The 142,185-nt window shown below is 38.9% G+C and overlaps 1 protein-coding gene across 1 annotated transcript; it reads left to right on the top strand.

Moving 5' to 3' along the window:
• The first annotated feature begins 21,337 nt into the window (after window positions 1–21,337).
• Window positions 21,338–137,053, top strand: GABRB3 (gamma-aminobutyric acid type A receptor subunit beta3). Its single transcript, XM_036384758.1, has 9 exons — window positions 21,338–21,505; window positions 21,680–21,771; window positions 21,932–21,999; window positions 100,157–100,377; window positions 106,274–106,356; window positions 107,405–107,542; window positions 115,458–115,610; window positions 121,334–121,578; window positions 133,111–137,053. The coding sequence occupies exons 1-9, from the start codon at window positions 21,426–21,428 to the stop codon at window positions 133,459–133,461; spliced, it is 1,431 nt and encodes a 476-aa protein (XP_036240651.1). The 5' UTR covers window positions 21,338–21,425; the 3' UTR covers window positions 133,462–137,053.
• The last annotated feature ends 5,132 nt before the right edge of the window (window positions 137,054–142,185 follow it).

The raw sequence follows: 142,185 nt of genomic DNA, 5'->3' as shown, positions 1-142,185 counted from the left end.
ATGTTTTATTGTAATCTAGCCCTACACATTTCTAGACATTTACTTGTTGTTATTATTTGTGATATTTAAGATCTATTTGAAATAAAAAGAATAAACTGTATAAAACAATGTACTATATGTCCTCAGAGGATATTTATATTTAGATCTTAAAATAAGTTTTTTCTTGCAACTTTACACTGAAAACCTTCACAAGCAAATATTTTGGAGCAAATTATTTCCATAGATGTTTCTTTATAGGCCCTTATGATCTACACACATAATTCACTCTAGGCATGTGAATTTTTGGCAACTGAGCCCACATGCAAAGTCATAGCAGTGATTAACTCAGTAGAAACATATTTGCAACACTTTAGGTTTTTACTTTTCACTTAACAAAGAGTGCTACCAGCTATGAGCAGGATACAAGCAACAGGCACAGAATTATTGTTGGGGATGGCTTTTACCTCTAGTCACTTATGAATTAAACATCTAATCTCTCACATTGAAAACATTTTAAAAATAGTTTGCATATAAAAAGGATGACTGTAAAACAGATTTCAGTGAAGAAATCTTCAGTGTGTTGTGACCATGGCAGCTTTGCTGCTCAGGAAAACTTTGCCAAAAGTACATCGCCCTTTGCACTGTTGTCTAACAGAATCTGATGGCCTAAATTTCATTTAGTATCTTTTGCTAAGTGTTTGCTGTGGGGTATGTCTACACTTTCAGAGGCACCTAGATAACAGAAAACATGGTGAAGTAAATGGAATGGAGATTATTTGAATGTGAATTTTCATGTGGATTCCCTCACAAAAGAGAAGTCAGAAATGTCCTTTTTCTTTAGCCACTAATGAGCTCATTGGAAAAAGTCACCTAGCATGATCTCCCCTGAAAATGGTGGCCACTGAAATAATGCTACTATTGAAAAGTATGAGATGAACACAATTGCAACAAGCAGAACTTCCGCAGAGACTGTGCTAAATACAGAGAATTCAGTGCTAGAAAATGATTGTAACCTAGCTGTACTTGGAGTTAAACATAAAACTCTCATCTTCTTGGAATAGCACCCTGATGCTTGTAATCAAAACCAAATTGAAACACTGATGTCTGTTTCTTGGTGTCAGGGAAAGAGATTAAGGGCAAGGAGAGATCACTGTCATCTTTCATATCACAGAATGTACTTTGAAAAGGTCAGAGTGACACCAGGGAAAAACCTGAATGAAGAAAGAATGTACCATCTACCAGTACCTCAGCACCAGCTGTAACGCAGAGCTGCGAGCAGCACCACAAGCAAGGTTATAATAAGATGCCTTAACTTAAGAGAATCTGCGGTGGCCAGCAGCAACTGTGCAATTGTGGCTTGTTTAACCCAGTTATGACTGCATACAGGTTTACATTTTAAAGACAGGAATTAAGTGTGGAAAGGAGATTGATGCTGTAAGTTTTGCTGTATAACTCTTTCCATTGGGATGCATGGAGAAAATTGAGTGTGTTTAGAAGGCCAGACCCAGGTGACAGCATGAAAACCTGAGCAGTGCTCCATATTATATAAATAGCCTGAATCATTCAGAAGATTTCCTATCTTTAAAAAAACAAACAAACAAGAAAGAAGACATTGCTGCTAGGCCCTCAGATGCCTACATAAATAATGACAGCTTTCTCTGTCATTCTCTCTATTGCATGTAGGCACTCCATGGTATTAGTGACTTTACTAATGTGGGTAATTTAATTTCAATCTGATTTTTAATTGTTATCATCCTCCCAGTTTTTCCTTAAATATATTTCCCCAGTGGCTAAAAGATTAACGATTACCCTCCCATTAGGGTGGAACAAAAAGATGGCTTCAGCATTATTTATTTATTATTCTTTTTCTTAGCTGGAAATTGAATTATCTACTCCCTATTTAAGACCCTTCTAGTGAAAATGTCACTTGCCATGAACTAAATGCTCTTTAATAGCAGCAGCACATATGTTTCTTAATAGTAACAGGACATAGCTACCCAGCAGAGCAGAATAGGAGAAGAGGACAAAAATAAGACTTGGATGTAGAACTGTGCACATCTACACATGGAAATAGATTAAAACCTTTACAAGAACAGATGGGTTAATACTCAGTGCACCCTCAGCAATGTGGTCACATCTTTTTCAGGTTACTCCTAAAGGATGGAATACCATCCATAGGGACCTGGACATTTTGAGGAGTGGGTCCATGGGAACCTAATGAGCATCAACAAGGCCAAGGGTAAGGTGATGCACCTGGGTCAGGGCAACTCCCGGTAACAATGAGGGCTGTGGGATGAGAGGATCAAGAGCAGCCTTGATGCTCCAGCCCTGCCGAAAAGGACATGTGGATGCTGGTGGATGAGAGGCTGGACATGGCAATGTGCACCCACAGTCCAGAAAACCAATCACATCCTGGGCATCAAAAGCAGGGTGAGGGAAGGGATTCTGCCCCTCTGCTCTGCTCTGCTCTGGTGAGACCCCATCTGCAGTGCTGCATCCAGCTCTGGGGTCCCCAGTGCAGGGAAGGCATGGACCTGCTGGAGAAGATGGAGAGGAGGCTACAAAGATGGTCAGAGGACTGGATCCCCTCTGCTGTGAAGACAGGCTGGAAGAGTTGGGGCTCTTCAGCCTGAAGAAGAGAAAGCTCAAGGGAGAACTCATTGTGGCCTTCAGGAGTGTCACTGAGAAAGATGTGACCACATTGCTGAGGGTGCACTGGGCATTAGCCCATGTGTTCCTGCAAGGTTGTCTGTCCTAGATGTTAGATGAATTTTGCTCTCTTTCACAAAATATTCTGACTTTTGCTAATGAATATATGAAATAACCCCCCTAAAATATCCCATGCTACCCATGTTATTAAGCTTTCCTCTTATCTAATTCTTAGGAAAATTACTCAAAATTATCAGAATATTCTAAGGAAAATTACTCCTCTATCTGTTGGTACATCAAGATCTTCAAAGACTATTGGAGTTCCCCAGAGTTTGGGCTAACCAAATTATTTATGGTGGTTGCTAGAGGCTGTTATCCAGTACCACAGTATGGTGGGGGTCTTTCTAAAGAAAAAACCAAAATAAATTTGTCAATCCATTGAGTTTTTTAGCAAAATGACTCCTGAACTCATGCTATGCCATCATGCAGTCTGCTCCAGGTTGTCTTTCCTGAAGTTTGGACTTATGCAAGTATTTTAGCTCTTTCTATCTCTCTGAGCTGCAGGTATAAAACAGAGATTTGCACCAAATTTTCTTTAACCTGGGATATCACCGGCTCCCTTTGTTTGCTCATTCAGGCTTCCTGTGCAGAAATGACCAGAGTGCTCAAGCAATTCCCTTCCTCCTGATGGGAATCTCAAGCATTTTTATTCATTCATAAGTATCCACAAGAGACATTTCCTAAGGGAAAGTTTGGCCTAATGCTAGCCAGCCTGTGGGACAAGGAGGGTGACTATACCATGTGAGGTGCGTGTGGGGGCGGCACAGGCACACCTGTGTGTCTGCTCCCACACTCTTCCAAGGCAGTCATGCATGTTACTGAGGACTGTGTCAGTATTGCTCTCCCATTCCTGGCCCATCAACCATCCTCCAAGATGGGAAAATAAAACCTAGCCACCTTCCACAGTGGCCAAACCCCTAGGAAAGGACGCGGTGCATGCCTGAGAAAGGTGCAGCATCTGGCACGTCTGCCATGTCCAATGGAGTTCCAGAGCTCCCAGTGGGCTGTGCAGCTTGCCATAACCTCCAGGGTATGCATGTCTGTGTGAGGCACAATCTGGCCCATCATTTCATTAAATCCCCTTAGTTTAGCAGAAAAATAGGGAGTTGTTACTTAGAAAAATATTTTTTTCTAACTATTATTGCTTTCTACTTATTTTTCAATGTGGATTGTGTGGATAAGTGTCAAAGAAAACAGATCAGAAAGAAATTACTAAAAGAAGAAAAGATTTGTTTCTGTTACAAGAGCTAGATTCATCTTTCCAGAAGGGGAACTGGAAAATATGATAGAATGTACCACATTGAAACGTAGAAGCTGTCAGCTCTATCATTTCCTTTTTCAGTCTAGTATTAATTACAGTGGACTTGTAGCAATTTCACTTAACACTGAAGGGATCATATTAAGGTGGGAATAAAGGCTGACAAAATACATGTTTTATTCAATTTGCTACTGTCTTGAAGAACGAGGTCTTAAACTTTCTGCAAGTTATTAGATTATATGCATTGAACAAAAAGCACAAAAATTTTTAAAACATAATATGACATTGATTTCTATAGCAAAAAGGAAATTTGGTCTGAAGTTCAGTGAACTATAGTATATTTTCATTATAGATACTTCTGCTGAGAGATTCTGTTAAGATTTAAAACTGCTGCTGAGTGCATGCAGTGAAATAGCAAATCTCTGTACAGTTATAAGCACATAGAATGGGAACACTGGAACACACCAAAACACCCTATTCAGTGATGCCCCCTAAATTTACAGAAAATTAATAAGAGGACAAGTACTTACACAACTACTGAAGGAGGGAGCAGTCCCCTTGTGCTGAACAGCAAAGGCCTGGGAAGGCTGTGAGAGGGTCCAGCCTCTCATCCCCTCCTCCTGTGGTCCCACTCTGCTCCGGTGTCAGTCAGAGACCCCACTCTGCCTGAGGTCCACCTGCCAAAAGTTCAAGAGGTTTAGGAAGCTTAAAAAAAAATTAAAATTCCAGGGTGGTAGTTTAGAAGCAATGAGGAACTTTCTGGTGATCAAGGAATTAATATCCCATTGGCTGAAGGGCCAAAATTGCATTCTGTCGTACCCAGCATTCCAGGGAAAGTCAGTTCTTCTATAACTCCCAGGTTCTAGCAATCTGCAGCTTAAGTTAAATGTTAATTGATATTTAATCATATATAATACATCTTTCTATAGAAGAGTTCTGCATGCCAGCTTAAGGGTATTAGGATGTCTGAGATACTGTAAAATAGAGGTCTAATTGATTTATTTTGTCTAAAGCAGTGTTAAATGTAGAATTGCCTTCTATATGGGAAAATATAATTTATGTTTCCTAGAAGTTACCACAAAGTATTAGGCATTATATTCTCTTCCCTAATATTAGTATGAGGCTAATATTCTCTTCCCTATCTGCCAGGAAAACCTTATAACCGGGACTCACAGCCTGACATTGATAAATGATTTAATTCTGTAGTGTTTGCCCCATATTCCTCAAGTGGGATTTTTAAATGGAGATTAATAACTGCTCTCCTCTCTGAGGTTTCAGATGTCCCAGTTTTACAATGTCTAATATATATGTACACACAGCATTTGAGAACTTTGAAAGAAAAATACCAAATATAGTTGAAAATTATGTTAGGGCCTTTTAGCCAGCTTGCATGCATGGAACAATTTATAAAGCTGATGATAACAAAGCCAGGCAATTTAGAGATTCTAGTGAATGACTAAACACTGAATGGATATGAATAAAGGGGTATGAATATGAATTTTTTTATTGTTGCTTACAGGCAATAGAAAAGTACTTCAGGCATATCCAAAACTGTTTGTAAAACTATTGATATACTGAGGTGTTGAAATGTGTGCTCTGGATTTCATAAGTGTTTTTTCAGACTTAATTACTTCACAGTGTCTTCCAATAAAGATAGAGGGAATTTTGAAACATCATTTTAATAAAAGTAGATTTTAAAATTTCGTCCTTAAAAAGCTTTTTGGCTTTTTTTTTTATATTTATCAAGATCAAGAGGGAGATCTGAGAGCATTCTAATGTCACTGGATGTTTATTTTGCATTTAAAGAAAATAAAAGTTGTAGCACCACTGCAACAGACAGGGGGATGTCCCAATATATTCAGGACAGTTTCAGTGTTCAGATTCACATCTCAAAATCCTGTACAATAAAAACAGTGTTAGTTCTTCTGATGCATTTTTAAAGCAAAGAACATTTCCATGTTTTCCAATTCATAGAACATTTCCAATCTTTCATAGATTGGCATGACTATTTAACTACACTTTACAGTTCTCTCACCCTCACACTTGATGTGCAGTAGGGAAAATGCAAAGATGCATAGGCTCCTTTATCAGCTTGTTTCTCTTTTAATCAAAACTTCTGATGATTAAAGGAGAGCAGATAAAAGAAAGTACAGCTCGAGGCTATGATATAATGCACTTAGAGGTCCCAAAGGCAATATTCTTAACATCTACAACCAACCCTGAAACATAACAGAGGAATGTAAATGTTAGGGCTGGGCTCTTAAATTCAAGTTTCCTGACACACTGTGGGCTGACAGCCTTTGAATTTATAAAGACCTCCTATCTAAACAACCAAAAGAGCTAAAGATCACTTAGAATAATTATTTTGATCTGTACTTGCAAAGCAGTAGCAACCTTTGAGAAAGTATTACCATGTACATATCCAGGCAATTATTTCATCTGATGGTATGTGATTTCATCATCTTAAAATTGCTCTTCCATGCATAGCTGGAGACTAGTTTTATCTGTAAAAGTCTGTGTCAGGGGATTCATAATCCATTCTAAGTATTTGTGTACAACTGCATATACTTAACATGTTTTAGAACAGATCAAGAAATTTTTCTTCCTCATGATATTTTTTCAAATGACTGAAATAGTCGAGTCTTTAATGGAAAAGCCTTCTCTTAGTTCAGGGGTTTTTCCATAGTATTATTAAAAAAAAATCAAACCAACAACAAAAAGAAAAACCAACAAAAGAAAGTATTTTTATTTTTTTGTGCATGCCTAAAAATCCAAGGGATGAGCCACAGAAATTTCTTTGGAGACCAAGGGCACCCTAATTTTTTTTTACCATAAAAGTACCTAGGAGTATCCAATGGGCCCTGTCAAACTGATGTGCTCCTTGGCATGGCTATTGCACAACAGCTCAGTTCAGCACAGAGCATGTTAGCAACACCTGCTTGCAGTCAAAACTGTCATGATGTTGGCCAAGGTGACCTCTTCATTTTGTAATATGGGTCATTGAAAAACATGCACAATGTCCATGAGGATGCCTGATTAAGAATTCAGGGCTCTCTTCTGCCTCCATGTACTTTACATGGAAAACTCAATCCCTCTTGAAGGGAACTGCCCTTCACAGTCATGAGGCTTTCAAGGATGGCATCAGCTATTCTTTAATGAACTAATTTTTATTTTTCCCAGACTATTAACTTTAATTCTGAAAACTAAAAAACAAACAAACAAAACCAAAACCAAATCAAAACACTTATAAGGAATTTAAGAGCTTGAGAGAGTAGGCTTTTTTTAATCATAAATGCTTCTGCCACCAAAATTGACATGAACCCCAATACACCTTAAATTCAATATATATCACATATTTTATAATACAGATATGCCTATTGAACATATATTCTGGTCTGTAAAATGTAAAAAGGTTTATTCTAAATGTTTTTATGAGCACTAGCTGCATCTGAAATTTTTTCCTTCTGAGTAAATGCATGTTTTACAACAGCTCTGTAATACCTCAGGAGAGTTAGAAGGACACTAGCAAAGTTTTTATCACCCTGGGATGTATACAAGTGCTTCAGTGGATCAAAGGATAGAAATCAAAAATATGCAACTGAATGAATTTCTGATGTAAGAGAAGTAAAATCAGTGCTTTATTTGGGCCAGTGGAGAGTGTAGTAATGAAAACAACAGAAATTTTGAGGTGTAAAAGTTATTTAACTGCTGGCTCATGGTAAACCAGAAACATGTATTTCTGATTGCACTGAAGATAATCATTCCCAGAGTGAATCAAGCCAGCGTTGTGTCAGTTTGCTGTCACCTGACAATGGGCAGTAGTAGTACTTTGGGAAAGGCATACAAAACATCACAGATAAAACCCAATTCTTTCCCAGGTATAAACTTTCATTTTCAAGCAGGCTGAGGTTTATGGACTTCCTCAGGCAGAGGGTGCATTCACATCATTGATCTTAATATCTGTTGATGGAGCTTCTTCTCATGCATTTGTCTAATGGATTCTTGAGCCCATTTATATCTTTGACCTCCACAGCTTCCTCTGGCAATGAGCCCTACAATTTAATTATGCATTATGTGATAAAGGACTTCATATTATTTGCTTTGAACTGACCACCTGATCATCTGAGTGCTTCTCTGTTTTTTCTAGTACACATGATCTGTTTTTTCTAGTACACATGACAGCAAATAGCCATTTAGGCAGCCTATGACTTCATATACATCCATCATCTCCCTCCTCCCTCAGCTGCCTTCCAGACTTAAGTGTCTCAGCCAAAATCTTGTTCTTCCTACCAAATCCATTCCATAGTTCTATTCATCCCTGTAGCTCTTTCCTGTACATTTATTGAGCTCTCAAGCTCTTTGAGATGGAAGAGAACAGCACGGATCTTCAAGGCTGTGGATAGAACACAGATTCCTACAATACTGTACTGATCCTATTTTGTTTCATTACTTCCCTCATAGTTCTTAGCACTTGTTTACCTTTTTGACCTCTGCTGAGCACGGAGCTGGAACCTTCACTAAACTATTTGCAGTGACACTGAGATCTTCAGTGTCAAGATAATGGAAAATGTATGCACTGGTCTTCTGTGTGTTTTCATGGCTTTCTCTATGCCTATTATTTTTATATTTGAAAATAGAATGCATTAAAAAGAAAAGAGGAATTAAATTTTGTTGGCTAAAATAATGCTATATAAACTAGAGAACTTGAACTAGAACTAGGCACACTCAAAAATATCAGTGATTAAATGTGAGCAAACAGGAGTCTACAACTTGACATAGCCTCGCTTCATCCTTCTTATCTTGCTCTGAAATGCCAACAAACGGGTTTGTAGACTTGCTAATTCATTGGCATGTTTCTGAGCAGTACTAAACTTCCCATCTCTGGCTGATGTCAAAAGGAGTCAAGACTGGCTTGTCCTCATAGAAGTGGAACTGAAGAATATTGTTCTGGTAACTGTTTATACTATCTGACATTGTCACTTCCATACTATTTGTGGAGCTTGATGCTGGGAAAAATGATTTTCTAGAGAGGTTATGAAAGATCAAGGATGCTATAATGACTTCATAATTACATGTAACTTGGGCATCAGTATTACATAAAAGCATATTGAATGCTTACTTAACATAACATTTGAATAAATCATGTTCAAAATCATGTTCACTGAAACATTTATTTCAGCTAGAGCTACATAGTTTAAGCTGCTCATACATAAACATTTTTGGCATTATTTATGAAAACTTGGCTTGCATCCACTTAATTTATATTTTAAAAAATAAGAGATAGCTATGTGAATCTCATATTTATAGCAAAAACTTCCATCGTCTGCTGCTTACTGAGGTTTCAGCAGATCTACAATGGTAATTCAATAACTGTGTCTACAATATCCTGGGAGTTTTAAACACAGTTTCCCATTTTTGCATTTGACATTTTAGTCTGTACTTTCTTACTTTTCTTGATAGGCTTCTAGGTACTAAAAATAATTAGTTAGTGCCTATCACGCTATGTGACAGTGATGCCCTTGCATACCTAACGTGGTGAGCAAGGGTTGAACCTCCTAGGAAAAGTGAATTTTATTGACTCATTGATGCAAGTGCCTCACTGCTTCTGAAGTTTCTGGAGGGAGAGTTTGCAAAGTGGGTTGAACAGTCCTGAGGTAGAAGCCTAAAATCAGCTGTTCTAGGGAGGAAAATTTACAGTTGGGCTTTGCCTTTGTAACCAATAGTTATTGCACCAAAGCCATGTAAAATGGGCTTCGCTCGGCTCTATTGTGTATGCTGGCTCAACCAGCAGCTCTATTTTCTTCATTTCAAAGTGAATAAGGCTCAAACATGAGGTGTACATTCCCCGAGCCAGTGGAGAGGGAGTTTAGCATCACAGTTTTTTTCTTCCTGTTTGAAAATAACTTGTGTGAGATGTACTCTGAGAATCTTCCCAAAGAAGAAAAAGCAAGTATTTTTCTCTCAGTAGTGGCCTTCCATGTTCAGATGCTTTCAAATCTGAAGCTAAAATATCTCACTTCCTTACGCTTATCATTGTCTAACAAGCTATAAAATTAGCCTTTGTATCTATATTTTCATGCTGAATCATTTTGTTAGATACATAATGTCAGGAGTCCTTGTTAAGCATCCTGTGACTCAACAGCAGTGAGGTATAAAATCATAGAATGATTTGGGTTGGAAGAGACCTTAAAGATCATTTAGTTCCAATCCCCTTACATGGGCAGGGACACCTTCCACTAGACCAGGTTTCTCAGAGCCCCCTCCAGCCTGGCCCTGAACACTTCCAGGGATTGGGCACCCTCAACAACCTATTCTAGTATCTCACCAGTGTCATAGTTTGAATTTTTTTTCCTAATATTCAATCTAGATGAGCTCCCTTTTAGTCAGAATCCATTTCTCTTTGTATGGTAACTACATCTTCTTGCTAGAACTACCTCTCCATCTGTCTTATATGTTCTCTAGGTACTGGAAAGTTGCAATTAGGTCATCCCAAAGCCTTCTCTTCTCCAGACTGAGCAAACCCCACTTTTCTCAGCCTTTCCTCATAGGAGAAGTTCTCCACCCCTCCAATCATCTTGGTGCTCCTCCTCTGGACTTGCTCCAAGAGGTCCATCTCCTTCCTGTTCTGGGGATCCCAGGGGTGGATGCAGCACTCCATGTGGGGTCTCACCTCACCCTGCTGGCCATGCTGCTTTTCATGTAGCCCAGGATACAATTTGCTTTCTGGGCTCCAAATGCACATTGCTGGGTAATGTCCAGCCTCTCATTCACTGCCACTGCTTTGTATTGCACCCCTAATACAGAAAGGATGATCCTTGTTTAAAATTCTACTTCCATTTGGATAAAAGCCTCCAGAAAGTCCAGAAATAAAGTATTAACTTAGCAACTTTTCTGCTTCTTTGCTGCCCACTTGACATTAGCAGAGATATTCTTCATGGAACTCCAACCTAAAGACATCTTGGTCTAATAAACTTTTGTAGGGCAATATGCTCAATGTACTGAAACAGATCTTTCCTTCATTCCCATTAAATCACATAAATGGGATATATCTTAGGCAATACTACCTACCCAAAAGTTAGATGTCTTGATAGCTATGGGCTATGTGTTCATAGTTATTAGGTACTTCTGGAGGGTGATTCATTTACACTATTTTAGTCTATTTCACCCTCTGGAGTTTCTTTCAGTCTTTGGACTTGCATTTGCTGTCCTCACTGATTATTAAAGTAGTCCATGGTAACTGGCTCAGACTTACACATTTAATCTCTATGCTTACATCAGCAAGGAGGAATCCCAACCAGAGGCATTCTGACTCATGGTATCATCCAGAAATTGTGTGGTCTTTAAAAAAACACACAACATTCTAAGTCTGGAGTTCAGGGAAGTCCTAACATTCCAGCATGGGTTGTTCCTAGCATGTTTTTCTGTATTCTATTAGTGGACCTTCAAGAGAGCTGGAAAGGAAAAAAAAGGGGAAAAGATAAACTACTATTTCTGTTACTTTAATAATCCTAAATGCAAAACATTATCTCTTTCTAGCAACAAAAACTCCACCAGCAGCCATACTGAAACCATATGCCCTCCATTTGATTTACCATCAACAACTGCCTGGCTGCACACAGAGCCTCTCTGCTTAATAGTGGCTCTAGGCAAGTGCATGCATAATATTCAAAGCAGTTTTGTTCTTTTATTAAAGTTGTGATAAGGAGGCAAAGCATTTTAATGGGAATAATCAATTATATAATGATATTCATATACAACAAAGTGCTTTTAATATAAGTACTTTTAATGTGATGCTTTTGTGACGGGGGAATTAATTTTGTAATACTTTCAGAAGTATGTCTTCTGTTGGTGCCAGGCAGACAGAGCCACACTAGGAGACTCCTGAACTCCATTTAATCCTCATTCACAAGAAGGCATTTTTCAATGCAGGGACCACATGATTTTACTACTCTGCTGAATAAGAGAATTTCAACATTAAGATGTGTCTGCATTTTTTTGCAAGAGAAGAAAAAAATGGAGTGCATTATCAGTCTGAATAAAAGCTGATTGTGAAACTTCAACACTTAAAAGATCAAATTTGATTCTTTCCTGTTACATTTGCCTGATGTTTATTTTCCTGATCTCCTTTTGCCATTGTCATCTCTCTACCAATAAGGAAGCTAATTCCATTCTGCCACTGGCATTTTTGATGATGGATGTCAAAAGTTATAAACACAGAGTGGCCACACATGATGTTTCGCCCAGTTCTGAAAATTTTCACAAATCTACTAATTAAAGAAAACTCTATTGTATTCAAATTTCTTTTTATCTCATGGGTATGGATCTATTTAGGCAATGACATGGAAACCAGATACTTATTCCATCTATACTGTAGGTTTTCATTTAGAAGTAGTGCCCTCTTCCACCCATAGCTAGTTTGCTGTTAAATCCCATGCCAGTTGTCATGGTTACAAGTTGAGCTGTGTCTGTCTCCCAGGTGTCACTGGCTGTGTTTGGGAGCATAGCCCTAAAGGATGATGAAGGCTAAGTTTGCTCCCTGAGTCTCTGGACCCAGCCTCTGCAAATGCAGTGGATGTTCCAGTACCTTGCAGCACGTTGCAATGTGCACTTCAGAAAAGAGCCCAGCCATCTCCTTGTCTCAGCATTGACCATATGACTCTACCAATATGAGATGCCTAACTATAATCAGGAGATATATTTGGTCAGTGTTCAGGTTTCAGATGCTACTTCTCTGCTATTCCTCCCCTTCTCTCTCCTTTGCTGAGCTCAAGAAATTACCCAGTGGGGGTCACGGAGGAACAGAGAGCCAAGAAGTGTGGAGAATAAATGAAACTGTACTTGAGAATATCCATCAAAGCCCAACAGAGCACGCCCAGGTGTGGTTGCAGGCATCCAGTACTATGATCTTTAAATCCAGAGCAATGTGGTTTGTGAATCTTGATGCTAGAACAATCAAAATAACATAAGATATTTTGATATTTGGAGTAGGATTAATCTGAAGATTAGGCGTAGGTGTCTACACAAGACCTGGGCGTTCCCATTATGTCAACAGAGATCTAGTCAACTCAGTTAATGTAGCCTTTGTACAGAAAGCTGGGGATCCTTCTCTTGGGTGGAATCTGACCTGAGAGTTTCAGACCAGTTCTTCCCACACACAAGCATTCTGAGACATTGGAATTCTCCAAGGTGTCCCCCTGGAACTCCAATTAACTCTCCAGTAGGGTGTGGGTGTCCTGTAGGTCCTGTGGGGTAACTGGCAACTCTCTGCAGTGTCTCAGGTACCTCAGGACACCTTAAATGGACCCGGTGTTGGCAGCCAATTTGAGGCCAGCTCAGCAGCACTCACTCTGTTTTACACAGCTGGCGATTTCATGGAGATCCAAGACACGAGAGAGGCCCCACATCTCCTTAGCCTATGCACAAGAGAGTTGAGCATGCACAAAAGTCAGCTGTTAACATCCTTTAGCCAGTGCATATTTAATGGAAAAGGCATAACCACGCCAGGAACAGGGACCAAACCCAGCATCTAACTTTCCCATGCAAGTGGAGCTTAATGCATCCAAACTCAGGATCATTCACCCCATGCTTTCAGTTGCTTCTCCTTAACTTCTCTAAGTAGACAGGTGAAGTAATGTACAGAGACATAAATCAGATTGTAAGATACAAATCAATACTTATTATGGAGTGCCTCTTAGATTCATCACGCCTTCTCAGAAACTACTTAGCTAAAACTTATATTTTATTGCTGATTCCAGCAAAGCCAACACATTTCAGACAACATTTCTTGCTCTCCCTCAAATCACTAGCACTATTTCAGAAGAGTACTTTTTTCCCCCCACATGCTCAGGAACAGTTCAACAGAAAAGTCCAGGGAAAAAACCCCTCTTTTTTACAGTTAAAGAATGCAAAATGTGTTTTGCAAAGTCATGTGGATTTCAATTATAAAAAGCTCAAAAATATAGACTCTAGCTTTGAATTTTCAATATGCTTTTTTTATATGAACCTCAATGTTTAATCATGCCTAAAAGTATTCAAAATATCAGCATTAAATTATTTACTCACATTAAGTACAGTGCATTAGATTTCAATGTATTTCTTTAGTTTCATTTATTAAAAAAATAATGAATAACTGAATTGGATAATGTTCATCTGGATCAACTGGAAAGCATTGCTGAAAATTATTCCTGTAGCTCTATCAAAAACATATCTTTTCATTGTGTTTTTCACAAAAGCAGTTACTATTTTTTTCTTTTTTCATTTCTTGGCAACAGAGTCATGGATCTATAATTAAAAACCCACTTAGGCAATTTCCAAAGGATTATTACAATCTTGTCATGTGAGGGGTTGAACAAGTCAATTTATAGGTTATTTTTTTCCCACTTCTAGGTTCTACAATGATGGTCTGAAAATATTTAGAGCCATAAACAAGGGGGTTTTTTTGGCAATGGACACAAGGCATGTAACTAATATGCTCTTTTTCTCTCTTTTTAGGAATGCAGTTGAAGAAAACAAAAAATTATATGCAATTTATGACACAAGGTGAGTTACTAAAATTACTTTAAGCATGTGATTATTATGTGTAATAGAATGTAAATCCTTCAAAATGTTAAAAAATTATTATTAACCTTTTTTTTCCAGAGCTGCAAAGTAATCTTTAAGGCAAAATGAAAAATATTTTAACCCATCACACACAATTCTATATATACCTAATAATGATTTCCCCTAAAATATAGTGACTTCCTCCTCTGTGTACACTGCATATGACAAAGAAATACCATTACACAACCAGCTTAATTTACATGTTATTTCCCAGATAGAATATGGCCCACCATCCTGATCTGTGTATTATGAGCTTAACTGTGTCTGCTCCTGATGCCAGTGTTTGGGGAGTGAGAGTGAAGGGCTAGCTGGCACAGCCTGGAGAGAAGAGGATGCATTTAGAGAGACCAGCAGAGAGCTGTGCCCTGGCAGTGGAAGGCTGTGGATGCAGCCTCTGCATAAGCACCCCTCCTCATTCTGAAGCCTTTCCTTCCCCATCATCCTTCATAGAATGGTTCCTGTTAAGGGCACTCCTAAGAGGAAGGAAAAAAGTATTTGTGTCCTTCTGAAAGGATAAGAGCAAGAGATACATCAGATTTTCACTTTATTCTACCCATAGCTTTTTCTTTGTTACCCTGGATTTTCACTTCCTCAGTGGTGTCTAGATAATGAACAAATTTCACTTCACTTCCTTCTCATTGCTTATCCTATTTTATGTGGAAGTGCTTGCACTTCCCTCCTCTTGGTCCTTTTTTTCCTTGTCTTTCCTCTTTTCCTCTGTTAAAATTCAAAGGGACATTTGGATGAAAATGCCAGGAACCAACATCTTGGTGTTTTAGCCAGTCCTAATACAGATGCATCAGTTAGGATCCTGGCTTGATCTTCCTTTAAATATACATAATATTAAATATAAGCAATTCAACCAACTCATGCTTGTCTTCTTCACTCTGTACAATCTCCTGCAAAAGGCGGCTGGGATCTTAACTTGGAATTCTGGCTGCTGTTAGTAAAAAATTGCATAACCAATAATTAACGCAAATAAGGTTCATAAAGGCATTGATAAATATGAAAATACAAATATATGGACTACATCCTTCTGATATAGCTTTATAGAAAAAAGGTATACATATTGCATACTGTTTTGTTAAGAATAATGTGCTCCTGCCAAAGGGATTTAGATGAATCCACTCAAGTTGAAACTTAACACAAAGTCCTATATAAAATAGCACTTCCTCAACTGCAGTAACAGTAAAAAAAATTTTAAATGTCATAACTCAATTACTTATCTGTTTTTCTCAAAAGACTCTGTTTTTATCCAGACAGAGACTTAAAAGAATAGTATTTCTAATGCACGATAGGCTTCTCTAATGTATTTGTGTTATTTCAGTGCATAATCATTAATCTTTATGATGAAAAAATGTGAGCTATAAAGAGCCATGATTATATCTTCCTCTGCCAAAGTGTCAATGGATTTTTATTTTGACGTGTCTGACTCACTATGTGCATAATCCAGAGGTTTTGCCGCATATGGAATGGAATGTTGCAGGAATACTCTTTTAAATTCATTCAGATAATTCAAATTTTTGTTCTATGTTCTTGAATATGAAGAAAAAATACCCATCTGAAATTTAAACAGCTGTTCAAGACAATTTGGGTCAAGCCTCTTATTAAAGGCAAATTTTCCCCATTACTCCTATGAATTAATAACTTATTCTTTATGTGGCCCACTGAAACATTCAGATCTCCACTACATCAGAACTGTTGACATTAGACCATTAATATTTCTGTATAATTAAATGTAAACCAGCAAATTATACAACCAAAGCAAATGCATTCATGCAAGGCTGCTTTCAATCTGTCTGACAGAAATGGGGACAATGAGTATAAACTCACTGTCAGTTAAATAAACTGTTGAGTATTACCCAACAGCAAATATTACACACAATTTTTGATAAATATATATAGTAAATAAACATAATCTTGTTCTCCTCACAGAGTATGTCCAACAACCACTGCTCTTTATCTGAATGGGCAAAACACAGTGTAAAACTGCCAAAGTGCAGAGTATTCCTTAAGCCCTAATGCTTCCCAGCATCTGTCTGTCACTCTAAAGCTCTGTTTCTGCTGAGATACTGCAGGGCAGAAAATAGGAAAATTGAGCTTTGTGAAGGAAATACTAATTTTCTGTTGTATAGTATTTTGACAAAAATGATCCTCAACTTTTTATTTCATAAAGTGAAAAAGAAGTCAGGTTTAGGAAAAAAGAAAAAAAGAGCTGAAATTTTTCTTGTGCTTTTTTTCCCAGCCAGTTTTATTAATTACACCTTCTCAGCAGGTTAAACCAGCAGGCTATTAAAATTGCTGCAAGGCAGTGTAGGTAAGCAGCAGCATGGGTCTCAGCCTAGTAAGATTAATGTCCTTTTTTCCTCAGAAGACAACATTTCAGCCATAAAAGCAATTCTTCCCACTTACTTTTAGTTTCAGTCTCTCTCTCTCTTTTGTATCTCTGAACCCTTTGTGATTGCAGTTTGGTTCAGGATAAGACTGGATCTTTGTCAAAATCAGTTCAATGACAGACAAGCCAGAAAGGAAAATGAAAAAGAAAATATTTGATAAGTGATTCTGACCTCAGTCTCTAAGTGGAGTTAAGTTCATTTTGTCAGGTAAACCCCTAGCACCACTTTCCAGTGCAGGAGTTCAGTGATGTATTGCATGGTATGATCAAATACTTCTTCCCTGATTCCCAAGCCAGGCTTTCTCCTGCATCTGGTGACTGATAGTGGTAGCACTGCAAATGCATCAGTTGTGAGCAGACCTCTCTCCTCTTCTTTACCCTTCCTGTCATTGCCTCCTCTGCTGTGTCTCCATTAGTATTGACAATGATGAAGGAAACTGGAATTTGTTCCAAAATTTTGAGTCGCTTCTCATTCCAATTCCACTGCCTTCAACCATTTCTGTCCTTTGACAAGGGCTGAGTGTGCTCTGTTCCAGCTCCTTCTGAAATGGGATGATGGATGCATCTACATAGCATTTTACTGCAGACCAGGACTGTGCTTGCAAAGTGAATCACTTGATCATTCCCACTTACTGTGCTTTGTTTCACATCTCAGAGCAGTCTCAGAGTACATGAACATGACTCCTTTCAAACTCCTTTTGTAAGTAGAAAAATGCACCCCAGCAGCACATTGCTCGAACTGCTAATGAGCATTTAGTCTAGTGGTCCAGATTTCCCCACTTTTCCTAATGGGGTAAAAAAAAAAATCAAACTGAAAACAACAAATGTGTATGGCATGGATCCCAGCAATGAGTTTTGCTCCAGAGACTAGGCACATCCCCAGCAATGAGTTTTGCTCTAGAGACCAGCCCCTTTACCTGCTAACCCAGGCATAGTTGATGAATCCATTATAATCCAACTTCCCCAAGGACTTCTTTCATGTGTAGACTTGGCAGTTGCATTCTTCCACACTTATTTGCATTGGAGCAAGGACAATCCTTTTGCTCCTTCACACATAATGCTCACCTTTGCAGTTTAGACTTATCCATTGTTGAAGTGGCCTGTACAATATTGGCAATGCTGAGGAATTAAAGAAAACACACTGTGCTTGCCTCATTGAACAAAATTTGATCAGGAGCATAGATCTTAACTTTCCAGTGGCCCAGAGGCTGGAACATTCACCAAAGTTGTAGAAAATGTGATGAATTTTAGTCCCTGAACTACAATGTTCAAAGTCTCATATTTTACAGGGATAGTTTTACTGGGACAGTAAGACTGTACATTGAAAAAAGAGCAAGGAGAGAGAACGAACAATGATGAAGGCACCTAAAGGCAGGAGAGAATTGGGTTCTGTTCCTTATACCACTGAACATTGATTTATTTTACCCAGTAATTATTTCATGAATCGCTGGATTATTTATGAAATAACAGTACTTCCCAGGCAACAGCCAAACCACTAGGCCACAGAGTAATGTTAACTCCTTCCCTCTCTCCTACTTAACTATTTGCTGAGAAGTGGAACATTTCAAAAAAACAAAAGTTTACCCTGAGATTGTGGACATTTCAAAAAACAAAAGTTTACCCTGTGATCCTGGAGTCTGGGCTTAACTCAGGAGATACATCCCTGGATTTTCTTTGATAGACAATCTACAGGTTGTGACTGGATGCTTAGTTTTGCTTTAGTGAATAAAAGTTCCAGCCATGCCTTGAAATGATCTGCTTGCCTTTTAAAAGGAGATGTTTGGGAGCTTAATTCCAGAAGCAAAGTCAGGATGTTGAATTCTGGGGCAGGACAAGGAATCTATTTCTGTGCCTATTTTTTCCTTATTGGCCACATAAATAGCTTCCCAAAAGTCTGGTCTTCCACTATTTCCTTTAATACTGTGCCTGGTGCAGGTCTTTGCTAGGTCTAACCTCCAGTCCATTGCCACAGAAGCTTATTTATGAGCCTTTCCTGCAGACAAAACCCACAGTGCTACTTTAACTGCAAGTGCCATGTCACAGAGAAGTCAAGATGATTTTTACCTTTCATGAAATTCATTGATTGTTTATAGTTTTTAACATCTTTCAGTTACTGCTAAGCCTAACTGAACCCAGAGTCCCAAGGAACAAAAGCTCCATAACCAACTAAATACTTCCATGTTCCATCAGCTCCAGCCTAGATTATCTTTATGCTGTTCCCAAGTAAATGGTTGCTTTGTAAGATCAAGAAGACAAATACTTAAATGAAGTGTGATAAAATATGACAGACTCTACAGCACTGTTGATTCATTCCTACCTCAGATGTGTTTCCAAAGTACCAGGAGAGCACATTAATCAGAAATAGTGCTCTTTAACTTTTTTTATTTCTGTTATAAAACTGAAAATCTATTTAAGAAAAGTTATTAGTGTTTAAACATGCTTTTAAAGCATGTTAAACTCTTCATAGGAAATATTTTCTTTGGTGTTAATAATTTCTTTCAGAATTTAGGGGGACAGAATTGAATTAGTACCCTTTCCTACATTCACTCCCTCTGAGGTCTTTGAAAGAACTGGTCTTCAATACCGCCCATCTAAAGCATTAAAAAAACCATCAGGACCCAGTGTGTTAAAATTACTTGCATAGTTACTTATTATTTGACTTTTCATTTTTGAACCCTTGAGTCATGTATGCTTCATGCCACAACTCTCAAGCTTTCATCATAAGCCTAATAAGGTTTTTAAATAAATGCTGAGATTTTCACTTACTTTATAATCATAGTAATTATGGCACTATTAAAAATCCAAATATTAACATGAAATCACAAGATTTGGGAACACTCAGTTTCTCTTACATTTTCCTTCATTGCCTATCGAGCTTGATATTGTTTTTAAAACTGAGCCTGCTCCTTCTTTTATTTGGATCTCTATTATTAACTGTAACAGCAACAAGGTCAGGACAATGGATTGCACTTGTCTTTCTTTTCAGTAATTTGCTGAGGAGAGAGGAAAAGTCATCCATGTTTTCTCACCTGTAGCTAACAGAACGGCATTACTCAATGTCCATCCTTTCACAGCAGTTTCTATAAGGAAAGAGAATGTGTGGAAGGAAAAAGAGGTGTTAAAAGATAAAGTGCAAAAGAAAGACAAAGCTTTTCTCTCTTGGCTACTGAAATGTTGTGCTTTGTGATGGACCAGTGGCCGTTGATTGCAATGTAACCAGAATCAGAAGCTGGCCAAGGGCATGTCTGTACTTTCATAGAGCACGGTGAAGAGCTGGTGAGGTGGTGAGGAGCTGCCTCTGCAACCAAAGCCAATATCCCTAGGTCAACATTCTTCTGTTTCCATGCCAATAAGTCCTGCTGAAAGTACTAATTAGCATGGAAGAAGATTGAAAATAATAACTACTGTGCTGTCTTTCCCCAACCAATGTTTTATACAAAGTTGAGAGCATCCGGAAGCTCACAGGAGACAACTCTCACCCTACATCTCTGGTACCAGTGCCATTTCCCTTCATTCCTGTCCCGTATGACAAGCCTGGCTACACACGTTTTGAACCCAGCAGAGCGTCTGCCTGGCAAAGCACGTCCATCTCTGCCAGCGCAGCTGGCACCCTCGCAGGCACGGCTGAGGGAGCCTCAGGCCCGGCACCTCTACATGCACACCACATCCCTGGCCGGGCAGAGACAGCTTCAGGCCCTTGCAAGTCGCGGCAGGGTAGCCAGGCCAGCTCCCTCTCCCGCCCCAGCGGCTCACCCCGGGCACCGCTCCCAGGATGCGCCACAGGGCAGGTGGGCACAGTCCCCAAAACAGAGGGGCAGGCCGAGGGGCAGGGGCGGACAGAGGCACGGCGTCGGGCAGCCCCTGCTCACCCGGCTCCAGGGGGGACCCTGCGGGCTGCCCTAGCCCCGCAGTCCCGCTCCTACCCCGGGGAGAAGGAGCCGGCTGCGGGGAGACCCCGCGGGGGCTGCCGGTGACCATGGCCGTCCGTCTCCGGGCAGGACCGCGGGGCCGGTGCCGTGCCGAGGTCGGGCGTGCCCCGAGGCGGTGCCCGGGGAGCCACCGCCCCTCGCTGCCGGTCCCGGCCCCGCCAGCCCCGCTCCCCCGCCGCCCCACCTCGGGCTCTCCGCCCGGAGGGACGGCGGCGCCCTCCCTCCGTCCCCTCCCCTCCCGGCTGGCGGGAAGGCGGCGGGGCGGGCGGCGGCGGGCGGAGGGGAGGCGGCTGGCCGGGCTCCGGCGGAGGGCAGCTTCCTCCGGGGCTCGGCGGCGTCCGGCCGCGGGGCAGCGCAGCCGGGTGCGCGGGCGGCTCCCGCGGGCCGGGTGGTGGTGCTGGGGCAGGGGGTGGGGGATTTTTTTTTTGGGGAGGGAGGGCGAGTGGGGGGAGAACGGGGACTGTCGCCTCCGCCTCTTCCTCAGCAGCAGCCGGGGCAGCCGGATCGCGGCGGCGGCTGCTGCTGCTGCTGCGCGAAGGGAGCGTGGAGCGGAGGGATGTGGGGCTTTGGGAGAGGCAGGATCTTCGGGATCTTCTCTGCTCCCGTCCTGGTGGCCGTGGTCTGCTGCGCCCAGAGGTAGGAGCCAGCGTGCCCCGGCGGCGGCGGCGGGGGATGCGTTTCTCCAGGGGAACAAGCTGATGCGCTCCCCCCGCCCTCCCCCTCCCGCCCCGCTCCCGCCGTCGCCCCTGGCCCCCCGCACCCCGGTTTCTGCCTCTCCCGCCCGACACCCCCGTCTCTTTCTCCCCACAGTGTGAACGATCCCGGCAACATGTCCTTCGTGAAAGAAACTGTGGATAAATTGTTGAAGGGCTACGACATCCGCCTCCGGCCGGATTTCGGAGGTGAGTCGCCCTGCCCGGGCTGGCCGTCCGGCGATCTCCCCCGCCCCCGCAGCTGTCCCCGGTGCTGCCGCCGCTCCCGCACGGCGGCTCCGGCCACCCCGCCCGCCCGCGCTGCCGCGGCTCCTCTCGCCGCCGGCTAAAAGGTCTGCTCTGCCTGCAGGTCCGCCCGTCTGCGTGGGCATGAACATCGACATCGCCAGCATCGACATGGTTTCCGAAGTCAACATGGTGAGTGGCGGGCGAGCCCGGCCGGCGGCGGGGCTGTCGCCAGGGTCACGGCCGCCCGTTTCCCGTCCCTCGTTTCTCACCAAGTCGCCGCTGTCTCGGCGGGCGGCCGCGGGGCTGCGCGGCGCTCCGAGCGCTGCCCTCTTCGCTTGAAAACTTTATTTCCCTGGAGACGCGCTTTCCTCCTTCCCCCCTTCTCCACTCTCACTGCCGGCGGCCGTCTCCGCGAGTGTGCCGGGCCGCCGGTTTGCACCAAGCCGCCTTCTCCTCCTGCTGTAGCCCCGGGCGGCCGGAGCTCGCTGCTCCGCCGGGCCCCCGGCACTTGCCGCGGCCTCGCCGCCCGCGGGATGCGGAGCGGGATGCGGGGCGGGATGCGGGGCGGGATGCGGAGCGGGATGCGGACTTGCCGGGGCCGGTGGTGGAGGGCCGCGGCTATCGACATCTCACTATTTCTTGCGCGCTTCAGGGCAAAAAAACCGATCAGCCCAGGTTGTCTGTGGGTAAACTCTGACATGTGCGAGTGCTTTAAGGTTTGATGAGCACCCAGAGCCGGCGCGGTTGTGAATGGACTTGGGAGGAATAGTAGTCCAGTCTTGTCTCGGAAAGTGATGCTGTGTGGGCTGTCGTGTTCACCGATGGACAGGGAGGTGTTTAGTGCTTTTCTGCGTTTTGATCCTCTCGTCTGTATACCTTGATGATTCAATGTTAGAAGCTACAATTTCTGTTTCTTGTCCTAATCCTAAATCTGAGGTGAATTTTTCATGCTCCTCAGGAAGTTACTCCTTACCTTTGTGTCTCAGGTTTTTTTTCCTTGTATTCTTCCTTTTGCAAACCTAGTGTAGAAAGGCCAGTCACTCTGCAATGCTGTAGTTACCTTTATGGCATTAAAAATAATATGTATACATTTGGAAGCTGAGCTCTCTTGTAGTACATATGATGCTAACACTGCACTACCTCTCCTTCAATGCACTGTTGCAGTGTTACATGCTGGCGTATCTTGGCTTGATACATGTTCCCTGTATTTTCATTAATCGTGCCACTACTTTCAGCCCCCTCTACTTGAAATTCTGAGAGAGAAACTTTTGCTCTACTTCTCATCTTCTAACAAATGTTTTTGACAGAGATACAGTTACCTGTTTGCAGTTAAAAGTATCACCAATGCCAGCTTTTCTACTCATTCAGGAGGGAAAAAAATGAGATAGTTCTTACTTACAAGAGTTTATCTTAGGCTTCATGCAGATTCAGGCAACTGCAGAGACACCTCATGTATTTGACAGGGTTTTCTGTACCTGTAGGATTTCCTATCAAGTGAAAAAAAAGGGAGCTGAATGAAAGATTCTCTCTGAAGCGTAATTGAAAAATCCGACTTCACTATCCCCACTGCCACCTTCCCCACCTCTGGATATGTTCCAGTCTTAGGGAAGCATTACATGACTCATTAAATTAATATATAACACTGTGTTGTGAAGTGCCAGAGAGGCAATAAATATCAGAGAAAGGCATCCTGAGATTGGGAAGAAAATGAGGGGATGTATACTGCTTTTTGTGCTTTTTCTTTCTTTTTTCCTAGCTGCAGGAAAGCCTATTAGGTTTAAATAACAATTTGTCCAACCCACTGTAGCAAGGGTATAAGGAAAAGTAAGTAATTACACTACTTCTTATGCTAGGCTGGGTAATCAGATCCTCAGTGATACAGGAGCTCCTCCAGAAGATGGTCAGTTTGTCCCCAAAGCACCAAGTGCTTAAGTTTCTAGCTGCCCCAGGAGTCAGTGCCCACTCTTGCCCATTAGTTGCCAGAGCAGCTGCAGAGAAGTGGCAGCTTTTTTCTGTGCCCTCTTATGGAGCAATGCAAAATATGAAAAACATCAATACAGATCTTGCAACAGAAAGAAATGATGTGTTTCTGAAGCAAGTTGCTAGAGTACCTTTACTATAAAAACTGTAGTAGTTTACTTCAGGAAAATGAGCAGGAAGGGCTTTGATTGATAAACACCTTACTACAACCAGCATTTCAGCTAAGCTTGTCTCACCTCCAAGGAAAAGAAGTCATCTTTGACTAGGCACAGCTATGTTCAGGTACTACCTGAGTTGGTTACTTCTACTTGTTTTAAGTAACTTTTTACTGGTCTGCAAGAATTCTTATTCTTGTATATATCAATGTACAGCGAATATGTATCAATGTATATATCAATGAACAGCAAATAAGGATGAAGGGACAGAGCTTTTCAAGATTACTCAAGTATTTATTCTATTTTATTATTATTTGGACAGGAAGAAAAAGGCCTAGTTAGTTTGAAGAACTGAGGCAGAGCTGTTGAACTTCATTCTGGTTGCCAACTAAACTTTTAAACTTTGGCATATTCTTTCATTTAATTCCAAACCGATATTGTGAATGTTGACCTTTAGCCTCATCAGCTATTGAAGTGTGTTACAAAAATTTCTCTGTGTGAACTGTGGTAGTGAGGACATTAATTCCTTTGATTTAAATCTAGACACTGATGTAACCTTTTATAAATTAGCTTGTTAAAATTCATCTCTGTATTAAAAATAAAATAACCAGAGATTTACCATTCTTCAATTTTATGGACATAAATAAAATGTTATTACAGCAAGTTTTATTATGCTCCTTTCTAGGCAGCCTGTAATATTGCTTTCAGTGACATGATGACAGTTCTTTGTTACAGGAATTACAGCTTGTATCATGCTCTTTTCTATTCATAATCAAACTGTAGGTTTATATATAATATATTCCTCTATGAATCTTTATTTGCTAGCTGTTTATTAAGCTTTCCAGCCTTTTAAAAATTTATTTGTGCGGTTTTAGTCTTTCTGTTGAAAATCACTAAGAGTCCTTTGCCTATACATCCAGGGTACCTGTAGATATTTTTTAGAATAGACTTACTGGTAGCCATGTACATCTTCCTTGTATTACATGAAATGATTAACATTGTCTTTATTTTTGATGCTGAAATGCTAAGCTGGATCAGGAGGACAGATGCAAGTATCAGAATTGCAGATCATTGACTTGTTTTACTGAAAAGTTGTAAATAAGCAGTTTCTATTTGATTTCACAACATCTTGAAAATATTGAGTAGCATTAGTGAAATTGTAAACCTCTGTGTTATAAAAATCACATGATTAGATATTTAAAATTTAAGTTACATATATATGGTAGCAAGGGGGAATTAATGAAGTTGCATATAAGAAGTGCATTGCTCAGGGAAGGGCTGCAGTCTGTTAATTACCTGCACATATGTCTATATCTATATGTCAGTGTGCTTTACTCCCCTGCTTAACCTGTACATACTCTCCCATAATTATTTGCCTATTTCACAAATGATATGTGTAACTGGATACTTAGGCACCTACCTATTGTTGTGCCTACTCCCAATAACTGCATTTAAAACCACTATAAATTGTACAGAAATATAAATCTCCAAACAAAATACTGATCAATAATAAAAACAGATGCAATACTGAGAATATACTGTAAGCCATCTTACAAATAAAGAGTATGGAAGATTACTGTTGCCAGGTTTCAATAACTTAGCCATAAATTTTGTCATTTTTCATTATTCAGGTTGATTGTATTTTGGTTTTGCTGTGTTTTTAGGTGTTTTGCTCACATTACATGAATTGAAAAAGAAATAGTTCTTGTGCTTTTGCTAGTATGTCAGCCTATTTCCATTCAGACAAGTGACCACAATTTGCAATTTTTTAAACAGTCTGATTCTTCTTGAATGTTTGGTCTGTGAATCAAATGCGTTAGTTCCAGGCATTCAATTTTCAAGCATCTAAATGCTTCTGTATCTTAGGAAGTTAAATAATCAATGCTTTGATTCTCCAAATAACCCCCTCTTTAAAGTCATTATTATAGCTGGAAGAGCAAAGTACTGTACTTTCATTTTACTATAATTTTAGAATGTGTTTCATAGTTTATGGGAAATAATGCTTTAAAGTGGATGGAGAAAACAAGGGGATTAGTGCAAAAATGAACCTTTCTTCTTAGAGATAATGTTTTGCAGAGAATAGGAAACGGGCTACTGCTCTCAGAAGTGCTGTCTGCATTGTCTTTGTTTATAGAGAGGGCTTCAGGGTTGTCCATCTAGGGTTTTTCAAAGGCTCTAATTTTTATAAAATTAAACCAGCAAAACCCAGGAGGTATCATTTGCTATAATGTTGTCCTGCTGCTTTAAGAATACTGTAGTCAGAAAATTAGTTTGACATAAAGTCAGACCTTAAAACAGATGAGTTGTTGTTTCTGAAAAAGATGTCATTTATTCTATGCTGTCACTCTAAAAAAGATGTAATCTCTTCTCTGCTAACACTGTAATTTTTATTTTTATGCATGTGCCTTTATAAAACTGCAAGTATGCATATGGACATCATTGGGTGCCTGCTGATTTTTAAAGCAATTTTGACATCTTTCTGACAAGCTCTTTTAGTTGCTGCCCGAAGGTTGACTGAACTTACTACTCATTGAGACTAAATATTGTCTATTTTCCTTGACAGGGATACACAAATAAATTTTTTTTAGGTGAATTAATCCATACTTCACCTGAAGTTCTGAGGGTGCAGAACATCATGCTTCTGTTAATGAAATCTGTCACATCTTACTTAATATGATAAAAAATTTGGTGGATTCCATTTATGTAAATTGAGATTTATAGCATTAGATGTCTAAGTGAGAGCTGGATTGCTAAACTCTACAAGTGCAGTTAATGGAGGTCTAGAACAGAATGTGGATGCTTGAGCAAAGGTGTCTACTGTCATTTTGGTTTCACAGTCTCATACTTGTCCTCCTGTTTCCAGTCCAGGTTGGTGCAGATCTCCTGCAATGTTGGTGTTTTCCAGTCCAGGTTGGTGCAGATCTCCTCTGCCATGTCTCCGTGCCCAGGTTTTAGACACAACACCAGCTCCTGAAATTTAAACAACTGAGTCTTGTTCTTGTCAATACAGGTGATGCAATCAAGAGAGCTTAAAATAAAAAAGGCAATGTAATAGTGCTTCTTAGATATTTTAGGTGCCTCAAGGTGTTTTGTTTGGACTCCAGCTGCCTCTCTAGAACTTAAGTGAACCTTCATATATCCTTTGCAGTACCTGCCAGTCCTATGCAGGGGTCCTGCATAATCCAGGCATCCAAAATGGCACCAGACACCTTTGCTTAGGTAACTGAATTTTTCCTTAGATGTACAGCCAAAGCCTATCCTCCAGGCTCCCTCTGGAATCAGAAGAAGGTGACAGTCACTATTTTGCCACAGATATCTTAGATGTGTGTATGGTTGTTATTTTTAAAATGGAAGGATTAGTATTTCTGGGAGGTGTCCTTGTTTCCTGAATAGCAATGGAGAGAGCCAAGGCAACTTGGCTAGTTTTTGAGTACACACAGTGAAATGTAACCTGTGTTTCCAACTGGAAATGTAGCTTATATTTCCTGCCATAAACAGATATTTCCTAAATATTTTGCAGGCAGAATCTTGATATTATCTCCTGCAGGAAGTCATAACCAAGTTTTGACAAACTTCTATTTGAATATTTAGATGGAGAAATTAAAGGAGTTGTTCTGATACAATGGTTACATAATCATATTGCAAACACCAGTTGTCTGGCTAGAAAAGGATCCATGTGTGCAGTGCCTATTACTAGTTCACAAATCACGGGAGTATAAAGTAGAATATGTAACTTTATAATATGATTTTGCTTTTATATATTTTATAATTTAATTTTTTTTAAATTTAATGTTATTTAGGGAGAATAGTAAATCATACTGTGGTAGAAAGACCACATAGATAATTTTGCATATATGTGTGTATATACAACACACCTACATATATACATGTATTTGGTAGTTATCTACCAAATACATGTATATATGTATGTGTGTTGTATATAGGGGGGGAAAAGGAAGCAGAAAGAAGTAGTGCCCAAGCAGGGAAGGATCTCCTGAGGCCATCATAGCCCTGCAAAGAGTGCTGTCACTGTGCTGGTGATGAGCCAGCATCCATCCACGACAAGAGGGGCACAGCAGCAGGCACTGATCCTGGAGGATAGTCTACCTTACAGGTCACCTGCTCTCTACTTACCAGCTGGCCACAGGATCACCCATCCTCTGCCTTGTCTCCATCTGTTTTTCTTCCTCAGTACAGTACCCATGAACTCCCCCAGCCTGCCTCACTTTCTCTCTCTCTCCATCTCTGTCATGTTTCATATTCTTATTGACAGAGAGAGAGAAAGAAGTGCTTGTAGCAGACGGTGTGATAGGGAAATGACTCCTGTTTGTCCAGGGGAATTGATGACAGGCTTCTGCTTATCTGCAGTGGAAAGCAGCTACCCTGAAGGGGAAGGAATACCTGCTCATGCAGAGACAGGGAGGTAGTAAATGTTGCTGGGAGGTGCCAATAGACTATTTAAAAACCAGCTCCAGCTGCCAGCGTTGAATCATCCAGACTTGGATGATGAAATAGATATGATCTGTGATGACATCAATCTGGAATAATTGCAAATATTCCATGGACAAAAAGGGATTCACAATTATGCTTACAAACTAGAGGAATAACCCAAATAAAGAGGGAGCAAGCATGAAGTGCTGTGTTATATAAGGAATGATGAATCCATTATTTAAAATGATAAAGATTTGGCTAAGCAGTAGAACACTAAAAAAAGGTCTTATTGGACCAGAATCTAAAGCAAGTGAAAAAGTCACAGGTGCAGTATAATTGAAAAAAGACACATCTTACCTTGGGGTACACAAATAGAAGTTTCATTCACAAGACACAGAGTTTGCTTTGTCATTAGTTAAGCCTGAGCAAGAATGTTGTGTCCAGTGTTTCCTCATTGACTTTCAGGGAGATGGAAAGAAGCAGGAGGTGTGAGGAACAGAAAAAAAGTGTTTCTAACTAAAATAATTATAAAACAGGGCACATGTGGTGACGCTGAAGTAAATGGGTTTGTTTAACACTGAAAGATAGGATGGGGAGAAGAAATAAAAGTGCTCAATAAGTAGGATGCTGGCAGTGAGAGAATGATGATCAGTTGCTCTTTGGAACCAACTGAATTAAGATCTGAAGAAATTAGGGAATTGATTTCCAATTGGTTTTCATCTAACTACATTTTTGTAGCACCTCCTTTTTTCAGGTTTTCAAGAAGGGATTAGATAAATACCTCTTCCAGTGGTGCTGCTCCTGCCTTTGGGGAGGATGATGCTTTGAGCTGTTTTCCAGCACTCTGTTTCTGAGAAACTCTGCTCTGATTTCATTATTATTTCTGTCAGTCCTCACAAGTGTGTCTTGGTGTGGTTTCAGCTGCTCCTGCTGGTATCATGCTGATGCCTCAGAAGATGAACATAAGACATTTGTAAATAAAGATGTCTCAGAAGATGGGAAGTTTCCCATAGGACATTTGTAAATAAATGCCAGTGCCATGAGTATATGCCTTGCCAGCTGAGATGTCATTAGGCACCAACATTGTATATAAATCTTTATTGTGTTCTTAGTAGCTTTGCATCCATTGCACCAGGTGTCACATGTATGTTCTTTCAAATATACGTAGTAGTCATTGAAAAAAGTTATGAAGCTACAAGGTCAGGACTTCTGTGCATGTATACATTATATATTTTTACTTCTGCTGAAAGATTTTATAATGCCCCAGTAATGAAGAAGTGCACTAATTTAAGTCAACAGGAATGGAAAATTGACAGAAACTTCATTAATTTTTACTTACTCTATACCTAGCAATTTTTTTTTTCACTCCCTTGAAGACAGAAAGAAAAAAGAGATAAAGGAAAGAAGGATATTTATATGAAGATCTTTAAAAGTGCACTGAATTTTTATTTAGATAGTTTAATGTCTTTAGTGATACAGAAAGCTTAGCAATTTGATAAAGGCATGGCAGGCAATGTCATGCTTGGCAGAAGACAAGAGACAAACATAGAAACTTTCATGACACAACTGCCACAATGGTCCTCAGTGCCAAATGTCCTGACTCTGCTGCTTGCTGGTGGTGGATACTTGGGGAGGAGACCAATAAACATGTTACTACTTCTCTAGGTTACTTTTACCATGTCCAGTGATTTGTAACTTGAAGAGAGTACCTTTTGTTTAGGTGTCACCAGAGCACTGGGATGATTTAGTAAAAAAATCACTTTTCCGCACAGTTTTCCTTTTAATAAAGATATGATTATATAAAGAATTTAAACTTAGGTAGTATCAAGTGCAATCCATCAATACTGAAGGATAATAAAAAACTTTCAGTGGAAGAGGCTGAATAATATTAAGCTACCATTAGGGGTTTTAGCTTATCCAGGACAAAATTTCTTTTTTTCTCTCCTGTGACATGGAGTCATAAAAAATAGCTGGAAGAAGAATAATTTCAAAGCGATGCTTTATTTAATATTTGTAATTGAATGTCACAGTTCCTCATAACTACCGATATTGCAAGGAAAAAAATCCCCAAGTCTGGGCATGTCTAATTCATTATTCACTATTACAGATTTGAACCGATAACTTTGGCAAAATAATTTGTTCTCTCAGCAGTTAGGAGCTGGTTACAGGTCGCTGTGATAATGTAATCTGCAATATGAATGTAATATTGCACGCAGCAGAGAGGGAAGATAAAACAGCTGTGCTGGGAGGTCTGCAGTTACACTGGATAATTGGCAGTTCAATAGCAGTTAATGACTTTTTTCTTAATACTAATATGAATGTTGAATTTTCATTAGTTCATGGGTATGTCTCCATGGCACAATACAGCATTCTGCAGAGATGTCAAAAGTACCTCTGGTGCAGCTAGTAGAATTTCTGGATGCTGTGAAGTTATGTCAACATGGAGCTCTGTACAGAATGCTTGTACCAGTGGGAGTTGTGTCTCAGAATAAGACTTATCTCATAAGCTTTAAATAGGTTATCTGGTGTATGACCAGCATCCAGCCAGAGCTGATCATCAGAGTGCACTTTAGCAGAGAGGAGCACTTCTGTAAGGGAGTATTTTTTGTTCTAGAACAGGTATTTAAGACAAGGATGACTGGCCCTCCTGAAGTACCTATCTGGAGGTACTAATAGGGTAATGGGACAGAGAAGACAATGAGAGGAGTTGACTGACTTAGGATAGATGCTTTTTTCCAGTTCATGTTGGAATGAATTCCACCTGTTGCTCCTTCTTAACCTGCCTTTTTGAAGATCATTAGAAGATCATCTCAGCCCTGAACTGGTACACAGCTGAGCTTTAGTTGACTAAGTAGTATTAGCCAGCAGGTCAATGCCCTGCATGTGAATTCTGTGCACAGTGTGAACTGCAGAGGGTTTTTCATATAGATTTTGTATGAATTCTGAATCAAAATACATGTAGGACAGAGAAGATAGGCTTTGAAAGTAACCTCAAATCCATGTGATTAAAAATAGGTCATCCCTTGTTCTTTGAATTGAGATGCAAGATAGCCCCACTGTCTTACTCTGCTGGCCTGTTAACCCTAAAGTTACTTGAAAGGAAGAGCTTCATTCCCCTAACTATGTCTTGTTCACATGAGGGATATTTTAAGGTTTCCCATTCTGGTTGTTCCTTACCCATCATGGCTTTAGCATGTGAGCTTCTTGCTTAGCTGCAATGTCAAAGGTTGAGCTGTAATCCAATGCAGGTGCACTTGAGCTCGGCTGGGCAGGGTCCTTCATGCTTTTGGACTGGGCTGAAGCACAATCTAAAAGCTGAGGGTTTTGCCTTCCAGGAGCTGCACTTGACTGTGCAGGGAATCAGAGCCCCCGTCACATTTTTCAGTGGGGAAATAATTCAGGAGGAGTAAGAAATTGAATCTTCCAGATTTAGAAGCCTAAAATATAAATTAATTTTCTTACTTTATCAAATGTTATTTTGTAAACAGATGACCATTTTTCTTGGTGTTTTCTGATGACCATTTTCCCTGGTCAGGTCCTGGTTTCTTATGCTACTGTGCCTTTTTGAATGCTCTGAGAGTTTGAAGTTGAAAATACTAGATGATACAAAATTGCATTTAAATTCTCAATATTACTGGGTGATGCGGTAAGTCTTGTTGTTAAACATACAAAGAATTTATTTAAGCCTTTTTTTCAGAATATAACACACTGACATGTCTTTTTTTTTCTCTGCATCAGAAGTGATTTGCTTTAGCTTCTGACCTCCTAGGCTATTTAGATAGGAATCCTGTGTTAGTCATTTGGACTTTCTAAGCATTTTCCAAACATGTACAATAGGTTTCTATTTGGATAACAAAAATATCTCCCAAACCAACTGGAACTTTACATAGGAAGAGGTCTTCAGGATTTACAGAACATTATATATGACCCTTAGTTTTGGTTTTGAGCCACAGAGTATGGCACTGCTAAATTTCATAGTTGTGGTGCTCCTGATATCTGTAGAATGTCAGTACTTAGATGCTTGAGCACAGCACCTGTGCTCAGTCATGCACTTGTTTGTCAGTCACTAGCATGGATTTGTCTCAGCAGTTTTCCAGGTTTGATACTGTCTGGAGGTCAGCACATGCCAGCTCCACCGCTCATAGGCAGCTTGGATGCAGCTAGTTGTGCTGTGAAATAAATTAATCTAGATAGAAACAAATTGTGCTGTGCAACAACACTTGTCTTCCAGACAAGAAAACTCCTTGGCTCACTTAATTTGTTAGGTTAGATCTATCCAGAAAGTGCAATTCATTGCATCCATGTGAGGTTATGTAGCCATCATTTCTAGTGGGAGAGCTGTGACTTTCCAGAGGGTCCTGCAGCTGATCTGATTGGTAGATCTGTATTAGAAGACAGCTCATTGTAGAGCTCAATGAGCTTGTAGATAATTCATTGTGCCTTGTTTCTTTCCATTCTCTGTACAGTGAATGTGGCTTAAGCCAAATGCTCATCTGTTACCCTTCTGGCAGTCAGTGACGTGAATGCCACCTGCATTGGTGTCAGAGCTGTCAACTTTTTTTTTTCTGCTTTGAGAAAATAGGTGGACAGATATTCCCCGCATGTTGGGAAACTCCTGTTGCAGTCTTGTTTTTGAGGGGTGAACTCTGTCTCTTGGTCTTGCTTGACCTCAAGCCCCTTGACAGCAGCTCCACACAGTTCAAATGCTGCATGGTGCCCTGCCTGACTGAGCAGAAAGATGTGGTAGGTGAGAGACAGCCACTGAAGAAGAGAAGAAGGAGCTTGAGGTGGAACACAGGACAGCTACACTGGGCAGTTTACATGCACTTAAATTCAAACGAGAGCTTGTTCACTTCAGTTTAGATAGATAAGGTTCTACAGGTGAAGGACTTCCAGCATACTTACTTTGTGGAAACAAACTAAAAAAAGTACCAGAGTCCCATAAGCAACCTTTGTTAGGTACCTAGAACGTAGGTGCAAATTAATTGCACCTACAGATGAGATGGACTGGATTTCACTTTAACCTTGTGTGACAGAGAGAGCAGGTTGTCCTTGGGCAGTAAGGGCTTATGGAATGTCTAGAGAAGTAGTTAGCACTAGCTGTGTGTGTTTGTGTGATGAACAAGAGGTGATTAAGAGAAATCAATTTTAAGGAGGAAATATCTCATTTCCTTTTAATCAAAAATAGTGTCTCCTTTGGCATTTAATCCTTTTTTTTTTCCCTCAGAAAAATGGTTGAGCTAGCTGGGGAATAACTTAGCTATTTTAAAAATGCTGATTATCTGCCTGCAATTCTTTTTATAAATCATCCCCCTTAAATGGACAGGAAAAAAAAAAGGAGGAATAAAAAGATGGGCAGTGAATTAGCAAATGCATTTAAGGTAGTTGATCAGCTTATCTTTCCAGTAGACCCACTTTAGTCACATGCTCATATATTATTAACCTGACTGCATCAAGGCTAATACTGTATGTCTTTCCCAGCATACCCATTTATATGGCATTGGGTGTCTTTTGAATTGGATGCTGGTGCTGTAATTTGGAAAGGGAAGCTGGAAGTTTGCATAATGTAATCTTGTTATCCATTAGTATAATATTCTTTATTGGTTTTATAAATATCTGTGTAATACCATCATGAGGGATCTGGAAGATGGGATACCTTCCAAGCTGGTATTCTATGATTTCATGATCTTTACATTAAAAAGAAAAGCTTTAGCCTCCAAAGAAGATCCCTTTTGCATAGCCTTCCTCAAGGAGTCATCTAGCCCTAACACTTGTTGTGTTATGCTTTTCTTTCATTAGTCACATCTATAAGGATCTCATTTACAATCTTGCATTATATTCCTGTAAGTTACTTAGAGACACACATGTATAGACACATCATTTAGTAACCTGCTGGCACAAAGGTTTCTGTATGAGCAAGGTGGCCTAAATGAAAAAAGAATTACTCTACTGAGATGTAAGTATATCCATTAATTTGACTGCTGGTGCTCAGTGAGCAGCTGTCTTTAAGACAGAAGTCACAGTCATTTACTACTACTTTTCCCTGCAAGTCCCTGAATGATTTTTGTTAATAGCTTGAGCAAGTGACCAAATCTCATGAGACTCCTGTATGAATCTTCTGCAATTTTTCTTTCTCATCCCTCTTGACTCTTGATTAATCACATCTTTTGTGCTGGAAAGCAGGAGGCTGGGTTTTTCTCGTCATTATTTTAATTGTCCTTTTCCTAGGATGTGTAGTCTCAAAAAAAACCAAACCAACAAACCCCCCAAGAAAACAAACAAAAAAAACTGTTGTAGGGAAAACTAGATCCATCCCTCTCCCTGAAAACACTGCTGAATGATGCTAAATACAAACATAGCTTGCTACTCTCTGGCACACAATTAGCTAGCTCTCCTGGGCTTGATACTGCAAAATATGGTAATAAATGAGTTCTAAAATTCTTTGCACCTCTATATGCCATTTGTTTTTAACATTTACATGACATTGAATGTCATCTGTACCCTAATGTGTGTGGCATTGTTGAATCCTATGTCTCTTTATATATTCATGCTATTGTGGTGCCCTTCATAATCATAAAACAAGAGCAAACCTGAAATAAAATGTTATGATGAATCTATACTTAATGGCAGATCACTTCGGAGGGATTCGATTAAAACATGGCAATAATGCAGCAACAGTGCTGAAGATACAGAAGATGGATTTAGTTAATTGCTTCTAGAGGACACAAAATTAAACACTACCTTTCAAAGATGAGTGATAAATCTTCAGATACGTGGAAATAATGGGTATGAAAAATTGACTAGATGTAATGTTGATGAAGGCAATCAAAGGATGAAAGTGTCAGGGTTACTTTTCAATCTGTCATTGAACTGTGGTCATCTATCACTGCAACTAGATTTTGTCCTAGCTCTTACTGTGGCTACTAGTACATTTCCATCTTCTTCTCCATGTTGTTCCCTTCATGTCTGTTATTCTCTAGTCATCTTTTGTTGTCAGAAGGGTGATATTTTTTCATCAGTTTGTGCAGCATAACCAACCCCCTGCCAGTTAGGCTGTTTCATATTCTTCAAGATGCCCTTGCCTACAGCCAGCGCCCTGGCCTCAGTGCTGAATGCTCAGCCTCAAGTCCTTTGCCATGTTGCCTTTTCTGCTGGTGTGGCAGAGCTGTCAGTAATTTTATTTATTTATTTATTTATTTATTTATGTTTTATGGTATGCTAATTTCTTTGAAAACAGAAAGTGCTTATTTTTAATGATACCATTACACAATGTCTTACTTGTTTATTTATTTTGACTTTTGACTTGAATAGCAGATATTTGTGCTGTATAATGAAATATAAGAAGGGTTATATTTTTAAAAAGGTTGCTGTACCAGACCTTTGAAAAAAAATCCTCCAGTATACTCCTACCTGTGCTTTTGCTGCAATGAGCCATACCATAACTGTGACTGTTTCTAATGGCATTAGAGAATGCAAGGAAGGAAGGTGGGAGGGAATTGTTCGATGTTTAGATTACTCTGCGATCACAGTGGAGTGAAAGTTCAATTTTATTTGGTTATCATCGCTCAGCAGGGACAGGGTATGTTGATTGTTTTTCACAAAACCCATTGGTAAACAGGCAGGCACTCAGAAGCAGCTGTAGTCTCCATGTCATCAAAATCATGTATTCAATAATCCTCCAAGACAGTTATTTTATTGATTGACTGAAAAAACTCCAGAGGAGACTAGTTTAGCATATTATGTCATATCAGACTTCTGAGGAACACATTGTCTTTTCCTTTCCAGGGCAAATACTGTGTCAAATTTGGCTGTTACGTGCAGTGATGCAATTCCAGTGGTCAAAGAGAAGAGGTTTTGGCCCATCTTATGTTATCTGTCATACAGAATGGCAGAGGCAAATCCATCCAGTGCTACTGCTGATATCCCAACCATCAGTTATCCCATTGTGTCATCGTAGGATGACACCCAAGTTAAAGACTTGCAGATCTTCACACCAAGAGCAGAATTTTTAAGTAGTTAGGTATCATCACCTGAATTTTTAGGTGCTTTGAAGGGCAAGGAATAGCCATGTTTCCATTCTGTGTATAATCCCTGAAAAACTAGGACCCCAGCATTGTGAGTATTTGAGTGTGTGCTAAAAGCAGCAGCAGAATTGTATGTAATTACAAAACTGAATGCCAAAAACACTTCAAATATTCATTTATTTGAATTTTTTTTCAGACATTACCTGTCCCTTGCTAAGTACAAATTTTATGTCTCATCCTGCCCATTTATTTATTTTTTTTTTAAACAAAAGTAGCAAAATATGTAACAGAACTGGGGCGGTGTTCAGTTCAACATCTTCATACAGATATGAGCAGTATCACTCCTCAGGCTTGCAAGAATATTGCTGGAGCCCTCAAATGATGATGTGTTTCTAAAACCTGCCCTTTTGCATTAATTACTCTCCAGCTTATCTTTGTTGTTGTTAATAGAGGGTTCTCTTTAGTGGCCATTAACAATAATGCCAGTCGGGATTCCTGCTGATACCTTTCTAGTGTTGTTATGTAAGCTTTATGTATGAAAAGGGGATTTTTTTAATCTAGAGGTCTAGGAAATAGCCAGATCCTTTTCTGGGCTCTAGGTGTTGGATGTTGTTTCAGTACAAGAGACTAAATAAGAAACTGAGGATTCTCTTTGGGCATGCTGTTGAAAATGCCTCCCTGGAGCTAATACTCTCTTTCTGTCTGGGTGTGATACAGAAAGGAGCTTGTCAGGGTGAGCAGAAAATAGAATTTGTGTGCACCAGGCTCTGTTTGACACTTAGAGGACTTGTCTCTCTTATTTCTGTAGTCCTTACTGTGCTGCAGTTCATGCTGAGGGCTGGCTCAGCCTGGCTAGCTTGGGAACTGAGGAAAAAGAAGGTGTTTTGAAACAACTTCTCCCATTTTTACCTTGAGCTGTTCTATTCTATCTGATGGAGATCAAAATATTTTCTTAATTCTTTTCAAGCTAAACTCCCAGTGAAAAATACGAAATCTAAATAAAAAATTTTGTTATATCAACCAATAGGTCCAACACCGTTTTTTCCCTTTGTTTTCCCTTCACAGGAATAAACAAACCAGAGTATTAAACATGATAAAAGGGGAGGCAACATGTGTTTTTTTAATTATTCAGTAATCTTCAGAGCCTTGGTGTCATTTAGAGTTAGTATACATCCTAAAGAAATTTTTAAAGACTGTACAGTTCAACAGTTACTGCTGGACCATGAAGAAATATCCCCAAGAACTGAATTTCCCTGAGCTTTATTTTATGCTTTTGTGTGTCTGTGTTTCTTCTGCTGCCCCACCATGACTCCTGACTTCCAGAAAAAAATGTAGTGGGGGGACGTGTACAGACATTGCTGCCATTAGGGTACTTCACAACAGATGTTGGAAAAAATTCCTGCGTACTCTAACTCCAACCAGCCCAACCAGTAAATTCTTGGAGCACTCACATGTGGTTTTGGCCCCTGCCAGCTCTTTCCAGGCTTCCCAGGCACTGCCCAGGAGCCTGCAAGTGCCAGACACCCAGCTAACATATGGACACCCCATTTTGGAGGGTGAGATAGTCTAATAGTAAGGACTTCAGATGCTCGTGCCAGAGTATATGTTTAATATTCTAGTCATGTTTAATCCACTAGTGGAGAGATAGCTATAGAGTCTCTTTGAGAAATTTATCTACTGATCTGCAGGCCTAATAAATTCAGCTTTTTTTTGGTACCAGAAGTACTGTCTGTACTGCATTTAACCTTATTAAGTATCCTCACTAAGCCATACATGTTGAACTTTTAAATGGAGGTGAATTCTCAGCAGGAATTCAGAGTTGGTAAAAATTCCCCGCAGTTTTCTGTGACAAAAGTCTCCAGTGATGTTTGCAGTTTAGCTTTTCCCAAATAAATTTTTTTCTGGACAAAGTGCATGACTCCCTACTCAAGCCTGTGACCTACAGCTGATGCTGCAATGGCAAGTTGTCTCTGTTGGGTGCCATGGCCAGTTGTGTGATGCCATCATCTTGTTCTTTTCATCCTTGGCACCATTAGAGTGCTTTTATGATGCAAATTTAGCTTCCACTTTCCTTTGTAGCACTCCAAAGAAATATTTCATATTCAGTATGTATAAGAGGTGAGGTAAAAAATGTCAATAAAGTTAACATGGATAAAAATTTGTTTGATGTATACTGATCAAATTAGGTGATTTTTTTTTAATACCATGTAGAATTACTGTGGAGGCTTTATGTTAATAAAAGTGGGAAATTGTCTATTTTGGAATCATGTCAGTGGAAAAGGAAGCCAAGAGACATTGCCATTCCTAGTAGCAATCTGTAAGATTTCCATTAAAAAATGCCTTCCTGGCACTGAGCTACCTGTGTGCTCTGCAGGAGGACCTCACAGGGTCCAGAGAGTTTGCTTCTGCCCAAACGTGTCTTGGCTCCAGTGAAGAGTCTGACAAGTGAGATGTGGGTGAAGAATAGGTAGTTTACAAATCCAAGGTACAACACAATCAGTAAGGGGATGAATTACCAGAATGTCATGTTTAGTATGTGTTTGAAATAACTGGAAATCGCTTTTCATTAATAGTCTCCAAGTTCCATCTAAAGGGGCTTAAAAGTCTTGCACTGGGCGACAACAGACAAGAGAGGAAGCATGTCCTAGATCCTTCAGCTGACCAGTGAAACCTGTATTCCTGGGGTCTGGTCCAATTTTTGTGACAAAAGCTGGTACTGTTCAGCCCAGTAGGTGAAGATCTGTGGAATGCAGCTGGGTGGCCAATGTCCATATTAAATGCTGAGAGTTTGCTTTGTACAAGTAGTTCTGGTTTGGTTCAGTGGGCATAATTCATAGTTGGTGCTCTAGGTATGCTTATGGAGAGCACCTCTGGCTTGGGCCCATCCAAGGTGTACAGAAAAGTTGTAGATCCCCCATCTCTGAAAGCATCGAAGGTCACATTGGATGGGGTTTTGAGCAACCTGGGATAGTGGAAGGTATCCCTGCCCATGGCAGTGGGGTTGGAACTAGGTGGTGTTTAAAGTCCTGTCCCACCCAGAGCACCCTGTTACTCTACAATTCTGAGACATGCTCCAGAGCAGGTTTGCAGCATGCACCAAGGTGTAGAAAGGGAGACCATTTGGCAGATGCGCTTCAAAAGCATATTCCCAATTAGAACAACAGTGCTAATATAGACAACTCAAAGCCATACTGACTCCTGTTTCTAGAATTAATTGTCATTTCATTTTGGGACACTGAAGCACATCTCCATCTGATGTGTTTCTTATTCATGACTTAATTAGCAACTACTTTGAAGTGATACCTTCCTCTTTACTCTCATTTTTCGACTGTTTGTGAGTGGCAGTGGTAAACAGGTGTAGGAATTGCTGTGTCAGTTCATACCAAATGTGTCTTAGCCCAGTATCATATCTCTCACTGGGGCTAGTGTCAGGTACTTAATAAATAACAAAAAAAGCCATGTTTCCCTGGAAAATCTCCCAGCATCCATGACTTTGCTTCAGGAATATATGTGGTTGCAATTGGTTTCATAATGCTTAATCCAAAGGATATTAAAATAAATTATTCTGCTTATTTAGCCTATGTGCACCTACATGAAGGGAATAGCTATATATAAGTTTTAGCCACGTTTTTTTTTGTACGTCATACTTTTCTACAACATATTGTTGTAATTCTCATCATCATCATTGTTAGCTATGCTCATTAAATCCCCAGAGCTGCCCAGTGTTAACTACTGACACTGCCATGAAATCTGCCTCTGTGCACACGTGCAGATTTTGGAAGTTGCTTACTTTCCCCAGCTGTTTCCTCTGAATGTCAGAAAACTTCCAGGTGCAAGCAGTATAAAGCAGTGTGTGTCTGTCTGTGGCTGTAACAGGGAAAAACTGTAAACTCTGCCTTAAATTTCTAGACTTTCTAGTCCAGAATTTTGCAAGCAGCAGATCTTTTGCATTAATTTGCACTAGTCCTCAAAAATCTTTTGGAAGTAATGTTTGAATTATGCTACTGGGAATTCAGGAAGAGAAAATCCAAATGTCTTTGAATATTCAGTTGTGGATTAATAGAGACTATTCCTCAAGCTCCTTTTGCTTACAATATCGAGTTCCATGGTATAAGGTAGTGTGTAATCCCTGAGATGAGAGTCTTTGATGACTTCAATGAACTTTAAAAAAAGAAACTGTAATACATTTTGAAAGAATTTAAAATCTGTATTTTTTAATGCAGAATAGGAATTGAGAGCAGATGAGGTATTCTTTCTGGAACTCGTGACTCCTCCTTTCCAAAAAGATAAAGCTTCAGAGCTAAGTCATTGTGAAATCTGGGGCAGGAAATCCAATAGAACTCAGGTTTAAGTACTGCATCTCAGGGAGTGGACAATAATTTGTATTTGCTTCATAAAAAAGTGGAAAACAGGATTATTTTCCTGTAGAGAGGTCATACTTGAGGTATGGCACCTGAAGACAAACACCCTTAATCAGGAGTTAATGGTGAGTCCCCCAGTGTCTAAGATTAGACATAATTTGTGCTTCCTACTACACACACAGACCTTTCACTGACACAGTCTTAGTTTTTCAGAATGTACTTTCTCAGGTTCTTCACCTCAGCATCTTCTTTGCTGTTATCTATCCTGGAACCAGTGTAGAGTTTTCCAGATAAGTCAATTGCTGTAGTTTCAGGTGTGCTGAAGAGCAGGAGGTGGGCAGAAAGTGGGCAGACAAAGGGAGAAGCTAATCCTTGCTTCAGAATGCTCAAAAATCCCCCCCAGTGGTTTATTTCAAGTGGTTTTTTTCAGTTCAAAGACTTTTTTCACCAAATGACCAGACGGTGCCAGAGAATTCACAAGTACCTAGACATTCTTCACCTCTCCTTAAGGACAGCTATGAGTTTTTAGACTCCAGTGTGGATTCCTGCTTTGATCAGATAGGAGACAGACTCAAGGTGCCTTTTGAGGAATTAAAACTCTTAGTTTGGCAGGGTATAAAGAAAAGGCTCTTTAGAAGCCTTCTGAAAGAATTCTGGAGTTTAGGGCAGGAGCACACCAAGTAGTAGACTTAATAATATTATCTTCATGCTGACTTTTTTCCTTTGTACTTCTAATTATGAAACTGAATACTGAATAATATAATAGTGAAACACTTACAGAGATGTTGCAACAAAACATTGATTTTCTTCAATGACTTTTTTTTCTAAATTACATTTTCTCAAAATCAATATATTTTGGCAGACAAATTTTGATGATACTTTTTATCATTGTGGGATCAACTACAATGCTATTGGAATCTACTCATTATGGTGCTAAGCATTCCTAGCAAAGTAAAAGAGTGTGTGTGTAACAAAGCCACTGTCTCTGTGCCTGCTGAATCTTTTTGGCATAAGTGGGAAAACAAAGATTTAAAATGGCTTTTGTTTACTTAGTACTATGTAGAAGCAATGGCACAGCTAACCCAGGAATGCAGAAGTGGATTAAAGCCCGAGCTTTAAAGTTCTTTTGTCACTGTTATTTTAGACAGCACAGGTAAAACGAGTATTTCAGCATATGATGACCATTCCTGTGTTTTGTAGTTTATTCCATGTCATGTTCTAGGAGGTCTCTGTTTGAAATCAGTTTATTGCATAGATATGATTTGCCATTTATTTGATTATTTCTTTTTAGGGGTTTTTTTTTCCAAAAAAGTATGCCTAAAAAAATTTAGTCCTTCCCATGAGATCCAGATGCATCAGAAACTTTCAGAGAAGTAAGCATCACATACCTATTAAATATTTCTCTGAGGGTTTATAGTTGCAATCAATTCTGACTGACTAGTCTCAAAAGATAGCATGTGAATACAGCCTATTAGCCAGATCTTTATCAGCCACTGTAAAGTTACATCCACTCAACAAAGGTCTGCTGCTCTTAGGGTATTGTTTCCTCTATGAAGTTGGCTGAATGACTGCATGAAGTGTATGGCTGTCACTGTGGACAGGGCAGGTGTGAAGGGTTACTAAGCTATTTTATCTGATGAAGCCCAAGATGAAAGGTGCAGCACTAGGACTGGGTGTGCCAGCCTGCAGTGTGTGCACAGATACAGCAGCATATCCTTAAACACTCTGTCAGCAGGCTGAACTGAAGCAGAGCCAGACTAAGAGTTGTTCTATACCAGGATTGTAGAAGTCATTAACTGATGCATGCATTGATTAGATTTTTAATTCCTAGGTAAGACCACGGGTATCACAAAAACCACAGAAAGCCCTCAGCTCTCAGCACAGACTTAGAGCTGGGGCCATGCTGGGATAATTATGTGCTCCTTAAGATCCTGCTGTTCTGCTTACAGTCCAAACTCAGGAAGGTAGGTCCAGGTATATGCAGGGATGTGGCATTTTAAAAGCCATGTCATTGAATAAGAGTGATTGCCACTGGAGGAGCAAGACTGCTTTACAAATTGCTTTAAAATAGAGGCTGAATCTCCGTGAATCTTATGCTTGATGCATAATTTGCCCATTTATTTTCACAATAGAATTATTTAATATGTTTTTTACACTTTAACCACCACAGAAAGTACATCTTTTATATCCTCAATAACTTGTGCAGCTACATATATATTATTGAATTATAGTGAAGAGGAAAGGAAATATTGCAGATGAAACTGAAAAGGTTTTTTGAAGTTGCAGTATTTTCAGTGGTGTCCTCCAGTGAGGCTGCTAGTAGCAAGCAACAAGCTGCCTTCTTGCCAGAACCTTCTGAATTGCTGCAGAAAGTTTTTTTCTTGTTCTTGGTGCTGACACACGACATGCATCTCAGATGGTGGCCTGTGAGCACTGTCATGCACCCGATACAGGTGACAAACTTGTTTCTTTGATGAGATCATGCCATCACTCAAGACATGTGCCAGTACCTGCAATATCTCACTTCTGAAGTTAGTGCAGAAAACTGTGACTATTTAGTATCAATTGAGAATTTTATTTAAAGGTGCTTTATATCATCTCCTGTATGTATAGGAGATAGGATGGTATTCTAATATGCTACATTTCAATAATTTAGTTTAGATTCGGTGCACTAGAATAAAGGTATGGATGTAATGGATTGCCCTCCATAAACTGCCCAGGTTTTGCTCAGGTTATTTTTTGGGGAAAAATGTCACATTTTCTTCCTTTGCCTGCAGAATAATTTAGTGTGAGGGTGGTATTGTTAAACTTTAAACTTTATTAGTTATATCTATGCATAAAACAATCTATTTAAATTGAATGGAATGATGATTGCAAAAAATGTCTTAGGACCAATATTTCAGAAACGTGCTGATTTGGAAACATTTCACAGAGGAATACAATAAAATAGGCAGGCAAAAATCCCGGCTTCAAAAATATCTCTGTACTGGGTCCTAAGAATATATTAACATAAAAAATTATTTTTTATAATTTTGGGTATATCTTACTGATGCATTAGACTCCTAGTACTATGTGCATGTGAGGGTACTAATAAATGTAAAAAATATTCGTTTAATAGCGCATAGACAAGTGTGTCATTATTTATAACTTCTTGATTGCTTAATAGAACATTACTCATCTGGATTGTCATTTTATTTTCCTTTAAAATATCTCATCATATTAGAAATTAACACAGACAAACTTTGGACATTTTACATAAATATGTCCTGGCCTGTTGTCATTTAATTTTTCAAAGTAACTTTTTTTTTGTACAGATCATGTTTCTGCTTGAGCAATTCATATGTATTTTTGTAGTGTCTGAACTGCTTCTCCTCGTAAGGTAGGCATTTGCCTCCAAGGTAGAGTCCTGTGTTGCACTCAGTCTTCTGCAAGTCTTCCAGTTAATGTTTTAGAAAGGTAAAATCATGGATAATTCTGTATTCTCAAAGAGAAGGAAGTAGAATGAACCAACACTAAATGTTGTATTGTTTGACTAAACTCTGCTTTTTGTTCCTGTGCATGAAAAAACAAGGCTTTTAAGAGTATCCTTCTTTCAGACCTATTATGCTAACAAAAATAACTTCTGTTTTCATTACCATCTTGAGTATTTCTTTTCCTAGTACTTGGATAAAATTAGAGGATTAAAAAATTGTTTATTTTGAAAGTTATTTTCTTTTGCTGGAGTTGCTGAGTATTTCTTAAAGATGAGTTGGATGACTGCAAGCAAAATGTAGAGAAACAGTACCAAAAAAAGGCTTCTTTTCTTTCTGCAATTGCATTATTATATTTAAAGTTTTCAAAACCAAGTGTTGACCCATACTTATTAACATGTTACTGTTAAAACTCTAAAGTACACTTTTTCATTGATTTTCCTGCAGGGACTGATAAAAGCAGTAGCAATTCCAACATTCTCCCTTCTGGCAGTTATTTTAAATGGTCTTTTATACTTGGAGAGTTCATCATAAATTTCTAATGCTAGTGCCAATGGAGTTTGTTACAAGTTCTTGTACTGCAGTGACACAGAGTGTGTTTCATAATGCAGCAGAGTGGCCACGGGAGGAAAAACCCTCTGAATAAGCTGGAAGTGACTTCCAAACTCCCAGAGCATCCCAGAGAGTCTCTGGAGACTCTGGGCAGGTTTTCTGCTATGTTAATTAAAACCAATTTCTTTAATGTAGAGAACCTGCCTTGATTATAATCATAAATTTCTAATCCATTTTTTGTCATGTCTTAGAAGCATGGATGATTTCTGACAAGAATTATTCATTTTGGCTTAAATGTTTTTATCGTGTTCTTGAGTGGAAATATGAGCAAATGCAGCTTCACCTTTTGGGAATAGAAGTGGTTTTAAAAGATAAATATGTCTTGCCATTTTTATTATTTTCTATATCACAAAGAAACAGAGAAATGAAGAGTCGGGGATCAAAAATAAATTATTCTTCTCAAATTTAAATTTCATCCTGACTACCTAAATTTATTGCCCTGCCAGAAATCAGATAGAACTTGAAATACTTACTGTCCCCTCAGAGCAACTAGATTTAGTCAAATTGAGAATATTTAACTCCCATGCATTTGAGAGGTCTCAGAAGGAGCAGATTGCTCCAGCAGAGTGAGTGACACAGGTGAGGGGAGGCAGGGAGTGGCTGCTCCCTTCCCTTCCCAATCCCTTGGGAGCCTTCCCCAAGGAATTGCCATTTCCAGACCCTTGCTGCTCAGCCCAGGTGATGGAATGTTGCAGCAGCTGTGGTGTTTTAATTCTTCTTCCCTCGTGCTGACAGCACAAACCTCTGTACCTGCTTCAAAGAGAGATTGCCAGCTGCAAAGGGAAGGAAAAAATAAACATGGTGTGTGCTCTGGGTCAGCTTTGTCAGTGTTCTGTGCTCTGCAGGAGCACAGCCCCGAGGCCCACAGTTTGTAATCTGGCTGCAGGATTTCCTTTCAGCTCATCCATTCAAAACCCCCTTGGGACTGCCAAAGTTCTGGCATTCCAGTCAGGCTTTTCCAGAGTCCTTTTGACTTGGTTCACAGTGGCATTGTGGCCCAGTGATGGATGGAGAAAGGATGGAGGACAAGGGGAAAGCCTTGCCAGGGCTGTTCAAACTGGCAATGATGTTTTAAGTCCTGGCTTCAGCATTACTGTGAGGCATGCTCTGCTCAGAGTGTGAGTTACAAGCAGTCCTGATGTGAAAGGTTTTGCTGAATAAAAGTGAATAAAGGTGCTTTCCTGACTTGGTGTTGTAACTGGAGGAAAAATGCTTTTAAAATGTTTTTTGTGGAAAATTTTAGAAAAGACAATTTCAAGGTTTATGGTCCATTTAAAAACACAATTTGATAAATGACCTGATACTTCAAGAGTAAAATATTTTATGAGTAAAGCCTTATTTTCCCCTTACATTGTTCACATGCTTGGGTAGTTCGAGTACAACATCATGTACAGTATTAACTAGCACTTTGTTCTATCCCACATAATCTTCTTTACATTTTAAATTTTAAAACCAGAATGCACATTCTGTAGGAAGATCAGGGAAAAAAGTCCAAATAATTGTTAACAATTAGCTGGAAATTGTTTACATCTCAATGAAGGAATTGCAAATTGGCTTAAGGTTTAAGTGGCATCACATCAAACACAAGAATAGTTTCTCTAACCACATGATCCACTCTATATTAACACCCTAATCCTGAGATAATCTCTGCTTATAGTGCACAGATATTGAAAGATTAGGAGCAATCCAGAGTCATTAGAGGAAACATAACATATGCATACCCATGAATTATCTGTGTGGTGGTTGTTTAGAACAACTGTGAGGAAGAGGTGGTCATTGGCATTTGTTGAGCTGTGGAGGAGATTTACAGTTAACTAGTGGAAATCTCCATTTATAAACTGCATACCTACATGCTTAGGAAGAAGCAATTTCAAATCATTAAGTGACAAGATGACTCACTCATAAAATTTGAATAATATAGTTTTGGGTGTACATACCTCATTTGTAAAACATATTTCTTCAATACCATTGTGATCCTTAGCAAAGACAAATGATTGAGAATGCAGAAGTATTGAACCTCTAATATTTGCCTTTGAAGAACTCATTGAACACTTTTTGTCTTCATTTTTGAATTGGGGTCTGAGTCATATTCATGACATGATCTTAAACTCCAGGAAAGAGTGTAGAACTGGAGCAGTGTGAACTCTATATTCCCTGATAGGTGAGAGAGCCAGCACTGGAGCAGAGGGATGGGCTGGGATCATCTGGCAGGAGAAAGTCACAGTGCTGAGCAGGAAGGTGTCAGTGCTCTGTTTCATGGCCAGGTGTCAGATGTGAAGTCAATTATGTCTGTCACTTCTTGAAACTGATTATAAAGTTCTATTAGTGCTTCTCAGATACGAAATCAATTTGTAAGGCATTTTGTTGTGTTCTTGGTTTTGATCCATGAGAACTCACTTTTTAAAGTTTTTTTCTTATGCAACTATAAGGGCTAGAAACCTCTAGAAACCATGGAGTTATCTGTCTCCAAAACCAGAGTTGGTTTCCTGTACCTTTATATTTTTATGCAGAGCTCCTTGGTAATGGGATGTACCTCTGAACAAAACCTCCAGAAGAAGGAAAATCAGAGGGAGGTAGTCATGATGAAAGAGAAAAGTGCAGGAATTTGGCAGGGTTTGTTCTTCCTTGAAGTTTTAGTGAAGCAGACATAATTTTTGATTCTTCTCTCATGAGGCTGGTCCTTCAAAAAAGTCTTTATGCAAGGCCCGACACAATATTTCTTGATGTGAAGTTGGAGTACTGTGAGTAAATAATAAGTGATTGAAAGAAACATTTTCCATTAAAGACTAATGTAAAATAAATAGTAGCTGTTTCTTCAATCTTCCATTAGGTTCTCTATGTAATGGAAAGTTCTTTTTCACTTCTGATAGGGGTGGAAAGATTTGAAAATAGAAGTGGATAGTCTTCAGCTGTTTTACTTGCCAGCTATGTGCCCAGATGTGTTTCTAGCTGTGTATCTACAATAAGTGTACCTGAAAACGTTGGAGAAGGAAAGAGTCCAAATTATCTCAAAGGCACCATGATTCATTATTCCTCTCCAAGTGAGATTTTTCTGGCTTGACAGCTCTGAACCTCAGCTATTTTATTTGAATTTTCAGGCACTTCACAGAGAACATCAAAAAGACAGGTTTCATTGAAATCTCTTGACCCATAAATTATTGAGAAAACACAATAAATAATTCTTCCACTGTTTTGGTATTTTTATAGGGAGTTGTAATGTTTACATGTATTAAGAGCACAGACAGCCTAATTTATTATTATTATTATTATTACCTGAAATCTGTCTACAATATGGCATACTTTGGGTTTGTTAATAATTGAGAATTTTATTAGGATATGTGCAATAGGCTCCCTTTTTTTTCCAGACAATGAAACCAGATTAAGAATTGATAACTGCCCATATGCATATTTAAGAGTCAGTGTTTAGCTTGTTTGTCCACTGAGCGAATTGCTAGTCATTTAATTAACTAAATATGTATTTATTGAACAGATTTGAAAAGATATAGCATGCAGTGTAAGTGGGTTGTAGTTCTACTATATTTGTTTATACCAAAATCACTCCATTTATGTTATTTGGATGAAAGCTAAAGCATAATTAAATTGAATCAGGTTTTCAAGGCATGTAAAGGAAAAATTTTACTCTCTAATGAAAATGTTAAGAGAAGGAAGAACTAATTTGGCCTGTGTTGTTTACAGCTTTGGGCTTGCATATAATTTTAACAGGACTATTTCAAACCATTTATTTGATGTCCATCCCCATTTCTTTGAAAAATAAGTGAGGGAATGAAAAAAGCTGCTGGAGATTTGGAAAAGATTGTTCTTTGTGTTTGCAGAGGTTTCAGTCTATATGGAAAGTTACTGACAAATCACTTCACAGCCTGATACATCCTAGTGTACTTAATTAAATTAGTGGGTTGTATTTGGGACAAATTGTTTGATTTGGAGGATATTGAAAAACCTATCTTAAGCTTTGTGAGGTTTTACACATTAAGCTGATCAAACTGCCAAAAATTTCTCTTGATGAGACTAAGGCTGCTTTTGCATTTTAGGGAAGGGAATTTGAACATAGACCTCAACTACAGGTGTTCCACATCTATAGTCAAATATGCTACTGCATGCTTGCAAGGGCTGAGTCACAAATCCCACTTCAGATTTTCACATGCCAAGATGAAAAAAACCACTTTAGCAAACATCAGCCTGGATTATTCATGCTGACCACCAATGTGGAACATTGATGTTTTGTATCTTGAGGAGAAGCTGCTGGTAAACAAACACATGTAAGTCAAGATTTAATCCAGAAATATAACAGAAACATAAATTAAATTGTTTACTTTGGTGATAGTGAATATTTTAGGTAAAGAAGGAATAATATCCATGGGTACAGAGTTCAAGAACTGATAATACAGATAAAAATACTCTTTTTTTTTTGCTACAAATCCTCTAATGATAATACCTGTCACAAATTATTGCTTAAAAAAAACTTGTATTTGAACTAAATGTGGCAGATATTACACCTGGAGCTTAAGTACAGGACTGCTTCTTCTGCCCTCCACTATCCTACTGAGATGTATACTGGGCTCTTATTGAATGGCTGCACGGCAATCACACTTTTATCTCACACTGCTTATCCCAGGCTGGAATTTTGATTAGTTAAGATGAAAATAACTTCTTTGCCTACTTTGTAATAGATTATGTAAAATAAAAATTGGTTGCTTTTATCTGTATAAATGATTTGATAATATTTATACTCCTTTTAGTAATGTTGAGATATGGGGCCACCATTTGTGTCCTTGTAAAATGTAATTAGGTATTGAATGTTTGCCTTCAAAAGTGTTCAGCCTGAGCTGCTTTTTTTTTGAGCAGTGTGGCAGTAGACCATGAGTGGAGCATACTCAGGTCTCCTGATGCATCACATCACAATATTTTCTTCATGAAATGTTTAGTAATGTTTTAATGTTTATTTAACGGGCCTTATTTACTTTGCTGAAATTGCAGCTGGGAGGCATCAAACCACCTATCTATGTGCTTAAAAATACATTTAAATGCCTAGCTCTGTTTGGTTTAGGAAGATGTTAGCTGAAGTGATACACTTGCTGAAATGGAGTAAATACTGTGATAAAACTTGGAAGTTCTTTGCTGTCCATACTTCGTGCAAACCACTATCCTCCAGTATTAGAAATCTCAATTTTAAACTTTATTTATAAAAAGGTCCAGTAATTTCCTCCTTAGATGAAATATGGCTACCTAGTTCTTTAGAGTGCTGTTTCTTGTTTTGCACTTGCAATAGCTTTTGCCTTAGAGGACACCCCAAATGAACAGTGCACTAGTAGTATAGATAAAGAAGATAAGTTTCAAAAGAAATCACCTCTATTTCTGCTGCAATGAACAAAATCTGCATTTAAAAAATGATCCTAGGGCCTCTTGCCCATTTTCTTCATCTTTGTCTTCATCTGCTTTTCCACCTCTGCCTTACATCATCCACATTCTTTCACTGGAATATTTCTCCGACATTACTGGAGTGCAGATTTTCTGCCTTTTTTTTCCTGTTTGTTTCTTCAGTTCCCTCCCTATTGGTAAAATACCAGAATGTTTTTCTACTAGAAGCTTTCTGACTTCACTGCTCTCAACCAAGACCATAACAGGGCAGCATTAATATCCCTTTTCTGGAAATGCCACACATCCAGAAACAAAAGGCAAGTAGCTTGTGCTACATTTGCAGTCATCCCCTTCAATATGGGGAAGTCTGTTGAGTCATCCAAACCAGAAGTGGCTGGAGCAGGCTACATCCCTCCTCAAGGCTGTGTCTCCGTGGGACTGGTTCTTCCAAGGGCATATCAAAACACACAGAGGCTGTGCCTGTTGGAGGAATGGTGTCGTGGTCCTCATACAGATCATGTGTTTGGAGGACCTGGCTAGAGCTGCTGAGCTTGGAGCCATCCTACTGCTGTGCCATGGGAATGAGAGCATGAGCAAGACATTTTATCTCTCCCTTTCCATTGGTACAGTGTACTGTGGTTTTACTCAGTCCTCCTCTGTGTCACTTACCACACGGAAAAACCTGTCATGTCTAAACAATTTCTATCTTGCAGTGCATCAGATTACTTTGGGAAGCAGACCTGCTCCAGCATTGCTGGTAATTTCAGTATATAGGAAGGCAGTACTTTGTGTATAAACACTGAAATACCTAGTCAAGCAGATATTGATTTGCCAGATTTTACCTGTCAACTTTCACTGTTTGACCACCTGGATGCTGAAGAAACAGCCCTGGCAGACAATGAGGAGATGAACCTGGCATCATTTTAGTACTGAAGCTGATCAGGAGTTGCCTACCCAAAATATGCCAAAAGAGTTTGCATTGTGTCTAAGAACTTTGATTCTGAAATGACAGTGGAGTTCTGTCCATTGGCACTCTCAAAGGCTGGTCATTCCACCCCATGGTAATACAAATCAGAAGTGAAGTTCCTGAGATTTTGGAGAAGACACTCTTTACTGTGCTGCACTGTTTACCTGAGCAGGCATTGCTTCTATTTAAACTGCTGTGTGTGACTTCTGCAGGCACTGAAGCAATTTTGCCCAGAGAAAGCCTCTGGAAATGGGAGCATTAAGCTTGCAAACTGGAAGTCTCACCTTTTACATAATGATTAGTAATAGGAAAAACAATGTCCACCAGTCTTCATCTCATCAACCTTAATTTAAGAGTCTGCCTCTGCCCTTCTAAGGCTACTGTTTAGTGACTTACTTCTGGTTCTAACAGAGGGTGGAATTCTGACTCCATTGAATCCTGCCATTGCAAGGGATGGCATTCAGTAATTTTTATGGCACTTCCTGTTCTCTCAGAAATCTGTAGTGGATTTATTTAAATGCAGCCAGTATTTCCAGAGTCAAGGACTCTTCCATGCCCTGTGTGCAACATGATTAAAGTTAGGAAGAGGTGGTCAGTAAGGAGTTAAATAATAATTTTAGCATTCAGGGCTAGACCAGTGTGCAGGCTGAAATTATTTGAATATTTGCAAATCTTGCTTGATTGAAAAGTGTTCTTTTCACCCTTTAGACTCAGAACTTCAAAATGCTGAAAATATCTTCATAAAAATGTCAGCAGGCTTAATCAGCCCAGGCAGACAGTCCAGTAACTGCAGATGAAGCCTTGAAGTAATCTTACAATAACCAGTGCAGGCTTTCTTTAGAGATTAACTGTATATTGTTTATCCTCAGACATTAGGTTGTGCCATATAGGGAAACCCCAGGTTTTTAAAGGCACCTCTTTTCTACAAATCATCATTTTCCTTTCCAGAAACACTTCTAAGCTTGTTTGGTTTATCAGGATGATCTGTACAGCTTGGAAAACAAATCTCATGAGTTGTTCTTGGCCAGTCCACAGATGGGGAACACTGGGTGAACTGTAAGCAGTGGTGTTTGTAATGATTACTGGCTGTTAAGTGGGCCCATGTGGCAGTAAATGAGTCAAGTTGATGAGATGCACAGACAACTGTACAGGTTTCTGTGTCATAAACAGTTTTTGCAGAACATTTTGTAGCACATGAACTGCAGCATTCTTCACTTTGCACACCTTTCTGCTCAAAAACATGCTTTTAGCTGGGAAATTTTTCTGGGTTCTCAGGAAATAGGTAAAATCTGTAAATCATACTCTTCAGTGATTCAGGCATCCCAGCCATTCCAGCTGGACTGGTGAGGTTAATGCCAGCTCAGCAGCTGTACAAATGAAGATGGATTTTCAATTTAGAAACAGAACTTTTGACAAGATTGCCTTTCTTTGAGGATGTCGGGATTTGTGTCAGGTAATTTGCTGATTAGTATTTGTGATGTTAAGGGATTGCTCTAACTCATCTTTTTGTTGTTTGTGTTACCTCAGCATTATCAGTTTGTAGTTCTGGTATTTATGGTGGCTCAAGTTCTAGAGGGCCTTCTGATGTATTCATCAGGCAGCAAAACTGTTGTCTCAGAGTTTTTGCTTCTTTCAAGCTTTATCATGCTGTGGAAATCTCAGTTCTCTTATGTCATCTGGTGTATGTTTAAAGCAATGTGTGATTAGATATGTCTTGCCATCACCTTTGCTCTGCACCAGCTGGAGTATCTATTACAACTTCTCTGTCTTTTCCTTTCTCCCTTTCCCTGATTCTGCTTATCATTGTTAAAATGGTCTAATCTGTGTTCTGATTTCCACTATCCACTATCTGATTTCCACTATCTATCCCTATCTCTCTTTGCACCTGCACTTGTTAGTGATCAAGGAATCAGACTAATAGTGAGTAAATTATAATACAGGGCTTCCTTCTGGGCTCCTCTCTCTGTTACTTAATAGGATGTTTTGCCAAGCCCCCCCCCCCGCCTCTTCTCCCAGAAAAGCCCATACAAACAAACAAATCCACCCAAAAAACCCAAAGCAAAGCAAAACACATCAAAAAAACCTCAAAAAACCAAAATCAACCAAACCAAAAAGACCCAAAAACCAGCAACAACAAAAAAAACCAAAACACAACAACAAAACACACACACACACAAATCCAAAAAAACCCCAACAAAAACCCAAATTAAACAAAAAAGCCAAAAATCCTGAAGAGAATTGATAGGTAACACCAAAGTAATTGCAAAGAGGTTGGGGATGTGTTTTTCAAAACACCAAATTTTCTGTGACTTCCTTACATTTTGATTTTTTTTAATCAAATCTGTGTTTTAATAAAACCATCAGATTTCACTTTGAAAACAGAGAGAGAGTAGGATCTGATTCTGATTGTCCTAACCTTAATGATCTGTTCTTTTACATTTGGGGTTCCTGTGGCTTCTGAAAGGCTTACTGCAGCACAATGAAGACTAGAGTCCAGCCTTCCCTGCAGTTTTCTTATGTAATATTATCAAGTCTGTGCAAAATAGTATGGTACTTATGTGATACAATTTGCATTGAAAGATTCCCCCCACCCATTCCCACTTACACACATTCCTTTCCTTGCTTTTCCTGTTCAGGATATAAAGGGTGCCCCAAGTGTCATTCTCTATGAAGAGTTTTTCCCGATTCCCTTAGGAAACTTCATTTTATATATAAAACAAGATAATTTTTTTTCTACGATACTTTCATTCCTGCTGAAGAAAACTTCCTTTTGTTTCAGGTATTTACCTAAAACTGCAGTTTGATAATTATCACTGAAGTGCTGCTTTCTTTGTATTCAGCTCTTAATGATCCAGAAGGTACCAATCACTGAAGCAGTTATTAAAATTCTTAGTAAGTAGATGTAATTTAAGAGATCTAGACTGTCCAGAGGGCAGTAGACATAGATCTCTATTAAAAATTCAAGACATGTAAACTAATTTTTCCCAGCAGTTAATAAATAGCATGAAAAGTAGAAAACTTCTGGCACAGTAATAAGTTTAATTATTTTTACTCTGGTAGACAAAAGTTTTTCTAACTCTGGGCTGAAAGCATCAGAGTTTCCTATGATGCTGGGAATTTTTTTGGACCTGTCAGAACGTAGGTGATCAGATTTTTTGGTTTTTGGTTCTTCCTGCTTTCAGAACTGAAATGTCATAATTGTATATAATGCTCTTTAATTCTCATAAATGCACAGTGTCTAATTTTCCTTTTCCTTTTAAATATCCTTTCAGTTGCTTAATACATGAAATAGTATATATTATATACCTTAAGAAGCATTCTGCAATACTCATGAATTTTTCTTCTACTTGTTGTAACATTCATAGAGTCATAGAACCATGTATGCTGTAAAGGACCTCTAAGATCATTGAGTCCAACAGTTAACTGTATCCCCAAGTGCCACTTCTAAATGTCTTTTAAGTACCTCTAGGGACTGTGACTCAACTACTTCCCTGAGCCACCCATTCCAATGCTTGACAGCCCTTTCAGTGAAGAATTTTTTCCTCCCCTGGAGCAATGTGAGGCCATTTCCTCTTGTTTTACCACCAAAATGAAGCATGTGTGTGTATTTGACTAATCATTTTCTTATTTTGGGTTGGTTTGGTTTTCGGGTTTTTTTTACAGGGTATATTGGGGATTGGCTACCTGTGTGAACAACGGAATTAAGTGGGTTGTAAGAACAGATTATCCTCAACCTTAAAAAAGGGAGACAAGGAGGCAACACTGACCCTAGAAGATTTGACAGCAAAAATGACAGCTGTCATGATTACTGTGATGTGGGAATGGGTATGTGCTCTGATTTTTTCAGCATTGAGCAGAAATGTGTAGTCCAGTCAGGTAGTTACATGAAATAGGGAATCCAAACCAGAGGAAACAGCAACTGGAAAAGTTTTTACATCACAAGGGAGAAAAACAAACCCAAAGGCCCACAGGCTGCCTTTATAGAATTATAGAATATCCTAAGTTGGAAGGGACCCACAAGAGTGTAGTTTATGAAGAAAAAAATATTAGGAAATCTTGTATTATGATCTCTCAATGGCAGCTAAAGATTGACTTGGAGCTTCAAGAAACATTTCAGGTAATTGAAATTTCTGCTGCATACAGATTCATTGCTTATTTTGTGCTGCTTCAGCATTTTTCAGAATAAAATCATGGTACCTTAAGTGAACATATGTAATACAAGAGATTTAGTTGATGAATTGCTCCAAAGTCTTCCTCGTGTATATTCACTGGAATTGTGCCACAGGTGAAATTGGTTTGTGGATTGTTTTTTTTCCTCCTTTACCACTGAATTATATTCTGAGTTATTATTTTGCATGAAAAGGCAAATGCTGATAATAGCAATCAGCTTGCTTAGTCCAACATCCTAAATGTGTAAGTGGCATAATGATTTCAGCTATGGTGCTTTATCAGCAATATCCTTGGGTCTGTGCCAACTAAAGAATATATAGTATAAAAGAACACCACTGATATACTAGCATTAAGAATTTTTATTATTCCTTAAAATTACAATGTTTTAAAAACTATTAAACATAAGATTGTTCTCATTCAGTCTCGGACTCGTTTTATTAGTACCAACTGTAAGATTTGCTTGGAAAATTGGCAGTAGATAGATTTGCTTTCTCACTGCTGCACTAATCTAAGATTCTACACATGACTTAAATTATATGTGATGGAAAAGAGAAGAGTAGAGAACTTAATTAAATTAAATAACCAAGTTGTCTCAGTCCAAACACATTTGGTCAAAAATTGTGCCAGCAATTGCTGTAACGATCTTCAGGCTGACCCCAACTGAAATGCATCTATAATACTGTTTGAATTTAAAAAAAAAATAAATAGAAGAAACGGAAACCCCTTAAATAAAGACTTGGTGCATAATATTAACAATAAAGAAAGGATTTACAGCTACTAACTGAACTTTTGTTTGTACATGCCACAAGGACACACACTTCTTGATGGAGTGTCTTGCTCTGAATTCTGCAAAAGACTTGCTGGAAAAGATCCACAAAAATGCATCTTATTTTTCCCAGGTTCCCTGGTGACCAGCACATTATCCAGCTACAAGTTCCCCTTCTACACATTCAGGCACTAAAAGGGTTTGTGTGAGAGCCCCCTCGCTCATAAAAACTGATTTTCCCATACGTGCACAAAATGGTTATTCAGAGTTTTCTGGCTCTTGCTGCCTCAGGTGACAGTCAAACTCTTCTGTGTTCCGGAGCTACATAGCCCTTGTCAAGCTCATCCTTCATCCCAGACCAAAGCCTAAAAATAAGGATCTGGCAGCAATAAGTTTCAAATGTAATGATGTATGTGTTTTATATATTTAGTCTATATCTTGTATATTCTTCTAAACAGTACTTTGTAAAGTCGAAAAAAAAATCCACCAAAAACAACTCCCAAGACCTTAGGATTTATTCTTGTTTACTTATTCAAAAATAGATTTACATTTTTGTCCATTCATTGATTCTTACTTTCTCTTCAAAGTCTTAAAATATCTTAGATATTTTGTTAAATTGCATGGCGATTCTTTGGTGCATCAATGTTTTCTTTGGTAGGAGTTCTTATTATGTAACACACGTGAGACAACGATGAAATGATAAAATGATGTAATGATAAAAAACCCCTTCCATTGTGTGTTTGATGTCAACAACTTTGAAAATAATATTATCTTAGTAATACATTCAATAGAAGCCAAACCCTGATGGCTTAACATAGATTGCCCTTCTGAATTTAATGTTAGTAAAGCAATACCAGAATTCATAAAAGATTTAGAAGTTAAGAAGGGAGTAATGACATCTTGTTTCAGGGAAAAGGGGACTCGCTGCTGAGGGAACTGAGGATGCCATATTTTCTCCACTGGCAAAGGTGGCTTTGCTGCTTTCCCCTTCCTGTGGCCCCAAGTGCTTCTTTGGCCTTTGCCACTGCTGTGCTGGGTTGATGGTCATGGCGCTGCAGTGCTCGGTCCACCTGTGTCAATCATTGTTTCAGCTCATGTACTTCACAAAAAGGCTCTATAACTGTGGCATTGGCACAATTGCAAAACAGCACGCAATGATACAGAAATTTTAAATAGCTTTTGTAGATTAATAACTTCAGTTATAATTTTTGACATGTTTTCAGCTCTCCTTCTAGAAACAGTAACTACTTTGGTTTATGTTTTCCCCCAGATTTTCCCTTAAAGGTATTGCCATCTTTAAATCCCATTCTAATTACAGTGTTATGAGGCCAATAGATATAATTTGTTTGTTCATTACTGTGTTGTCCTTGTTTGAGGGAGTTTTCCTTTGTTAGATAAACATGCTTTGGGCATATGTCAGCTGGCTAGCCAGCATTGTTTTTGAGTTTGGGCTGTAAACAAAGTGTTTATGCTAAATAACTGTTCCTTTTCCCAGGAGATGAAGTTGGTAGTGCTGAATTGCATTATTACCTCCAAATATATATGAACTAAATCCAGAATTTTCTTAACATACACATGCAGAACTGATCATCATGGAAAAACATAAATGTGAACAATCATGCTGGCCATCACTATGTCTTGGTAAACAAAAGTGTGCATGAAGCCTGTGGTGATTGTGCCCTCAGCTCAGACAAGAGCTGCTCTTGCTGAGGACACACAGCTGCTCTCACTAAATGAGAAGTTGGATGATGCCTCAGCATCAAGTGACTGTACTCACAATCCTGCATTCCCATTCATCAAGTACACTTCACTGGTTAAAGTCACTTGCCTGGGGTTCCAGGTGGTTTTACTTCACCAAGGGGTTGGGCTGAGGGTAGTCACTCTCGAGTTGCAGAGTTACAGCTGGAATCACAGGCCTTTAGTCACCTGTGATTATTTGTGTGCTCATCTGTCCATCCACTAATCTCCACAGAGATTAACTCTCTCCCTAAACTTTTATTACACAATTTTTTTTCCTACCATTCCCTCTTCTGTTGAGCTCCCTCTCTGCTGACATTTTTGCCTTCCCAATTCTTCTGTGGTGCAGCCTATATTTATACATGGAAATCATGGTGCTCTCTGTGACACTAACATGACTTCATTTGCTGTCATGCTCTCCTTTATGTTTTTTTATTCTTTAACTTTCCTTGGTGTAGTGAGTACTTGGTTTTAGGTACTAGCTCAGAGACTTCTGGTATGGGATCCTGTTCTAAATTAATCCTGTAGTGTAGTTTCAATACAAAACAGTGACACAATTACCAGCATCTTCTGAATTCTGCTTATGATGAGCATTATGTATAAGTACCATGCATCCAGGAGAAAGAATTTTTAAATGGGCAAAGAGTAAGCTGGGGGAAAAAAAACTTTATTATCCTATTGTACCTACTGTTATTAGAAATTGGTTTACAAGGAAATTACATCAGTGTCTTTAATAATTACAACTACAGAAACATAATTGACTTCTATTTACAGAACATAGTGCAGTTGGCTTCAAGAAAAATCTTGTATTTATTCATTTCAATAAACAGAATTTACTGGAATAAAATATTCTACTAAATTATATGTATTTTGATAGAACTTTACGTGTAGGAAATGTATCAGGTAAAGTATCAAATCTGTGCAAAATATGTAAATAGATGGTACACATTATACTTATGACTAACAAGAAGTAATTTTTCAGTGTAGTGAAAGTGATGCTTTCATCTGAAGATGTCATTTTTCTCAGAAACTAAAAATAGCTTCTTATTCAGATAGATTATCAGGCTATGTTGCATGGAAACCATTTTTCTCTATTACTGTTCTTATGTAACACTGGCTTCAGGCTGAAAAGCGCAATTGTATTTTTGTTAAATTAACAGTTTAAGGTCAGGTTCTTTCTCCCTCTGCTGCTATATATATATATATATATATATACATATATAATGTAAGGGTTCACAGGAAAACCTTGTGGAAGGTGGACCTGAGTCTTTTGCCCTTAGTCAAGCTGATGGGAGTTACAGCACTAAGTTACAGTTTCTGTCTTGAGCTCTCTGTTCATCCCAGAGGATGGTATTAGTATAAAAATTTAAAAGTTGAATTTAAATAATTGTTTTTCTGTATTGCTGATGAAAATTAAGCCCTTTTTTTTCTGGTGAAAAAAGGATATCTCTGAATTACTGAACTGGTTTTTTCTTGTTGTTGTTGGTTTTTGCATTGAATAGCTTTTGGACAGACCCAAGGGTACTTGGATAACACATTTTTCAGTGCTTTTGAATCTTTCAGTTTTAGTTGTATTTAACACTCAATTTCTTTCCTCCTCTTTTAATGTTTATTTCACTACAGGTGAAATACTTTTGTATTACTGTTAGTTACTAAAGTATGTTCTGAACTATAATGTTAGCTTAATACAGACTTTTTCCTCTAGAAATATATTTTCTGTGTATTTTCTCTGCAAGAAATAGGGACAAAATGTTCACAGAGGAGTTTTCATGGGTCTGTGGGTTCTTCATTCTACTTTATGGTTCTCCATTTCCCTTGCCTCTCCTCCAGCCTTTGGAGCTGTGTCTGTCCTTGGCAGTTGCTCAGTATTCCTGCTGTCTGCACATATTGATTCCTTACAGACATTCAGAGATACAAAGCTGTAACAAATAGGGCTGTGGTCCTGGGTGTTCACTGACACAGAGTCTGTATCTGTAACTGCTGTGATATGCCTTTGTTATAGATGAGGAGATACTTCAGACTCAGGGTTTGAGTTGGTAGGAGCATATGCCCTCTTAAGAAAGGAAAAATGAAATCTTTGTGATAGCCATTTGGAATCAAACCATTTGACTAAGACAGAGTTACATGTAATGGTGCTTCTAGCTATGAAGATCTGGGCTGAAGGGTAAGAAAAATGCAGTTGTATAAAGAAATGACTGCATAGAGACTGTCAAAGAGCCTAGGTTTGTTCAGAGATCATAAATGGGTTCTAACCCTTTATTTTAAGACGGATGTGCAAATTTTGAGATTGTATATTTTCGTTGGCTATGGTTTGAAATCCTTTTTTCCACTCTGTAAATGTCTGATTCCGGCATCCCTATAAACATACATTAGAAAGCTGTCTGCTCCTGATTATGTTTTCCCAAGAAGGAAAAAACCCTCACAGGTGCTGGAAGCTCAGTTAGATGTGCCAGTTATCAGGCATTTTTTTCCACCTGCAGCTGACCCTTATCACAGCCTGTGAGCAGAAGCACGGCTAGACTTCTTCCTCAGAGAGAAGACTCCAAGACCACAATGCTTAAATGCTTTAATGCTGGACCTCAGCGCCCTGTTCTGGGGTCTGGCTGATAAACACTGTGAATATTTTCTGCTCTTCATAGCATCATGTGGAAGAGCTTTTGGGTCCTTTTCTTTGGGTGTAAGATGCAAAGGTCCAGATGTGTGATACCGAGAGCCATAACATGTAAGCCTCGGCATGGTAAATCTTCCAGTTTAGTGCTATTATGTTTTTCCAATGCAAATCTAAAGGCAGCTTCTTTAATTCAGGTACTAATGTCATGGTACAAACTTCATCTTAAAGTGCTGCTGGATGTAAAACTTCTTGCTTGTTGCTGTGAAAAGTGGATGTCACTCAACAACGTGGTAGACAGCTCAGTTCCACCATTTTAGCAATCTTGTTACTCCTTTGTTTCCTCCAAAACTGTGCTTTCCCAAAGTTGAGCATAATGATGAGAACTCCAAATAGTATTTAGTAATTTTGCATTCTTTAAAAATCTTCAAAGCTCCCAGGATTCTTCTTATTTTTGTGATTGCCAACAAATAATGTCCCAGAATGCCTTCATGCCACTTCTAATGTCTCTTTTCAGCTACATCTCACTTCAGATGTGCTTTATTTGAAATTTTCAGAACAGACAATTTTTGGAGATGCAACATGTCAAAAAGTGCTAAGAGACTCTTCAAAACATAATTAGCACCTATTTATCCTGAATATTGTATCTTACAAGGGCTGTACCCAAGCACTGTCAGATTTGGGCCAATGGCTAATGAGAAATATCTGCAATATATGAAAAACAAATGGGCATTTTTTGTGTTAGGAGTTTCTTTTGGTTTTCTGTTTCAGGGTTGTGGGGAGTTTTATGGGTTTTTTTGTTTGTTTGTTTTTATTGTTTTGTTTGTTTCATTGGTTGTGGGTTTTTTGTTTGTTTGATTTTTTTAATGTTTGCTTGGTGGTTGGTGTGTGGTTTTTTCCCAAGGATCTAAAGACTAGAGGTGGAGTTGAGAATCCTGGAAGGAAAGCAGAGAGCCAAATGGTGCATGACTAGATCTTCCTCTCAGTTTTTTTCATTTTTTTAATCCATAAAAGAGCAGGAGCTAAGAAATTGAAAATAACTTTATTTCTAATTCTTAGAAGGAATATGGTATAGGATCAAGGGACCAAATCTCACTGAAATGTTTTCTGTGTAATTAGAAGAAAATCTTAAATGCATGGCTTCTCTCCCCTAAAAAAAACCAGATTACAAATACCAAATCAGAAAAGCATCTTAATTGTGCAATTTCCTTTAGCTACAGAGCTTTTAGTCCCACTGCATTTTCCATTCACCTATGGAGAGGCAGCCTGACAGGACTGCTGTGCACAGCTATTAGGTTTAATTGCCACGACTTTACTTTGCTTTTCTTTACTCAGAACATGTTTGTGGCTAAAAATAGAGCCATTCTTTTCTGATGTAGAAATAACATCTCTCAGGGCTTAACGGGTTGCATACTATTCACCAACAGAATAGTGATTTATAAAATACTTACAAGGAAGCAACTCTGTTTGTAGAAAGCTAACATTTCTCAGCTGAGGAATTGTTTTAAATGGTCAAGCCATATTTGTGTTCTTTAATATTTAATCTGAAGTCCTCCTTTTCAGCCCTCGTTTCCTGTTTCCATTTTCCATTTAAGAATTGCATTTTTTTTTCTCAAATGACACATTTTGATGTACAGGATAGATCAATATGAGCCTCATTGAACATCAATGGTCAGATAAAATAAGAGGATTACTGTTCAGTACTTTATATGCCTTTGTAAATATAAAGAAGAGCCCATAGAGTAGAGGCAAAGAAAACTATGAACAGCCAGCATGATTTTAGGAAGGGCTGGCCCTTCCTGATCAATCTGATCCCCTTTCATGACCAGGTGACCTGCCTGATGGATGTGGGGAAGGCCATGGATATTGTCTACCTGGACTTCAGTGAAGTCTTTGACACCATCTCTCATAGCACTTTCCTGGAAAAGCTTGGAAAGGTGCACCCTTTGCTGGATAAGAACTGTCTGCATGGCCAGGCCCAGAGAGTCCTGCTGAATGGTTTTGCATCCAGCTGATGTCCTGGTGCCAGGGGTGTCCCCCAGGGATCTGTGTTTGGCCTAGTTCTGTTTAATATCTCCACTGATGATCTGGATCAGGGGATTGTGTCCACCATTAGCAGATTTGCAGATGACTCCAAGTTGGGTGCTAGGATCTAGGAGGGCTCTGCAGAGGGATCTCAACAGACTGGGTAGATGAGCTGAGACAACAGCATGAAGTTCAACAAGACTAACAAAGTACACCTTGGCCACAATGCAGCACTACAGGCTGGAGCAGAGAGGCTGGGAAGCTGCCCAGTGGGAAGGGACCTGGGGGTGCTGGTCCACAGCAGCTGAACATGAGCCAGCAGTGCCCAGCTGGCCAAGAAGGCCAATGGCATCCTGGCCTGTATCAGCAATGGTGTGGCCAGCAGGACCAGGGCAGGGATTGTCCCCCTGTACTGGGCACTGGTGAGGCTGCACCTCAAATCCCGTGTCCAGGTCTGGGCCCCTCAGTTCAGGAAAAGCACTGGAGGGCTGGAACATGCCTTCTAGAGAAGGGAAATGGACCTGGTGAAGGGTCTGGAGCAAGTCCTATGAAGAGCAGCCGATGGAGCTGGAGGTGTTCAGCCTGGAGAAACGGAGGCTCAGGGGTGACCTGACTCTCTACAACCACCTGAAAAGAGGCTGTGGCCAGGTGGGGGTTGGTCTCCAAGGGAACCAGTGACAGGACTAGAGGATGCAGTCTTAAGCTGCACCAGGAGAGGTTTAGGTTGGACATTAGGAAAAATTCTTCACAGAAGGGGAAATTAAATATTGGAATGGGCTGCCCCAGGAGGTGATGGAATGACTGTCCCTGGAAGTGTTTAAGGAAGACTGGACCTGGCACTCAGTGCCATGGTCTAATTGACAGGGTGGTGTTGGGTTATAGGTTGGGCTCAGTGATCCCAGGCGTCTTTTCCAACCTAATTGATTTTGTGATTCTGTGAACAGTGTGCCCCCAAATGGAAGACAGGCCTCGTCTACTCACTACTTTGAGTACCCTAGACCAGCTCCTTTGAGCCAGCTACATCTATTGCAGTTGACAGGCTCTTTCTCCACAGATTTTGTCAAAGTGAACTCTGGGTTACTATGCAGTGAACATGCTGTTACAGAAAGTAAACTGAAATTTGCTAGCAGCAATGCTAAGTCAATCACCACCTGCCAAATGTTTTTCTTTCTATTTGTTATGGTAAATTAGTTATCATTTCAAACAGCTAGACTTTTTTTTTTTTCCTCTGACATCTTGTTCTCATAATGTGCTTGATCTCCTCTTGCAAACTGGAGTATGCTGGGAAACGAATGACTTCTGTTTTCTACCAGAATGTAAATCCAGGAGTATAGTGAGCAGAAAATAATGTGAAAACTCCTTGGGGGGGAGCTCTGTAGCCTGGTTCTCTAAGATAATAGAAATATTAATATTTTCATCTTAGATATCAAAGATGCAGGCTAACTTATGGTCTACTCATCAGTAGCATAAAAAGTCTTTTTTTCTTTGGACATATTGATATGTATTTGAATACAAATCATTTGAGTAAGAACACCATAACAAACAGCTAGATTGGAAACGGTATTCAGTAGAGTGACACTCCTGTCTCAAGACACAATTCAGTCACTGCTGCTTGAGAATTATATCCTTAGCTCTTAAGTACTCAGCTCAATAGTGTGTGCTTTCCAAAGGTCTTATTAACAGAGGTTATCCTGCTCTTCCGAGAGCAGGATATTTTATCTTCCTACGTTACTCGAATGCCAGTGAACAACTCTTCAAATCTGGAATAAAATTCACATTCTGGATTTCGTCTGTGGATTTTCAGGTTTTAATTTGAGACCATGATGTTTTCATCCTGAAAAGCAGCATGATTATTACACAAGAAGTAGAGAGCCAGGCTGAAATCTGCTCAAGAGCTCACTTCAGAAGCCCAGATCCCCTGGAGTGCTAGCAGGGGTATTGGAGGGGGTTGTTGTATTATGGCTCTCCCTAGTCTGGATAGAAAATCATAGCTATCTGTCTATCCTCAAGGCAAAAAACTCCCCAGCCCCCTGGGGAGAATGGAATTCTGTTTGTGTCTGAAGGAAGAAATATCTGAGGGCAAAGTGGTAATTTCTCCTCTATGGCTTTGGCCTCCCAGCTGAGCTTCCTCACAAAGGTGTAATTTAGGTCTTACTAAACAGCTCACTTTGGTGTGTCTTTAACCTGGAGCATGTATGTTGTGCTCTCTCCTTCAGTGTGACCTCTGCCCAGGCATAAAGTTAGGAATGTTGTGGCCAATGTGAATTTATTTAGTCAAACTTAAAAAAACCCCAAAACCAGCAACTTTTTAATCATCTCTCAGCATTTGTGCCTTAACTGTGTTTTTTATGTGCTTTTGAAGACGTCATTAAGGGGAATGAAGTATTTATATAAGCTGTAAACCACACTTGGTATGGAACTGAATGTCTAGCTTTTTAACCTGTGCTGGATTTAGCCTTTCTAGAGATGCTCAAGAACTGTCTGGACACAGTCCTGTGCCATGTGCTCTAGGATGACCCTGGTTGAGCAGGAATGTTGGACTAGATGACCCCACCATCGTTCCCTTTCAATCTTATCCATTCTGTGATCCTGTGATATTGGGATTTCTCATGCTCCTTCTAAACTAAACACATTTAAAAGACTCTACAAGGGAGCTCTTCAGCCAGTTAGCATATTATATCAATCGGAATGGTAATTATTACTGGTTACTTCATGTTTTCTAGGATGTGCCTAGAGATCTTCATTTTGCAGCTATTACAATTACACTAATTATACAGATAAAAACACCCTACACTAGTAGGGTTCCTTTTGTTTGAAGAATGCACATACACAGATTTCCTTTTGTTTGAAGAATGCACATACTAATGGGATGTTTTCAATACAAATTAAGCCATTTTGAACTATTCAAGTTAATTTGCATAATAGACCTTGCCTATGAAGCTTAGCATTTCGGTCTTGATTAAACAAGTATAAACAAGAATATCTGGGAGTGCACTCATTACTCCCGTGAAGCATCCCTGCTGTGAAGAGGAAGTGAAGTTTTGTTTGTTTGGATTTTTTTTAAAGCTTGCAATCAGATTTAAGCCAAAACATATTTGGATATCAATGCTCTTCACATCCCCTTTTTTCTTCGCTCAGCTATAAATGACAGTGAACACCAAATATTTCTAAAGTTTGTTGCACTGATATCCATTTCTACAAACAAGTAAGGAGATTGGGCACAAGTTACCAGGCCAAGTGGCCCCCTCCCTCTCTTCTGCCTTTCAGAAACAGGGGAGCATACCCCAGGTTGCAAGTAGAGAAGTCTGCAGAGCATGGGGAGAAAGAAGGACTTCAAAGTGGTCTCCTCTTGCCTTCCTCTCACGCTTGGTATTCAAAATTTCCATCTCTCTGTCAAGAATGGGGCGAGGGGAACAGCAAAAGGAGTGTGCAAAGATCACAGAGAGGCACTAGACTGAGGCTGTAAAGAAGAAGGTTGAGCAAACAATTAAGTTGGCTGTAATTCCAGCAGCTGGTCATCTGAAACAGACTGGCATTTCTCTCCACAGAACCATGCATTGAATAATTAATAATTATGTTACAGACACAGCAGTTAAAAAAACAAAACTACAAACAAAAACAAGCACCCCCCCGTCCAAGTTCTAAATGTGCAGATTGTGATTAGAAAGGTTTCTTCAGCATTGACTGTATTTAGACAAGATACCATGCTTGAATTTCTTTCTTTTTTCAAATTGCTACCAAAGTATTCCCTTTGTACATATATGATAATTAAACCCTTTTGTTAATTCTGTAGCCTACATCTGAATGAGAACTAACTATTGCCAATATATTTTTTATTTGATCATCGTTGCCATTTGGATACAAAGGTTTCCTTGATCGAGATTCAACAATTCACAGATAAATAAGGAGCCCAGGCTTGCTTTTCCATTCATATTCTATTTTTGTTTAAGGTTACAACTAATTTTATTTTTTCTCTTTCTGCTTGTAATTGCCAATGCATATCTACAGTAATTTTCTAAAATATTTCCTGGCGTGATTCAAGCTTACTTCCATGCCCTTTAGTGACACTGCCTTTCCTTTTCTGTTTTATCTCACATATTTCTCCTTTTTCCTTCTTCTTTTAAGCACAGACACTTAAAGCAATTGTAGGTTTGTTTTTGGTTTTTTTTCTGGTAATCTTGGATTCAGAACTCTCACACTGGGAATCCCTGAACTGCCTCATCTTCTTCCATCACATTCACTTTGTGTTTTTCATCTTCTGGAAGCCACTATATCTTTCCTGTATGGTTCATTTTCGTATTTTATCAAATTGCTCTATACTCCTCTGCAAAGGGAGCTATCCTCATCTTCCCCACACTTTTTTTATGCAGTTCTTCATCACAGATAAGGTTTCAGGCTGCTCATGTCCCATTTCTGCTGAAATGCCAGTGACGAAGCTCTAAATTTTAGTGCTTTCCAGTACATTGAGAGGATGATGGAATATGAAAAACAGAAACAGATTATTATTTTAGTATGCAAAGTGGTCAGTATACCAGTAGAATTGGTTGTATCTCTGTCCAAACATCCTTTTCTATCTCAGTGTCTTTGGGAGCATAAACAGAGTGAAGACTGTTCATGTCCGTTCCCTGCAGTAGCTACCAAATATAGCCCAATCTAAACCAATACATTCAAGTGCTCGGTTAACGGTGCTGTTTAATAATAAAAGGAATTTTTTGTAGCACTAAATAAAATTTTAGTTCATAATTACTCGTTGCAGTTGTTCTGCCTCCCTGTTTTTGGTTGGTTTTTTTTTTTTCCTGTTGCCATTTAATAAAAGGAACACACAGATTGTAGGGACTGATGATAACACGTGAATTCAAAGGGAAAGTCCCTTGCCCTGTTTAACATTATGAAGTGATGCTTTAAAAATTATCTGCTTCAGTGCTAATTTTACCTTGTGATGAAAGTTAGGCTTTAAATATGTAAAATGCAATGAGAGGGCAGCAGATACTATCAGGAGCCTGGAAAAGTTATCTTGTTTTCCTCAGAATAATTGCATGACCTTCCTCTCAAAGACAGGTCTGTTTAATTACCAAATAACTTAGAAACACAGGGAAGTTCTTCAGAAGCTGTTCACTGGTTTAGCTGAGGAGGAGCTGCAGGAAATCCTGAAGCTTGGAGGGAGCTTGAAGGAAAGGTATTGACCTTTTAGTTCACAAATGCTTTTAGAGGTGTGGACATCTAGGAGCAGAGAGCTATTGATCCAAGGTTCTGCTGAAATAAGACAGCCGAGTCCAAAAGACTTAGAAGACAAAATTGCTATCTGGTGAATAATGTGTGACATAACAGGGAACAGTCTGTGGAGGGCTTTACAAGGTATGTGGTAACAGCAGTAACATTTTTCATGCACCCCAACATGTATTAATCAATACATGTTCTATTTTGACTAATAAAAGAAAGACAGCTTCTGAATTCTGCAGAGCTAGGGCAGCAGAATATTGACTTGTAGAAAGCCAAACAGGTCCTTCATCCTTCTGACCCTCCAGAAGTATTTATGCATAATGTTTCTCTTCAAACAGTCTGAATTTTCTTGATTTGGAGAGTAAAGCCTCTATGGACTGTGACACTACTGTAAGATAGAGAGTTCAGTATCTGTCCATATAGAGCTGTGGATTTTAGCAAAAAGGCCCTTATTTAGGTCCAAAATAGCAATTTTAGCCCATTCTAATTACATTGTGCACGCTCCAACAACTGATAGCCATTGACCTGTATGGAACATTTCCAGTTACAAACTGATTAAAACTGCTTCAGGCAATCGTTCTGCTTTACGGGGAAGCACTGATGCCTGATGTAATGACCTGACCAATGCTAAGCAAATGCAAAGCCCTCTAAGCAGAGTGGTACAAATATAGACAGCCAAAAGGCCATGCACTGTATGCTTATCAGCTGTAAATGCTGAGAGCAGGTTTCACAGCCATGAGTAATCCTCAGCCAGCTAGCCATCCTCAGCATATACCCACAGAGCTGAATGTGCAGGGGCTAATTCATTTCTGCGCTGAACTGGATGTGTTTTTGAAAAGATCTTTGTTCCCTGCATAGTGCAAGGAGTCACATTTATGTCTTATGTGAATTTGGTAAGTGGGTGAAAGGCATCAGTGAAAAGTCATTCTCTGCTCATGCCTGTTCAAGAACTTCACCTTCTCCTCCAGCTCTGTGCCAGTCCTAGGTTAAAAAGAGCTGAAACATTGGGGATGCCACTTCCTGGTGTGTGTTTGTTTATACAAAAGGTATGTCCCCTTGCCTGCCAGTAGTCCTGGAGGAGTTTTATGTAAAATGTAGGTATTTACATAATTAGGATACACATTTAAGGGCCACTAAACATAAGAATGTAACAATGTTTGACATACTGTAGAGCCCCAAAGGCTTTAGAAACTTAGATTTGCTGTATCCAAATAATGTAGTTGTCATAACTTGATGTTACCCCTTCCTGTATCTACATTTGACAATTTAAACCAAAAACTACAATATGCTACATGCCATGCACCCAGATGTGAACATTTGTCCAGGTTGCTTTGGTTCTTTATAGTCAGTCTTCATTACTATAGCAAGGTGATGTGTGACTTTCCCCACACCAATGCTGACATGAATGTTTAGAATTAATACATTTCTGAAATACCCTTTTAATTCTGTCTATTGTTTTCAAGATGATGAAGATACTAAAATTCAGATTTTTCAGTGCTTTTTTCTTGTGATGCATTGTTAAATAAAATTTTTTCACAATTTTCCTGCCAAAAAAATTAGTAAGAATAACATGTCTGGATAGTTTTAATATTTAAAATTGCCCTACAATGATGAATTATCCCTTATTGGTATTTTTTATTAATAAAATGAAAAATGTTTTCTTGAAGTTTCCAGACACTAACTATTATTCTTGAGAAGATTGTTAGGAATGGTCAGGTTTTGGTGAGTCTTTCAAAATCCAGCAAAGGTAAATGAGAAGGAGGCAGAAAAGCATAACAGTAAACAGTGAGGAGCCTGAAATTGTTTACAGTTCAGGAGTTTCCATGCTTCCAAGTTCAGTCTAAGTCAAGTCAACTCCCTTACCATACTAATCCTTTCAAAACACTTACATTAGAATTTGCTGCTGTGGTTGATCACAAAAGCGGGGGGTGAGGTGAAGGCATGAGTGGCAGGAGAGGAAAAGTTAAGGATTGTCAGAGCTTTTATGAAGCAGTCAGTAGAGTGGCTGGGTGCCATGTGCCTACTAAGCAGCTCTATCACTCCTCTTCCCAGTGGGACAGGGGGAAGAGAGAAAAAGATAGAAAACAACTTGTATGTTGAGATAAGGCAGTTTACTAAAGGAAGAAAAAAAAAAAAGCAAAAGTTGGCACACACTTAAGCAGAGGGGAAAAAATAATTAATCTCTACTTCCCATCAGCGAGCGATGTTCGGGCACTTCCCGGGAAGCAGGACTTCAGCAGGGGCTGCTCTGGAAGGCAAACACTGTGAAATAACAAATGCCCCCCATTCCTCCTCTCTCCTTTAGCTTTTATAGCTGAGCTTACATCACATGGTATAGGATGCCCCTCTGGTTCCTTTGGGTGAGCTGGCCTGCTTGTGTCCCCTCCCAGGATCTTGCCCAAGCCCATCCTGCTGGTGGGGTGCAAAATGTTGAGGAGACAGCGCTGATGCTGTGCCAGCATTTCTCAGCAGTAGCCAAAAAGCTGGGGTGTTATCAGCACCTTTGCAGATACCAATGCAAAGCACAGCACTGTGAGGGCTGCCAAAGGAAAATGAATTCCAGCTCAGCCAGACCCAATACAGTCAGAAAAAAGTTCTCTGGTTTTTGGAATATCCTCATATGTTTTCCTCTACTTGACCAGACTCGCCAAGATTTTATTTTGATTAAAGGAGGGATGTGCACATTTGATTGTAGAGTCTAATGGATTGTAAAGTCCCAAGTGAAACAAGTGGAGAAATTCAAGCTTTTATGGAAGTTATAATGAGACAGGGTCCATTCCCCATATCTGGTCGATAAAAACATGCACAGTGACCTGCAAGTCACATAAACTGTTTCAGTTTGTTGGGGTTTTTTTCCCCTTCTTTTTTTCTCCCCAAGATGGTTCTGGCCTGTTGCTATAACAACTCTGTAGCATCATCAAAGTACCAAACACAAACAACTAACTCAGACCACAAAGCCTCAGTCCATCCCTTTTCCCTATGCCCTGTTTATTATTTCAACACTCATTTTATATGCACTCATAGGGACCTCCACACAAATAAAAGTTTCCACCAGAGAGTATTCAGCATAACTGTACACTCTTCACATCTTTTCTGTGTTGCTAGTTGATGGTTATTAGAGGAAGGTGTTTGGCATATGTTTTTAAACAAATTAAATAAACAGCATACATTTGCACTGGTAAATATAATTACTTTCTTGTGTAACTTGTTGTAAATATTTTTCTCCTATATTTAAAATTATCTGGGCCATACCTTATCCATCTCTAATTAAATCCACAAGAGAGAATGAGCTGCAGAATTATGCAAGATTCATCCTTAAGATTTACTATGACTGTCATTGGAAAACAACAAATAAAGTAGCATTTCTGTGGCTGACATGAAAGTGGCACATCTTTTTTCCTTGGAAAATCTATTTCAGATTCCATAAGTACTATATTTTACTGCAGTAGCTTGGAGCTGAAGGGGACTTAGCTTTTCAGAATTACAGAAAACGATGCAGTAGTCCCTTTTTGCTTTCCTTCTTTCTTGTACTGAGTAGTTCAAAGTCTGTCTTTCTGCTTTTGTTACTGTGATTGTATTTAAAGTGATTGACACTGATTGTGATATTAAGTATTGTCTCATTAGCGTCCTTTTTAATGATCAGTTTTATCAAATCAGCTGATTTGATTAATCCAAGCTGGAAATTGAAAAGATGTAGCTTGTTGGTATAGATGCTATCATAGGCTGTCTCTCATATATTTGGGTATGGGAACGGAGAAGGAGACAGCAAGACCTGTGTGGCTCTTGCTCTCCCACACAAGTATGAGTGGGGAAGAGGTTGTGGATGGAAGTTCAGTTCCAGCCTTCCCAGGCATCGTACTCACAGAGCACAGCAAGAAGCAGCTGTCTACAGGCAAGAATCTTGCAGGTCCCCTGATGCTGAGATTCACCATTCTCAACACTTGGAGGTGACATGCAGGGATGTTTCCTGAGATTGAAACAATTGCTTTATACGTAGACCATGGAAAAAGGCAAAGTGTGGCTCTGAAGTACCATCTTGGCATTTCCAAAATGTTGGTATTTCTTGGTTTTGTTGCTAAATTATTAGTAAAAATGGTTAATTTTGCTGTTGTTTTTTTTTTTTTTTCCCACAAGTGACCTACATCTTCTCACTTTAATCTGAACTAAGAGGCACTGTGTTAAGCACTGAGTTGTGAAGAAAAAGGGCAAAACTATTGCCCATTTAGCATGGCTAATCCAAGCAGAAAAATGTTCATTTAGAATTTTGCAATATTTTAGTCGTGTCTGTAACACATTTCTGTGTAAACAAAATTTTTGCTTTAAAAGCATATTGTTTCTGATTGTATACTTTGCACATTTCTGTCAAAATTGTTCTAAGTCCTGCTTAGCTGGAGTAATTTTGCCTCACGTCTCTGCTGGAGTAGCTGACCACAAAGAAATTACAGCATTACACTTCTCAGTTAATGCCTAAAACATAGAAAGTTCTGCCTCCAGGTTTGTTTTCATTTGCTTATTTGGTTGGTTTAGTTTTTCTGATACTGTTTATGAGTGGGTCATGAACACTGACATGTATTTGTCTCTGATTTGCCTGAAGACTTCAGTTTCATGTACAGATGCTTGAAAAAGTCCATCTGGCATCAGTACTGCAAGCCTACTGATGTTAACCTCTTTTCCCAGGGAGGTAAAATTGCATCTTGCTCCTAATGTAATCTGCTGGTATTTAGGCTGGTCTTGGTTTTCCTTGCGTGTTTGAAAACAAAGGTATAATTTAGACTAAGTCTCTCTGGTTTCTGTCGCTATCCAAAGACTCTCTGAAGCAGCCCATGCACCTGTGTGCTTTAGAGCAATGTCCCAGGTTTGTGTTAGTCTCCAGCCTGTTCTGTGCTCTGCAGACAGCCTGGGAACCCTGTGCAAGGGGGCAGAAGCCTGGGAGCGGTCAGGCGGCTGTATGGCTTACCTTTGAGGGCTCTTTTAGGTCTGCCCTCTACTCTGACACATACATCCAATGCTTAATCATTCATAGCTCCTTTTCAGATGGAACAACTTGCTCAATGTCCTTGGTCTCTCCAGACAACCAGTAAAAGCTCCCCTTATCTGTGCCAAACATGGATAGAGTTGTGCAGCAGCAGCTCCACTGTGGCTGCACCAAACTGGGCAGGATTATTTTCAGCTTGTCACTCAAATCAGCCAACATCCACTTGAAATACCTGCAGCCTTTTAAAATTTCCCACTGGAATTTCTGATTTCTTTGGCTACAGTGGCTTGAATCATACTGAAAGCTCCTTTGCTCCTTCCCCTTTTTCTGTCTCTCAATCTTTTGTCAGCCATCAGCAGAAGTGAACTCATTGCTGAGCCTGTTTCAAGCCACTCTCTTGGAAGGTCTGTACTGCACCTTTGCCTGGAGCCATTTTCCTGTTTGACTACCTCTACTCAGAGGTATCCTTCCAGTACATTTATCCTGATCAAATTTCCCCAGAAAATATACTCAGGAATGGCACGAATATCTTCTCCCAGTTTCTAATGGATGCCCCCATGGGATGGGATTATTTTTATTTTGCCTCACTAGATTTCTTGAAGAGAATGCACACACTTGATCCAGAATTGGTCCTACTTTGTCCCAGAACTAAATCATATTGCCTGTTTTAAATCCCAAAAGTTTGTTCAACAGCTTTTAAATAATTTTTGTAAAAAAATTAAAATATGTAAAATTGCCTTAGTTGAACAACAATTTGCATGGGGTATGATTTTACTGTTCTGTTTAAAGGCTTGTATCTTACAGCTCATCTACTTTCCATCCAATATTTCTTACCTTGAGTTTTAATGACTGTAAAGTGAGTGATGTCTGACAGATACACTTCTGCTATTAAGTTGCCCAATTAATTCAATGTAGAATTAATGAGAACAACTGAATCTTTCCCTGCTTTTCTTGTTGACTCTGTTTTGTGAATTTTCAAAGATTACTTTTGAAGACAGGAGATGAATAAATGTAGACACTCTTCTAGTTTTCAGATACATATATATTTGAATACTCAAATGTACACCTTTTATCATTTTAGGTCAAAAAATAGGTAGGAACTCTAATATTGGTATAATTAAGCTATGTTTTTATTCCTCTTTCTACATGGAAAGAACTGGAGAGCTTGAACCAGAAGCACAAGTACCAGGCATGTAATTCTGAAGGACAAATTTTATACCAGCAAGATTAGTTCCTTGAAGATGCTGTTTCTATATGGTTATTTCCTGTACATGTAGAGATATTAAGAACTGATCTTACTCAAGGCAAAAATCCTGCCGTCTTTCAAGACTTTGGCAAGGTGCTATTCAGGAAAGTGTGTGTTTACAGTACCACGGCATATTTTGTAAAACATTGTCTGGAGTTTTTTGCAGCTTTGAGAGTTGAAATTCCCATTCAGGTAATGTACCCTGAGGGTGTCTGGGTGGAAAAGGTGTAAAGGAACATCACAGACAGGGGCTGAAAAAGAGTTGAATCAGTTAAGTATTTATTGTAATCAGTCATACCTTTTTTATTTTTGACTCATTTATAAAGAATAAATGAAAGTGTGGGGCTTCTTCTATGACTAAATTAGCAAAATAGAACAGAAAGTGGGAGAATTTACACAGGAGACATGAAATTTGTTTAGCATCAGAATTTGTGGGCCATATTTTTGCCAGCTACTTCTGATGTGGTTAGCTATTTCAGTCCAATACCTTTGCAACTTCTGGTCATCTATTTTCTTTCTTCATTTTTTTTTTTCTTTCTTTAAATTTGTGTTAATTTTGTAATTGAGAGTTTTATATTCCTTGGCTCAATCACAGGTAGCCAGTATTCTTTGTCAGTGTCCCTTTGGGTGTTGCAATTATTCCATCTGGCATCCAGGTTCAGTTCCAGGAATAGAGTTCCAGGCTCATCTGATAGTTATATGTCCCATCTGCAGCCTTGTGCAGAAATTTTAGCTATCCAAGAGGAATAGGTTTGTACATCTTGGTAACCAAACCCTGCTCACAGGGACCAAAGGGACAGGTGAATCAGCTTCCAGGCCTGCCAAAGGCATTACTCCAGGGTGTTGTGAAGCACAGAACCACATAACACCAAGATCTGCCAAAGCACAGTGCAGAAATACAGTAGGCTCCCGGAGGAAGAATTTCAGTGTCAGAGATCCAGTCACCTCTCTACAATTACAACTATTGTAGTAAATTTCTTGGCAGGCAGGGTTTTCCCCCATGTCATGCTTCTAATGTAGAAATAGTGACTTGGCTTTGTGATTAATAATTTCTCTAGACCAAGATTTTATTTCTCTGTGGAAATAGGAATAAGGCTAGGTTGGACTTAGGGTCTGATTATGAGTAAAAATATGTTTTGTAATGTTAATTATTTTATGACTGGAAAATGGCTCAATGGAAAAAGTCTTGAGGATGCTGGTCCACAGCCACTGAACATGAGCCAAAGTGTCCATGTGGCCAAGAAGGCCAATGGCATCCTGGCCTGTATCAGCAATAGTGTGGCCAGCAGAATCAGAGTAGTGACTGTTCTGCTGTACTCAGCACTGGTGAGCCCACACCTTGAATCCCATATTCAGTTCTGGACCCCTCAATTAAAGAAGGACATTGAGGTACTGGAAGTGTGTCCAGAGAAGGGCAATGGAGCTGGTGAGGGGTCTAGAGGGTAAGTCCCATGAGGAGTGGCTGAGGTAGCTGGGATTGTTTAGCCTAAACAAAAGGAAATTTGGGGGGACCTTGTCATTTCTACAACTCCCTGAAAGGAGGTCATAGCCAGGTGGGGGTCAGGCTCTTCTTCCAGACAACCAGTGACAGGATGAGACGATATAACCTCAAGCTGCACCAGGGGACATTTAGATTGGACATCAGGAAAAAAATTCTTTATGGAAAGAGTGGTCAGGCGTTGGAATGGGCTGCCCAGGGAAGAGGTGAAGTCACTGTCCCTGGAGGTGTTCAGGAAACAATGTGGGAAAATGCCACAGTCTAGTTGACAAGGTGGTGTTTGGTCAAAGATTGAACTCAGTGATGTTGGATGTCTTTACTACCCTAAATGATTCCGTGATCTTTCTTTGTTCACTTACCCCCTTTTTCCTTTCAGTAAATGAAAAAAACAACCAAACAAAAAAGCTTTCTAATAAATATTGAATTACAGCTTTAGATAGTCTAACCAAATTAAGGTAGGGTTTGTAAATACAAATTATTTATTTATAACTTTGGGATGAGAATTTAAAGTGTATTTGTAAGATGACAGCCACACACCAATGCTCGTCCAGTACTCGTTGAGTCTGTCTGGCAAGTGTAAGTGCCAGAATCAATTCTAGTGGAAGTGGGTGTGCTATTTCTTACTCTATTTCTACAACAAAATGTGTGGTGAAATATTTATAGAGACATATGCTGTACTTGAAGAGGTTAGTTATCTGTTTACTTTCTTGAGGGATAAGTAGACAATCATCCCTGTAACAGAATATTTAAAGGCATCAGGAAATTGAAATGTAAAGCTTTTTTCTAAGCCCATTACAAACAAATATCAACTCTTGAGCTCTAGATATGTAAGGAGGAGATGAAATGGGCCATAGTTGCTTGCAATTATGTGGTGCAAATTGGAACAGCAAATCTAAAACTGCATTTGCAGTAGACATTTGATTCGGATTCTGCAGTATTTAGTTCAGAGATGGCTTTGTTTCAACCCTAATTAGTCCAGGTTGAGTAACTTGCCTATGAAATCTGTATTGGGGCTCATATGAGGCATCTAAATTATGAGTGCATTTGTCCTCGGTTGCATATACAGTCAATGGAAAGGGAAGTGCCCCCTCAGAGGCTTCAGCTTGTCAAAGATCTAAATATTCTTCTCCACTGGCCTGGGGCAATTATGTATCTCATTCATGTAAGTGCTTAAAATACAGCAGCGTGACCCTGGGCCTAAGGACTTGATGCTCTCTGAAGAATTAATAGCGGTTTTCCTTTTTCTTGTTTCTGTCATTCATGAAAAAGAAAATGTGGTTGCCATGTAGCCTGTATCTAGAATTACTGTTCATAAAACAAAATACAAGACTGGCCTAATTTCAGATATTTATTATAGTGTGTATTTCTTTCCTTAGAAAAGACTGGCCTCTTTAGTGTCCAGCAATATGTGGTATTATTGGCAATGAAGGAGCTTTTCAGTGACCACAAGTGTTCAGAATATGGAAGCTGTAACTGAAATATGCAATCACATCTTCCTGCTGAGAAATGGTTGTGTGCATCTCTGCTCAGGAGGAAGCCAGGGCTGGAGAATTAAGAATGTGATAGACTAGCACTAAAATACAGCAAGAGTATCCTGGGTGAGCTCAAGGAGTACCATTCCTGTTGTCACACAACATTCACTTGAGTTTCTTTTCACTGCCTTTACTGCACAGCGGTTCTAATGATGGATGTTGCTATTTTTATAAGAAAAAAAAGCAAAAAAAAAAAAAAAAAGAGAAGGGAAGAACTGGAGTAAGAGAAGCAGACGTTAGGGAAGAGGAGGGGAGAGAAAAAAGGCAAGAGTAAAGGAAAAAGAAGTCATGGCTTGGAACAGGAAAATTTGAGCTGTTTTATGAAGTAGTCACCAAGGTACTAGATGGTTCAGAAAATGGTGTCTTCATCTGGTTGCCTGAAGTTGCCAAACATTCAGTGTTCTTATGTCAAGTATCCAGTAGAGTGAATCTGTTCTTTTTTGTAAAAGATGTGAGATGGGTTACTAAATTACAAGGTCACAAACTGGTGTTTGGATGCCAGATTCTGAGCAGTCTGAAAAAGCACAACCTTGAGCACTAAATGAGCTATAAGTAGTACACTTATTGACAGTATGTGGTGGTTTGTAAAGAGTCACTGAAAAAAGTCTTATGAGACCCTAAAATGGGTTTGTTTGGGAAAAAGAGACTGTTTGGGAAAAGAACCCAAATTTTTCTAAGTTAATTTATCTCATATTGGGTGTTTACAGTTCTAGATTTGAATAAGCTTTCTCATATTTGTAATGTTTGTTCTTCAGAACAAATGTGCTTCCATGACCACTTTACAGATTTCAGGAAACAATGTTATGTTTTTATGTATATATCCTTTCAAGCAATATTTACACATCAAACATCTAAGCAAAACTGGAAGCATTATAGATCTATCTGAGTTTATGTTAAATTCTTACAGTGTAAGTTAACAGTGTCTGTTGGGTAGAATTTTCTTTTTATTTTCATTTATAATTTTTATGCTGTTGCTTCATTAAGAGTAAAAAAGGGAATAAAATCTCCTACCAGTCATTGCCATTGATTTTCCATCCTGTTTTTATATGATGCCATTTTTTTGGTAAAAAAAAACGTAAGGGCTTGTACTGGAATCAGTAGGAAGTGGTTTACATTATTTGCTACTACTCTCATTGTTCTTATCTGTTGTCACATCAGCATTGTGTACCAGGAAAATACATTTTGGCTTCACCATGGTGTTTACTGATGACCCCAGTTTACCTAAGTTATTTGACATTTAGATGCTCTTTTAATCCTTGTCCTGTTTTTTATGAGCTCATGGTCTTTATGTACTGCCACTGAGAACAACATCATCAAACCAGCTGCAGTGGACAGTATGAATATTAACATATTTTCTCAGACATTAAAAACATTCTCAATTCATTTTTCTGCAGCTAAAAGAGTTTATTTTCTGCAAACTTTTTTGAGTGTTTGCTAAGGCCTGGCAGTCCACAGGCTATCAAAGATGGATGAAAATATGTGTGGGAGTACAGAAGGAGAAGTAGGAAGCTTTTTTGTCATAGAGGAAACTATTTGGCAGGAACAAACTCTTTGAATTAGTGCCAGCCAGATTATATTGGTAGGAGAGGTCACATAATAGTCCAAAGCTACCAAAACAGGACAGATGTAAGAAAGAAATGTGTTTTTCTCATGTTTATGGGGATGCAAATGATGTGCACTTGTGTAGGTGAAATATCCTCAGAAGCATTGGGGTGGCTGCCCATGGAGTGTGGGATTGCTTCTTCACTAAAACTGACATGATGGAAATTTGACAGATGCTCTGGTTTGATTAATGCAATTATTTTATCTAAGTAAATGAGATTACTTTTTGATCAAGTTTGCTTTAACACTTGTATTGACCTGATTTAATTGAACAAGTGTACAAGCAGATGCCAGTTAATGAAGTCTACATCCTGTTGCATATTTTTTTCCTGTGGCTACAAATACTTCAAATTTATGTCAGTGGCAAAGTAAAAGTGCTGATAGAAAAGTAAGCACTAACAAATGCAAAAATATTGTATCTGTAGTGCACAATATAAATGATGTTTCTCTTTTTTTAATAAGAAATACAATAAAATCTGCATAGCAGTCTGACAGCTCTACTGCCCTCAGCTATCACATACATCTCCCTAGCTTTAGCCAAGTTGTATCATTGCTTTTATACAGATATTCATTGTGTCAGCTGACATTTTACTGCTTTCTATTTTTTGCAGCCTGAAATGGCAGTCAGTGATTCTGAAAAAAAGAGGTGTTTTCACCTGCTACCCTCAGCAAAGGCATTAAGCTGAAGATGTTTGCTATTTCTTAAGCAGGCAACTTGTTTTTAAATTAATTTCATTTAATAAGATAATAAATTTTCTATGAGCAGGAAATTACCAAATCTTGTATTTTAACCACATACTCCAGTTGTTGTAGACTGATGTTTTACTAAATGGGAAGCACTGAAATGGTAGCATAGCTCTAGGAATGAGCTGATTCAGCCAGCCCTTGAGTTCAATACACAGGTAATTAGGAATTCCTTTGCTTACCTTTTTTTTTTTTATATTGTATGTATAAAGCAAAACTGACTGTTTCTACTGTGCATCCACAGGGTGTCAATTATCTCTACTTCAACAGTGGTGTTTGCCTCAATGTTTGAAGTGAAAAGTAAAGTTTTTCTGAAAAATTATTTCAAGCATATTAAAATACATTAATATATGAACAGCCTCTGAGCATGTTGCCTTTCATCTTCTCCATTCATCTGATGTTTCATACTATGTATTCCAGACAGAATCAATTTTGTAAATGCTAAATAGTGAAATTTAGTTTGTGAATTGTAGTTAATTAATCATTACAACTGTAGCAGCACGTTTTGATACTATTTTGTCGAGATTCACGCAGAGTGATAGCATATTGCATCTTGTTACCTTTTTGGTGAGAAAGGGAAATGAATGTGTTTGGTGGTGTTTGGTCTAGCAAGGGTGTTTATTTACAAGGGAAACACACAAAAGTAAGAGTATTTGAACGGTCTTGTATTCCTGGTCCCTTTGTGTGGATACAAGAGAAATCTCCCTTGTGTTCAGAAATAAGTAGATCACAAGCACTCCACCCAAAACCCCAGCTGTGGGTCTTGGCTTTCTTGCAGGACTACACATGCAGAGGTCTCCTCACTGATAGTGCGAGTGATGGTGCAAGCCTAGAAAAACATTTGACTTTGTCCCACACGAGCTCCTCTTCTCTGAACTGGTAAGACATGGATTTGGTAGGTGGGCCACTCAGTGGATGAAGAATTGAATGGATGGTCTCACTCAACTGCCCAATGTCCCAGTGACATTCCTCAGGGGTCAGTATTGGGACCAGCACATCATATCCTGGGCTCCATCAAAAGCAGCGTGGCCAGCAGGTCAAGGATGTGATTTTCCACCTCCACTCTGCCTCTGTGCGGCCCCACCTGGAGTGCTCCATCCAGCTCTGAGGCCACCACTACTAGAAAGACAAGGGACTCTGTTGGAAAGAGTCCAGAAGAAGGTCACCAGAATGGTCAGAGGGATGGACCACGTCTCTTATGGTGTAAAGCTGAGAGAGTTGGGATGATTCAGCCTGGAGAAGGTTTCAGGGAGACCTTCTGGCACCTTCTAGTGTAAAGGGGCCCACTAGAGTGATGGAGAGGGACTGCATACAAGGATGTGTAGTGATAGGACCAAGGGGAGTGGCTTCAGACTGGAAGAGGGTAGATTTATATCAGATAGAAGGAAGAAATTCTTTGCTCTGAGGGTGGCGAGGCACTGGAACAGGTTGCCCAGAGAAGCTGTGGATGCCACATCCCTGGAAGTATTGAAAGGCTAGGGTGGATGGGACTTTGAGCAGCCTGATGTAGTGAAGGTGTCCCATGGTGGGGGGTGTTGGAATTAGATGGTCTTTAGGGTTCCTTCCATCCCAAACCATTGAGTGTGATTCTGTGATTTTTACTTTGGTCCTTTCTGCTTTTCATATGTGTATTTATGAAGATACTAAATCTCCAACATCTGCATTTTCAAATTGTTTCAGGCATTGGAATGACACATAACTTTTCTTGCCTAACTAAATCATGTGAAATGTTGTTTCAGCTATCTCTGTTCTTTCATCAGAGGTGTGGGTTCTCTGGTGAAAAGCATAACTGCAAAAATGCTGTATCTCCATTTGACTGAAATACTTGCAAGGCTTCTTAAGGAAATTTAGAGCTAGAGCTTAGGTTTTTTTCCTCCAGCTTCAGTGAAAATATATGACATAAATATTTTGGGGTCAATATTTATTGCATATGGATGTCATTCTGTGCTCCTTTCATTTGTACCGGTTTAAAATCTATCAGCTAGTGACATGTGACAGCAATAATCAAAATATTTGTGTCTTGCATTGCCAAACGAGAGAGAGCACAGCCCCTCAAGCCAGGCTGACTGCATTGCAACAGAACATTTGTATTGCCAAACAGTTTCCATCTCTGCTGCTTGGATTATTTCTAGACTGTAACTAAATTGTACACATGCAAAGGGGTACAAATCAGTTGTGGTGTTTTCTGCAAAGCTGTTTCTTCTTGTGGAGTGACAGCTACACAAAGTGAATTGGATTTCATCATTATGGTTGGAGGCCTTAGTAAAAACTGCACTACAGGTTTAACAGGTTAGGGCTGAATTTTTATGCTTTTATGATTATTCTAGTTTTCTTTTGAGACAGAAAACAGCAAAGACTGTTGGAAGTTACTTTGTAGTTTAGAACTTGCTGGACCAAGATTGCTGAAGAATTTCTGATTGAAATTTTCTGGTAACAACTTCACAGTTAAAGTGATCAGTGAAGGGAAAGTGTGTACACTCCAGAATATTTTAGTATGTTTTGAGTAAAAGGTGTCAACTTTTTCCTTGCATGTGAAGAGTAAAAGAATAAAATGTTCAGTAAAGAATGAATTGATCAGTAAAGATGCAACATGTGAAGACTAAAAGAACAAAATGTTCAGTAAGGGTGCTATATTCGGAATAGAATTACTTATTTTTAGAGCGGATTTTTAAAAATTGCTTAGAAATAGTTTGGCTAATTCATCTGAAGGAAGTTTCAGCATCCTGGGAAAGTTGTGATATATGTTTATGAAGGCAACAAATAAGGAAATGCAGTCCCTACATCAGATTAGTTTGGTTGCAATCTACTGTGATTCATTCCTTAATAATGAATGTTTTAATTATTCTCAAGGTTATCCTGAGGCCTTTTGGAGGGACTGATTTGAAATCTGTGTAATTCAAAGGAAAGTCTCCAAACAACTAAGTGCCATTTCCTTAATACTGTATGCATAAATACCCAGGTGGTGAGACCTGAATGAACCAGTGAATACTCCTCCTTCTGTAATTCAACATTAAAACACACAGCAGTATCAGCCCTTGGAAGCTCCCAGAAAGAGAGGGATCAGTAGCCATTTACCTTTTTTACCTGCATGTAAATCTTAGAACAAAATGCAGAATGCTTCTAGTTGAAGTCTTTTAGTCTCTCATCTTTCTTCTGTCTATTGAATTTATGGTCCTGATAAACATGAGTCCAGGTAGCTCAGATAATATGTAAAAACTTGAGCATATTGATAAAATGGTTAGTTTTTAGATGGCATCAAAGATTTGTATTTTTTTCTGAGGCAGGGAGTTATATTTACTACCTATGTGTTTAAGAGAGGTTTAGATTAGTGACATTCGAAGTGGTTATATCTAACAGTGAATAAACACAGCTGATGGACAGAAAAATGGTAAAAGCCAGAAAATAGCAGCCAGCAAAATTTCTAAGACCACCCCTGCAGAATTCCATTACTGCTTGTTATTCACAGCACTTTCAGAAGGAAGAGAAATATTTATTAAAACATATCCACATAAATACAAGTACTGGCTTCTGGAAAAATATTGATCCCAACACCTTAAAATGTTCTATTTCAGTTTCTGTACCATTATATCTGTGTGAATCCAGACTAAATCCACAGTGGAGAAATAAGGAGGAATCTATTGCTCTGGTTTGATAATACTGTAACAAAGGTAATCTAAAAAGCACATAGTGGCAGAAACAAGTATGGGGGAATACATTTATAGGAAGAAATATGATTTCCATGGAAGGAGAAATGCATTTAAAAGCAGAGCTCAAATTAGCTATACTCAGAAACAAAAATATGGCAAATAGGATAAAGCTCCAGTGACATAGACTGTATCATGGATGATTGTGGGTTGAATAATAAAAAGAAATTAATCAATAAATGAAGATTTTGCCTGAGCAGAAACAGTTTATAGAAGGAGGAAGAAATGTAAAGAAGGCAGAACACAACAGAAAAAGCCAATGAAATGCTTTCCCTTAAAGAATGGAAAAATACATGTTTAATTTTGGTTTGTATTTAGTCTTGCATCATAGCATTCTACATGAATCATTATTTTAGTGTTTATTGGGAGAAATTAACATCTCCTTTGCACAGGAGATAATGGTACAACCCCATCAGAACCTGTAGAGTTCTAATAGCATCACATTAGCAGAATGTGGCCCATTATCTGTAAATTGTCTGTTTGAGCTCAGTCCAGAATCTGAATCACATGATAGAAATAGTTTAAATGGGCAGCTCTTCTGCTGTGGCTGTGTTCTAGAGAATGCTTATCTGGGCATGGACATGCCAGAGGTCTCCATTAAAGCTGTGAATGTGTTTTCATCCTATCTAAGTGCAAGATTAACAGTATTTGAGTGGAAGCTGCACACTATCACTGTTGTTCCAGGTTTTTGTCAATACTTTCTCCATCTGATGCTTCCTTTCAGTCAAAAGTGAGCATAACCCTTGAATTCCAGAATAAGCATACTTAAAATAAGACATCATCCTGACATGATGATGTAGAAACAGTCTGGAAGCAGAAACTGCTTATACCTGCGTTGTAACTTACTCCCTGGTTTTGCAAGGTGTTGGGATGCCAAAGAAGAGTGTTAGCTCTGCTTTGTGTCTTCTTTCTTCATCAGCCTCTCATGAGCTCTTCCCTGTAAATCAGTCACACTTGGACCTGGTACTGGGGCATTAGAGTACTCCTAGGAAACTGCAGTTCAAATCAAAAAAGCACAAAGGGCTGCAGCTCCTGTCTCCTGACTCATCAGGCTGCTCAAACTGCACCCTCAAAGCAGAGTCTTGTCTCTCTTTCTCATACTCCTGAGCCTTTATGTCCCTTTTTTTGGTCAGGCAGCCCATCAGCCCCATGGTGTCTCCACAGGCTGCATAGGTGCAGCTTGCTGCTGTCAGCCCTCCAATATCAGCAGATTTTGTGCTCATGGTTTCACTGCTCTTGAGGTCTGTGTTTTGGTTTCCAAATGCATTTGTGCAATGTGAAGTAAACACTTGAACAGGATTACTATACATAAGTAGCCTTGTAGCTTTAGCCCTAAGAGTGCTTGGGCAAGTCCCACAACTTCTGGTTTAGTTCAGATTTTCTGGTTTTAGCACTACTTTCATTAGTAGTAATCAATGACCACAACCAACGAATCAGATCAACATTAATTAGGCAAATGATGCCTCTAAATATAATTAATGGTTTTTTCCTAAGAAATAAGAAAAAGATCTGATTACATTATTCTAATGAATTCCCATTGAAATTTGAACAATTTGTTTCCATAGAGCTTCAGTAAAGATTTCAAGAACATAGGTAGCTTGGGAGCCTACATCCTAACTGCACCTAAACACCTTTAAAAAAAAGGACCTGTTGGTTACTTTTTAATAAAAGTTGAAGTTTTTTTGGACTTTCTGTGAAAGGTTAATGCTAAATGATGAAGAACTGTGTGTGTGTGGTTCTTGAGGCAATCAATTGTACACTGTCTTTGATTACATCTGAGCATGGAGTATTTCCTTCCTTAGGATCAAAGTAAATAGAGCAGATACATGCTGACAGTGTGTTTTGCTAAGATGATCTGTTCATCTCTGGTTAGAAAGTCTGAAAGGTCTGAAAGGAAACAGTGCATGTGGTGCGTGGATGGAGTCACCATACACTCCATTTTTCATGTCACTGAGCTAAACAAGCCAGTGTTTGATTCAGAAGACAGGTGCTCTCTTCCCTTGGGCTTCCATTAGCCCTTCTCCTGCACTTTCCCCAGCTGAAGTTTTTGAAGAAAGGTGACCAGAACTTTTCAGCCTATTTTAGAGGAAATTTAAACTGGTACCTTGTGCAGTGGCACTTTGATTTCCATCGCCTGCTGCACGCTAGGATTATAGTAGCATCTTTCACATATGCATTTCATTGGTATGAAATATCAGTATCACACATGCCTGCTCTTATAACTGTCCAGAATACCCAGCTTCATCATCTATGATTTCTACAGACTGATCAACTATTGTTGGTTTCGGTCCCTGGTGATGCAGCTTTCCTCTTCTGTGTTCCCCAGTTTCAAATAATTTAATTCATTTTGACTGAAAGGAGAGCTTAGTAGAGTAACTGAAGTGTACTCCCTACTATGACAGTCAATAAAGTCTAGTCTTATGAAAAGCAGGAACTAATTTTCCACAGTTTTCAATATAATTTGTCATTGTCTTTAATGGAAACACCCAAATGGCATTGCATTTTGTAGACATTTCCTGCAAAGAAATGTCAATCAATTTTGAAAATTTGAAGTATGTGAAATAAATACTTCTTCTCAAAAAAAGCAATATTGCCTAGTGATATTTTAAAAATCACTTCTAATTAAATTAGCCTTCTAGAATTCATAGCCACAGGTAAAGGTTTTGAAACAATAGCTTCAATCCTTCATGTATTACAGGTGGCTGGTGAATGATCACAAATTAATTTTCTTGAAATGTTGACTATAACCCAGAGCCTTTCTAAAGCCTAGGTAGGCATGCCATGTTACTGAAAAGATGAGTTAGTGTGATTGAAAGGCACTGTGTGTCTCTCTCATATACAGTAGCATGGAACCAGGATTTAGAGGCTGCATGTCTGCCCATACAAATGCATGTATAATCTGTGCTCCTGGTAGGAAAGATAAATTCTTTAAATTTGTATTTAGTCATTATATAATCAGGGACCCACTTTATGAATCCATTTGCAATATGTCTACTATGTCATGCTATTGCAGTAATAATGCATAGATCAATAACTCAAGCAAAGGCCTTTTTCTAAGCATAGAATAAATCACTTAGCTGGGGAACAGAGTCTGAGTTCAAAGAAAGTCAGTTCTTTTTTTAGTGTAAACACATTTGTTACAGTTAGTTGTAAAAGATAATCAATCAACCATGTTTTTCAAATGCATCCATTTCTGTCATTACAGCCAAATTTCTGAGATCTCTTTTCCCACTATAGCATCAGATGTTTTAATGTGTTCAGCACCCAGCAGCCTCTACTCTGAAGGTGAGCTGCTAGGTTTGGGACCACATAGAACAGCTGAACATATAGGAATGAATTCTTTGTGAGATGAACCTGAGCAAATGTGGAAGAGATAATGTAATACTAGGTTATATCACCCATAGATTTACATTTAGTTTCTGAGTTAGAGATATGGGGTACTTTATGTTCTTATTTTATACAATTAATAATTTAGTAATTCTGTTTCTGCTTGTAGCTGAAATTTGCAAATCTGATTTGAAAAAGACAAACACTATAGTATCTGTCACAAGAAGTAGCCAATAGTGGAGAAAAAGTATTTGTTTGTATAAATAGAAACAGAATCAAAATTGAAAATAGTACAATAAGGTGGAAGAACAATTATGTTTAACTTCTCTAATTATGTATATTGGCATGTAATATGGTTTTAGGTACATCTTTCTCATCTAGCAGAATTTGAACTATTTACAAGTTTTGTACCATGTACGAATTTTGATACTTGGTCATAAGCGGAATCATTTTGTCTGCATACTGTGGACAAAACCAGGTGATATAATACTGAAATAAACATTCTTAAAATTTAAACTGCTAAAAGAATTTTTCTGTGGTTTTAATAGATACTTTAAAATAAAATATTTCCTCCTTTACTGGCATGATCTGTGTGCGTGAGATAACATAACCAACTTTGCATTTGGTGTGAACAGTGTGACCTCTTGATTTGAGACTGCACTGCTCTCACAGCAGTTGTCAGATTTCAGTTTTTCCTGATCATATCATCCTAGAAACCCACCACACTCCCTTTCTGAGATACCTTTTATAACCCCAAAGATTCCAGAGACTCTCTAGCAATTTGTCCCTGGACACAGCAGCAAGTCCAGGAGCTGAGCTGTCGACAAGTGGTCCAAAATCCAAGACTGTAGATGTACCTGAGGGAGGTGGAGAAGATGCACAAGCAGTTGTGGGGTTAGAGGTTCTACAGGGGGTTTTTGGTTAAACTTCTGCCTGTAATTGTTGTGTTGTGTTAAAAAGTACCATTTTAACTGGTGTTTTAACCAATTCAAAATCTTTCAATAGGCAAAACCCATTCAAATAAATGTGAATGGTGTTACAGTTGAAAAATAAGGTCAAGGATATTACCCCTGTTGATCAACTCATCAGGAGTTGGACTTCAATGATTCTAGGTCCCTTCTGACTCAGGATCTGACTCTATGATTTCATGAGCTTAAATTAGAAAGAACACGGTTCTGATGTCAAGCTCCAACCTAATTTAAATTTACTTATGTATCTATCATCTTCAAACTATGTTTTCTCTTGGAATAATATATGGCTTGTGATTATTTGCCAACTTCACAACTATAAAATAGATATTTTAGCTATCTGATTCATTGCCATGTCATTGGCTTCAAAGGTATTTTGCCTCCTCTTCACAAAACTCTGTTTTCTTCATGGTCTTACTCATGCTACGCATATACAAGTATCAAAAGGTAATAATTAGACAGGTCTGCTTACATTTGCCAGTGAGCAGATGCTAAATTAAAGTGAACATGAGTATCACTCAAAATCACTAAAGAAGTGACTCTAAAATAATTTCTGAACTTTGACAGGCAGTAAAATATTCTACATTGACATATTTGTGCTATTTGTAAAAATCTCATGTTCAAAATCATCATATGCAGTTGGATCAAAAATGAATTGTATAAGTGTTTCAGGTTACAACTTCTACTTCCTTTCCCCTGGGAAAGATAAGTTGTCAGCCCTGACAGCAATGCTTATTAACACCACAGGACAGTCACATCAGCTCCTGAACAACACTGCAGAGTCCTAAATGACTTCATAGCATGCTCCAAGAAGATAAAGACACGAGGAATGAAGTTTAACCTGAAATCTGCATTTCTTGGTATTCAGTTTCCTGCTGTGGGCAATGATGAATGCTCTAGCATGGTATAAAAGTAGGTTTAGACTAAGTTGTGTTAGTTTTCTAATATTCTTCCAGCATCAAACTATGAAACTGCTCAGGGACTTCCTGGGACATCTGCTTATTTTTGGTGTCAAGTAGTGGGTAAGAACCACCTAGTTTAAGCATACATATACATATACATATGTGTGAACATAGAGCATCCTTTCAGTTGTTCAGAGCCCAACATCTGGTAATTTCATTTGCTGGTCTCTGTTTCTTACAAGTGAGGAGGAGTAAATAGCTGTTGGCCTCCTCCCCAACATTATTACAGATATCTTCAATTTATCACTTAGTTCTTCTTTTGTAAGCAGAAAAGTCCTTGCATGTTTAGTCTGGTTTTATATGGTGTTTTGTGCCCTTCATTCCCCTTGCTGCAGTGCCTTCTACCTTGCTGTGCTCTGCCCTGGTGGGAACAGGGGCCTGAACTGTGCTCAGTATTCAAGGATGCAGTGCAGTGAGTTTTCCTTTTTTCTTCAACACTTTCAGAAACCATGGAATGGTTTGGGTTGGACCATAAAGATTATCTGTTTCCAACCCTGCCACCATGTGCAGGGATGCCACTCACTAGATCAGGTTGTTCAGAGCTCCACACAGACTGACCTTTCTATCTCTTTTCCAAATAATGTTAGTAATGTTTGCTTATTTTGATTTTACAGAATACTGAACTGATTTATTCACTAAAATTCTGGTTAATACCAAATTTTTTTTTGAGTGGCCATAGTTAGCTCAGAACCTACAAAGTAATCCATAGTTAGTGGTTTTTGTTTTTTCCCCATGTGCATTACTTTGCATCAGCATTGATTTTTTTTTTGTTTTATCACTCAAGCATACAGAATGCTGCTGTCCTTCTGCATCTCCTCACACTCACACCTCTCATTTTTACTATTCAAAGAAATGTAGCAAATTTAGGTACCTCATTGTTCATTTCCTGTCTGTCATGTTTATGAGGATGATGGAGGCCTGCAAACATCCTCATTCAGGTCTGCAGCTGACCTCCCACTGTTGCAAAAACTGCTGGTCTCTGTTTCTTGTCTTATATCTGGTCATTAACAATGTAAATGTAAAAGATTCTTTCTTTACAAGGCTTTCTTTTAGCATCATTTGATGATTTATAGTAAGTGTTTATGCCTTTAAAGCATTAATGCTTAGGCAATTTTGCCTTGCTTTTTTATTTTGCTTTTCTTGTATATCTTCTTAGCTAGTTTCTTCTCCTTTGGATGTGACTTCTTATGTTTGAAGTACATATTTTTAGTTGTAATAAAGTAAACATTCTGGGATTTCTTTGTTATTCAACAGTTGCTTTCGATATTTAGGAAATCATATTATGATGAATATAAACAATCTTCTCCAACTTTGAAGCTAGTTTTTTATGTTTTATTTTTTGAAATCAAAACCTATTTTTATGTTAATTTAGTATTTTCTCAGTTTAAAAAGAGAATTTCCCAATTCCATCAGGTTAATGAGCAGTGTTTCTGTCACAGCATTTTGCCCCATGACTTGAGCCATTTCTCAGAACCCAGTCAGGGGTATCTTGGCTTGTTTCAGCTTTTAGCAAAAGCTCTTCCATGAATCAGTCATTTGTGGTGTCATTTAGTCTCTTCATCACACCCCAACCTGACATTTACCCAGTCTGTGTGGGGATGATTGAAGTTTTTGATTACTAATTTGTTTTCTTATTGTCTTTTAAATCTCTCTTGGTACCTCTCTCACACCACTGTCATCCTGATTAGGGAGTGACAGCTCTTTCTAATATTTCTCTAGTCCTGGTGTCTATAATGTGCAACATTCAGAACAATTATCCTATGCAAAGCATTCTTTAACACACACTGCATCCTTTTTTCCTTGCCTGCGTAGTTTGTAGTTCCCACTAACAGCCTTTCCTTCCATCAAGGCTTTCATGCTCCTGTTAGGTCAATATTGTCTCTTAAAACTAAGTGTCCTCATTCCTGTATCTAATTTAAAACGTGTAGCATTTCAATAGTTAGATGCATGTATTTGATTTGGTTGCTATTTTTTCTATGCTATCTTTAAATGGCATTTTCAGGCACAGAATGAGTTTGTGTCCTACCTGAGTTTATGAACTTCTGTCCTATGTTTCTTCTCAAGGATATAAAGCTTTTTATAATTTCAGCCCTCTATGATATATCCCCAAGCCAGATTTTCTTCTGCACCTGTTTAAGTTTCCTGTATTCTTTAATTCAATCTCCTTCTTCAGTGACCTTCCTGGTCTTTACTTACAGCAGCTTTATCTGAATCCCATTTTTGCTGTAAAGACTTTGTGCAAAGTTTGTCCAGTTCCTGATGAGTTTAAACCCTCCATTCCTACACCATTGTCTGAAGCCAGCATGAAAAACACTGCTGGAGCAAGAGCAGAGGTAGATAGATGGTCAAGGATATAATTTTCATATTTGGGAGGTCACCTGGTCATCCTAGCTGAGTGACTCTGCAGAATACTAATCTCTATCTGAAAGCAGTGGCATATAATGTACCTTGCTCATGCTGATTTACACAGACACATTTTTTTCCACCCAAAGGCCTTTTCCCCTTTCCCAAAAGGGAAAATGATTTCTTGCCTCATAAATGCACTTCCTGCTTCTGAAATATTTGACAATAGTAGATGAATTAAGTAAGTAATCAAGCAGTGGTTATAGGCTGTACCTGTGGGAAAGACTATTCAGTTTCTGTAAATAACTTGTGCCTGCCTGTGCTTCTGAATTTGAGGTGTGTCTTTGAAATCAGTGTGTTCACTAGCACAGATGTATATGAGGAATTTTTCTGTGAGTGCACATTGCTGGATCATGTCCCACTTCCCAGGCACTCGCATTCCCCAGCCCTCCTCAGGGCTGCTCTCAATCCCTTCTCCATCCAGCCTGAATTTGTGCTTGGGTTTGCCCTGAGGCAGGTACAGGACTTTGCACTTGGCCTTATTGAACTTCATGAGGTTCACACAAAGGGGAAAGTAATTATCTCCTACAGGATCAGTTTTGCTCTCAAATATCCTAAGTAGACACAGATCCCAGAACATATCTGCCTTTAAAGACCATACTGTTTCTGGCTTAAGGAGTTAGGCAGCGTTGTAGTTTGAAACTCTCCTTCTTTTTCTTTTTGCAATTGCACATTTTGATTCCCTTCCAAAGGTTTTTAGCAGATCTTTTCAGGATGCTCAGATCCCATGCAAGAGGGGAGACTCTCCCCCAGAAGGATATTTCTCCATAAAATCACTCACAGCCTGATCTTTCAAGGACACTGTCAGAAGGACATGCTCTCCTCCACTTCTTCCACAGCTCCCTGTACAGTAAGAAATTTGTGTGGATGTTAAATATCATGTATGCTTGCAAAATGTCCTCTTGGGTGCAGCATTTGGGAGGGTTGTCCATTTATTTATTTTGTGCTTTGCTGAGTTTCATGAGCATTGCTGTGTCACAGGGTGTTTGTCCTACCTGCTGTAATGAGTTCTGAGTAAATGCATGTTTTCCTTTTGACTTAGCATGCATCCTAATTTTGTTGCTGTAAGATCTTGGAATTAGCATTACTGATGGAGTGAAAGGAAGATGTGAGAGAAGCTGGCAGTGTGAGTGACACATCTGGAGGGAAGGGAAGAGGCAGCAGAGGATAGTTCAGGCATTACCTCTGCAAACCTCAGCCACCATGGATAAATCTCTTTAAGTTTTTTCCCTTGCTCTGATATGAACAGCCTGGTACAAATGAACCACCCTCTTACATCTAAAGTGCCTCAGTGGCCAAGGTGTCTGTAGTGGCAGGGGATCCTCATGAAAGGCAGAGAGGCAGCGGGCAGCCAGGGCCCATCCCATCCCCAGCCCAGAGCAGGGCAGCTGGGGGCACCACGACAGCCCCAGCCTGGGTGTGGCACCTCCCTGGGGCTGGGCACAAGTCATGGACCCACGGGTGGGCCGGGCTTGGCTGGCCCAGGGCAGCTGTGCAAACTGGAGACCAGCCCTGCTGTGGCAGGAGCTGATGCACCCAAGAGGCTGACCTGGAGTCCTGGGCCCTTGGCTCTGGCAGGGTGTGGGGCTGTCCTCCAGCCTGGTACTGAAAATACACAGATTATGTTTCCAGTTTAGCATAGCTAAAGCATTTGATGGCTTATGTGTTCTTGCTGTCTTTCTCAAGGGGTGTTTTGTTCACTGTGTCTATCTTGAATGGGTTTTCCTGTAAGAATATCTGCTGTTTCACTTAATTACAGACAGCAAGTAGAACTTTGGGTGTCAGCCTTGGTGCTCCAGTGCCAGTGAGATTGGCTGGCTCCCAGAGTCAGCAAATGGATAGGTTGGGAGATGAGAAAATTTAAGAAATTCTTCCAACAGTGGAGTAAATACTCCTTTTTTTTTTTTTTAGCCAAAATATGTGGATGTGAACAGATACCTATTTTCATTCGACTGCACATATCCATCAGCTCTCTGTTCCTAAATATAGTTTTGATTTTTTTGTGGACTCTGGAGTGATTAAAAAATATCTACAAGTGCCTTTACAGTGGTCTTTTTACAATTCATTGGTGACAAAAAATAACTGTAGACTTTTCAGCGTAAAATACTGTTTACTGAATTTTTTTTTTTTTATGTTTTTCATGTTTAATCACAGCAAATAAGAGGGGCATTGTCCTGGTTTAGGGCTAAACAGAACACATGAATGAGGATACAAGCATCATAATGTCACCCTAGAACAGGCATGGAGCTATGTATTTATGGTCACAGTATTTAAAACACATCTGTGTATGGCCAACTTTAGGGTCTGTGCTGGAACACCTTGCAGACACTAAAAGAGTTCATGCATTCAATTGTCTAAGAAGTTGTAACGCCTGAATAAATATAACAAATAAAATCAACTTACAGGGCCTTCTCAGAGAGTTTTTTTTTCCTCCCAGATTTATATTGATAGTTCAAAAAATGCAAAGGAAAGATATAACATTGTGTATTTATGGAAAGAATAAAGTAGAAGTGTGAGAAGTCCTTCATTCTCTAAAATGGGTACCTAGTATATCCTAAATTTTTAACCTCTTTTCATGCCTCCAAACTAAAACCAAAGTTAACCTACAGCTTTAAGATGATAGGGCAGTAGCTAATTTCTCCAACTCACTGGTGGCACATCCTGTAACTGTGTAGGAGGCACAATCCATTAGTTGTCAGTTCCCATCTCTCTAAGGTCAGCTGCCTCAATTGTGGGAACCAGCTGACAGCTGATAGAAGTTGATTTTTTCTTCCCTGTATGTTGTTAGAGGATTTCAATTAGTGCAATTAAATAATTAAATGTACCTGTTTTTATGAGGTCTTGTTGGCATTAAAATGTGCTTCTTGAAACAAGTTCAGTGAATCACTTAGCCTAGCATTGTTTTTCTTTTGTATGTCTTTTTTTTTTTTTTAAGGGTATTTGATGGTATTTTTTGTGACTTGATCTCTTTGAGAGTTTTCAAGAACAGCATCTATACATCTGGCATTTCTATTCTTTCTTCTCAGGAGTGACCTATCAGATATTGAATTTTTTGTTCTATCTGTCCATCAGTAAGTGGATTTTGATTGTAATTTATCACAAATTCTGTGGACAGCTCTTCAGGGAGTGTAAGACCATACTTTTTTTGCTAGTTTTCTGCTCTGGGTCAGAGAGTATTATACCCATCAGGTGTAAAGGTGTGTGTTAGTTTTCCTTTGATCGGTCCTTTGGGAATAGAAATTCCTGATTACTGAGAAGCTTGGGGTTTTGTAATACCTGTGACACTCTAAATCAGAAAAGGTATATTGAAGTATTCTCCCCTCATTCTCATCTGTCAGAGATTAAATAGCCCAGACTGTCTTCCTGTTGTCTTATCTCCCAAAACTTAAATATTTGCAGGAACTTGTTTTTTCTCTATATTCACCTTCCAAAGCTCATCCCAAGCAATTGCTTTCTTGTCAGCTGGTGTCCTCTGATGTTGGGATGAGAGAGCACTCCAAGAGCAGGAAAGCATCCCCATCATTTGGGTGGGTAGAGGAACAGAGAGAAAAGAGCCAGTACCCAGATTTTGAAGAGTGAGCTCCACTGGCCATGGCAGGAAGGTGCTGGGGGCAGTACCCCTCAGGGTGCCTGGTTGCTCCCTTCATTCGTGCTCAGAAGCTTCAATTCCACTGCAGTGACCACCACCTGTGCCCGAGAAGCAGCAGAGGAGCTGCTTTGGCTGGTTGCTATGTCAACTGTGCTCTCTTTGCCTGCAGAAAGCCAAGTGCTGGTTGGTATGGCAACCCTCCTCAGAGCACCCAAGGATGCTCAATGGGGAACAGGCTCTTTGGAGAAGGTAGCAGTGGAGGTGGAAGCTAGGTCCAAAGGGTATGAGGGGCAGGAAAGACCCATGCAATCACACATTTATTTGGAAAAGTGTTTTGTAGAATCAAGTAGGTTCTTGGAGGCTAATAATTCTTGTTTATAACACCATCCTTTTATGTTTCAGTAGAAGAGGAAAACAGTAATGGTAATTTTGTACAAAAGATACCAAGACAAGATTGATGTATGGAGGGTCACACTGAAATCAGCATGATTGAGCTGCTTTAGCATTTGCTTAATGGAAGAGTGCTGTAGCCACATGCTCGAGACAATATGTGCTATGTTTTCAACCTGTCAGTATTGTAGATGTTTTGCATAATGTCAAAGAAAAGCCCGAATCAGGACCTTATATGTGAGATGAACCTTTAGTGTAACAGCAGGTAGGCCAAGGAACATTAGGAGAAGAAGCTTTGGTGGACTAGAGTGGATGAGTGTGTGTGTCTGTGTGCATGCTCAGGTCTCCTTCACTCAGGCTGCCCAGGAACTCCGTCTGTTGCCAAAGGCACTCTCATCAGGCAGTTCCCTAAGAGACCTTACAGAAAAACAGACTTTGGTGGCTTTCTCCATTTTCTGGCTATTAAGTAAGAAACTGTATTGTTTAGACATTGGACAACCCAAAATGTCACCAAGTAAAATATGATGTGAAAATACAAGTTTCAGGCATTAGAACAGGCGGCCCAGGGAAGTGGTGGAATCACCATTCCTGGAAGTGTTCAAAAGGCTTGTAAATGTGAAATGTGGGGATAAGGTTTGGTGCTGATCATGGTGGTTAGTGATTGAACTCAATGATCTTAGAGGTCTTTTCCAGCATTAATGATTCTATTGTTCAAAATTCTTTCTTTAATATTTTTTTCTTTAATATGAAAGTTGCTGAAGCCATTAGAAAATTTTGAATTCTGAGAAAAATGTTTATGTGATCATCTCACACAGCTGACTAGCATTGCTGGTAAATTCTGATTTCTTATGGTTAGCCTCTCTGAAAATGTCTTTATTAAACTCATTTTTAGCTATGTGAATTAATGTGTGCATTAATCTATTTGTCAGGTCTCTTCTGCGTATGGTAGGGTAACAGATTTACAGATATGTTGTCAAAGCATAGGTTTCATGAGTTTGGCTTTGCAGCTCACTTTGGGCTTATTGGGAAGAATGTAATTCAATCATCAATGGTGCAGAAATAGCTCTTTATACTACAGGAGCCATATCTAATTTTTGAAATCGTGTAGAAGGTGAGGGAAGAGACTTTGAAGTTATTAAGGCATGGATTTTCAATAAATATTTTTATCCAATGAATGAGTACTTACTTTATTAACTCATGAAAATGAAATAATCCAGAAACTGATGATAATAATCACATTTGTCTTTTGGTCAAGAAAGCAAGGATGTGAATTTACATCTGACTGCAAATTTAAATCAGAAAACTGCATTTTAGGTGGACACAAGGCTATCTTCCCAAGCAGTGAAATAGTTCTTTTTTTGCACCATTTTTTCCAATATTTCCAATAATTTGCAATATATTCTTTCCTTTTGCATTAAGAATTTCTTTTGCTTATTTGCCATATTAACAGTATTCCATCTTAAATATTAATTGCATGTTTATCTAGCAATCATTTTGAAGGAACATTTTTACAGCTAATAGAAAACTTGTAACATCAGTGATTCATGACATAGTAAGACAGCAAACAGTGAAAGTCAAATTTAGAGCATTATTGCTGCTATAATTATGTTAATTTTATTTTGATGAGCAAGGTGTATTTTCAAATTTTTCTTTCACTGTTATTGAGTGAAGGAGAGGAAAACTAGAGATAACAAGCTCTGTAATAGAAAACAAGTAATTGTTTCCTTTGCTATTACAGCATATTAGTATTTTTCATTAATTGGTCTTATAGTCAGTGCATTAGGTACTGTACATTATCTGTCTGAAGTGGCTTTTTAGGAGTGGGTTAGTTCTGTTTCCTGCATGGTATGCTCAGTCCAAGAGGGACAAATATAATGTAGAAAATGCTTAAAATGTCTTTGCACATGGTTAGCATATGCAATATTTATTAGTCTATAATTCTTCTTAAGATATATTAAAATCATAAGCAGTACATACAAAGACCACAGATATCATACACTATTTAAGTTGTGATATCAGCCTCTTTATTGTTGTATCTAAATGTCTTATCTTGATAATATCCAAAGTATTACCTACTATTTGAGGTTTTTTAATTGTGTTTTCCACTCCCCTTGACCAGGGAAAACTATATTGAAAGAACATTCAACTTTTAATTCAACAACTTTTTTGTGTGCCTTTCCTTACATTAGTGGCATTGTTACAGTGCTAGAAATTCAAGGATGCCCAGCACTGTCTTTTATCCTTGTAGGATGTTTCAAGGTCTTTAAATTCACAAAAGAAAGATTTTGTTGCCTGTGCAGTCGAGCTTTTCCCATTCTGAGGACATTTCACCTGTACTTGAGAAGCGCTGGGTTTGTTGGCTGTCAGAGTTTTGAGTGATGTTGTTACCATGCTTGACCTGAAGTGTGTTATTACTGTGAGGATCTGGAGAGGTAAATGTTGAATGTTGCATTGTATTGTTTGGGGGAATAAAATATGTTTTATGGAGGTCTTTGCTGCTGAGAAAATTGTCCACTGCTCTTTGCAGTAGCTAGAATTTCCTAAAGCTGGCAGCTCTGTGTCATCTTTGATATACAATAGCACCCTAATGCAGTAGCTGTAGTAGTGTGAATCTCATCTGGCTTTAGACATCTACCCTCTTGACCTCCATATCAGAACTAGTCATCAGAAGCTCCCTGGAGAGAGGTGACCCTTAATAAACTTTGTAGACTACTTACTGAGTGTTAAAAGTTCATTTTCTCATTTACCTGAAATATCTAGTTCATATTTTCCAGTCTACACTCAAACCATTTTTGCATTTTCCTCTGGGGTCTAGACTAGGGAAAAATTTTATTTATACATACAAAGTCCTGAAAATTAGTTAATCAAAGAATGAGAACTGATCTGTATGGGTTTTAAAAAGTATATTTTCTGCAGGTAGTGAGCGACTTAGTGGAGCCACCCTAAGGAACTGGCCTGTCCTGCTCATTTATCACTCCTTGTACAGCCAAGCAGTTTCAGTGCAGTTCTTATATAAGCTTGTTGCTCTCTTTTTTTTTGAGGGAACTGAAAAAAGTGTGATGGTGGCCAAGCATGTTTCATATTAATTCTTTTTGTCACCATCTTCAGAGCAGGTGAGGCTGGCAGAGCCCAAATGTACAAAATGCAAATATAATCATATACATAATTAGACATAGAGTTTTGAGGGTTTTTTAAAATTTAAAATTAAGATGATATTATAAGTAAACAGGGCTAACAGAGAAAGTACTAGTGAAATTTGTACCTGAGAGAATGTGTTTTGGAAGTCCTTTTTTCATTCAAGACACAATAAGTTTTGGATGTTTGATGGTTGTTTTGTTTCTGTGTATAATTTGTAAAGTTGTTCCCTCACATAGTAAATGTTACTTGAAAATAAAATGCCAGATAATTAGCTCTTGTATTGTTATGTATGTATTATTTAGCTAATTAATTTCTCCATTCATTAGATGTTAGGATATATTTTATCTTAAACCAAAGGAAAAAGTAAAGCTAGCCTAAAACTTTTTTTTTTTAGATATACTGCTTCTCTTATATTTTAGTGCTGGCCAGCTCATTTCTTTCAATGCTATGCAGTACCTCCCCTTTTCTTTATTTAATTTCTTCATATTATTTTGTGCATATACTGTGGAATTACACATAGTGAGCTTTTGGTGTACCGTTCTTGCGTCCAAAACTTTTATAATTCCAAATTTCTGACGTTGCTGTGCAAACCATTATAGAAGCCAGCAAGTTTTGAATGTTAATTGAAAAAAGCTTTAATTAAACAGAGCAAAACAGAGCTGGTAGAGGATATTGTTTCTGTAGCATCAGTGTTAGAAGACTGATTGCAGAGAACGTGAGGAGAGAGGTGGCCTTTGTGACATGGCAGTGGGAGAGAGGCAGGTGTGCCCAGTGTCTCATGCACCTCATTCCCTGCTGAGCAGGGACCATCAGTCCCACTGAAGAAAGCTGCTGACAAAAAGGTTAGAGCTCATTCTCTTGAGCAGTCATGTCTGATTAAGGTTTGAGGAACGAGATTCCTTCCAGGCAGTTCCACGTGGGCTCCTTTCTTCCATCACTGGGCCCTTTTGTTTTCAAAGATCTCCTATTAGTTTCTTAAAATAAGAACAGCTTTTCCTTGATATCTATAATGATTTATTTTTCTAAGCAATTAAATTTGATTTCTTTAAACCATAGCAGCTCCCTCATTAAAGAGAATGAATCACTGAATCAAAAATGCAAAGTCTCTGAGTGTGAAAGGCAGGCTCAAGTTTCATATGATTTCAAGGAAAGACCATTGAGCTTGAGGGAAACAGGGCAGGAGCGGTGCCTGGAATTGGATTGTGTCCACATGAAACCCATTACAAGAATGGACCATTCCCAACAGCCGTGCTTGGAAAACTTTAGCATCCTTTTCCCAAACAAGCGGCAAGCCTGAGGGGTTTTGCATCACCAGCTTGTAGAACCAGATGCAAATGCAGGTATCCTGTGGCTTGCACACCTGCTGCTAAATATTTAAATGTGTTTGGAGATCACATAAATTTCTTAGTATTTTGTGAAGAATCTCATGAAGTGTTTTATTGTTTAGTGAGCTTCTGTAATTTGAAAATCAGAGTTTTCATAGCCTGTACTTATGGTCTCATTTATTTAATGGGATTTATTTTTTCAGTTTTGCTGGTACGTAACTTAAAATGTTCACAGGAATTTTTTTTAATGTTTTATAATACCATGAAGCTAATGAATGAGGCCTATCATCTAAGCCTTTCAAAGCATTGCAATATAGCATTATTATGATATGAAGAAGTCAGGTTAGCAAATTCTGAAATGAAATAAAGAATTTTTAAACGGATGTTTTAAGCTTCTGTATCCATGTTTAGGCTTTTAAATTAGTGATCACAGCTTGTAGAAGATACCATAAACCTTAAAACTGACAAAGTTATGAAAACCAAACATTGATATTAGGGGGACTTTAATACAATTTACTGTTATTCAAAGTATCAGTGTAGTCTGTTGATGAGAAAATATTTGTGTTACTGCAAAATGCAGTCTCACACAAACGTACATGTATAATCAACATACCTTCAGCTTATTTTTCAGGCAAAAATTTGCATACTGCTTCAAAATACTTTAAATGTTTTTCCATTTATCTGTCAGTTTTAAAAATGGGGAAGGTGGCAGTATTTACCCATGGTGTCATTTATCATTCCATAAATATGATAATTTTGGGCAGTTGTCAGTAGAACTACATGAAAGAAAAGCAGGAGCAGGACAAATGATACTGATACCTGCTGAATTACTTCATAGGAGTTGAAATTTCCCCTTAGTCTAGAGCAATACTTGAGTGATATAAACTATTTATTAAGTGATACAAATATTTAATTTTTATTAAACATTTAAAAATAATAAATTTAATCAACAGCAGAATAAGCTATCAAGAGGGAAATTATTCTCCTAGTTACACAAAGTATGGTTGACTCTTGTACTTCTCTTTTTTTTTTCCTCACCAGGATTACACTTTGACTATGTATTTTCAACAGTACTGGAGAGATAAGAGGCTGGCTTATGCTGGCATACCTCTCAACCTCACGCTTGATAACCGAGTGGCAGATCAGCTTTGGGTGCCTGACACTTACTTCTTAAACGACAAGAAATCATTTGTGCACGGCGTTACGGTGAAGAATCGAATGATTCGCCTCCACCCGGACGGAACGGTGCTTTACGGCCTCAGGTCTGTGCTCCCACAATGAAGATTTCATCACTGCTGTTATGTGCTGTTGATGTTTGCTTCCTGGTACAAGGTTATTACAAACATTGGCTAGCTTATTATGTAACCTTCCCTGTAACTCTAAGAGATGCCAGTAGAAAACAAATGACACACTCGATGTTTCTTAATTTTGCCAGAAGCGCCTTCAGTCAGGTTTTATCTGTTTCTGTACAGTCACCATATCTGGAAAGCCCACTGGCTATAGGCAGCAGAAAGGCACATATTAATTGTAAACCTGAAAATCCTGTCCAAAATACAGGCAGTAAGACTGAATGTGGGTGCTTATGTTGTCTCTTGATTTGTTCATAGTCTGTAAAAAAAAAAGCCAGAAGTAGCCCTGGCTGGGGAGAGTCAGCCACAGCTAAGATCATGACCCAGTACTTTCAGTGATTTCTTCAAGCAGGAATCAGCGCTGTAATTGCTACATTTCAAACCAGAGGTACAAAGTAACCTTACATTCTCTTACTTTCTACCTATTTTAGGTTTGACTTGTGTTTTCTTTCTTTTCTGCCGTAACTTTTTTGGTTAGAAATGCTGAAGTATCCTTCCCTTAGCAAACTTAAGTACACCAGCAAAAATCCTTACGGAAAACCCAGTAGTATCAAAATATTGCTTTCTTTGAACAGGTTTTTCATTTGCTCCAGTGGTTTGAACCAGCAAAACAAGTCTTTGCCAGTGAAAGCTCCTTTTCCATAGTTGGAAGTTTCTTGTATATTTAAGCAGAGATAATTACTCAAGATTGGTGCACCTAGGTAGTGAAGGATTAAAAAGTCCCTAATATAGAAATGAAAGAAATCAGAAAAGTGGCACAGATGTGTTATATATCCAGTATCAGTATTTTGCCTGCTTCTCTTTTTTATTGGTTGAACTTTTTACTTGACTTGGGTCTTGGCCCTCACCTTTTTAACTCCTATTACATTATTGAGAATTGAATGAATCTTTCTAGACAAAATAGATAGACTTGGCCTAATAAGAAACTTGGAGGAAGTTTAGAATGTTTTCTCTGAGATTAACTAGTTTTAGCAAAAGGAGGCTTTTGTTTTGCAAGGTATTGACCCAGTATGGAACACTACAGGTTTAGGATGCTTTTCTCAAGTGGTTACATGTAAGAAAAAGTTATCTGAGATATACTTGTTTTTCTTCATGTCAAGAAATATCCCCACAGCAATATAATAAAAAAAGTAAAGGAGATTAGAATTCTTGTGAATCTAGTAATATGTGGAAGTCTTTCTGTCACACTCTAAAAACATTTGGACCCATTCAGGTGAGGATTATCTGTCATAGAGTAGTGTATTTGAATAAGTTGGCTTTCTCTTCTGCAAAATACAAGTGTCCACAGCAGATGCATTTCACATAATAGGATTTGCTCAGCAGGGTTTTCACCAGTGGCTCATGTGTAGCATAATTCTTCCCTTTCCTTTTCTCTGAAAGCATGTAATATCCAGGGTGAGATATCCATGATATGAAGCAACTAAGTTACATAGTGAAGAATGACTATCTTAAATTAAATCATGTCAAAATACAGACATTATGATCAAAAGGAAGAAGATATCTGAGCCTTATCTCTGCCAATTTAAAGACTTGTGCTTTGTGTTGTTCCATCACTACCCTACTTCCTCTTTTATGGCTTCAGAGCATCCCAATGGCATTGAGCTCAAGCTGCAGTCCAGGAGCAATGTGAATTGAGGCCAGAACTTGGAGTTTTATGTTCCACAAAGCACAGGGTCACTCAGAATAATAGGTGAAATTTTGGAGGGTTGCAACCAATTACAGGACATCCACAGAACAAAGCAGTTCCTCAACACAAATACAATTGAAAGTGATCCCAAGGCCACACTGGATGTATGTTCTCTTCAGAACAATGTAGGATTTATCACACTTTTGAAGGACTTGACCTTCAGTAGTCCAAGGTTCCTCTCTGCTTTAGAGAAAGCACTTAGCTACTGCAGCAGAAATCTGTGATAGTGGGGGAATGGAACAATAGCTTTTTGAAGTTCAGCCCATTTCTGGGGAATTTTTTCTTTGGCCAACACACTGATTTTTTTCTATCTTCTCCAGAACAATCTACAAGAAAAATGATAAAACAGGTTTTTTTTTTTCATAACACTATGGAGGAAGTAACTATTTTATAGTCTGGGGATCAAAAATAGAGTTTGACTGCTTGTGTGTTTCTCATGCATAAGCCTCTTGGTTTTAGGCAGTACAATGTTAAACATTAAAAGTAACTGGAGCTGAGGAATATATGTATTTTATCCAAAAGGACTCACATAATTATTACCCATATTTGAAACGTGATAGATGTTTGCAGGTGAAGAGGTTAGTTGTGATCAGTCAGACAAGGCAACCATGCTTACTTCTATGCTTTTTGGATTAATATATTTCTGTATCAAGAAAGTAAACAGGACTGTGACCTAGTCACATATGAAGTATCTAGATTGCCTAGACTGATTCATACTGTAAAAGTTTTGGGGACATAAAATATCCTTCTCTCAGTTATGTACACAGCACCTCACAGCCCATCACAATGGGGTTCCTATACAACATAGCAATATAATCTGAGCCCAGAAAAGGATAAGAGAATCCATATCCAGAGGAAAGAAAACCAGAGTATGAAATTATAAAAAATTAAAAACATTTCCTTTGTGTGTTGCTTTGACCCAATTTGTATGTGTGTCTGCGTCTGTGTCCCGCTTCATCTTTGTCTGGCCCGTAGTCATTCCTCTGTCACTGCCATGATGATGAGTTCTTGAAACCTCGTTGTCTTGTGTCAGGCACCATCCTATCCCATAAAAAAGTAAACCTGCTCTTCCCTGGGAGCATGCACAAGCCTGAGCCATTCATATTTGCTTTTGGTGTGCATTTGTGCAAGTTAAATTTGATTGCTTGAATGTTCATTCAGGAGGGACCTCTGAGTACTAAACTTACTTTGAAAAAATGAGGTAAATTTGTTTCTGTCTATTTCTGGCTGTATCTCCTTTTCTAGTTCATTTTTCTGTAGTGTAAAAAATTTTCTTGAGCAAGAATGTGTAGTTTCTGGTACTGGAACTTGTGATGCAAACCCCTAGAGTATGTGAACAGACCAAAATAAAAATACATTCCTTAAAAGTCATAACACAATTATTAAGTTGAATATAAATCTGCCAGCTGTATAATTTTTTACAATATTGTAAAATTAGTAATTTGTGTTCTGTAAGGCTAGCATTTATAGCTAGTTATACAACATGATAGTTAAAAGTCTGCTAGCACATTCCCTTTTGTATCAACTTAGCTCATGTGGATTCTGCTGCAGGATCCCACATGGGACCCAGGTTAGTGTAGGCGAATCTTCTAAAGCACGGGAGAGAACCTTCATATCAACAATTTCCAAGCATGCCTACTTGTTTTACTTTGAACACAGTTATTATTTGACTCAGGAGCAAGATCCTTTCATTGCACAATCAGTATGGCTTTGTTAAGGGCATCATGACTTGCTTATCAATAATCACAGATTTAAGAATAAGTTTTCTCCTCTAAGACTGTATGTTAATCCTTGTTTTATATGCTTAGCTAGAGCTGCTCTTAGTAATCATATTGAGGAGGCATTCAAAGAATCATAGAAAGCTTTGGGTTGGGAAGGACCTTTAAATCATCCTGCCATGGGCAGGGACATCTTTGATTAGATCAGGTTGCTCAAAGCCCTGTGCAGGCTTCAACATTTACAGGGATGGAGAATCCAGAACTTCTCTGGGCAACTTGTTCCAATGCCTCACCACCCTCAAAGTCAAAATTTCATCCTAAAATCTGATCTAAATCTACCACCTTTCAGTTTAAAGCCATTCCTCTTTGTCCTACCACTACACATCCTTCTAAAAAGTCCTACTCCAGCTCTCTTGTAGTCTATCTTTTGGTACTGGAAAGCTGCTATAAGATCCCCCTGGAACCTTCTCTTCTCCAGGGTAAACAACCCAGATGATTAATCATCTCCATAGTTAATAGCTCTGTGTCTTAACCACCCTGCCTGAGGTTCCAGAAGGGCATTTGCAGATGTTGGTTGCAGAGAAGACATTTCCCTAAACTGCAGAGCAACTGAGGAACTGCTGTTTGTACACAGCTCCAGCCCACTGGAATTTGTATTACCAGAGGAGCCAGAGCAATTCCCAGTTGCAGCTTGGAGGAAGGCTGACCTAAGTATCTTCTTGTGATACAATTCTTAGGACCTGAAATCCTGTGGGACTAGCATAAGACTATTCAGAGGACAGTCAGAAGAGCCAGTGGTGACAAAGACCTGATCATGTTGTAGGTAAGGCTAGAAAGCACAAAGATCAGGTGTGTGCCTTTCACACTGGCTACTGGTAGGAACACAAGTGAAAAGATGTGCTGAGTAACAGATCCTTGAGCTTTTCCCTCTCCTTCCTCTTTCATTGCCTTTGTGCTCATACAATTGTCTCTCACTGTGCAAAGAAATTACAATATTTTCTGGCAAACGAGCCTTCTCAGTCAGTGAAGAGTGGCTTCTGTTGTGCTATGAGATAGCAATAATGGTGTCAATACCTTTCTTCAGATATGATGTAGTTATTCATCTAAAATGGTCCTATATACTAAGGATAAGCAGTCTTTCCTTCCTTTTCTTTGAGATTCAATACAACATTCATAATAAAAACATAAGGGGTTTTTTTTTTACTGTGAAAGATGTGAAGAAAGGCACCTAAATACTTTTTTCTCTTGAAACATTGTCCTGGAATATTAAAGTAATTTACCAGATTAGAAGACTGTAATTTGAGAAGGTTAATGGGTAGAAGAAAGAACTTCAGAGAAAACACATGAAAAAAACATTAACATTGAGGGTTCTAGCTTTTGGAGGTACATTTAAGGAATTTTTCCATCTTGTATTTATTAGCATAAATTATCACTAGAATATTATTTGTTTAGGAACAAACTGTGCAACGTCCATGTCTTATTTATATCAAAAAAAGGATCAGTAAGGAATGGAGCTAGTCAGATTCAGAAGATAATTTATACGAAGCCATTATAAAAACAATGATGCATAATAATGTACATACCCTTGGTGAAGGCTGTGATTCAGAAAAACATCAGAATATGCTGCAGATTAATTATGAGCATATGGTTTTATGTGTCTAAAGTTAGAACAATATATAAATCCATAATTACAAAATGAAGTGACAGTGCTGTGTGAAACTGTTAAGACAGTTGTTCTGGTTGCACATGTTTGTTGTTGACTCTCCTGATCTACAAGATGTTGATGAATAATGCTGATTCATCAGTAGTGAAATGTTTTGCAAAACCGTCCTTAGGGTGCTAAATGGTTAAATAGACAGAGAAGTGAAAGTGTTTTGTTATTTGAGGAGAAAACCTAAAATTCAATATGGAGCTTCACAACAAAATCCTCTTTCAATTTGAAAACCAAGGAAGTAAGATTTAAAAGAAAGCATTTTGCTGGACTTAAAACTTTTTTCAACATTTCAGTGGTTTTTTTCTAGACCTGCCACGAAACCAAGAAATCAGTTATTCATGCAGCTGCAATCATTTTGACATTTGTAGCAGACTATTTTCACTTCATGGTTTCTGTTATAAAGTTGTATCTTTTAATCTCAGCAAATGTTCATGTAATATTTGCACATGAGGATAGGTCCATTGAAACCCAAGGGGGCTGGTTGCATAGGGGTAATTCACAGCCAGTTGTTCCACTGAAAGTCAGTGTCATTGCTGCTCTATTAGGCTGCTGCTCAATGTAAAAATATGGACCAGATTCTCAGTTATTGTAAGCTATTCTTCAGAGGGTCTTCACTTTGGAAGATAACCCCATCACCCAAAACCTGGATTACTGGCTCTATGGTAAAACTGTTTGATGCTTTTTTTTCAGAATCACAACCACTGCAGCATGTATGATGGACTTGAGAAGATACCCATTAGATGAACAAAACTGTACTCTGGAAATAGAAAGCTGTACGTACTTCAGAAAATGCATGTGAAATCTAATTTGGATAGAGTTGGGTTTTTTGGTTGTTTTATAGAACTGTTTAATATTTACTCATGTGTCTATAAACACTATTTGAATCATGTAATTATCACCATTTGGATTTTTTTGTTTGTCTGTTTATTTGAATTATTAAAAGATATGAGGAGTCATCCATTCCTAGAGAGATGAATACATCCTAGAAAAATGAGGTGAGGACAGAATGAAGTCATATAGTATTCCTGCCTGACTTGGCAGAGGTAGTGACTGGATGCTTATCTTCAACACGAGAGATGAATATTTGTATTTTTAGCAGATTTATTTTCAAGAAAGCAAATACTGTGATACACTTTCCTTTCAGTATGCTTTATTATGTATGGATCATCTAGGTGCAGGACCTACCATGGGCTTTCAGACTGACCCCATTTATGATTTGAAACTGTGTTACAAAAAGAGCAGTATTCTCCTTTTCTCCTAGTCATGTCCTTGGATTGCAATATTTGCACTTCAGAAGTACCTGGTCCATTTCTGCTACTGGCTGGAAAATGTGGGCCATATACAGAAAACACTAGTATATATTCCATATTCAGCTGTAGTCCTCCACTAGTGGAAGCTAGCGGAAATGATGCAACTCACAGTTTATTGTGAGCGGAAAAGGTCTGCCCCAGTTATGTTTCTCTGTGTTCATTGAACAATCAACCTTCTTCTGGTGATTATCAGTGTAAATATACATTTAGTTTCAGTGCTAAATGCATTTGATATGCTGAATCTTGGATAGTGTTTTCTTCTCACTGTGACCATTGGTGAATAATACATGAGTGATAAAAAAAAAGTAAAATAAAAAGAAAGCTGAGTATTTTGCCTAAAATTCCCAGGCAGACTGTAATGGTGTAGCAATTTAGGAGACCTTCCCACAGGCAAAATACCATACAGCTCTCCAGCTGTGCCAATTCTTTTTCTTGTCACAAATGACAAGCTGCATGTTTGAAGCTATGTTTGAGTCTGCTGTTATTTCTGACCCTCTTGCTTTGCCTGCAGATGGCTACACAACTGATGACATAGAGTTCTACTGGAGAGGTGGAGACAATGCAGTCACTGGAGTGGAGAGGATTGAACTTCCTCAGTTCTCTATTGTGGAATACAGACTGGTGTCAAAGAATGTTGTCTTTGCCACAGGCAAGTATTGCCATTTGCCCATTTAGTGTTTCATTTTCTTGTGCATGAAATTACTGTTTTGTTAATAATAATTAACTATTATTACCAGTCACAATATGTGGCCTGTGTTGCATGTTTGGATAAAGAAATTACTTGACAACACCTGGAGGTAGGAGCCCATGAAAATTCCAGACTAGCATTCAGTACTGGACTCAGCTCTGGGGCCTCCAACACAAGAGGGACACGGACCTGTTAGAACAAGTCCCAGGGAGGGCCACAAAGATGATCAGGGGCTGTAGCCCCTCTCCAATGAAAACAGGCTGAGAGAGTTGGGGATGAGCATGGAGAAGAGAACCTTCTAGCAGCCTTCCAGCATTTAATAGGGCCAACAAGAGAGGTAGGGAGGGACTTTTTACAAAAACATGTAGTGATAGCACAAGGGCAAATGGCTTCATACTGAAAGAGGGTATATTTAGAATAAATATAGGAAGAAATTCTTTACTGTAACAGTGGTGAGGCAGTAGGTTGCCCAGAGAAGTTGTAGATGCTTCATCCCTGGAAGTATTGAAGGCCAGGTTGGATGGAGCTTTGAGTAGCCTGGTCTAGTCAAAAGTGTCCCAGCCTATGGCACTGGGGTTGTAACTATATAGTCTTTAAGATCCCTTCCAATCCAAACCATTTTCAGATTCTTTGCCTCCTTGTTTATTTTTATTTTTTGTGTATGTGCGTGATACTTAACTAGACACCTAAGTACCTATGATCTAAATAAGTGTTAAGTCATTCACCTCTGAATCATGAGTTTAAATGTAACCCACAGGTTAACTGATCGTACATAAATGCGCTTTGGCATGCGAGGTCAAAAAGGTACCAATTTTATAAACACCTTGCTGCAACTTTTCAGTGCATGTTTGTTTTGTTGTTATATAGTGAATATAATGTCTTTTGTCTCTTGATTTGCACTGATATACAATGCTTTATATATAGCCATCCAGAGCATTTGTAAAGTGTTAAAGTGTTAAAATTCAATCCCTGCTTGTTTCCTTGAAGATAGAATAAAATAGTAGCAACTGACAGTACTGGATGTCTTTAGATTACAAAGTGCAAGGTTGGCTTACATATTTGGTGTTAGACACCAAAATAGGAATATGTGTGACAAAACCAAAGCAACACAGAAAGCCATCATCACATGTGGGGCCATTACTTTGTTCATTATTGAGGCCTTCAGATTTTCAGTGCTGTTCAGACCACAGGAGTGTGCTGTTCCATCTGTCTCAGCACACCAGAACAAATGAAGCACAGCTGAATCATGTTTGTAAGCATCACTTCACCCACTCTTTGGACACAGCATCTGTTTCAAAGTACACAGAAACACAAGTTGTATTTCAGAACAAAATGTAAATATTGCTGGGATTGAAATTAGTATGAGGGGGTTTGCCAGCTGCTGCTGTTCTCGTTTACCATTGTGAATGGAAAATTTTTTGATATAGAGAATCAGTTGCTCTAATCCTACATCCTTCTGTCCTGCAGCTAGTGTCACCTTTGGCAGCCAGGGCTTGCCTGCCTCTCCACAGGACTGGATATGCTTTTGTAGGAAGGCTGGTTTAGACAAGAATGAGAATACAGAGAACTTATTTGTGGAGTGATTTTTATGACAGTCCAAGGCAACCTTTTAGTTCAGTATGAAATATTTCACTAAATGCATGACTTAGTAATGTAGAGATGGGAGATTTGTAAAAAATCAGGAAAACAAGAAATCCAAAGAGATATGTGACAAATGCAAGAGAGACTAAAAAAACTAGGAGTACATATTTCTGTGACTGACCAAATGTTCAGAATATTAATGGTTCTTTCTTAAAAGTACTAGTGAAAGGAATAAAAAAGTCTCATGCTTCAGGGTTTAAGACAGCTTGGCATTAGGGACTCACAGAGAACAGCATGTTTCTTGTGCTGTTTTCTGAACATTTAATTTTTTTCACTGATAAAGACACAATACTGAATCTATTGCTTTGATACAGGACATTATAAAAATGCTTGATTAATTATGACATTTTATGACAAGTATTTCCATGCAGGGAAACATCACATTTGTTTCTCAAAACCACGTTTAAATCTAAATCTAAAGCATGCCAGCAGCTCGGATACATAAAGTCAGCAGACACTTTTCAAGTTTCTTCTCAAGAGTTTTTTTACAGTCCTAGTAATTAGTGCCAGTTGCTACATTTTTTTGGAAAGTAAGTTAGGCATGTTTTTGGCTTTGAGGTTATTGAAGTCTCAGGGGGAGATATTAGTTCTTTGAGTGCAATATCTCAGGGAATATTTCAGAGATTCCAGTCCTAGTGTGCTTTGATTGAACAAAACTAAAAGAAGACTTCAGAGTCATGCCTTAAACAGCTTTTGGATTAGTTTTTTCTCCTATCCTTCAAGAGAAACTGTGCTGTATAATCTTGTGTAACTTAGGCAAAGGGAAAAAATCTGTTCCCATAGTTACTACTGAGAAACAATGATAAGCATGGGAAAACCCCCATCAATAATGGCAGAAATCTGGGTGGAGCTGCAAGAATGCTGGAGGAACTGCATACTGTTGAAGTATACAATGGAAGCTAAAATTTATCTTGCCAAAGTAGCAAAAAAAATGTGTCTGAGAAAAGTATAAAATTCAGTATGCGCAAGTTCAAAATACAGCATCTGTGCAACTAATTATTCCTATCCAAATTAAGGATAGAGAATGCCAGGTTATGCCAGGGTTCTGTGTGTAGAAATATAGGGGTTGTTGCTGATCTCAAACTGAACATGAGCCAATAAGATCTTTTTTGGGAAAAAAAGAAAAGAAACAAACAAAACCACAAATCTCATCATAAAAAGAAGTCTGATTTGCATTGATAATGCTTAAGCTTTGTATTTTTGGTGAAGGGTAGCACTCTTGAAGACACTAATGGAGCAATAGAAAAGGGTTTATGGAAAATAAGTAAGTGTGAGTGAAAATCTAGCAAATGGCATACCTGAGATTAATGGAGAAACAAGTATGGTCACGTAGTTTAAAAAAAAGAGAATACTTGATTGGGAATTGAATAAAACCTTCAGGTGTCTAGAAAGTACCTGCAAAGCCATGTAGAATAGTCTGTTCCCTTTATTCATGATTTTTGAATTGCTATGAAGAAGAAATACCTGGTTTGACTATCTTTGTCACACCAGCTGAAGGCCATATAGGATACCATAAGATATTTAAATGGCACTGGATGCACATGTGTCAGTAATTGAATGAAGCCCATAGTCAAATGCTATCCAGTCAGTGCTGTCAGTGAAGCCTGAAGAGCTATTCAGCTCTTGAACACCTCTGTTTTCTCAAATGAATATTTTAAGACATATTCAGTTGCCTAAACATAACAATCTGCTGCTTCTTGAGCTGCTGTAGAAGATCCTGGTTAGCAGTTAGACTGCTGTTCTGGCATCTTACAGCTTTGTGTTTCCTGTTCACCATCTACTGCTTCAGTATTGATTGCTTAAGTAGTGTTCTGTTCTGCTCTTCTTTAGCCTATCACATCTCAAATGGCTTTAGACACCTCAGTATAGAGAGTTAAATCACACCCTTAGAATCAGCTGACTCTAAGGCTGGATCTCCATGGGTTCCACTAACAGCTCATGCTCCATGCATGGAGCAAATACCTGCATTCAAACACCTGAAATGTAGTGTTAAGTCTGTTACCTGAATCTGCCTCCTAAATGTTTGTTATCCCAAAATGCTTGGATAGTGAACAGGAATGGGGATATGTAAAACACCACCTTAAAGCTTCAAGTCACATAGCAGCCAAAGCCATATTAGCAACCTGTTGGTAAGAGGAGGATAGTCTTAAAAGATTTGAAAATTAAATATTTGCTGTATTCTGAAAGATCAGTATGTAAAGTACATTTCCAATTAGCCAAAGAACCTTCCCAGAAGAATATATTAAAAGAAAAATTTTGTAACTGACCAACTCTGTTATCTTGTTTCATACTTGGATAAAACAGCAAGAGACTAATTTAGCCTTGAAGCCAGATATTTCAGCATGCTAGCTTTTAATGAAATTGGAACAGAAACAAGTAATCTCTTTTTATCAAGTGCCCAAAACTGTGAAAAAGGAACATTTGGGGCTCAAGTATTGATTAAGTATTTATTTTCATACTTTCATTCCCAATACTGTTAGATTGAAACACTTCTGGCAAAATTCTGTTATTCCTGTAGTATTTAAATCAGCCCATATACATCAACCTGTTATATGAGAGGAAGGATAACAAGGCAAAACAAGGTTAAAAGGAAAAAAAAAAGTTTTTTATGGAAACTTAATAACTAGAATTTCCTGGCAATTAATCTCTAAATGTACTGAGCCTTAATTGACAAATCATTATGCAATCATAATCAGACAAGTAACAGTGTAATTGTTGAGCTTACCCAGAAGTCAACTTATATTAAATAAGTAATCCACAGAATGGATCTTTCTAGATAAATAAAGATCTGACTTACAGTCCTTGCTCCATAAAGGTTAGGATCCATCCTTTTCACAGAGCTTTAGCCATTCAGACAAAGAGGGGGAATTAACTACAGGAAATAAGGAGGGGTCCTTCTTTTAATAGGTTTTTTCCACAGACTCATGTGGCCTGTTTGCTGGAGGTGAGATACTGCAGCAGAGAGGGCAGAGGCTGGATGCAGGGTCAAGAGATAATTTTTGAAGACATAAAAGCAATTCAGTTGAAAGTAATATAAACTCTCACAGTCTCAGGGAGAGGTACCTAAAGGAGAACCCTGGCTATGTAGTATGATAAAAAATGAGGCTACCAATTCATGTTTCAGTTTCAACCAGACCTTAACAAAGTTTATACTCTACTATACGTGTCAACTGCAGTAAGCAGCTGTAATGGCAGCAAGAGTTTTGTTTATATTGCCCAGCAGCCTCACACCATCAAAATCTACCCTGAGACTTGCAGGGTCTGGATTCATCTTGTTCTGATTTGTGGTGAATATTATTTCAGTGTCTACATTTGAACTAGGTGTCTGAGTTGGTCAGAATAGAGTCTATGCAGTTGGTGGAGTCTGGAAACAAATTCAGTATACCTACAGGAGTCCATTTTAGGAGTTGGTGGATAATTCTCTAGGTTTCATTTTCCAGATTGACTGGATGAACTGGGGCTTATGTGTAAGCACAACCAAGCTCATGTGTAAGCAGCTCAAGTGAGTTGCTTAATCAACTGCTATTTGAGAGGGCACACAGCAGCCTTCATGGCATCCACATGCTGATCAAAAAGATGTAGGGGGGTAAATCGTATCCATCAGCTGCATGCTGGTGTCTGAGAGATGTCACAGGGCATCTCAAAAGGATCAGGGCACCATCAGATTAGCAAGTGAATCTTTGTTGCAGTCAACTCCAACTCTAGAGCAGGAAGACAGAAGGCACTGACAGCCCTGGCCCTAGACATGGTTCTTGGGATTCTAATTTCAGAACAAAAACCTGTTGCTTCAAGCATATTTAGGTGTCTCTGGCCTTGAGGTCAGCTCTCTGGGGAGTCCCCCTTTAAGGCCACATCTCACTAGTTTCAGTAATTACCTAACCTAATTAGACAGAAATGGTGCTGAGGTAATGGTTCATGGTCACAGGTGAAGCATTCAAGATAAAAGTCTAAAGCTCACTCAGTTATATGGTTTCTCAGTTTGGGATTTAATTACTGAACATTAATAACATATGTGACACATTATTCCCTCCCCTGTTGATACACACCTCTTTCACCCACACCATTTTCTGTGCTTTATCAATGGTGAAGTTCTCTCTTCTTTCTCTGAATTTCCCTAGTGCATTTAGGGTCCTTGGCTCTGGAGCAAACCAAGAATTGCATTTGATTCAGTGATTCAGTTCTACTGAACTTTCTTGAATTATTCCTTCATGCTATTTAATCAAAGAATCAGTATTTCAGTTGTCACCTCTATCAATAATATTCCACAGCTATCCAGACCTGGACAGGGCTTTTGAAAAGTTTTATACACATTTATAGAGAATCCCTTTGAGTGGGTAGTGCATTATATGAAATAATTTTTCTCAGCAGAGCTTTATAAAGATTTCTGTCTGATGCTCTACTCTTATTGCAGAAAGGTGATCAGGTCTACTGCATTTTTAATGTATTTCATGACAGCACAGTTTATATATTTCATTATGGTCTCCTGTTTTATTTATATAATCTGCAGACCCAAGGCCACAGAAACATTTTCATAAGAATCCAAATGAAAATGTTAAGCTTTGCAAAAAAAAAAAAAAAAAAAAAAAAAAGCAAGGCTGGTTTCAATGAGAAAACTTGTCATTTGAAATGAAACATTGTTTCTCTGAAAATGAAGATGTTAAGCAAGCTGCAGAATAGATGTTTGCTTGCTGAAAATTGTGTCGACTGCTCCAGACAGCAGGAAACCTTGGTCTAATCAGGCTGAAATACATCCTTCTGATTCCACCAATATACTTCTATTGGTGAAACTAAAAGGCATTTCAATCTGAAAAAAATGCTACTGATTGAAGCAATCACGGCAACCAGATACAAGTACCAGATATTTCTTTTCTCGGTGATAGTTGTTCTGAGATTGTTTGATACAACAGTTAAGGATATTAGCACAAGTTTGACATTACCTTGATGCTCCTGCTGCCTGGAAATGGTGCGGCATTTTTCTGTTGTATGACTCCAAGTGTAACAAACTTATCAGGAATGTGATGGAGAGAAATCTGCAGTTTTCCCTTCCTTCTTTCCCTTTCTTTCTTAGGAAATCCATTATTCATATCTATATGGGCAAATATAGTTCCTTTACCCATATGCAAACACATGAATATAATTTTAAGGGAAGTTTTTAATTTTTCATTTTTTCTCTAGATGTAATCTTACATATTTGTGCTAGAATGGGTGGGAAGTGTTCTAATATCTGGTTGGGCTCTTGGTATGTGCTAAAATTTTTTTTAGGATGTTGACTAACTAAATGTTTTAGATGAGCTGTTAGAAGTGTATCTAGGACTGGTAGTGTGAACACTGAAATCATGGAGCTAATGTGTGAATGACTACCTTTTTCTTATACAGCTGTATTTAGATTTAATCATCTTTGCAGTTGGTGAAAAAAGTCACAATTATTTTTAACAATTTGAGATTTCTAAATATATTCATCTGAATATATATATATATATACATATATATATATGTGTGTATGTGTGTCTAAAATATATTGAGTAAGATTAACACCAATTCAGTAAGATATACACCAATTTGAAATTAAGTTGGTATTGAGGTTATTAATTCTTTCCATTGTTAATTTTTTTCTGTTCGTAACTGTTCATGAACTATATATATGCACACAAAATTCAATTTTTTTTTGTTTGTTTGTTTAAAATATGTTTAGGAGAAAAATTTGGGCTGGCTATAACTGATGTTAGAGGATCTAGTCTGAATGCTTTTCCTTTAGCATTTAGTGAATTTAGTGAAATTCATAACAATTTATTTTTGACACCACAGGCCGCATATTTCTTATACTTCAGATGTTATTAAGAAGTTTCATCTCTTGAACAACTCCTCATTGTAAAGGAAAAAACTATGCACATTACTTATTCTCTCAATATAAATTCTATACAGAAAACTCTGTACTTGGATAACTATTTTATTTGGACACCTAAGCAATTGTTTGTAAAAACTAACTGGTGCTCACTTATCTGTTCAATAGTCTAAAGTAATTCACTCTTTTTCTTCCCAAATACAAATTACTTGGCTATCACTGTGTTCACTGCAAGGTTTCTTTTAATACAGATGAATAATACAGTGAAGGTGTCATCCCTACTGTTCTGCAGATGTCATACTACCCCACAAAATGTGTAGAAACTGAAGGCAGCTATCTACAAGTGTCTTTCCTTCAGTATAAATAACACTGTATTCCTCTCTCTTTTCTCAGGTGCCTATCCAAGACTTTCACTGAGCTTCAGGTTGAAGAGAAATATTGGCTACTTTATTCTTCAAACATATATGCCCTCCATACTGATTACCATTTTATCATGGGTGTCATTCTGGATCAATTATGATGCATCTGCAGCAAGAGTTGCCCTTGGTATGTGCTAAAAATGAGTGGGACATTAAAATGTCAAATTTAATGTAGCCTTCAGAGGTTGTTAAAAACTACGACGTGATGTCAGTGTTTTGAAATTCCAAAATAATTTGCGTCAAAATCATGTCATCCAGCATTGCCTCAAAAGAGATGTTTCCCCCTTCATGCAAGAGTGTAGCTACCACTAAATCTCTGACACGAGCTACTCATAAAGGTCCCAGACTTGTTCTCATCAAGTTAATGCTGTTGTAATTTTATCTAGGAGACCATCTCCACAACCATACTTGAGTGTGGGCTTTAGTCCAGCTCAGTGTGGGAGGACAAATGTGGCTCCAAGCCTCCTCCTGAGGTCCTGGGAGTGGACCTCAGCTTTAAATGACACTGGCAGAAACAGTTCAGCATGCAGGGGCACATCAGCTATGGACCATGCCGTGCCACCTACCCCTCAGAGTACGTGGCATGTTAAGTGCATGTTTATGACAGCCTAAAGTGTCATTTACCTCATGACAGAAAAACATGGATTTGGCACAGGTATGTGATTCCTGCCCAAGAACTTTTCAGATCAAGGTATCCTTTAAATAAGGGAAGGTCACTAGAAAATTGTGCAGTTGACACATTGGAGGGAAGGGGTGCCATCCAGAAAAACCTTGACAAGCTTGAGAGGTAAACCTTCATGAACCCCATGAAGTTCAACCAGGCCAAGTGCAAGATCCTGCATGTGGGTCAGCCAATCCCAAGAACAAGTGCAGGCTGGGTAGAGAATGGGTTGAGAAACAGCCCTGAGGAGAAGGACTTGGGGTGTTGGTTGCCAAGGAGCTCAGCATGACCTAGTAATGAGCACTTGCAGTCCAGAAAGCCAACTGTGTCTGGGCTGCACCAAAACCAGTGCGGCCAGCAGGGTGAGGGCGGTGATTCTTCTCCTTGACCGCTGTCATGACACCCCAGCTGGAATACTGGATCTGGGTTTGGTGTCCCCAACATAAGAAGGTCGTGGACCTGTTGGAGTGAGTCCAGAGAAGGGTCATGAAGGTGATCTGAGACTGGAGCACCTCTCCTGTCAAGGCAGGCCAAGAGACTTGGTATTGTTCAGCCAGAGTAATCTTACAGCACCTTCCAGTACCCAAAAGGGGCGTACAGGAAAGACTCCATACAAGCACATGTAGTGACAGTACAAAGAGGAATGGCTTCAAAATGAGAGAATAGATTAAGATTAAGAGATTCTTGATTGTAAGGATGGTGAGGCACTGGAGCAGGTTGCCCATAGGAGTTGTGGATTCCCCATCCCTTGAAGTGTTGAAGCCAAGTTAGATGTGTCTTCAAGCAACTTGAACTGTGCATGGCAGCAAACTTAGATAGTGTTTAAGGTCCCTTCCAAGCCAAACAATTCTGTGATTCTGTCATAGCGTAGGGTTAGGATTAGGGTTAGGATATTTTCCAATTTAGTGGTCCTATTAAAACTACACTGCTGCTTCCTTTCCCGGTCCCTCTTTCCATTACGGGTGGCTGGAGAGAATTGGAGGCACAAAAGGCAAAGATCCTAGGCTGAGATAAGAACAATTTACTGGAAACAGCAATGAGACACAAAAAAACATACTAATAACAAAACTGTACAAAAGAGAGTGATTCCCAAGCAAAAATGCTCATTGTGCAACTTGTGACTCAATGGTGGCCACCTTTTCCCCAACCTGAAGAGAAACCTTCCTCCCAGAAAAAGACTCCCTTCCAGCAACCTGTGGCAATGATGTGAGGTGATATAGAATAACCTTTGGGTCCTAGCCATGCCCCCTCCTGGCTACTGCAAAAACAAACCCTGTCCTGGCCAGAACCAGGACAGATTCTATGACAATATCTCACATCAAATATTTCATCCTTTACAGAAGCATATTCGGGGATAGCTATACCTAAGGAAGATTAAATGCATCTATAAATCCTTACAAATACTTCTGCCTCTCATCTTGTCACAAATTCTATCTTCAACCCTGTGCTTCTCAATTGCACATACCTTGTCACTGCCCCATTACCCAAAACTTGTCACTAAATCTGTGCTATCTACCTGCTGTATTATCTTATTTTTTTAAAACAGGAGCATACTCCCTAGTTCCCTTATTTTTCTGTAATGTACCACAGCAAACTCAGACTCCAACCTGTGTCCCTGTGATTCCCCTTTTCCTTACTCCATGTCTCCCAAGGTCCCACATACGAAAGAAGGCAGGCTAGCCGCCTTTGTGCAACATATTATCCAGCATCTGAATTTGGGTAGAGGGAGATACTGTAGATTAACTGCAGTTACTGTGCAGTAATTCTGCATATACTGTGGGTTAGCTGGTGCGTATGGGCATCACACAGTCTGGCATTACCACTCAGCAGCCAGGGCTTGTTTAGCAGCTTGAAGCTAAGTAGTAGCTTAATAGGAAGTGGGGCATAAAGCCCAAACACTTCTGGTGTGTTCATAAATGAGCTACTGGATAGCATAGATACACCCAAGTGGACACAACCATCACCATTAGATACATACTGGCCAGGACTGCAGAGAACAGATGGCTACACAGAAGTTACCATAGCCGGTGACATTCCATGCCCTTCTGTTACAGGTTAATGAGATTTTTTCTTGTTTAAGGAGCAAGACTGTCTCATGTGACCCATTTCTGTGTAGCACAAGTTCATCAAGTGCTGTAAAACAAATATTAGAACAAAAATCAGAGAGTACAAGGCAAGCTCAGGAGACCAGATGTTCTATTTCCAATTGGTAGAAAGTCCTTTTGAGAGGACAAAAATCCATCTAATAGTTTCTTTTCAGAAAAGAATTAGTGCCTTGGTGATTATGTCAGTGGTGTTTGTATAATAAAGTTCGGTATCATGGGTCTAATCCTATGCTCCTTTGTATACCCCCTCTTATTAGTCTTAAGCTGGTATCACAGAATCACAGAAAATGGTGAGTTGAAATGTCCCACGAGGCACCCACAGGAGTCCAACACCTGTCCCTGCATAGGACATTCTCCAAGAGTCCCACCATGGGCTCAAGAGGATTGTCCAAATGCTTCATGAACTCTGTCAGGCTGGTGCTGTGACCACTGCCCTGGGGAGCTGTTCCAGTGCCCAGCCACCCTCTGCGTGAAGAACCTTTCTCTGATATCCAATCTAAACCTCCCCTGACACAACTTGAGGCCATTCCCTTGGGTCCTGTCACTGGTCACCACAGAGATCAGTCCCTGTCCCTCCTCTTCCCCTCATGAAGAAGCTGTAGACTGCAATGAGGTCTCCAGGCTGAACAGACTGAGTGACTTAACTTGCTCCTCATACGGCTTCCCCTCACGACCTTTCACCATGCTCATTGCCCTCCACTGGACACTTTCTAATAGTTCAATATCTTTTTTATAGTGTGGTGCCCAAAACTGCACACAATATTCAAGGTGAGGCCACTCCAGTGCAGAGGAGAGCAGGACAATGCCCTCCCTTGCCTGGCTGGCCATGTTGTGTCTGATGCTCCCCAGAACACGCTTGGCCCTCCTGGCTGTCAAGGCACTTCTGACTCATGTTCAAGCTGCCATCCACCAGGACCCCCAGCACTTTCTGCAGCACTGCTCTCCAGCCTTTTGTTCCCCAGTCTGTCTGTACATTGAGGTTTGCCCCATCCCAGGTGCAGAATCTGGCATTTCCTCTCATTGAAATTCCACATGGTTGGTGATTGCCTGCCCAGTCCTCTAATTTGTCAAGGTCTCTCTGCAGGGCCTTCCTGCCTCCAGGGGAGACAACAGCTGCTCCCTGTTATGTAGTGTCTGTGAACTTACATGGCATCCTAATGTGAAGTGGTAAAAAAGCTTAAAGGCAATATAGCACCTTTGGTCCTATATGATTGGTTCTAAAAAGCTCAGTACAAAGAAGGTATACTTGATTTCCTAAGTATTTGTTCAAGGAAGCATTCCCTGTGCAATTCTTGGGACACAAACTTTTACTCAACCCCTACAAGAAGCTGGTATTCTTTGCAAGAGCCTGATTCTATTCATTCACTTCCATGTTTTGCCCCTGTGCCTGATCCCTTGCTGCACTGAACCAAATAGTTGCCTCCAGAGTGAAGCCAAGGTTCAGAGCAAAGGCCAGCTCATCCATTCAGAGACTATGTGCTATGGACAATGCAGACAGATAGTGATAGTGATATAGGGCTGATCTCAAGAGAAATAGTCAAACCTATCAATTCTGCTCTCAACTTTCTGCTAGTTACCCCTAGGGGTTCCTAAATTCAGTGCTTTGAGTGAGGAGAAGAATAATGTCTGGAGTCCTCCCTTGTGGGAAGGACTATAATCACAAGATTATCTTATTTTTTTGTTTTAGGGGAGTGTCAGCTTCTTTTCCTCCAGCTGTGCTTTAAAATAAATTATTGAGCTTCAGAAGGACATTTGGCCACAGGACTTCCAGATCTCCCAGGGAATGTATTTCCCTTTGGTTAGTGATAGCTACCTTTCTATTCAGTGTGCTTAATCTTCCAGATCACCAGACATCTGGCATCAATGCACACTTGCTTCACAGTTTAGAGGAAAAACAATGAAAACTGCATGACACTAACCCACTAAATATCCAAAATATCTGTTACACAATCTCATAGGGTATTACTACAGTTCTCTGGAGTGGCACTGCTTACACTGATGGCTTGGTTTTGAGTTATGTTGTCTTTATTTCTGTCTCTTCAGGTAAAAGAAGCTGTGCTTTATTATATGGCAGCAATTTTATTTTGTCCTTTATTTTTGTTCTGCCTGTATTTTAGTGACTACATGTAAACTGATGGTATAATTATGGAATCAAAGAAAATAGTAATGGAGGAGAACTAATAGAATGACTTGCCTTGAAATGAGACTTATTCCACAAATCAGTGTTTTCAGCAACCTGTGATTTGCAATTCCCATAGACTTTCCAGTGGAGAAACAGATCCTGCAGTTTATTGTGAATTCAGGCAGACTGACAATAAATTTACTTTTCTTTCCAGATTTTCATAACAGTGCTCTGTTATATATTTTCAGGTGCTATGTCCATCCTCAGATAAATACCTTGACATAAGGTTGATATAGGTATTTTGTAGATATTTTATTAGTGTCCAGTTTGTTGCTATAAAAATACTGTTCTCCCTCCTTCTTCCTTCCAAAAACTCACATACCTGTCTATCTCTCATTGCTCACCTCATTTGTTTCTATGTAACTAGCCTACTGCTGCAAATTAGTCATCTCAAATTCCACTTATAGATTGTCCTTTCCTGAAATAGGTATCTAATCTAGATGGGATGAACAGCTCTAGAAAGGTACCCGTCTCTCCCCATCTGCCACAGGGGGACCCTATAGGACTGACATCAACAAACTGCCTGACTCTTAGAAAATTAAAACTGTGGGAGAAGTCTTTCACCATCTGTGTGAACACTGTTCTTGTTGCACATCAGCTTGGTCTCCATGGAAGAGATTTTCAATGGAGTTACACTTGGCTTCCATGAAGCTACATTAACTCATGGCAGTGGTGCCAGATCCCCTTGTTAGCTGCTCCCCCACTCATAGGAAGGAAATAATTGTAACAAAATAATAATGTATCAAGTTTTAATTTTGCTCTTTTTTTGCAGTGATGTCACCTGCAAGATATCTTTTACAAATTTTTCAGCTTCTTCCCACTCACAAGGCATGTTTGCCAAGAAGGAAAATAAAACTGAAGGCTTGGAGTTGTAAGATATGTGATCTTTTTTCTTTGTATAGGAATTACGACTGTGCTGACTATGACAACAATCAACACTCACCTGAGAGAGACTTTGCCTAAAATTCCGTATGTTAAAGCCATTGACATGTATCTCATGGGCTGCTTTGTGTTTGTCTTCTTGGCCTTACTTGAATACGCCTTTGTCAACTACATTTTCTTTGGAAAAGGCCCTCAAAGGCAGAAGAAACTTGCAGAAAAAACAACAAAGGCAAACAACGATCGCTCAAGGTTTGAAGGCAGTCGGGTAAGTTTCTTGAATTTATATATATTCTATTTTTACATTGCAAAGACTATCAGTATGAAAGAATCATACATACAATCCATCTTTTTGTGGACAAACTTGACCATTTACATTTTCAGGAGCTGACATAGAAGACTATATGTAAGCATACAGATGTGGAAGGGAGTATGATCTGTATGACAAGTAAGTGTAAGAAGAAGACAGTGGGAGGGAAGCTAGCTTGAAAATAAAGGCTCAGATCTACAGAGACATTTATTTGTCTAAATCAAATATAATCTAACTGTGATTTTAAGTACATATGTACATTTCCTGTGTAATATAATCCAGGATCTGAGCACACCTTTCCTCACTTCACTTAGAGGAGATGCATTTACCATGGGAGAGAACAGATAAAGAAGGATTAGTTCTGCCATGCTAATTAACTGGCCAGCATAGTTCAATGCCGTGTGTGGCATTGTCATCTGCTGCTGTTAAAAACCAGCAGGAAAGTGTAAGTCCTAGAGAAACTTTCAGATTGATTTCTGAACATGGTATTGGCAAGGTCTATGCTAATTATCCTCCAGCCTATTTCCTTGCCTGGAGTATTACTTTATCCAGTGAATACCTCATTTTTTAATCTTTCGGAGAAAAATTCAAGGTATTCAGCAGTATCTGACATTAACAAGCCATGTCAGTTTGAATAGAACAAATAGAACATCTTTCTTTTTTTTTTTAACTAAAATGTTCCCAATGAGGCTTTTTCATTCAGTTCTATTGAGTAAACTGTTTTTTTTTTTTCTATAAGCTATAAATTAGAAGAATTCACAGTGACAAAACTACTACCTGTTTATCAAAACCAGTATAATAAAAGTAATTTCAGGCTGTATTTGTTTATCCTAATGATTTTGTCTGCTATAGTAAATGTAATGCAGAGCTACACCTAATTATCAGCACTCCTATATGTGAAACAATTCTGAAGCATTAAACATATTTTTTCCACTGTATTATGAAACCAGATTCTCATCACAGTTGGCAGCTCTACTTAGAACTAAGATATCAGGACAAAGAAATTCCCTTTACTGGAAAAATAAATAGTCCTAATAATAAAAAAATACAGATGGGGAAATAAAAGAGTATCTGAATTGAAGGCCATGGAGAAGATTTTAACTGCAAGCAGGTAATGCAGATGTATGCACTAAGGTTTAATTCTCCTGCTGGAAACCATCTGGTGTATCTCATCCATTTAAATGATTTACATAATTCAGTACAAGACTTGTTAATGGGTCCAATACTACCCCAAGCCTGACAATTCTTCTATCTCGAGATCAATTTATCTAAATTTTCAAAATATTCATAAGTACCTTAACTAATGAAAATGTATATTGTTATACCCAGTTCATGCCATTTTTAATATCTTGAATCTGCTCATACTATATAGCAATCTTTTTTTTTCCCTGGCTTTTGACTTACAACCTTTTCTTTTGTTTCTGAAGCATCCCAGGCAAATATAAAGAATTGTTCTGCTTTTTCTGCTGGTTTAATATCAACCGTGCATGAATGAAAAATTTCTTCACAGCAAGGGTTGTCAAACATTGGAACAGGCTGCCCAGGGAAGTGGTTGAATCACTATCCCTGGAGATATTTAAAAGATGTTCAGATGTGGCACTTGGAGACATGGTTGTGGCGCGGTGGGGGTTGGTCTCTTCTCCCACGTAGCAAGTGACAGAATGAGAGGAAGTGGCCTCAAGTTGCATTAGGGGAGGATTAGATTCTATATTAGGAAACATTTATTCACAGAAGAGAAATTCAGGCACTGGAATCACCATCACTGGAAGAGTTCAAAATTCATGTGGATGTGGCATGTGGGGACAAGCTTCATTGGTGAACATGGTTCTGGGTTAACAGATGAACTCAGTGACCTTAGGGGACTTCTTAGCCTAAGAGATTCTACGATTCTGTCAAATAAGGATAAAAATTCAGCGTACCAGAGTTTAAAGAAGAGTGTGTTACTTTGTCCCTTGGAGTCCCAGGTGTGAAAGGGAACTCTGCATGCATTGTAGAATCATATATACTCATATTTACTGTATTTGATGTTCAAATAACACAGGTTAAATAATATGGTATGATCCCTTTCTGTGTAGAAAACATTTTGTCTCCAGGCCTCAGCTGGGGAATTCAGCAGAGCTCTGTTTCAGTTTCTGGATTCAGTGCCTTCAGAAAAGCAGTGCCAGCATGCAACTGAAACACAGAAACATTAGGTAGAGCTAATCAGAAATCTTCCTTTGAAAAAAAACATGGATAGAAGATTCATTGGATGTAGGATGTCAAATTTCTCATTTGAGAAACACTGGCAAATGTGAAGCATAGGAAACTGATCAGAACAGGCAAGAGGTCCCATGGATTTCAAGATGTGCATCTCAGGGAAAATACATCTAACAGATCTACTTTGGACAAGGTTTTCCATGGCTTTGAGATACCACAGCCTTGAAGCAGGAAAATGTCTTATCTTCTGAATCATGTCCACCATTTACCATGCTATACAGATATCCATGGATGCAGCAGGACTGGAGTCATGCAAGAGTTCTTAGCACACTGTCTATGGAAGACAGTACCTGAAAGCTCTGCAACCTTGGTTCTGACCACTTCAGGGATAGTAAAGAGTGATTAACTTCCAGTCTCTCCTTTGGTGGCTGTTGAGCTTCTTGCTTTAGAATTGGGACTCCGGTGCTGGATGTTCTGGGACAGGCTCACACAGTGTACCCCAATACTGCACAGTAAGGGAGGCTCAGAGACACACAGGAAGACTACTTTGTGCAAGTTCAATGACATTATTGGTTTTGTGGTTTTGCTGAGGCTTCAGTCTTCCATGAAGTGTAATTCCATTCAGAAAGAGAAGGTTTCTAATTCTGGAAAATTTTTCCAATCTCATGTGTTTTGGGGCTGAGCGACATTTTTAAAGAAAGGGAGAATGCCAAAAGCAGGCAGCCCACTTTGCACTTATCACCACTGTTTCATGACTGTCAAATGTAAGCTGTGCTGGAAAGGAGATTGAAAAATGTTCAAATATAAAACTGGAAGAAGGCATTATTATTAGTTTATTTCTGACTACTATTTTGGGTTGCTCTGTTGCTGTTTTGTTTTAGTAATTGAATTTGCTTGTTTATGAACCATGTGCATGAACTCCCTGCCACTGATTAAGAATACTAGCTGAGGGCGCTAGGAAAACAAAACAAAACAAATCAAAAAACCAAACTGAGCCAAATAAAAAAATAAACATTATTCAGTTTATTGTCCACATCAGATGCTCTAACTTGTGGGTGTAGTGACTTAGTGCTTAGTGGTGTATCAGGTCCAGCCACAGTCAGGAGGAGCTGGTGGTGTGGTGGAAATCCCTTGTGTTGGGAGGCAGCACTAGCCGAGAAGGGGTAGCTCAACACATTGCCTGGTGCTCAGGTCCTGAGTTCAAGCTTTTCTTTTATGGTTCCCAAGACTGGAAGTGCTGCTGAGACAGTGTCTTTCAGGCAAAGGGAACAAGAGAAGGCAGTGAGAAAATTGCATGTTATTTCCACCCAGAAGTGTACTAGCCCATGAAAACCAGCATGATACTACTATTGTAGTCTATTTTTTACACATCAGAGAACTGAAATCTGGAGTGCAAGCTAGCAGGCTTGGTTAAAAACACTCCTCTTATAGTAGCAACAGGGCTTTTCTTGCTTTTCCTATTGGGCTGTAGAGCAACGGAGGTTTTTATAAAAAAAAATGTTCTAGACAACAAAGTGCACAGATGTGGGTATGTTGGTGTTGTATTTGATAACTGCTTTGCAAAGCAGTAACTTCATGCTCAGTAAGTCTTCTTCATAATGAAAGCATTTGCATTGTCAGAGGTTATGGGTTTGAAAAGCCAAAATTGGCACAACCACCCCCATTTTGGTGCTGCTGCTCTGGCTTTGCCCCTCCAGTGCCAGGCCTTTGGGTACTTCTCTCTGAGTTATTCCTGATATGCTACCACTCAGGCTTGCTGTGTTGAGGAGGGCTCCACCAGCTGCTGCTGCTGAGCTGTCTCTTGGCTTCAGTGCTCCCATTATGGCTTGCTGTCCAGCTCTGTCCATGTGTTGAATCCAGTGAGCCAAATAGCTCCAGGTGTAAGGGAAAGAAGAGCTCTTGCAGCATGGAATCGGCACAGCCAGTGTCCTCAGGTTGCAGAGGTGACAAAGAAAAGCAGTGGGGAGAGAAAAACTCTGCTCTCTATTTTCCTGTGCAGCACTGCTGAAGGTGGCATTATGGCTGAAGCACGTCTGACTAAATTGAATCTCTGGAAAAGGTTTCAGCAGATTCAGAGCTGGTGATGAGATGAAACCTGAGTGATCCTTTCTGAGTGACTCATCTGTGGATCAGCAGCTGACTACAGAGGAAATTTCACACTTAGCTGTCTCTTCTTTTGACTGCTTTTGCATCACATTTTATTTCAGATAATGCACTGTAAATAGTATTCCTCACTGAATTGTTCCAGCCTATAGCAGTACACCATAGTTACTGAGACAAACACAGGATGCTGGGGTTTTTTTTATGTGTTTAACCAATTTTCATACACATACTCATTTGGGATTGAAAACTCTCTTTTGAAATCCTTGATGTTCTGCTTCATAGATGAAGGCAAGCTCTAGGATCAAGCAAGAAATTAATTTTTATTTTTCATCAAATATTTTTTCTGACATGGTATTGATGCTTGAACTAAAGTCTTCTGATTGTAGAAAAACTGTCAGAAAAGAATAGGAAAATGTTTCCTTTGAAAATTGATTGCCATTGTTACAAATCAATTCCATTTATCCTGTTTGTGTTGGCAGATTGAGGCTTCATTTTTATCTCTCAAAGCTTTGCTACATAAGTTGTTAATTTTAAATAGGGCTCAGATAAAGCCTAATTTATGACTAAATCAGCGTGAGAGAGCTTTAAGGAAATCTTGTTGTCACTTGTGGTTCACTCTTGTGGTGGAGGCTACTTGTATAATCAGATGGTGAGCATGTGTTTTGGGCATTGCTCTGGACCTTCTGAGCTTGTGTGATATATGTTAAAGTCCCCTGCTGAACACATTGCTTTTTGGTTCAAACTGTGGCAATTTATGTTTTCAGTTTGGTGGGACCAAAAGTTCAGCCCCGGAGTGTCAATCAGGAGGGTAATTACCACACAAGCTCATTCAAGCTTCAAACCCTCAATGGCTGTCAGACATGTGGGAAGAGCTTCCTCTGACAAGAATAGTGCAATAACCCTTTATAAAAAGGCCCTTCTCATCAAGCAGTGTCTACATATATTTTTAGCTCTGGAGATTCCTGGCTCCAACCCCCGCTGTTGGCCAAGGCAGCTGCTTCCCACCAGGCATTGCTGAGAATAGAGGCTCAGGCCACTTACATCTACTTAGCAGTTTTGTTAATTGTAGCAGCCCTTCTCATAAGTGGGGTTTTATTGTGAAGATTAATATCTTGACTTCTGTGGAAGTATTATCACTCAGTTTAAATTGGAAAGTACGAGAATAGCAAAACTGGCAGTATTCTCCTGTGTATCTTCATCTTTCCTGGATACTTTTTTCAGTGCTTTTTTTAACAGTGGGAGATTTTTATATCACCACTGTGATGAGTAGGTACCAAATTTTGAAATATATCTGTCAAGGGTGATAAGCACAGTTCTTGTGGGAAGAACACTCATCCTGTAGCTCATGGTGGGGACATTCACTGTGCACTGAGACTCATACATGTACAAGTTTTATTTTGCAACCATTTTGCACAAGTATGCATTGTGCAAATCCTGAGATGGTAAGAAGGATAGAAGGATGTGCATAGGACATCTTAGAGGCTGTAATAATCCAGACAATGTGAAATACAGGGCAAAGGAGGACTATGCATTTGTTTCATTTTCTTCCTCCATTGAAATATATCAAGGCTAATTGTAAAACTTCATTATTACTTGACAGACAGTGAAAATAATATGGAAGTTCCTAATTAGTTTGCTTCTTCATGCTTTCCCTGTTTTTCAAGGTCTTTCCATCTTCCCAGTTCTGCTGGTTATCCTGGGTTCATCTACTAAGCTAATATAACATAATAACCTCTTCCATTTTTTGATGCTTATTAATTAATATAAACATATTTAAATGGCAGTGAGAGAAGTATCAAGTTTTAGACTCAGGGAGAACACTCAACACTATAATTTTTGTTTTGCCAGCAGTTTAAAATTTTTAAATATCCAAGGCATAGTGTGGTCGATGTATTTAGCTTTAAGCACAGATAAAACTTTAAGCTTGATTGCATGTTTTTCTACATTTTGGAAAGCCATTTATGCATAAGTAAAGAAGGTGAAAAGGCAGACACTGATCTCTGTGGTGACCAGTGACAGGACTCAAAGGAACGGCCTGAAGTTGTGTCAGAGCAGGTTCAGGTTGGATATTAGAAAAAGGTTCTTCTTCCAGAGGGTGTTTGGGCACTGGAACAGCTCTACAGGGCAGTGGTCACAGCACCAAGCCTGACAGAGTTCAAGGAATGTTTGGTCAATCAACTCTCAGGCACATGGTGTGACTGTTGGGGATGGTTCTTTGCAGGGTCAGGAGTCAGACCAGATGATCCTTGTGGGTCTCTTCCAACTCAGAATATTCTGTGATTCTGTATGTACTTAAATACTAATTTTGATGTAAAATAATGCAAGACTAACTACAGAGACAGAGCTTTTCATTATGTTATTTAAACCCCCTATTTGCATTTATATTGCTTCACATGATGGGAAGTGTTTACATGGTATTTGAAAATTTGGGATTGATGAACAAGTAAACATACCTATGGGGTTTGAACAAAATGCTTCCTATTTTTGAGCAAAATGCTTCCTCTGAAAGACTTACGAGGAAAACGAGATTTCATTGTAACATACTCTTTAAAATTTATGGAATATTAAACAGAAAACTAAATGAATTTGAAACAATTCAGACTCTACCTAAAAATAAATCAAGGCTTATGGTAGTTTTCTGGCCCTAGTAAAGTGCTTTCAAACTGGCTTTAAAGTTGATGTTTTTAAAAAATATTGGAGAAAGGTATTTAATAGCAGCTATTATATTTTGTTTTTAAACTAGAATAGCTAACATCTAAATGAGCCTGGATGCTAGGCAGAATTAAGAAGTAGATTTAGGACTTCCCAGATATAACAGGGCACTGGAGTTTTGGACCTGGAACATATAATCCAAGTTGAGCCCACTGGTGACATGGTGTTACTCCAAGAGCAAGGAGTAGGTTCTTTGTGAACATTGTCTTAATTCTCCTCCTTCTGGCTTCAGTTAGGTGAGTCACAGTCATTTTTGGGTAATGACATTAGGCTGCTGGAGTATTTGAACTTTTCACTTGTACTGTAATATGCATAGTTCAGAAATGGTAAACCTTCAAGGGTGAATCTGCTTCTCAAAATGCACTTATGTGAAATTCAGTCACTTCACCCTGGTGCAGGAGATGTAGTTACTCAGAGGTGGGAGGGATGGAGTTTGATAAAAATTTATTCTGAAATAAGAGCATATTGGTTTTGCATATTTGTACCCATGCTGATTCAGCAGAGAATTAATTAATGATTTGGTACTCAGCCGTTTTCATCTGTTTTGATGAAATTACTGGGAAATACTCCAAGGAAACAACCAACCCTTGCTTGTGTTGGGGAGGTGATGTGAGAATCAAACATGGAGACCATAGTGGAGAAGCAGGAAGGAATGGCTTCAGTGGAGCCAAAGTGGGAGAAAGAAGGCTGCAGATAGAATGGAAGCACAGGGCTGGCAGAGAAGTGATGAAAGGGAAATACTTTGGTCAAAGAAGGATGGTAAAAATTGAGGGGAAAGTGGCCAAATCCACAGTGTTCTCTCTGATTTATAGCAGCATTTGAGAGTAAAGCCTGATATTAGCATTTTGGGGAGAATTTCCAGTGCACAGAGTGACATTTTTGAGCAAGGTATTGTATTCTAAGGCTCATACAGAGTAAAACTAAATTTTATCAAAGACATTAGCCTTGTTTGTCATTCATTGCCGTAACTGCCTGTAATCCAGTGAGCTACATTTCTTAATCTATACCTGGGGTAACATTTTCCCTGGAGCCACTGAGCAACACTCGTGTTCACTCGTGAAGGATTTTGCCTTCCCTGTATATTCAGGCAAGCATGAGGCAACTTGCACAGGTTACCCTGCCATTATTGGTTAGCTTCTTTATTTGTTGAGAGAGCTTGTGTACCTTTGTCAAAGTAATTTAAATCATTGCTTAAATGATTCCAAAGTCATGCTTATGTGCAAATACTTTCTAACATACTGCATGCATTAAGTATTCATACTTTAGGACATCACCTTAAGATTGTCACAAAGTATTAGCTCTAATGTTGTCAACAGCTTAGGTGGTTTATTCAAAACCTCTGAAGGAATCAATTTGAGAGAATAAATCTCAAGCGTATCTGTGGACCAGAGGCTGATTTAACTTCTGCAGACCCCTTCTTCTCTCCATCTGCTCCTTCCTCTTATTTGACATGCAAGCCTGTTACTCCATTAGCAAAGAGATGAATTTCTAAAGTATGTTTCCAAATTTGTTTCATTTGACATTTTGAGAAAAATGTATACTATTATGCAGCTTCATAGGACATACTGGTATCTTTAGAAAAAGAATTTACACAAAAGTTGCAACTTTCTTGACCACCTTTCTGGTTTGATGCAGATGCATCTAGATGCAGTGACAAACAGTGAAAAGTTGCCACATCAAAGGCAGGAGCCATGTTAAGGTGGCATGTGAAGTTGGCAGATAAGGTGAAGAAGGCTGTGGAAGAAGGTGAAGAAGGTGCATTCAGGCTTCTCCTGATCAAGGGATTAATTTTATTCCTATTATTTCCTTTTAGGAATAAAATTAATTCCTTGATCAGGAGAAGCCTGAATGCATAGGTGTACCCTCCATAATACAGGCTTTCAACTGACAGTTCAGACCAGTCAAGGTTCAGTGTAGAAGGACAAAGTACCCAGGATGGGCTGATGTCTGTGTCTATGTAGGTGGCAGACAGAATCAGGAGAGATCAGGAAGTCCTGAGGGAAAGAGGAGTTGACGTTTGTGTTGGTAGAAGGAAAAGGAATAGAGATCTGCAAGGGCTCTAGGGTGAAGCCCACCAAAATGGTCTCTGCTATGACATTTTTATAAGCTGAAGGATGTTTCTCAAAGCCTGGGAGGAGATGGGAAAGATGACATTTGATGCCATGGGGGTCCGGATTAGAGATTTAGTTTTAAGCTTCACAAGGAAAAAACAGGTTGTTGAGATATCTTACACATTGCACAAAAAATATCCTAATCATAATTTGTATTCTTAGTGGAAAAAAAAAGCAACAGAAGAAACTGAAATCGGTTTTTTCAGAGACCACCATAAGTAGTGATGATATCCATGACTGTATTTTACATTTATGTTTATTCTCTGGTTACAGACACTGCACAACAGCATGAACTCCTTTCTACAAACCTTGAGATCTTACTTTTGTACCCAAAGGGTTTCTGCAATGGAGAAAATAAATTCTTCTTAATCACCACTGAGGCTTCTCCATGCCATTATTTTTGTTCATGTTGTTTATTTTTATTTATAGGCACTAATCAGCATAATGTGCCATTGCCTACAGCAGCAGGATTTGTTAGATACCTTAAAATTTTTTTTTCCTACTTGCCTGTATATCATTTGTAACATTTTACATTCTTTTTTTCCATTTGCAAGCACCTTGGCAAAGCATTACTGATGTACTATCATAATTGTCTTCCCTGAGAAGAGATAAGCTGAAGCATCAATAATTGATGAAAGAAATATCAATTTCACAAAATTTCAATAAGAATTAAAAAAGTTAAAAGCAGATGGACAGACACATAGCTGCGCACACTTTTAATCCATCACACAGCTTGCAAAGGACGTGGTATGAGATGACTGTGCAAACTTCAGAAGGCTGTGACAATAGCCTGTTTTTACAATCACTTTTAAACTGATGCTTCTAGAATGAAATGTTCAACTGCTACACATTTCAAACAGCTAGATCATGTGGCAGGTTAGAAAAATGTATTAATTGTGCGATGAATTATGGATGAATAAATTGCATATGTAAAACTGGAAATTATCCTGTATTCCATGATTCACTATCTATTTCTGACATGGAGAAATAAATTCTCTTGAACAGTCACACGTGTGTTAACTGTCTGAAAATACCCAGCACATGGCATTTTTTTTTACCTACAGCCATCATTTTCCTTGCCCAAAACTGGTAGAAAATATGGAGCTGATCCCTGCATTACCTGTATTGACTGCTCATCCTTCAGCCTGTAGGGCCTGGGGCATGGGGGTTGTGCTGTCCCACCAATGAAACTATCAAATACTGATTAAGACACCATTCCTTGGAACTTCTCCTCAGTGCCACTCATGGAAACTCTTAAGGTTTCTGGACTGCTGGAGCCATACACAACTCTGTGCTGCTCCTCTTTTGCCACTCAGGAGACTGGAGAATCTGGCTCAGATTTTAAGAGGCTAAATGATCAGCACCTTTCCTTTATTACTCAAAATGGCATCACACTGCTCTGTACTTGGAAATTTATATGGGGTTATTTTGATTTTTGTGTGGAGCTCTCTGTGATATGCCTGACCAGGGACCTGGTTTTTTGTCTATCAGGCTGATGCCTAGTCCTTGACTGGGTATGGGTTGCTGCTAACACAAACATTGACCTTGCTGTAGTTGTAGTTGCTATTAAATTAAGCAAAGTATTATAAATACTAAACCAAGATATCTACATAGAAATCGCTGTCAAGTTTCTCTCACCAAGACTTTGACTTTGTTAACATGATAAATATGCTTTGTGCTAAACACTGGTCACTGCCTCTGGAATAGGGTGGTGAAAGGGAAGAGTCCCTCCTATTTCCTCAATTCATTCACTTTTTTAATATGCCTTAAGTTCATTGTTTTTTAAGACCAATCACGCAGGCAGAAAATCCCTGCAGTTAAAAACTGCCATGATTGGAAAACTCTGCAAATGACTTTGGAAGGAAAACTTCAGGAGAGAGTTCAGCACATCAGAACTGTTCTTGTGATTTTAGCAAACTTCACAGGCACTTTTTAAAATCTTATTTTAGATCACAGTTAGGAAAAAAAAATCTAGCCAGTTTAATTTAATTTCCTACTGTAGCAGAGAGAGGATCCATCCCTTATTCTCTCACTCTATTGCCAGCAATGCAGAGGTTTCACTGAACTGCACCATCCTTTAAAATGTAACTGGTTCAGAGGGAGAAGAAAACGGTGGAGTTTGCCAAGTATGGTTTTGTACTGGATGTTTGGTAGTATGATGATAACCCTGTTTGTAAAAGTATTCAAGTACTTGCCTAATTTTAGGCAGCTGAATAGTGCCATTTCTTTTTTAAGATTATCACATGCTTAAAAATAATTACATTATTTTTCTAGATATGTATGGGTTTGGATATTTACATACACCCACATTCTGCTCATTGATGTCAAGTCTTTTGAAAGACTTTATGTTTCTATTTTTTCCCCCTAGGTGGACACCCATGGAAACATTCTGCTAACATCGCTTGAAATTCACAACGAGGTGGCAAGCAACGAGGTCACCACCAGCGTTACAGAAGCCCGAAATTCAACCATATCCTTTGACAACTCAGGAATCCAGTACAGAAAACAAAGCTCACATCGCGAAAGCTTTGGAAGGCGTCCATCAGAAAGAACAGGCTCCCATAGCAAGAGGGGCCATTTACGAAGAAGGTCTTCGCAACTGAAAATAAAAATCCCCGATCTAACAGATGTGAATGCCATCGACAGATGGTCAAGAATGGTGTTTCCATTCACATTTTCTCTTTTCAATTTAATTTACTGGCTATACTATGTTAACTGAGTGACTTAGTTTTTTTAAAGGACTTCAACTATAACAAGTGAAGTACTACTTGCCTGCAGAGTTTATATATATATTTATATATATATTTATATATAAAAAAAATATATATATGAACTTTTACTATGTAGACCATACTCATGTATGTGTGAATACATGTAGCAAAGAACTGTGTGTACTTTAAAGCACATACTGCAAAGCAAAAATATATGTATGCACACACACATGAACACATTCATTCTGAGGTTATGGACACTTTAACATAGAATGCACTTCACAGGAACTTTTTAAATTGAAAGGCAGGTGTCATCAAAGAAGCAAGCCTTGAGAAAGTAAGTGTTGTAAATTATCACTACAAAACTTCGATTGTCATAGAAATTTTTGAACAGCTGTAATCATGTATAAAGTCAGTGTTTAGTAACATCCTTTGTAAATGCTGCCATACACACGAATCATAAAGCAGTAAAGTTACACTGGTAAGTTTAAAGTAAGTATTTATATTGCAGATCCATCAACTACCATTTCATCAATTTTATTTTTCTTTGATAAAATTTTTTGGGTTTATATATGTCATATTTTCCCAGTCCAGGATGGACATAGTTTTTAATGATCTCTTGCTTTCTCTTCTGCAGTAAGTGAGCTGATCATGGGAGTGTTGTAGGTCTTTGGAGACATATACAAGTTTATAATATTTCAAACAAACATTTTAAGTGTCCATCAACAGTGACATGAATCTTTTGTAAGTACTGTAAATGTACAGCACATTTTCCTTCCCTTGGACTGATTCCAGCTGCCATGTCATTTTGAAAAAGAACAGCACATTTCTAGTATAATTTAGCTGAGAATTCAACTACTGTCAATGTGCTCTACATCTGCTGTAGATTTAAAGATTGTTATTCCAGTGAAAGCATAGAAGATGTCTCAGGTTATTTGTTACTTCAACATGAAATCACCTAGCTGTAGCCTTTTTTAAACATGCATTCATATTATTTAACATTCTTATAACATTGTATGTTAATGTAAAATATATTTGCATAATATGCATATAAGTATATTTTCTCAATATTTTTCTTTCCTGTGCTTGCTATCGTGACCGCATGTTGTCATATTTTTGTTTCTGTGATGTTATAACTTTTTATTCTCTAGAGTTGAGCAAATAGAGCACTTCTGATACTTTGATTCAGTAATGGAGCATTTTCATATTTTATTAATATACTGAAAGTATACGCCTACACTTACCAAGGTAGTGTGCTGCCATCACAGATCACAAGAGTATGTTTTGTTTCAGCATTAACTGTGTTCTAACATACCCTTCATGCAAATGTGACCATTTTAGTTTTGATCCCAGTTTGTTCCCTCACTGGGATTCCAACTTTTTTCAGTCTAGTAAATTGTAGTCATCGAGGTATGCCAATTTCAGATCTGTAAACCTAATTTGTTATTTAGCAGAACTAAATCTTTCTAAAGAAAAGAAGATATATTTTTTGTAAACAGTGTTTCTATCATGTACATTCTCAAATAACAACAAATACAGTAGCTTAAATAGATCTAAAAAAAATAGAATTCAGGCTTAGCCCTGACAGTTCTCTGCATGCTAAATTCCTGTGGATATCAATGGGATTTTTTGACAGAGAGCTTTGAATGCTAGCTGGAGAGTTCTATGGGCAAAAATAAGTGTGGATATGCATCTAGAAAAACCACCAAATATGAATGGAAGTGAAAAGGCCGCCCTGGCTCAGTAACAACCGCCCCCTGTTCTCACTAGGACTTGATTTACCGGTGAGTAGAGCAGCGATACACGGCCCATTACTGTTCTCACCCCTATTTGCAGCTGAACTGCGAAACTGCTCTGGACCAAAATTTCACCGTAGATGAGCCTGGTGTGCAAAGGTGTTTCAGTTCCATCCCCAAGGCTGCTCCCTGAGCATGGGTGGGCGGGCACGGTTGCCTTGCGGCGTCGCTGCAGTGCGATCCCCAGCCGGGAGCGTTCACCGGAGCCCCGGCTGCTGCCGTGGGCAGGATCCGCGCCGCAGTCCCGCTGCAGCCTTGGCAAGGGTGCAAAGTGGCTGAAGCTGCAGTTTTTAAGCACTGTGTCTGCAGACAACTACACATCATGAAGAGCCTCAAAGGAACCCGTATAGCTGGAGCAGAAAAACTTGGTGTTTAAAAGCTCCTCAGTATTAAGTCCCATTGGTAAAGCGCAACGTATTGTGAGCTCTCTAATATCTCTCCAGACTGTGAAGGGATTATAGAGCACATTGTCACCTTTATAATCAAAGTGACTAACAATTAGCACCCTCCCAAAATACATATTAGATAGAATTGTTGAAAATCTCTTCTAAGTTTTTATCTTAATAGCAAAATATATTTAAATAAAACTATCTGATTTTAATAAAAATCATAAATGGTAGGCTTTGCTTTAGAAAAATTTCCCTACTGAAATTATCCCCAAGCAAGTCTTCCTGTAAGTGCCCTAAAAGAACTACCCTAAGAAGTCGGATTTGAGAATGGTCCTCCCCTCATGATTTAACCACAGCACTCCCTTTTGTTCAAGCCCCACCTCCTAGGAATCACATGGCCAGGCAGAAACCTTCAATAAGAAGTGACTTTTTAGTTGTGATAGAAATGTGTATTCCAAATCCCACTGAAATCAATTCTTCAGTGGCTTAGACCGGAATTTCCAAGCAGGCAGAAAATTTCTCTCTGTACAGAGCAAAGAGGCAGTGTGGATTTTTCAGGGCCCTGCATGTGCAAGAGGCTGAGTCTCTGAAGACTCTCCCCCTCTCTTACCCTTTGCACTACTGGAGGGCAGCACGTTACTGCAGCCCCCTTCAGGGAAGTGTGCTCCCCATCTTGCCTGTCCTTGCAAAAAGTAGGCAGTTGCACATTTCAGCTTTTTCAAAAGATTTCACATTCATTGGTTTAGTCACAAACAGCTTTAACCTTGAACAGATCCAAGTCTTGGTTTGACTTGAAAAAAGCCAGGAAAACTCGCTTAAGGTTAGTACTTCATCATCTTACACACACATTTTTTGTGCCTTTTTTGCCAATTCTGTTCCTACAGCCCCAGCACGACTTCTTACACACAAAAACACACACGTACAACCATGTGTTAAGAGCAGTGTTTGCCTTGACCTCCCATTTTCTGGCTCTTGACCCTGTGCACTAGCTGCAGTATATTATTTTAACCATAGATTGCTTTAAGACAGCAAAAACAGCAATTTCAATTAAATCACACCAGAGTATTGTATTTCATAGCTAATTAACTCCTTTGTAACTCAACACTACTATAAATAACATTTACACATAATTTGTTTGTAAAAGGCATTTAAAAAAAGGAAAACTGGAACTATCTTCTGTTATAGCCCAAAGGGTCAATAAACAGTAGAAATATTGTGGTGGTTTAACTCCAAGTTGATTTCATCCCATTGTAAAGATAAACTAAAACCCAGTTCTTTTTGCTTAAGGCACAGCTATGTATTTTTGGTATTCTTCTGCAGTGAAAAAAAAGAATAGTAAAATGGAATGATGAAGAGATGCTTTATGAAAATATTGATGAATGAATATTAATTTATTAAAAAGGATTTAAAAATTATTTGATTGGGGTTTTTTTATTTTCTGGGAATGGAGGGAGTGTGATGACTGTTTAGCCAAATTTAATCTTAAATAGCATGTAATGATTAGTCTTACACATTTTATAGAAAAAGACCAAATATGGAAGCATTTTCTAAACAACACACAAATAGAAGATGAGACTCTGGAGCATTGAACGATATTTCCTATTGCTTTATATAGTAGATAAAGGAAGAAGGAAAAACTACATCCACTGACTTAGCAAGATTGTTAATAGCAAACCAATCTGTCTTCAAGCTGTGGTATTGCCAGTTGAGAGCAAAAAGTTTGTTCTGTGCTTTGTATGAAAAAGCCTGCTTCTACCCAGGACACAAAAGAGGTTTTTAATATCAAAACAAGATCATGTTTATTTATATGTTTCAGTAATCAAGAACTGTGTTCATTAAACTTTTTATTGCTAAATAAGTTATTTTAGAGGAGTCAGGATACAGAGAATTTTGTGAAAGGGGATTTTAAAGACACCTTGATATTAGTGCTACAACCCCTTCCCCCAAAACCAAAAAATACCTTGAAAATTTGGAAAGCAGGAACAAACTGTCTTATGCTTGCTTAAATCTCATAGTAGCTAATGATACGTGTCACAATTTTAAAAGCAGATAAAAATATTCAGCACCATAGTTGTAATGGCCTTTTAAATCAACAGAAAGGCTCCCTCTTATTTCAGCACATTTCTGCTCACTTTGAGCAATGATTCCCAGGTTGTAACATCTATGATCTATTTTTTCTAGTCCAGCCTGCATTGTAGAATGGGAGAGATTAACCCTGTGGCAAGTTTAGTTTTGTGATTGGGAATGTTTGCTAAGAGATGCATTTCTTTGTGTATATTGGAGATGATGAATGGATAAGTACTATTTTTTGCTCAAGTACTACTCATTATATCAAAGGAGTTCAGGTTCTAGTAGAAATGATGGGTTCTTTTCTCCAAATAGTTATGGTCCTGTTAGTATCAAGCCTATTTCCACAGATGTTTGTTTTATAGTCACAATGGTCACAACAGCCAGTGCCACTTGCTAAGAGAGGTACATCAGTAGCTGAAAACAACTAAACCAGTGGACATCTCAAGGCTTCTCTGAATTGCTTTTGGACAAAGAAATCTCCCATAAGTGCCCTCAAACTCCTCCAAATACATGGTCAGAGCTTTACAAAAATTATTTCAGATCGTGGATGTTTAATTTATGTGTTCCTTATAGCTTGTGAGAGCTGACTTGTAGACCCTGACGTACACATTCAGAAAATCAAACCTTTTGACAGTTTTCCCAAAATTCAGGATCACTTGTACTTGAAAACTAAAGCTATGTGGATAGAATATGAAATACTACAAAAGTAAAAAAACACCTACCCCTAAAATCAGCCAAAGTTTAAATCACTAATTAACTAAACTTAAGGTAATGCTTAAGCCAGCACAATATTTGTTTGGACAATGTCCCTTAGCTTTGCAACATTCACTGTGGTATGCACTGCACCAGCACTGCAGCCTAATTTAGGTTAGCAAGTTTTCTTCTACCCAGTAACAGAGAAAACCCATAAAGTGGCCCTGCACTGGCATAGCTCCGGGAAGGCAAAGGAAAAGAACCTCTCTGGGTTTTTGCTACACTGAGCTCTCCAGAAAGACTCTGTTCCCATCTCTGAATCCCTCCTTGGAGGCACTGATCATTCCTTTAACTCCAGAGGGAGCCTTAGGCTAACTCTGAATTATCCCCCAGCTTTCCACTAGGAGTTGGGTTGTTTCAGCTGTTATTGCTCCTGCTACAAAAACCTGGAGATAAAGTAGCTGTTACCCCAGCTGTCAGAAGGTACACTGGCAAACAGCATGTGGACTCAGGGCTAAGATATATCATGGTAATCTTTAGGTTATCCATTCTAATGTTCCATTAAACTATATTTCAGTTTTGTTCTAGCCTTCAAGGGTTAGCACACTTCTCTCCAGATGCTGGTGCTTTTTATACCTGGGACAGAGCGTGGGAAGTTTTTCTAAACACTTTAAATCTGCCCAGAAGTACTCTCCTGGGCATTTCCTCCATCTCTCATCCACACCACAGGTCAGAGTTTGCATTGCCCCTGCACTAGGTTAACCACCCCCCTACTGAGAGCCCAGACCTGCAGGCGTGTGCTGCCAAGTGCTGACTTGCTCAGCTGTGCCGTTAAATCCTCTGCTTGTTAGAGAGTCTCTCACAGATCAGATGCTATAATTAGTCTAACAACAAGCTGCTGCTTCACACCTTCTCCTAAAATGCCAGCACTGCCACTAGGGACCCTGTTTTGCCATCCTTTGAAAAATACTAGAAAAAGAGGAATTTGCAGGCTGTCAGATAATTAAGAACCTCTCTCCGTTCACCCAGGCTCACATTTTGCTTCAAGTTATAAATTTATCTACAGGGACACAAGTAATTTGGTACAAAATTTCCTGCCCAGGGCTACTCTTAAGAGTTTGCAGTCCAAAACACAAGTAATGTAGGTAAATGCTGAAGTATTTTAAATTTCTAGCAACAATCTGTACATCTTTTTTCCCACTGGAGATATTTAACATGAAAGGCACAAACTGCAGGAGCAGGGACCAGCACAGTAAATCTCCCTGTGCAAGCTAGCCAAGAGCTAGGCTGGAGTCAGGCACGTGTGCTCCTCCTGCTTTCAAAGGTCTTTCTTCTTGGCTGAGCAGCTGGAGAGTTTTGATGGAAATTCCAGCTCAGCTGAGAATGATCCTGGAACATGACCCAGAGCACTCTTTGGGCAAGTGCTTTAGGCATCTGCCTCCGATGTAAAGAGCTGACAAAAGCACTACATCTAACTGCATTTTAGATAGAGGGGAGTCTCCTGTCATGAAAAGGCTTTGGGTGCCAGGCATGTCTCTGTGAGTGCCTTCAAGGCATGGATTCTCCCTACACTCTCTATTTCTTGCCACTGCTCCTGGACAGTTGCACACTGGACGTGCAGCTTTGCCCTGCAGAGCTGTATGATTCTCCTGCCACGGGAGAGGACACATGGACTGAATTCACTCCATCCCACATGGCACATTTATCTGAGGTATCCAGTTAGTCCTTCCATCTTTGTAAACCCTATTTTTAACACATGAAAATACATACTATCATCCTGGCTATTTAAAGCACACATTTGGAGTTCCAAGCCAACATTTTTAGCTTCATTTCTTCGACTAGCTGCAAAACCATCTCCAAAGAAGATTTGAGCAGAGGAAACTTGTGCATAGAAGTGCTGTTGCATGCTTCTCTGCAGCTGGAGTTGCTGTGCTTAAATTTTGCATGTGATAGGGAGCATGAGAGAGAAATAATGCCAGGGAAGTGGAAATAATTCCTACACTTGCCTATATTTATAATGTTTTGGATGAAACAATTTCAGTGCAGATGACAGAAGACATCCTGTGATGTGGGTGACCCCATATCATGACCAACAGTGGATGCCTCCCTTTGGTGTCAGTGAGAGCTGAGTGTGGGTTCGCAGCTTTGGCTGAAAACTCAGAACCACATTGGCTATTGGAAAATCAGTTCTGATTGTTTGGGGATAAGAAAATGTGACATTACTTCATTTGCAAATTGGAACAATTTCAAGACATGTTTTGGCATGAACTTAATGGACCTGACTGTCTTATTCTAAGCTGGAAGCTACTGCATCATTAATTAATTTTTGAATTACTATTTGATTTTCCATTTTTTAATGTGAAGCATAGAGAGTTTTTGTTGGTTTCTCTAAAGATACAATTTGCAGCAGGAAAGTGATTAATTGGTGTTATAAATGCATATACAACTGCACATTGTGCAAGATAATAGAAGTGAAACATTCTAAAGGATACTCATTACCTGCAACAACTGCTGCGCATTATTTAAAATACTCCTGATAGTTCTATTTGACAAATATGGTTATTTTATAACAACACTGATTGGGTATTCTGTAGGGGAAGTTAACATAACACACTTCCATGTATCTCATTTGTTTTGACAAGGTAGTTTTTGGTGAAGCCAATGCTGGAACAATTTACTAATGACCTCACTGATGTTAAATTTCTCTTGATCATGATTTCTTGCAGACCTGTAACATCCTGAATGCAGATGACAGTTTTGACATTCACAAAGATGTAGGTTTAATTATCATCTTGATTACTTGAGCTGGAAAGCCAGATGCCTAAATATCAAGAAAGGTTGAGTAGAACAAATCCTGATAGTCGGTATCTTTCAGTTTTGGAAAGGTTGCTTGGATTGAAAGGTGACTTAGAGAATAACAACAAGTAATTCCTTTGCATAACTCTCTTTCTGCACAAAGGAACAATTGTTTAACAACATTTAAATAAGTATTTGATCCTAAAATAGAGGAAATTTGAGCTGAAATACCAAAGACATGTAAATCACCTCAAATAAAAGAAAACAGAAAGGAGACACCAATATATATAAAGACATGATAGTTTTTCCCAGTGCCCCATGACAGGTAACACATTATTGTTGAGAGGCTCACATAAAGCACAGCAAGCCACCTCTTTAATAGCAGAGAATTTGTCAATATCCTTTGCCTTTATGTGCATGATTTATAAATCTATTTTCTAAAGCAATTTGAGGGTTGTAAAATCACACCATTATTTAGTACACAGCTCCTCATGGATTCTGGTTTATCAAGTGTTAGGTAAAGAGGGGGAAAAGCATCTGCTAATCACTCATTAGCTAGAATAGATTCAAGCAAATTACTGCTATTATGAGTTCTGATCCAAAGCCCATTGTAGTTGAAAGAAAAGCTCTCAGAGGTTTCAACAGGCTTTTCATACCACCTGAAATTAATATTAACCAGACTGCTGGAAAATTTACATCTTAATTGACTATATGAAGATCAAGATATAAAAATTTCCAGACTATAAGATGACTATAGGAAAGATCAAAATACAGTAGTGGACTGAAACCAGGAACTGCAATAGACAGAATGGATAGGATTTTTTGTGATTTTAGTTTAATCAACTACATTGTTGATGTTGAAGTGAAAAACAACCAGGCTGAGTTTTTGTTTGTCCATGGTTGTCTACAAAACCCAGGCTTGCCCCTGAGCAACAAAATGCTAAACTAAATGAAAAATCCTTCAAACCACCACCAAAAAAATGGAAGC

This window comes from Molothrus ater, chromosome 2, assembly GCF_012460135.2.
Source record: "Molothrus ater isolate BHLD 08-10-18 breed brown headed cowbird chromosome 2, BPBGC_Mater_1.1, whole genome shotgun sequence".
Lineage (NCBI taxonomy): Eukaryota > Metazoa > Chordata > Aves > Passeriformes > Icteridae > Molothrus > Molothrus ater.
Note: the sequence above shows the minus strand (reverse complement) of the source record. Positions and strands in the feature narration are given on the sequence as shown.

What these genes read in the sequence shown, in the direction of transcription:
- GABRB3 (XM_036384758.1), top strand. Translation starts at nt 21,426, where the DNA reads ATGTGGGGCTTTGGGAGAGGCAGGATCTTCGGGATCTTCTCTGCTCCC. An exon ending in CCTCCGGCCGGATTTCGGAG is followed by an intron (nt 21,772 to 21,931) that starts GTGAGTCGCCCT and finishes CTCTGCCTGCAG; the next exon opens with GTCCGCCCGTCTGCGTGGGC. An exon ending in ACGGTGCTTTACGGCCTCAG is followed by an intron (nt 100,378 to 106,273) that starts GTCTGTGCTCCC and finishes CTTTTTTTTCAG; the next exon opens with AATCACAACCACTGCAGCAT.